Raw genomic sequence first — 106,794 nt, forward strand, 5'->3', positions numbered from 1 at the left:
ACAGAACCCGCCTCCGTTCAGGATAAAGATGGTGGTTCTGACCGCCGGGATCCGGACTCACGCAGATGAAAAGCCTCTTAAAAAGTCCAAATGGGTTTGTTGAACTTCAACATGTGATGGACTGAACCATAATTAACCTTTGGAGGGTTTAACAAGCGCCTTCGTCTGGTGATTTGTGTGAAAAGCACAGCGCTAATGAGACCCCCCCTCCCCACCCCCACCAGGCAGGCCACCACTCAACCATTAAGTCAATTAACAGAAGGCTGGGTAGCATGTGGGGGAGGGGGGCTCCCTTTCATTTGGTAGTAATTAAAGTGCAGGAAGTGAAGCTGCAGCCGCCGCCGACCTCCAGGCTAGAAGGTCTCTGCTGGTTCTGGAAGCCATTAGCACGGATTCAGCTGCTGACACGAGAACAGCAGAACCAGACCGTTCTACGGCCCGTCTGGATTCCAGCACCGGCATGGCGGCTGGCCCACTGCGCCATGGTCTCCTTAAAGGCCGGCTTCAGCTTTGTCACAGTAGAGCATTCCCAGAACCAGACCAGCAAGACCTAAAGAGGTCCAGTCCGGGTCAAGTCTTCTCTTCCTGTACGAACTTTACGGGTCGACTGAGTCAAAGAAGAGAAGAACCCAAAGTGACCCGACAGAACCAGACGGAGGTTTGATCCATGGCTGCATGTAGGCGGGGGGCAAAGCCCCCCTAAACGGGACGTCCCTCAGCAATACACAAAAAACAATAACAAACAAACACACAAAATTATAACAAACAACAAACACTAAAATAATAAATAAACAAAAAACAAAAAAATAAATAAAACAAAGACAAAACAAAGGTTTTTTGTCTGTTAATTTTCTTTGTTTTGTGTGTTTATTTGTTTTCATTTGTTTGTTATTGTTGTTGTTTGCTTGATTTTGTTTGTTACTTTTGTTGTTTATTTGTTTTCGATACAGTTTTTTTTAGTTTTCTGTTTGTTTGTTATGTTTTTTCAGAGCTGTCATTGTTTTTGTTTGTTTGTTATTGTTTGTCTTTTTTTAAGTTTGTTACTGTTTTTCTAGAACTGGAGGCCCCTGTTGGGCGGGAATCGAATCAGAATCAAACATTTTCTTTTTCCCGTCCTCTTCCTTGTTCAAGTTGCCCCTCAGTCCATCTGGTGGCAGATGGTTGAGAGTTCAGACTCCCTCTCAGCATCACACATGACTAACTTAGAAGAGACACGGTGAAAGCAGCAGCAGCAGCAGCTGCTGCAGAAACAGCAGAAACAGCAGCAGCAGAAACAGAAGCAGCAGCAGCAGAAACAGCAGAAACAGCAGCAGCAGAAACAGAAGCAGCAGCAGCAGAAACAGCAGCAGCAGCAGAAAACAGAAGCAGCAGCAGCAGCAGAAACAGCAGCAGCAGAAACAGAAGCAGCAGCAGCAGAAACAGCAGCAGCAGCAGAAACAGCAGCAGCAGCTACAGCAGCAGCAGCAGCTACAGCAGCAGCAGCAACAGAAGCAGCAGAAACAGAAGCAGCAGCAGCAGAAACAGCAGAAACCGAAGAAACAGATTCAGCAGCAGCTACAGCAGCAGCAGCAGCTACAGCAGCAGCAGCAACAGAAGCAGCAGAAACAGAAGCAGCAGCAGCAGAAACAGCAGAAACAGAAGAAACAGAAGCAGCAGCAGCAGAAACAGCAGCAGCAGCAGCAGCAGAAACAGAAGCAGCAGCAGCAGAAACAGCAGAAACAGCAGCAGCAGAAACAGAAGCAGCAGCAGCAGAAACAGCAGCAGCAGCAGAAAACAGAAGCAGCAGCAGAAACAGCAGCAGCAGAAACAGAAGCAGCAGCAGCAGAAACAGCAGCAGCAGCAGAAACAGCAGCAGCAGCAGAAACAGCAGCAGCAGCTACAGCAGCAGCAGCAGCTACAGCAGCAGCAGCAACAGAAGCAGCAGAAACAGAAGCAGCAGCAGCAGAAACAGCAGAAACAGCAGAAACCGAAGAAACAGATTCAGCAGCAGCTACAGCAGCAGCAGCAGCTACAGCAGCAGCAGCAACAGAAGCAGCAGAAACAGAAGCAGCAGCAGCAGAAACAGCAGAAACAGAAGAAACAGAAGCAGCAGCAGCATAAACAGCAGCAGCAGCAGCAGCAGAAACAGCAGCAGCAGAAACAGCAGCAGCAGCAGAAACAGAAGCAGCAGCAGCAGCAGAAACAGCAGCAGCAGCAGCAGCAGAAACAGAAGCAGCAGCAGAAACAGCAGCAGCAGCAGAAACAGCAGCAGCAGAAACAGAAGCAGCAGCAGAAACAGCAGCAGCAGAAACAGAAGCAGCAGCAGCAGAAACAGCAGCAGCAGAAACAGCAGCAGCAGCAGAAACAGCAGAAACAGCAGCAGCAGCAGCAGCGGAAGCAGCAGAAACAGAAGCAGCAGCAGCAGAAACAGAAGCAGCAGCAGCAGAAACAGCAGCAGCAGAAACAGCAGCAGCAGCAGAAACAGAAGCAGCAGCAGAAACAGCAGCAGCAGCAGAAACAGAAGCAGCAGCAGCAGAAACAGCAGCAGCAGAAACAGCAGCAGCAGCAGAAACAGAAGCAGCAGCAGAAACAGAAGCAGCAGCAGAAACAGAAGCAGCAGCAGAAACAGCAGCAGCAGCAGCAGCAGCAGCAGAAACAGAAGCAGCAGAAACAGAAGCAGCAGCAGCAGAAACAGAAGCAGCAGCAGAAACAGCAGCAGCAGCAGCAGAAACAGCAGCAGCAGCAGCAGAAACAGAAGCAGCAGCAGCAGCAGAAACAGCAGCAGCAGAAACAGAAACAGCAGAAACAGCAGCAGCAGAAACAGCAGCAGCAGCAGAAACAGCAGCAGCTGCAGAAACAGCAGAAACAGCAGCAGCAGAAACAGCAGCAGCAGCAGAAACAGCAGCAGCAGAAACAGCAGAAACAGCAGCAGCAGAAACAGCAGCAGCAGCAGCAGCAGAAACAGCAGCAGCAGAAACAGAAGCAGCAGCAGCAGAATCAGCAGCAGCAGAAACAGCAGCAGCAGCAGCAGCAGAAACAGAAGCAGCAGCAGCAGAATCAGCAGCAGCAGAAACAGCAGCAGCAGCAGCAGCAGAAACAGAAGCAGCAGCAGAAACAGCAGCAGCAGCAGAAACAGAAGCAGCAGAAACAGAAGCAGCAGCAGCAGAAACAGAAGCAGCAGCAGCAGAAACAGCAGCAGCAGCAGAAGCAGCAGCAGAAACAGCAGCAGCAGCAGCAGCAGAAACAGCAGCAGCAGAAACAGCAGCAGCAGCAGAAACAGCAGAAACAGAAGCAGCAGCAGCAGCAGAAACAGCAGCAGCAGAAACAGCAGCAGCAGCAGAAACAGCAGAAACAGCAGAAACAGCAGCAGCAGCAGAAGCAGCAGAAACAGAAGCAGCAGAAACAGAAGCAGCAGCAGCAGAAACAGCAGCAGCAGAAACAGCAGCAGCAGCAGCAGAAACAGCAGCAGCAGAAACAGAAGCAGCAGCAGCAGAAACAGCAGCAGCAGAAACAGCAGCAACAGCAGCAGAAACAGAAGCAGCAGCAGAAACAGAAGCAGCAGCAGAAACAGAGGCAGCAGCAGAAACAGCAGCAGCAGCAGCAGCAGCAGCAACAGAAGCAGCAGAAACAGAAGCAGCAGCAGCAGAAACAGCAGCAGCAGCAGCAGAAACAGCAGCAGCAGCAGCAGAAACAGCAGCAGCAGCAGCAGAAACAGCAGCAGCAGCAGCAGAAACAGAAGCAGCAGCAGCAGCAGAAACAGCAGCAGCAGCAGCAGAAACAGCAGCAGCAGCAGCAGCAGAAACAGCAGCAGCAGCTGCAGAAACAGCAGAAACAGCAGCAGCAGAAACAGCAGCAGCAGAAACAGAAGCAGCAGCAGAAACAGCAGCAGCAGAAACAGAAGCAGCAGCAGCAGAAACAGCAGAAGCAGCAGCTGCAGAAACAGCAGAAACAGCAGCAGCAGCATTGATCCTGTCATCTCTGTCAGGGATGAGACTTCTAATCGCTTTCATTTGTCAGGACTTTTCCCTCTTTCCTCTCTCTGGCTGCTTGGTGTGTGTCTGTGTGTGTGCATTCATGTGCGTGTGTAAGCCTCACAGGCAGACAGAGTGGGCTGGCGGGGGTCACGGTTCACCAGCCCGTCTACACATCCATGGCGAGGAAGAACGGCGGGGAAAAGGAAGCGTGCCAACACGGCCGACAGAATCAAAGACCAGGTCCAGGACTGGGATTGGCTCAGGAAGGCCGGAGTCATTCTGGAGCTGCAGAGGGTCTCTGGGAGTTGGGGGGAGTAAAAGGGGGAGGGTCAAAGACAAAGAGCCAATCCAGCAGCGTCTGGGGGCTGGAAGCAGCAGCAGCAGCATCGCTCCCCTTTGAAGTTTCCCCGCTTTGTCCCTCAAATGAGTTGATCTGGTTTTTGAAAAGCTGCATTTGTTTGCATTTTGTGAGCTGGGGGGGGGTAAAGGAAGGAAGGCTGAACAACCTGCCACCCAGAATCCCACAGGGGAGCCGACCACAAGGTCAACGCCACCGGCCACAGAGGGAGGCGGGAAACGGCGTGGAGCCAAAGGAGCGCCATCCGTGTCTCTGTGCAAACAGGTGACAATGGCTGAGACCCTCTGCAAACAGCAGCAGTGTGAGCTGGTGGTCCCAGAGGACGGAGCGTCCAACCCCCCCCCCCCAGATGAAGTTCAGCTGGCAGAGACGGGAACTGAAGGGTGTTTGCCTCAAACCCAGGACCGCATGACATCACTCTGTCAGGACGGCCCCCCCTCCATGTTTAGAGTCTGAGGTCTGACTCAACAGGGGATTTGAACCAACGACCCACCAGACTCAGAGCAGACACTGCCCCATCAGGCCACCGGGTCGCTGTGTTCTGGGTCTTCCACAGCTGTGTTTTCCGTGTTCTAAGCGTGTTGTTTTCCAACAGGAGACGTGTTCAGACTGGGAATCGAACCGTCGGTAAAGACGTTTCCTGAGAGTCCTGGAGCTGTGAAGCTCCTGTTGGTGGTTTAGTAGAACAGTCTGAACAGAAATACGTTTCTTTGTTACGTTGTTTTCATTTTACGAGCTTTAAAGTCGCAAATGTACGACTTTAAAGCTCGTAATACTTTACAGTTGTAAAGTTGTAATTTAAACATTTTTGATAAAACACTTAAACCTCCGTCGTATATTTTGGATTGAACTGGATTAGAAACAACATTGAATATTGGAAAAACAGTTTTTTGGGTTTGGTTTAGTTCAGTTCTGACTCAGGATCATTTAATTGGACCCCCACCCTCCACATGAGCCGGATCCGGATCGGTTCTTTCCAGTGGCTGCAGATGGAAGCAGCCTCTGATGGGAAAGTGTCTGACCTTCACACAGAACGGCGTCTCTGATCTCTGACGGCGTTTCTCTCTGATCACGTCTGAAGCCTCCGACTTTAGTTCCTCCAACCGAAAAGGAAAAAAGAGAAAGACTGCAGCAGCCTCAAATGTCTGCGTGCAACAACACAACAACACAACAACACAACAGGTCAGAAACACACATGAACAACAACAAAAGAGACCAGACTAACATCTTACGGGGGGGGGGCTCAGAATTCATCGCATCACTGATGCATCGTTTGCATCAGTGATGCCAACGATGAAACAATAAAGTCATCACTGCAGGGGGGGGGGTTGTAAAAACCTGGATGTTTGGTTCCGGCGCAGAGGGGGGGCTTCACTGGAACACTGGGGAGTGAGGCGGCTGGGGGGGGGGGGGCTTTCCTACAACCTTGGGCCCTAATGACGTCCTCGGGGTGCTTTTTTGACTGCCCTCCCGGGACCCGGGAGTGGGGGCCTCAGCCTTGGCCTCGTGCCAGGGTGACAATCAATGTCCCAGTGTCCCAGCTGGGGGGGGGGGGGGGGGTGGAAGGTCTCCCCCTATTTATGGGAGGAAGCTCAAACAGGATGTCCTGCTGGTTTGACTGGACTTCTTCCCACCCCCCACCCCTCTGGTCCCCCCCCCCCCCCCCCGCTTCATTCTTTTCAAGGATAATAGCTTAAATTAATCCACTAGTGCAAGCAGCCCCCCCCCTCTGTCTGCCTTTGGAAGACCCAAACTTGGGTGATGGCTGACCGTCTGAAGGTTGAGCCCCCCCCCCCCCCCCACAGGTGCAGAGAGTTGGACCGCTAGGGGGGGGGGGGGTGGGGGGGCATCTCTGCTCTACCAGTTTGTTCTCTGAATTTCAGCAGCTCCTCCTTTAAAAACTGTGATTTGGGTCAAAAGGCCCCCCAGCAGACGAACAGTTCACAGAGGGGGGGGGGGGGGGGGGCGTTGGCCCTGCGCTGGGCTCCATTCATCCGGACATTCAGCGTCTTATCAAAGGGAAATTTCCGATATGAAGGGGGGCGTGGATCATCCAAACGGAGACGAGAAAGAAGCTGAAGCAAGAAGTTCTGAGCCTCACAACCCCCCCTCCCTCTGGAGTTTCAGAGTAAATGGGGGGGGGGGGGGGGTGAGTTAAATGAGAAAAGGAAGCAGAATTCAAACAGAGTGCCCTCCATTAAAACCACAGCCTTAACATACCTGAAGTTTCCTGTTCTAGAGAGATGACACCCCCCCCCCCAAAAACACGCATGTACCCTCGATCACGCCCCCCTTCTTTCAAATGGATCCTTTAACAAATTGGAGACCCGGTGATTAACGATGATGATGATGATGATGATGAAGAAGATGAAGATGATGATGATGCCGTTTTTAGCCAAAATCCAAGAACCTGTGTCGTTTTCTAGGACCTAGTTTCTGCAGAGCGGTTTTGGGCGGGACCGTTGGTGGGGAGTGAGCCCACGTTCGTTTCCCATCATCCCTTTGCTTACTCTCTCCCACTAGCCTACAGCAACTCACACCCCCACCCTAACGTTAGCAACAGAAACAGCAGCAACATGGTAGCTGTCCATCCATCCGTCCAGTTCTGATCCAGCTCAGACCAGGAGAACAAAGACGATCATGGATCTGATCAGAAAGGGGCGGAGCAAGGAGCTAGTGATCCGCCCCCTGTAACTTTACGTCACAACTACGATCTTTTTCAAACGGCCTTTTTTTCATCTGCTCCTGATTCACAACGTTTGACTAGAGAAATTCTCAGAAATGCAGTTTGAATCTGAAGTTTCTATCTTTAGGCTAAGACAGCGTTTTGATCAGAGACGGTCTGCAGGTAGAAATGCTGCCTCTGCTGTTTCACATTGGCAGGAAGCAAACTGTGTCATGGAGGCCTTAATGTTGCCAGGCTACCAAAAAATGCAGCAGAAAAGCCCGTTAGACATTAGAGTGTGGATGATGATGGCAGTGATCTGACAACAAACCACCAACTGTCTTCACTCTACATGCTGACCTTAAGGCTCCTTAATCTCATGTGAAAACTTTCATTTGATGTAATGATGGTAATTCAGCCTAAAAGGATGCAAAGCATGCTGGGAGTTTTTGGAAGAACACGCCCCCTACACTGTTTGTCAGTCTGTAGCTGTAACCCTGTTCCTGTGGTCACTAAAACCACATCGTTGTTCAGGAACGCCTCTGGTTGCAGGTTGTGGGGGGGTATGGTGGCATGGAGTCTGGTTTGGCAACCAGACTCCATGCCACCATACCCCCCCACACTGAAGCATGGAAGAGCATGCAGCGCTCCTGCCCACCCCGCCCAGGTGCAGAACCAGACCCCCCAACCGACCGAGCCTCCACTGCCCCCACTGGACACCACAAGGCCCCAACCCCACCCCTAACCACGGCAGACAGACAAGGAGCAGCGATGACCAGGCCCCCCCACCCCCTAAGTCATGGAGTTACTATGGGAGACCAGAGAGACTGGATTCTTTCAAAGTTACTGGAACCTTGGGCTGACATTTTTTCCAAGCTGATATGATCAAACAGCAGATTTCTGTGTTGACTTATATTTATATTTTTCTTGTTTTTCAATTTATTAAAATAGTTTTTTTAGCAATACAAAGAGTTGTGAAAATGATAGATGCTAATCCTTCTTCTATATCGATGGCACTCATGTCACCAAGCACACAAAGTGACGGTGAAGCTGTGATTGAAACCTTAAGCCAGACTGATAAATCGGCACATACCTGCTGCCAGAGAGCCTGGACAGGCGTGCAGAACCACAGTGCATGCATGTAACTGTCGGGTAGATTACTGTCACAGTGCTGACAAATGTCTGAGTTACTGAGACCCATCTTGAACATCCTCTGTCCAGTGTAGTAAATTCTGTGAAGAGTTTTGAGATGGATTAGCTGCAGATTTGGACTTTTTGTCAGTTTAAAGGTGTTTAGACAAAGTTCTGACCAAAAACTTTCATCTGTGCTGATGCTCAAATCTGCATCCCATTTTGTTGTTGGGAGTGAAATATTATTATCTAAATTACATAAAAGTTTGTATATTTTGGAGAGAGTTCTATTCATTGAAAAATTAATCAGAGTGGTAACTACATCTGGTAGCTTTAAATCGTCGTCTTTATATTTATACTTTTTAGTAATACTTGATTTAAGTTGCTGATATTCCAAGAAGTTATTTATTCCATATTTGTCTTGAAGTTCCTGGGGAGTTATGAATCTTCTATCAATAATTACGTGCTCTAGTTGTTTTATGCCCCCTGCTTGCCAAGCTGGGAAGTGGATCATTTTTTTGTTAATAAGGATGTCCGGGTTGTTCCAGATGGGTGTCATTTTGCACGGTTGAATTGATGATTTTGATATTTTGAGAAATTCCCACCAGGCTGTTAAAGTGGCGTTTATATTAATACTTTTGAAACAATCCTGTTTTTTTAACTGTTTGGCTAATAAATGGTAGCTGTGACAGGTTGATCTTTCCACATAACGCCTGTTCCAAGTCTAACCATGAGTTGGTTTCTGGATTATTTTTTAACCATTTTAAGATGTATTGTAATCTATTTGCAAGAAAGTATTTGTGGAAGTTAGGTAATTCTAATCCTCCACAGCTTTTTGCAGATTTTAAAGTTTTTAGACTAATTCTTGCAGGTTTATTTTTCCATAAAAAGCTTGATATGGATGAGTCTAATGTTTTGAACCATTTTAATGGCGGTTGTGTGGGAATCATTGAGAAGAGATAATTAACTTTGGGTACGATTTTCATTTTTACTGTGGCTACCTTGCCCATAAGGGACAGAGGCAGGTTGGTCCAGCGTGTTAGATCGTCCTGTATGCTTTTCAGTAATGGGGTGTAGTTTAGCTGCACCAGTTCTATTGATACCTAAATATTTGATATTTCCTGTTTTAACTGGAATTGTGAGTCTTTTTTCCATATTCCTGTTGAGTGGTAATAAAACAGACTTATTCCAATTAATGGAATAGTCTGATATGGAGGAGAATTCATTAATGATTGTTGCTGTTTAATTTACAGAATGTAAATTCCTTAAAAACAGTAATATGTCATCTGCATAGAGACTAATTTTATGATGGCTGTGTTTGGTTTTTATTCCTATAATGCTCTCATTCTGTCTTATTGCTGCAGCTAAAGGCTCAATAAATACAGCAAAAAGAGAAGGAGAGAGTGGGCAGCCCTGTCTGGTTCCTCTTCCAAGAAATAACCTGTTGGAAGTCTGTTTATTAGTTCTAACTGATGCATTGGGGTTGTGATATAATATTTTGATCCAATTGATGAATGCTTCTCCAAAACCAAACTTATGGAGGGCAGCAATGAGGAACTTCCAATTTACTCTGTCAAAGGCTTTTTCAGCATCCAGCGATAGTATAGTCATTTACTGGTTTTCAATGGTGGCAAAGTCTATTATATTAACTAGTCTACGGACATTATCATCCGAGTGTCTGCCTTTGATGAATCCAGTCTGGTCGAAGTGAATTATGTGAGGAGTGATTTTTTCTATTCTCTGTGCTAGTGCTTTGCAGATAATTTTTACATCTGCATTGATTAGAGAAATAGGGCGATAGCTTGAAGGACTAGTGGGATCTTTGTCTGGTTTTAGAAGAAGAATTATGTTGGCTGAGTTCATGTTAGGTGGCATTGATTGGCTCTCATTAATAAATGTGACCGTTTTATAAAATGTTGGTGCCAGTTGTTCCCAGAATTCTTTATAAAACTCAGCAGGAAAGCCGTCAGGCCCTGGTGCTTTACCATTGGGCATAAGTAACAGAGCTTCATGAAGTTCAGACAGCGAGAGCGGAGAGTCTAAGTTTGTGATTTGATCCTCATTTAGCCTGGGTAGGTTTACATTATTAAGAAATGAGTAAACTAAATGTTAAAAAAATGTTTAGTTTCCCAATTAAACATTTAGTTGGGAAACTAAATATATAATTAGAAAGTATATATTTAACATTTAATTAATTATTTACCTTGCTAACTAAATATTTTGTGAGTAAATGTAAAATGTTAAACCTGGATCTCATTTTATAAATTGTTAGTCTGTGAGCTTTCTTTATATTAATTTTTATTTTTATTATTTCTCCGTTTTTTTAAACAAATTTAACACATTTTGAAGCACTTTCTATGTAGTTTTATGTATCATTTATAATTTTAGTGGTAAGTTGTTTATTTCTTTTAATGTATGAATGTTGCACTGACCAGAAAACTCTTAATTTCATTGTATGGATGACAATAAAGAACTATATATAAATATTTAAGTTAAAAAGGTGAAAATATGCATTTAAAAAATAAAACCAGTTTTTCTTCTCCTAAAACAGGCTAAATAACCAAAAATATTACCAATATTGGGCTGTCACTTTACAAACAGAGCCATATAGTCTCACAACTGACATTATTGGCCAAAAAGGAGATTTTAAACGTTTCTTCTCTACAAACTTCAATTCAGACCTGAATTGTTTTGCTTCTTCGTAATAATATGTTGACTTATTTTCTCATGAACACACATAACCAGTAATGACAGCAAATGTTAGATGATACTCTGCTTTCAGAAGTAAAAGAGTATTCAAAAGTAGCTCAACAGTACAACACATTTATTGAATTTACTCAAATTACAAAAGAGACTAAGAAAAAGCACAGATTAAGAAAAATCCTCTGTAAGAAACGGCTATCTTTTTATTTCAAACTGGAAATGCACTTTTTGCGGAAATTCTAACGATTTAAAAAAAAATCTTCCATAAATGAGAAAGTTTTGCTTAGATAATAGTACAAATCTGTCAAATGTCTGAGTCGCCTCTACAACCAACCCCTGTAAAACATATTGCTCAAGGTTTTCTCTAAAAACTCTTTGTACAAGCTCAAAAATGTAGCACACTTCTTTTTGTTGAACTGTCATTGTTGGGGAGTTTTCTCCTCCTTTCTCCCAGCGAGGTTTGAATTTCACTCCCATGATGAGAACAGACAAGAAGCTTTTGGCGAGTTTCACTGGTGCTGCAGTGGAAAAGAGACAACAGAGAGGAAAGTCTCTAAACTACGTCACGCGGTTTCTGGATTCTGATCGTCTGTGTTTTCTGGACTAGTGAGAAGTTTACGGAAAAGCTCAACTGAAGAAAAAGAAAGGCAGGAATCTATTTGGACTTTAACCAACCGGGTTCTTGAGGAGCCGTCTGTCTCTAGTCTGAAGACAGTCGCTGCGTTTCCATCAGACGCATGATTCCAGAAAAGGTCAAAACACGTCTCACAATCACAGTTTCCATTAAATCCATTAAATTGTGTGAATAAACACAAACCAAATCAACGCTGTAAGTCATCCAGAAACATGGATGAGACCATTAAATGATTGACAGCAGATGCATTCACACTTCTGCCACGACGCCAGCGTCATCGTGATCTGTCAAAGGAGACGTCGGCGTCTTCTTCAGACCACAAAGCGGCGAGCTCCGTACACGTGGGAGGGGCTACGGATGAAGCCGTTTTTGGTAAATGGTGGTTGGTGATTTTCCAGAGGAGCTGTGGATCCAACAATTGAGTTGTGCGATGCTGTGGGACGTCTGGTGGCGCCCGCTGTGCAGCGCCAAGGCCGCCGGTTCCTACTGAGAAGCTCATCGCCATCGGTTGGTGGTCATGTGACGCATTTATTCAGAAAAAAGTGCTTCCATTGCATTTTGGTGAAATATTGAGGATACGCCTCAGAAACCAGCTCCTCCAGGCACAAACACTCATTTTTGATCCATTTATGATCCCAAATGAGCGCAGCGTCGGCCAATGGAAACGCAGCTACTGAAGCTCTGCAGGACCGGCCTGCTGCTCCGTCACCACTTTGGAGTGGAAAACCTTTTTGGGATGAAATTCCAGTCAATTTAAAGAATGTAGGAGACAAAAATGTCAAATTGGTTCAGAACATTTTCTTTTTATCAACTCTGTGTGTTTGGATATGATATGAAGACAAAGCAAAAGTGAAGCTGGTGGTGAGACGGCACAGAAGGAGGTTTCAGATGAACTTTGGTAGAAGAGCGTCGTCGTTCATTAGAAACAGGATCTAGAACAGCAGAAACATGCTAAACAATTGTTCTCCATCCATCACTGCTGAAACCCCCCCTCATTGAAAGCTGGATGTCAGATAAATCAGTCGTCAAGTGCTTCCACTAAATCTCCTCATTTTGTACCCCCCCCCACTCACACAAAGCACACACTCCTACGAAGGAAACTCAATAAATAACATTCAACGCCATCCGGCGCCGCTGACCACGCCTTTGTCACATTGATGCACAAGTCAAGGGACGAGCATACTGCCGGCATGGCGACCACGGAGACCAACGCAGCGACCACAAGGATCCACAGCTTTCGGGGGCTCCTTCCAGCAATGCCAGTCCTGCTTCGTGCGGCAGGACGTCGTCTCCAAAAGCCCGATCCCACCATCGAGCCGGACGCGTCCAAGCACAGCGGCGGTCCGATGGGTTCTGTGGAGCAGAGGAGGAGACCCAGCAGCCAGCTGCTCGGAGCCTCAGGACAGTCCAGACGTTTCCAGGTAACTCTGAAGCTTTCGGACTGTGCTTCTGTCCAGGGAGCAAAGGTCAAAGTCAAAAGTAGTGTTTGTGATGTGGAAGTGTCCGGTCTCTTCGATGAGGTTAACGATCTGGGAAAGAGGACAGAAAAGGAAAGTCCGTCCCTTCAGAAGCTTCACTGCTGATGAAAACATTCAATTCTATTTCATTTCTTTAGCCTAATATTTACAACAACAGTCGTCTCAACGGCTTCATTCCAGTAACTGTGTGATAAACATGAATCCTAAAGAACATAGAATCAAGAGGGAACGGCTAAACTAAACTAACATCTCTGCCCTTAGACCCCCCCTTCTAAGAAATAACTCCTAAAAAAACTGATTTCAGAAAGATGGCAGAAACCTCAGGGGGGTCCACATGAAGGAGGGATCCCCCCCCAGGACAGACAGGCCATGAACCAGAACTCTGAGAGAGAATTAACTTATCTAACTCTGCAACTACATGTTCAACTAGTCCAACAGACGAGCTTCATCCAGATGGGGGGGGGGGGGGGGGGGGGGGGGGGGGGGTCATGTAGGTCACTGAGAATCATCCTAAGGACACCGTGACCACTGTGAAGCATGGGGGTGGAAGCATCATTTTTCTGCGTGGTTATATAACCAATACTTAAAATACTTTCATGTATTTTATTGTTTTTTTCTTAACATTCTGTCTCAAACGGTTAAAGTTTGTCTACAATCAAAGCTTCTCATCTTATTGTCTCTATGTCTGGACCTAACCAGCTCTCAGAGTGACGTTTAGGTCAGGGGTCGGGAGCCGCATGCGTCTCTCTGTGGTTTAGTAAAATAACCGTCATGTTCTCAGATTGTCGTGGCGCCTTTAACACCGTCAGGTGGGGCGAGCGGGCAGGAGAGAGAGAGCAGCGTGAACACAGGGAGGGGGCGTGTCTGCAGCTGTGAACGCCGACCAGAGTCTGTTATGGGATGGAAAGTTCTTCTGGAAAGACAGTCAGTGGTGATCTGGTAGGGGGCACGTGAGCGCCCCCCAAAACAAAACAGCCTCATCTCCCCCTAGACTAACACCCCCCATTTCTACATAAAATTAACTAAATGTGTGTCAGGCGCCCCCACTATCCTGTCACCTTCCTGCTACGATGACCGTATGTTGAGCTGTCTGTGTAGAACACGCTGGAGGGGGGAGGGGGGGGGGGTTGCACGCGGTGGTTAACAACTTGGAGCTGCAGAGGTGTGAACAGGTAGAGAGGTGGGGGCGGGGCTTAGACTGACTACTTATGATTCCAGACAAACTAACAGCTGCTTCCTAATAAAACATAGTTTTAATATAATGTATTGTGTTTACTGGATTAAATAAATAAATAGATGGAGTCTGCATCAAAGTGAATCTGTTTCCATCATCTGAACTCTGGTGTTTGACAGACAGAAATTCTATTCAAGGTTGTGGAAAATGGACAAAAGATCAAAAGAAACATAACGCTCATAAAGAATTAAAATAAAGAATTCAAAAAATATCCTGACAGCATTTTGAATCCATACAAGTATTATCAAATGAACTATGAAAAACATTTTTTCTAGCACATCTAGTGTTGCGGCTCCCTGTGCTTTCATCTCAGTGGTAAACTGATCCAAATGGATCTATAGAGGTTCAGGTTGCTGACCGCTGGTCTACTGCTTTTAAAGCAGTGAGGGTCACAACGACAGTTGATGTCTTACAGTCTGACTGTTATTACTGTTTCATTTAGATGTCAGTCAAAAGGGTTGGGCCTGTCCACAGACACACGGAAATATTACAAACAAATCTGTTTTTTTATGGAAATGAACAAACACACTAAGTGATTCAATGCTATAAAGTATTCAACCTTCGTTTTCCTGTTTCTCTTTCTTTATTCTAGCTTCTTCCTCCATTTTTGGCCGCTTAACTCCCACAGTTTTTCATCTATTTCAACCATCCAACTATTCAAATGTTCAGCTCTTTCATCTTTTTCCAGCTGTAACTTTTGGTTCTTCAAATCCTTGAACCTTTCCAGATATTCCAGGATTTCTGCCTCCATTGAAATAAATGGGGAATCCTTGGTGCAGAAGCTCGCTGGTTCGATACCCGACTCTGGCATTTTTCACAAACAGATATGTTTTGTTGTTGTGCGGTTTTCACTTTATTTATGCTCATCTTGGATCATTTCTTTATTTATTAACAATTCTTACCTTTAAGTTTCATTTTCATCCAGCGGTACAGCATCAACCTGCAGTTTTCTTCTAGTATTGTGATTTTTTGGACAGTGACCCAGCAGAAGCTCACCTGCTGTAATATGTGCCCCTCCCTTAGTGTCATCAGTCTTTTGTGCAGCTCCACCAGCTCATCCAGGTAAGCCTGAAAACAGCATTTCCAAGCGTTCAACAGAACGTTTTCTTTTATTTCAACAGTTTTTGCTGCTGACACCATGGTTGTGGGGGGGGGTCCATCTCTACCTTGTCACAGTCCAGGTTTTTGCTCTTGTCCTGCTTGCTCTGCCTGATGGGACTCTTCACCTCCAGAATCTGTCAGAACACCGAAACCAAACCGTGAGTCACTGAGCGGGACGACTCCTACGATGCGTCCACCGACAACCTCGCCGCTACCTGGCTGTTGGTGGACTTCAACAGGGCGGATGTGTCTTTACGGGAGGGGGGTGGAGAGGTGTCGCTCTCACTGCCGTCACTCAAACTCACCCTGGATAGAAAAACAGGAAGGAGCTTCAGAAATCACAAGAAGCTCACACATGAATCCAAGTTTTTCCCCAAAGTGTGACGATAAACTCCACAAACATTTCCTTCACACGGACGCCTGCTGTTCACCTGCATCGGTAAAGCCGTCTCCATCCTGACTCACCTGCGCTGATGGTGTGGGAGGTGTGCGTGTGCAGGTTGCTCTCCGTCTGAGTCCATGTCGTTGTCCTCTTCGTCCTCGGAGTCGTCATCGTCGCTGTGCGGCTCCTGCATCACAGACTGCAGCGGCCCCAGGACTGAGTCAAAGACAGAAACGCTCACGTTGTTGTTTGGCTGCAGACTGACACAAACCCTCCAGAACCCGTCATCATCATTTGAAAAGTTCCAACTTCAAGTCATGTCCAGGTCAGACGGGATCAGAGGTTTGGCGTTCCTTCTGCCGAGTTACCTTGGCGTTTGTGGTGTGTTGGAGCAAAACCTGAACTGGAGCTGGAACTGGCCGGACTGGGCTGTTCCGACTGAAAGTACAAACCGAAACACAACACTAAACATCTCTGCATCAGAGAAACCCACTTCATTTTAAATAACAATAACTGTTTTCTAACGTTCACTGGACAATGACAGGATGAATAAAAGAAGAAACGATAGAAAAGAGCAAATGTCTCATATTCTCTGACACATCTGTAAGATCCATAAATAGAACTGAGATAAAACTGAAAGTATTAAAGAAAAACAGAGTTTGATGCATAAAAGTTGAATATGAAAACCGAATGGAAGAAAGCATGACAGTCAGAATCGTGCAGGATCCCCTCATGTTGTGCACTCCGTCTCCCCAGCCCAGTAATGCAAATGTGAGCATTAGCTGTAATGATTTATGCATAAAAAGTACAAAAACAAAACCAGAAACAATGACAAATGGAACCCACGTTTATTTTTATTTATTTTTTATTTTTTTTTAACCCACGTTTACAGCATTTAAAAGGAGGAAGAAAACCGGAAGAGGATGTAAAACCTCCTCTTTGACTGTGAAACCTTAACCTTATTACATGGAATCTTCTGGAAAATTTATATTCATTTACTTTCATAATCATATGATTCATTCTATTAATCGATTAACTTTTTTGTACTCATAGTATTTTCTGTGTGTTTTGCTAGAAAAATAACTTTTTGTATATTTAACTGCAGCTACTGTTTTGCCCATTTCACTGATACAATCTGGTAAGTCTGTGGTTGATTTTGCTGTTTGCAGGTTTTTTTTTTTTACACAGACGATGCCCCTACGCTGATGACGCACATTTAACGATGCCCCCATTTCATTCGTTCACCAGTAGCCCTCGTAGCCCAGAGTGTCAAACCCAGTATCCACCCGTACGGACAGTTGTGACTAAGGCTTAAGGCAGCTGCAGACGTTTCAAACCGCTCACCGTCTCTCTTGTGAACGTGCAACTGTTTGTGCGTTGAGTGTGTCACAATTAGAAAATGCACAAGATCTTGACAACCTCAGACTCTCACTTTAGGTATTTCTGTGCACCTAAACAGGCCTGATCTGATTATGTGATGAACACTCTGTGCACCCCGATGGACACGGATGGGAAAACCAAAATAAGACTGTCAGTGACGTGTACGCCACATGGGAACGCTCGTCCGGCCCAGAACAGAGTTAAGAATATCCTACACCCCATTGACCGTCCTCGAAGGCCCAAAGCATTTTACAGTCACACACACAGTCACACATTGGTGGCGGCTCCGCTGCTGAGCACTGGCGCCAACCTTCCACCAGAGGTAAGGTAGAATTCAGGGTCTTGCCCAAGGACACTTTGACTAGACCTGCACAGTAAATCGCAAATTTATCGTTATGGCAATATCCAGCTCTGCAATATCCGTATCGCAAAAGTCGACAAAAAAATCGCAATAAATCACAAACCTTAAATGTGTTAAAACAATCATATGGCAACTTGAGGCATTTAACGACTCAAATAAATCCCTTTATCCATTTGACAAATCAGGTGGAGGCCTATTATGTTAGATGTTTGTCACCTATGTCGACGAGAGTCACATAATTTTTAAACTGTTGCAATGAAATGGGAATGATGTTTTTGGTTATTTTGCTATTTGTTTATATACCGCAAATTATATCGTTATCACAATATTAATCTGTAATATCGCATATCGCAAGTTTTCCTCACATCGTGCAGCCCTAACTTTGACACATGGGCGGTTAAGGTGGGAATCGAACCTGCAATCTTCAGATCGGAGGTCGACCGCCCTGCCAGGGTTAACTTATCACTAACGGCTCATGTGGGACACAGAAAGCATCAGTCTTCAGTTCCTCTCACTTTTTACAGGTCAAAACACAACTGAAGGCACAGGTCCACCTACAGCACAAACTGTTAACATGAAAAAAAACATCCAAGCAAAAGAACCCGGAGGCCGTTCTTGTAGAAAAATGTTTGATTTAGAATCGACAAATGTAAAGCCGTTCTCGTCTGTTGTCTGGTCCAGTTTGACTAATTTCCCCCAGCAACCTTTTGTTAGATTTGAACCAAAACTTCCTGTACAGTTGCTCAGCAGGACGTTCGTCCTCCTCTACAGACCACGTCTGTCTGCCGTCCGATGGATCTAATCTTTGTACAAGAAAGTTCAGAAAAGACCACAGCTGTAAAAGGTTGACAGAGTTCATCAAATTAAAAAAGGGGAAAGTAATTGTTGATTGACATTTAGTGAAATCAGAAAGATTAAGACGTCCTTAATGCAGTCGTGATCAAACCAGTCCAATCAGAAAATACGTTCTTTGATCATGAGAAACATTGGTGTTGATCTGAAAAGACAGACATGTCATTTTTGCCTCTTTAAAATCTGCAATGCCTTCATTAAAATGCATTTTTACTAGCATGTTTAAATGTAATTTAAAAAAATACATTTCTCGATCAAGTGGATTGAAGTTGCGGCCCTCCCTCAGCTAGACCCTTCCTTCAGTGGCCCCCAGGTAAATTGAGTTTGAGACCCCCGGTTTACGTGTTCTTAGCGTGTTTATTTCTGCTTCTTCTGTGGTTTTAACACGGTTCATTCCTGATACATCTGTGAAAGTTTCACCTAAAGACCACAACGTTTCTCCCCTTTTCCACTTATGTTCACGTATGACCAGTTTACATCCAAACGTACTTGGTGGCTGTGTGACGCGGCCTAGAGGGCTGCATTGGGATTGGGTCCTGCTGGGTCACGCAGGACCCAACGCAAATCTCACGGGATTGGGTGGTTTGAATTGTGCTGCGGGCGGCAAAAAAAACCCCCTGCGGGATCAGTGCTGCCATGAATATCTCATGAATATATAATAACGGACTACGTTAGGCTGTGCGGCTGTTGGAGTCTTATGTACTGAAGCTCGGTGAAGGCACCAGGTAGAGACGCCCACTGGCCTTTGTCATCTAACCTGTTGTTGGGGGTTTGCAACGCCCCGTTCTTAGGAATTGTGTTCTTTAAAGCCTGATACCGCTGTCGCGTGTGGGCGGAGCTACCAGCTAAAGTTCTGGTCTGATCGCTGCATGGAGCGATGTGTTTCTCAATGCATGGTAGACACTGAGAATGTGGACAGATCAGGTTTATTGTTTTGAAGAGTTCTACTTGGTAATCATGTTTCCATGTTTGAGTTCATAAAATCATCCCAGAGAAAGTCTCTGCTTCAACTCCCGCAGGGAAAGCTGCGTCTGAATCTGACGCCGTGTTTCCATCTCTCTGACAGAGTTTGAAGCCAAAGCCCCTCCCCCGCCTCTTTACCTGATTTTCCTCTCTACCTGTTCACCTGTTCACATCCTCTGCAGCTGAGAGTTGGTTTCCCCCGCAATCCTCAGTCTGTTTTACACATAGAGCCCTAAATACGGTCATCGTAGGTTGCCACGATAGTCGGGGCGCTCTAGTGCAGCAGAAGGATGAAAGAGCTGTGACTCTATCCGGCAACACTGCGCTGGATCAGGAAGGAGCAGGTTACCTGGCATGGACATGATGTCAATGGATGAAGCAGAAAAGAAGCTCAAACGAGGTTCATCGCTTGACACTCATTGTGTTCAGATCTGCGTGCTGATGCCCCACTGAGGCGCAAAACAGCAAAAACCGGAAAAGGCTGAAGCTAAAAAAAAGTATTTTTCAGTCAGGAAAAACTTAATTCATAGATTTTCAGCTCTGTTGAACCATTACAATGCTTTTTTTCCTCCATAAATTCAAATGACTTTGACCTAGAGGTAAGATCGGGCCTAAAAAATCCAGCCCGACCCGACACAGGCCCGCGGGCATTAAAGCCGAACCCGCCCCGAATCCGACCAATTAACTTGATTTGCAGGCCCGAGCCTGAAGCAAACCCCAAAGTTCAATTTATCCCATAGTATTTTTGCCAGAAAAAAGATTTAAGGTTAAAATGTCTACATATTTTTATGATCATGATAAATGCATTTGAACAAAGAAATAATGCTGGAACACAGAATAAGAGGCCAGACTTAGAGAGTGAAAGACAGATCTTGATGCGCACTCGCTTCAGTACGCAGAGAAATTCTGCAGCCGCGGCGGTGCGTGTTTGCCTTTTCAGTTCCCTTGTCTGAGGTTTCTCCTTGACTTCTTGCTGCTCCATATCAGGGATACCTAAACAAAATAGATGCAGACTTGCGGAGGGAAGATTACATTCACGACACGTGCACAGAGCGTGCCCCCTGGCTCTGTGTCTGCGCTTCCTGTTAGTCAATCAACGGTGGGCTGGTGACTGGTGGGATAGAGGGGGCGAGGTCTACCTGTGTGTAACCGTTCTGACGTACAAGATTAATAAAGAGCTGTTTGACAGCCGCCCGCCTAAGGAGCTTCTTCGCAGCCATTACAATATAGTTATTAAAAAAGTCAGCGAGAGAGAAACCCGACCCGAACGTAATGATTGTCATTTAGTGCCCGACCGTCGGGTTCTGACTCGGGCTCCTGCTTAAGATCCTCTACTGTGACCTGCATCTGTACCAGCTGGTTCAGGCCGTCTGTCTGCGCGGACACGCGCACACACGGGAGGATCAGTTTTAACCGAAGGCAGACCCTCCTCCAAAACCATCAGAACCAGAAAAGCTAAACGTCACTCTATCAGAACCTCCCTGAGCCGAGGAGCCCCCACTTTCCCTAAAAACATCTGGGAATGTGTGACCGTCAGTGAACAACAGGATTAGTGAAAATAGATTTAATAATGAAGTTGCACATTACACAAAGAGGAATGCATGAAAAGATGAGGCTGGAGGAGGAGATGAAATTCTGTAATAATATCAATACAAATACGTGTTTTTCCCTGCAGGACGGGAGACGGTACAAAATCAATGCATCTCTATTACTGTGCGGGAATAAATTCTCAGAGTTTTGCGGGTGCGGGCGGGATTGGTCAGAAATTCGGCCGGCACGGGCGGGATGAAGAAAATAGTCCCGCGCAGGACTCTATCCCGGCCTTCAGGCAGTAACACAAACTCATTTCCAGCTGCCTACAACCCCACCTGAGATGCAGGTGATGCCTCTGGGAAGACTCAGCTTCATCACTGCTGACGCTTCAATAAGACCTTCATCCAGTTCACCGTAGAACAGGTTTCAGGCTCCACCCCCTACATGTCACCCCCAGAACTGCGTTCCTGGAAAAACCCTGAGATCAAACGCAAAGCAACACGAGGAATGAGAGCGGCGCCCTGTGCTGACCCCCTCCCAGCCCACCGGGGTCGTTCGCCTGGGGAGAATCAAACACCTGGCATTTGTCACCGCACATCCCCTGCTGTACCCCCTCCTACACAGACACACACTGGATGATTAAACCTTAAAGACCCGCCCACAAAAACACGGGTTCTGTTCAAGTCACGACTCTTCCAGAAAGAGATCCACAAAAGAGAAGCAGCGCCGCCCAACAGGAAACCGCTCAAACGCAGGGCTGGGGGTCTTTCATGGCCGACACTAAACCCTTTTCCTCTTTGAAAGGCTGAAAAGATGAAAGTGCAGCTCCTGTCATTCACAGCCGTGCCCCCCCCTCTCCACTCAGGTGTTGTAAAACCATAAATCTCTGTCACTATTTAACTCTAAAAGAGCCACTTTTATGGGACGCTGCTCCTTCAAACGTGCAGACCAGCCAAATGTCAATGAGAGAACGACAGAAAGGGAATTTCTCCGCCCCCCCCTGAAGGTGCAGCCATGGGGGGGGGGCACAAGGATAAAAATGTTCTGTGAACCCCGCAAACAAATTCGATCAACATCTTTTTTTGGGACAAACACGCCAGCAGCTGATCTCCTGCTGGTTTTATTGCTGGCGACCCCTTTGTCCCTTCAGAACACCCAGCCCCCCCCAGAGCAGTGCAGACCCCCCATTAAAGAGGGCCCTCTTCCTGCTGCTTCTTTGATATCATAGCACCTCCACGGCCAGCGGACCACCAACAATCCTCCTTTCTGCTTCCTGAACAGCCAGTCTAACAGGTTTCCACTGAATCAATAATGTTTCATGTACTCACGTCTGACTTGATGGACTGGTCCTCCATGTCGGAGTCGTTGCGCTCCCCCGCCTCCTGGAATGGAGGGGCACAACTCCTCCTGTGCTCCGGCTCGTCGCCATCTGCTTTATATTTGCTGAAACCCGTCTGCAGTCTGTCCTTTAAACGCCTCTTATCCGAATGCGGAGCGTCTGAGCCCGACACCGGCTTCCCTGATGAGTCCAGAAATCCCTTCTTGCGTTTTTTGGTCATGGGGTCGTTGCCGTCCGGGGCAGGCGGACGCTTGTTAGCCCCCGGGCCGTGCAACACGCCCTCACTGCGGTGGTCCTTGCAGAACGTTTTGGGCTCTTTAAATCCCATCTTAGGATTGCTGTCTCTAAGTGGCTGGTTCTCTTTGGGTTTCCGTGAAGATTCTTTGGGGACTTTGCTGGTTTCCCAGCCGGAGTCTCTGAAGGCACTTTTGGGCTCTTTTAAGTCTTTAGGAGCCTTGACTTTCTGGTCCTTGGAGGGTTTGTGGAGTTTGGGGAAGCTGCTGCTGCTGGTGGTTGAAGAGGTGGTGAGGAGGGTCAAACCACTTCCTTTGGAGCCGTCCTGCTGATCAATAGCAAACAAAATAAATAAATATCAGGAGGAAAATAAAGCATCCAATAAAAGACGATTGCATTCGTTTGTTTCATGCTGGTGGCTCAAAATGTCCATGCAGACAAAATATCCTCTACATGTGCAAACATCATTCAGAAGAGCCAAGAATTTGAGAAAAATAACTGAGTTACTGAAGCTTTAAGCAGGATTGGGGCTGAAGGAAGAAAGAAATGCCTCCTTGGGTCAAAGGGCAAACATAATGGGGCAAAGGCACGAGCTTTCAGACAAACTTCTGTTCCTTAGTGAAAATCTTTGGAGCACAAAATGTAACTTTTTTTGAGCCACTGTGTTCAGGAAGACAAAAGCTGCTTTTCAACAGAAACACTTGCTGAACATTAAAAGTGCTGCAGTGAAAGGAGGAAAATCACCGGCTGGAACGACGGGGGCCATTTGTTACCGGCTCTTCCCTCCAGCACCACTGTCCCAGTTTCATATGAGCAGTAAAGCCATTAAGGCAGTCTAGACGACAATGTCCTGCTACAGATCCGCCCCGCCACCACAAAAGCCTCCGTCGGTCTGTTGACGGGCGACCCTGAGGGCCGGCAGGATGTAAAGCTGCTCATTCTTCACCTCCTCGTAGCCCAGAGTGGCAAAGAGGTTTTAGATGATCCGTCAGGGAGCGCGGGAAAAACCCCTCAATCCTCCAGTTCATCAGAGAGACCCCTTCAAACTAACAAACGAACCGTTCACTGACAGGTGCCAAAGCGGAGTTTCCATCGACACATCCAGGTTTATGTGCATCGCAGTCCTGAGTTGGCCGTTTCAGGAGACGGATGACGTTAGATTTACTGCAAAAGTATTCGTAAAAAGGGGTTCGTACTTGTAATAGCGGATTTGTGTTTGTCTGTACTTAGATCGGAAAAGTCTGTGGGTCCAGACCGAGTCCTTCAATTTGGTCTGGATCGAGTCCTGAACCTTTGGTCTGTACCTAGACTCCCGTCTATCAGATATTTCTGATTCGAACAGGAACTTGAAAGCAAAACCACATGACGAAAGATCTCTTCAGTCATTGGCCAGGAATGACGAGGGCGGGGCAAAGCAACCAGAGGCAGACATAGTAGAAGCCATGCTATCCTGGTCGGGATAAATCACGGATTCAAACTTTATACCGTACAGACCAAAGGTTTGGACACACCTTCTCATTCACATGAATGGGAAGGTGTGTCCAAACCTTTGGTCTGTATTTCTCTGACCGATTTTAAACGTCTGTATTAACGTCAGGTTCAACACTTTTACTTTGGTCCGGTGGAGTCGTGCTGCAGGGCGGTTACTGAGGAGACGACGGCTAAGAAGGAATCACTGATACGTGTTCTTGACATATAGATTGTTGGGGAAACAGTGAGAAGCGATGTGGATCACGTTAGAAGTTGTTCTGATGAGCCTGAATTCATCCAATCGCCTTTCAATGAGTTGCTGCAGTTCCTGGTCTCAGACAGAGTCCGCTTGGGTGAATTCAGACTGAACATTCATTCCAGTATAATGGTGGAAACAAAATCTGGTTCACTCCAAGTGTCCAGTCTGAAGACAGCCTGAGATTTGTGTGTCTGTGAAAGATTGTCTGTAGAAAAGAACCTGTTTGTACCTGTGATGAACTGTTTCGTAACCAGGAACAAATTGTCCGTCCGAAAAAATGTTTAGTCCGTGTGTGAAACGTCACGCGCACACACGAGCACACACATTGAACTATGACAATCACAAAAACCCAAGACACAAGTACGATTCTTTAGCTTCTCAATGAATCAACCAATCAGCAGCCTCTCACTGGGTACCAATCGCTGCGCATGCATCTGCATGAATCCATGCCAGCACAGACAAACGTTTCTTCCAACACAAAGGAGTCAAGATAAAATGGTGAAAGATATCAGAATTTTCTGAAACTAATACCAAACAGCACTTCTTTTTTCAGTTGCATCATGAAATACATCAATTATTAACACATTTTTTGGCATTTCCTTTAGTGAAATCTCTGGAATCCACCGTCAAAAGATGAACTTTGGCTTAAGAACGTGAAGCGCTATCCAGAAGAGAAAATGAGGCAGCAGTGCTTCACACATCTCTGTGAGGTGATGGGATTTCTAGTACATCTAGCTCTGAACGTCTTGTGTGTTATTTGGAGACATAAAGGGCTTGTAGGCCAGTCAATGCAGTCAGAGTCAAAGGCTGTCATTCAGGACTGTTTTTTCTTTCTATTTTACTCTAGAAGTTACCAAGTTGCCAAGTCAAAATGTGAAAAGAAGCATTTTCAACCAGGACTTCTATCCTCACCGCAGCAGGTTTGGACAGCTATTACAGAGCTGGCACAACAGGAAGGATGAAACTTGAATTAATTGGTAACGAGGGGAAAAGCTGTTGAACCCTCTGTGTTCATCAGTGGGGGGGGGCTCTCTGATTACTGTGCAGTGGGGCTGAACCGGTAATGATGAAAACAAAGGGATGAGAGGTAAGAGTGTGACCTCCTGCTCCACAAGCAATTCATCCCATACGCCGTTTAGACTGGAAACCGCTTCCATGTGAATCAGGCCTCCCCTAACCCACCTCCTAACCCACCTCCTAACTGACTCAGTTTAAAGACAATGACAACACTAAACAGAAAGGCAGGCTTATTCTAACGCATCTCAAAATGTGAGCTTCCCAGGATAACGACTTAGCTAAACGCTCAGTAAGGTCGCTCCTTTCATCATTTTTTATGTGTTTTTTATAATCTTCATTCCTCACAAAACCCCAAAGTTGTATTTTGATCCATTAACGCATTTCTGAGAATTCCTCTAAAAACTCTGCTCTCTGAGCACCAGCCCCTCCCAAGCCTGAAAATGAGTGGGTTCTCACATTGTGACGTCACAAAGTGAGGAACCGCTCCTTCCAGGAAGAGTCTGCTGCCAGCTCCGCCCCCAGGCTAACAGACACGCCCACTTTCTCAATGGAGCTAGCGGTGATCTGCTAAACGCTTTCCTTTTAGATGAACATCCATCTTTGTAAAAGTTTGGATGTTGTTTGTTTTCATGGGAGAAACACAGAAACGCTGCCGAGGCCGACTCTAGCATGATGTCATGAAATGGGTGGGACCTACAAGGAGAGAAAGGCGGAGCCTCAGAGATTGAGTCGTCTTACTTCTACTACGGGCATGGTGTGGGTGACAGGTCAGAGTGCACCTGATTTTTACACTTTTTGCCCCCCCCAAACCCAGCGCACTGGTCAAGTGGCCCGTTAGTGCTGTTTGTGTGATAAGTGAACACACCTGCGTGAAATGAGAAAATCTGTGAAGTCTGAGTGGGCGTCTTTCAGGCTCTCCTGTATCACATCTACGAGTCGATTGACGCACCTTAATGATGACTTGAGTGTGGCGTGAGGACGCCGTACGACAGCATTACTCACACGTCACAAGTAAGGGTCAATGGCCTTCAAAGTGTGCCTCAGGCGTTAATTTCTGATAATGCACACTTCGAAGGTCATTAACCCGCTTATACCACTGTAACTTAAAAAATAAATAAATATTCAACCAGTTTTTATTCTTGTTTTTTTTATTGATTTGGATCGTTTTTTTCACAAAAAGCGGAGTATTTGTTATGGGCGCATTGTCACGTAACGTGACACGCCGCACTGGCGCTGCAGTCAAGATTCGACTATCTAAATCGATATCTATGCTGATGATCTCCATGTGTTCAATAAAGCATCAGTTCACCTCCATCCGCTCGTTTTTGTCCAGATGATGAAGCTAAAGTTTGTTTTAAAGGAGCCGGCGCAGTGATACAGAAGCCATGTGACCGGAACTTCTTTTTTAGGCGTGCATCACTTTTTATTCCACACCCAGCAGCCAATCAGAATCGAGTATTCACCTGGACCATGCTATAAGCGCATGTAACTCACATTAGCCTAACTACACGGTCCACCAACCACACGCATGACAATCGTTCCATTTTCAAGACGTGCCTTGGGTTGGCCGTTCCAGCTTCTAGAGAACTACAAGCACACATGAAGCCCCTCCACAGGCGTGGGTCGACCCCCATTCAGGGGTCTGGGCATAAAAACAAAAACCCCTCCAGCTGTGGGCTGTACCTGGCACTGACACAGACCTTTGATCCATGGGCGGGCTTGCTCTTCTTTGGGTCGGACAGAGAGGACGTCAGCGAACTGTTGGGAAGCGTCGGCAGCTTGAGGTGCTGGCTGAACAGCGAGGTCGAGCCTTCCTGCATCACCATCACCTGCTGAGACCAAAGTAACCAGCCAACGTGAGCAGAGACACGACAAAAGCTCAAATCAACGGTGGGCTAAAAAGAGTTCAGATGACTCAAAGGTTCCTGAACGTCTGTAGTGTTGAAGAATGTGGAAAAACATGCACATGTGAGCTTACAAGGCTGCTAAAGATCTTACTTTGGATTCTTCTGAACCACGTTTCTGAGGATCCCGTTGCTGTAAATGAGGAAGAAAAGACAGAAGTCATCCTTTTTCCTAGCTTACTCATCAAACGGTCACATGCTGTTGTGCTGTTCACCAAAAAACTAAGATTCTCTCTACTGGTCGGTCGACTAAACAGATGTAGAGAAACAAGCCTCGACTCCCAAGGCGGTTCTGGTTCTTCCTCTAGTGTTTCACACAAACATCCAGGACTGGACCAAAGCTTAGATGGACGTCCACGGCCTCCTCAGCCGTCATACAGATCAGTGTTTGACTTTTATAGAGGTTGGTTTCGTTTGGCCAAAACTCCCACCAACATTCATCGGTTGTTCCAGTGGAACATGGATGTAATAAACAGACTTAAACGTTTTTGAAGATAAGATTCGGAGACAAAGGTTACGTCTCAGCACGCTTTATGTCGATTCTTGAGCCTTTCCTAAGGCAGAGTCAGGGGTGCGGGGCAAAATAAACAGAGGGCACTTAACTCTGGCCATAAAAATTCCAACACAAGACAACAGGACTCCTCCCTTTGGGGTCAACAGACGGAGGTCTCGGCCAAGCAAACATGGAACAATAGAAGCTTCATGCAATTCAAAGAGCTGGCACAATTTTCCTGACAAAACGGCTTATGATAGTTTGATTCCACAAGAGTGAAATGATGCAGCTGTACTTTTACAGACCAGGTAGGAAGCGACGAGGGTCTTATGACCTCAGCGTTTGTGGTCACCTCAGCTAGGAACAGGTTAAAAAGGTTTTGGATTTTAGGAAAATGTGTAGTACACATGGTCCCTAAAAGAATATCCTTTAGGATCTAAAGCTTAGTTTGGTACCAGAGACCCGCTCTGACACGGGTGTCCCTCGATGCTACGTACACATCGGACACGTGTGGCGTGTCCAGAGCGTGACAAACGGCCACCCTTGACTTTCAGCAGATGCTGTTCACACTGGACTGTTGCTGCCTGACACCGGCGCGTGTCTCACCGAGTCTTCATGTGAAATATCAAAGCGGTGTAAATCTGGCGAGTTGCGCTCCAGGCTTTTTCTTTCACATCTCTATTCCGATAAATGAAAGACTTGATGTCATAGAACTGCAGCCGGGCACAAATCGCAGTTAAACATTTCTCCTTCATGGTCGATTTCAATTCCAAACCTCAGTGTTTTTTTAAAGAACACCATCCATACATCACCACCAAACCTGTCTGGTCAAAGTTCAACTGGTTTAACTTTCAACGCACATTTAATGGCTGCATGTTTTGTACGTAGAGCTTAAAAACGGCCGTGCATGAAAGCGAGACTGTGGAACGCCGAAGCCGAAAACATGCATATGTGTAACATGCATATACGCGGCTTTACATAGACTTTTCTTTGGAAGCGGCTGCCTGAACGTGTTTCTGAGCCCGATGTGAACGTAGAATCAGAACCAGCTGGGACGGACCCGATGCCTGGAGCAGGACTAAAACTGTGAAGCCGAAGCAGCAAAGATCTGGAACAATCTTTCTCATATTAGACAAATTTTACTTTTACTTCAGTCCAGACTTTTTTTTTTTTTTTTTTAGCTCAGTGTAGGGCTAGGAAATATGGCCAAAACTAAAATTTAACTTTTTAGATTAGTTTCCTTTGTCTCCCTTTACTTTCTTTAACAAAGGTTATAAATGACAGAATATATTTAAATGAACTTTTCTATTTTACCATCTTCTTTGAAAGTTGGCCTGAATACAAAAAAACAATTAAATAAATAAATGAGTTTTGGTTTTGCATGACTTTTTAAAGTTTAAAAATGTTGTTCAGCATTTTTCAAGCACTAGCAGCTACGCGCTAACACAGATGAGCGGCGACCTTTGATGACGTCATCGAGCGGCAGTAACGTCTGAATTTGAAGGAAACATCTTTCCCATATCTCTTTGCTTGGAGGGATAAATGTAGGGGTAGGGAGAAGTCGTCCGGGCCTTAGTCTTATGTTTTCTCTTTTTGCTTACAGTGATTGTTAACTTTCATATTTAAAATGTGGTTTTATCACTTTAGGTACAATAGTTTTTGATGAGCTTTTATTTAGTCTTTTTCCTGTGTTGTGCTTTCAATTAACCTCTGCAGGTTGTTTTTCATTTTTAAAGCAGTCGTCTTGAAATCGAGTCGTGACAGCGAGTTGCCATGACTCAATTTGAAGACGACATGACCTGGATGACCGGGAACCTTCACCGACATTTCAAGCCGGTCCATGAAATCGCCTTTTTAAGGATCAGCGTTCGCACCCCTCCAGCCTTCAGCAGCTTCCTTCGAAACTCCTCTGTTGGGTTGTTGAAGGTGAGCTTCTCGCAGCGAAGGTGATTCACCGGTGGATGGCCGTCCAAGTGCAGAAAAAGGTCGTAGTCGAAGCGAACTTTCTTCGGTTCTTCCTAAGGACGGGCATAGAGTCACCAGAACAGAGAGAACGCGTCAGAAGTAAAGTAAAACGTGGCTCCGTGACACTAAACATGCAGCATTGCCTCCTGCATCACATGAGGAAACTGTTCAGCTACAGAATCATCTCTTTTGCTTTGCTTTCAGCGTCAATCATTTTCTTCAAATGTTTTTAAGACTCACAGAAATTGGTCAGATGTTTTGGATCTAATAAAAACGACAGGTGGTTGGCAGGAGTAGCAGCCCCAGAGCTTAAACAGTGCTCATAAAAAAACGCTCTGTCTCTTACTTTCTCCATCAGACATGATGTCACACTTACACACTCCTACAATTACAGCACAGCTGCTGTTTTGGACATGTGTTTGCAGTTTCTGTGAGAAACTCTTGTGTTTGGTGAAGAAGAAAAAGATCTGGTGTGACAGCTGGTTCACATGCATGTCTGTCCCGTTAGCTTTGGGGACATCCGTTTGGTAAACAGTGAAGACATCAACGTCTCCATCCTTGAAATAAAAAGAGTTTAAAAAAAGTAATAAGATGAACAAAATGTTTGCATGTATTGAACTAAACAGATCAATACAACCACAAGGTTCCACAGCTCATTTATAGGCTAGTTTTTTTGGACCCGGAGGAGCATCTGACATTAGAACCAAAGCCAGTTCACACATGTGAGCTTTTAAAATCACTATTAAAACTGGGTCAAACCAGGCTAACGACGACCGCCAAAGGTGCTGGTGACCTACAGGTTGGTGGAGATTAGACTTGTGTTTGTGGAGGAAGAGGAGGAAAGAGTGTTTGTAGACAGCCAGAGAAAAAGAAAGAAAGGCAGAAGAAGAAGCTTTGAATGAGGAGACGTCAACATGAAAACTAGTGGGTCGAGATGGTTGAAAGGTGGATCTGCTGTGTTCAAGAGACCAGATGGGAAAAGAGGAAAACTTATGGATTGCAAGCAGATGTTTGATCATCAGTGGATGAAAAAGAGGAACTGAGGAGGATAAAACTAAGACTGTTTTCCGACTGGACATGTTTGGTTCCCTCAAAGTGAACCAGAGTTCGTTTCCCCAGATAATCTGGGACAAAGTTTCAGTCTGAATACACCCTTTGAAGATCTGATGAATCAGGAATACGATGGAGAACAGAGGAGAAGAGATGACTGTGGAGCTGGAAGAAGCAAAGATCAGCGAGGATGAAGAGTAGAAAGACAGTTGGAGGTCTGGAAGAGTTTAGGAGAGGAGGAAGAAGAGTTTCTGACTGTTGAACAAGATCTTGGAGAAGATGAGGAGGAATGGAGGAGAAATGTTCTGGTTCCATTTTGAAGAAGAAGAAAGGAGATGAGCAGAGAAACTACAGATGAGCCGCAAGGAATTATGGGAAAGAGGAGTGGATGCCAGACTGAGGTCAGAGGAACAACAGTTTGGTTTCCTGCAGAGAAAGAGAAGCAAGGATGTTTGCTTTGAGGAGGTTTCTGGAGAAGGTCAGAGAAGGTCAGGAGGAGCTGAATGGTGTCTTTGTAGATCTAGAGGACAGGATCCAGAGAGAGGAGCTGTGGTTTGGAGGAGGAGGAGGAGGAGGAGGAGGTGGTCTGGAGTGACAGAGAAGGTTGGAATTGTTCAGAGCTGGAAGACAGCAGTGAGATGTTTGTAGGTGAGGAAGAGGAGTTGAAGGAGGAGGGACTGCTCTGTCTAGTTTACTATGATGATGGACAGACTGACAGAAGAGGTAAGACAGGAATCTCTGTGGATCATGATGTTTGCAGATGATGATGTGATCAGTAGTGAGAGCAGGAAGCAGGTGGAGGAACATCTAGAGAGGTGGAGGTTTGATCAGGAATGAAGCTGAAGCAGAACAGAGCATCTGTGTGTGAATGAGAGGATCTGAAGAGGAAGGTGGGGTTACAGGGAGCAGAAGGTGGAGAAGGTGGAGGACTTTGGGTCAACAGTCCTGAACAACAGAAAGTGTAAGAAAGAGGTGGAGAGGCGTCTGCAAGCAGGTTGGAACGGGTGGAGGAAGGTTTCAGGTCTGATGTGTGACCAAAGAGAGTCATCCAGAATGAAAGGAAAAGTGAAGAAGACTGTGGGGAGATGTTGTTGGTTCAGAGACTCTGATGCAGAGACAGGAGGCGGAGCTTAAGACGCTGAGGTTCTCTGTGGGACCAGGATGGATCAGGAATGAATCTACCAGAGGATCAGGAATGAATCCACCAGAGGAACAGGAATGAATCCACCAGAGGATCAGGAATGAATCCACCAGTGGATCAGGAATGAATCCACCAGGATGGATCAGGAATGAATCCACCAGAGGATCAGGAATGAATCTACCAGAGGATCAGGAATGAATCCACCAGAGGATCAGGAATGAATCCACCAGAGGATCAGGAATGAATCCACCAGAGGAACAGGAATGAATCCACCAGGATGGATCAGGAATGAATCCACCAGGATGGATCAGGAATGAATCCACCAGGATGGATCAGGAATGAATCCACCAGGATGGATCAGGAATGAATCCACCAGGATGGATCAGGAATGAATCCACCAGGATGGAACAGGAATGAATCCACCACGATGGATCAGGAATGAATCTACCAGAGGATCAGGAATGAATCTACCAGAGGATCAGGAATGAATCTACCAGAGGATCAGGAATGAATCTACCAGAGGATCAGGAATGAATCTACCAGAGGATCAGGAATGAATCCACCAGAGGATCAGGAATGAATCCACCAGAGGATCAGGAATGAATCCACCAGAGGATCAGGAATGAACCCACCAGAGGATCAGGAATGAATCCACCAGAGGATCAGGAATGAATCCACCAGAGGAACAGGAATGAATCCACCAGAGGATCAGGAATGAATCCACCAGAGGATCAGGAATGAATCCACCAGAGGATCAGGAATGAATCCACCAGAGGATCAGGAATGAATCCACCAGAGGAACAGGAATGAATCCACCAGGATGGATCAGGAATGAATCCACCAGGATGGATCAGGAATGAATCCACCAGGATGGATCAGGAATGAATCCACCAGGATGGATCAGGAATGAATCCACCAGAGGATCAGGAATGAATCCACCAGAGGATCAGGAATGAATCCACCAGAGGATCAGGAATGAATCCACCAGAGGATCAGGAATGAATCCACCAGAGGATCAGGAATGAATCTACCAGAGGATCAGGAATGAATCTACCAGAGGATCAGGAATGAATCCACCAGAGGATCAGGAATGAATCCACCAGAGGATCAGGAATGAATCCACCAGAGGATCAGGAATGAATCCACCAGAGGATCAGGAATGAATCCACCAGAGGAACAGGAATGAATCCACCAGGATGGATCAGGAATGAATCCACCAGGATGGATCAGGAATGAATCCACCAGGATGGATCAGGAATGAATCCACCAGAGGATCAGGAATGAATCCACCAGAGGATCAGGAATGAATCCACCAGAGGATCAGGAATGAATCCACCAGAGGATCAGGAATGAATCTACCAGAGGATCAGGAATGAATCTACCAGAGGATCAGGAATGAATCCACCAGAGGATCAGGAATGAATCCACCAGAGGATCAGGAATGAATCCACCAGAGGAACAGGAATGAATCCACCAGGATGGATCAGGAATGAATCCACCAGGATGGATCAGGAATGAATCCACCAGGATGGATCAGGAATGAATCCACCAGGATGGATCAGGAATGAATCCACCAGGATGGATCAGGAATGAATCCACCAGGATGGATCAGGAATGAATCCACCAGGATGGATCAGGAATGAATCCACCAGGATGGAACAGTAATGAATCCACCACGATGGATCAGGAATGAATCTACCAGAGGATCAGGAATGAATCTACTAGAGGATCAGGAATGAATCTACCAGAGGATCAGGAATGAATCCACCAGAGGATCAGGAATGAATCCACCAGAGGATCAGGAATGAATCCACCAGAGGATCAGGAATGAATCCACCAGAGGATCAGGAATGAATCCACCAGAGGATCAGGAATGAATCCACCAGAGGAACAGGAATGAATCCACCAGAGGATCAGGAATGAATCCACCAGAGGATCAGGAATGAATCCACCAGAGGATCAGGAATGAATCCACCAGAGGATCAGGAATGAATCCACCAGGATGGATCAGGAATGAATCCACCAGGATGGATCAGGAATGAATCCACCAGGATGGATCAGGAATGAATCCACCAGGATGGAACAGGAATGAATCCACCACGATGGATCAGGAATGAATCCACCACGATGGATCAGGAATGAATCTACCAGAGGATCAGGAATGAATCTACCAGAGGATCAGGAATGAATCTACCAGAGGGTCAGGAATGAATCCACCAGAGGATCAGGAATCCACCAGAGGATCAGGAATGAATCCACCAGAGGATCAGGAATGAATCCACCAGAGGATCAGGAATGAATCCACCAGAGGATTGAATCCACCAGAGGATCAGGAATGAATCCACCAGAGGATCAGGAATGAATCCACCAGAGGATCAGGAATGAATCCACCAGAGGATCAGGAATGAATCCACCAGGATGGATCAGGAATGAATCCACCAGGATGGATCAGGAATGAATCCACCAGGATGGATCAGGAATGAATCCACCAGGATGGATCAGGAATGAATCCACCAGGATGGATCAGGAATGAATCCACCAGAGGAACAGGAATGAATCCACCACGATGGATCAGGAATGAATCCACCAGGATGGATCAGGAATGAATCTACCAGGGGATCAGGAATGAATCCACCAGAGGATCAGGAATGAATCCACCAGAGGATCAGGAATGAATCCACCAGAGGATCAGGAATGAATCCACCAGAGGAACAGGAATGAATCCACCAGAGGATCAGGAATGAATCCACCAGAGGATCAGGAATGAATCCACCAGAGGAACAGATCATAGATGTTCTGGAGATCAGTGAAGGGAAGCAGGTGGAGACGTTTGGACAGGTTGGGAAGAGGAACAGTGAAGACAATAAACTAAGTGAGATTTTTATAAACTCACTGATGAGCAAACCCTCTGTTCATATTTTTCCTCTAGAACATTTCAACTCAGTTTGTCCAGTAGCCTGAAAACGTGTGTAACCTGAGTTCTTTTAAGCAAGTAAAAATATAACTGCTGCTCTAAACACTGAAGAACCCACAGGGTCAACTTTGCTCTTTTGTGTTTTGTTTATTTTTGTATTTTAAAGTTTTTATGGTGTTAATTGCTGCTTCACAAAGTGAACAAACAAAAATCAAATTTGGTTAGTTAACTTCAAAAGCCCAGAAGAAAATGGTTGTTTCTCCAGGGTATAAAAAAAAAAAAAACTTCTCCGAATCCAAGTTCCTATTGAACTAAAAGAAACAAACACATAAATCCCAACAGTAAAAACGGTGTTTGCCGTGGCTACGCTGCTGTTAATGGATGAGAATGAAGGTACCTTGCTTTTGAAGTAAACTTCAATGGGCAGAATAAAGCCAGCATATCCAGACTCCTCCACTTTGTACGGCGGATCCTTGCAGACTGAAACAAAAAAAGGTTTTTCCATTTAAACAAAACATAAAACCATAAAGAATCCTTTAAACGTTCTTTCTTTGTTGAGGAACAGAGACTTGTACTGAAAGCAAACCAGTAGAACAGCAAGCAGATTGTACTGATATTTACTGTTATTCATGTTAAAAGAGGAATAACTAGCTGTTTTTCTTCTTTTACAAATATTTAACATTCCTTTTGCTTATATATATATATATATATATATATATATATATATATATATATATATATATATATATATATATATATATATATATAGTAAAGAAGCTTTTGATTTATTTTATTTGTGGGTGAATTTGCAGCTTCTGTCCTCTGGAGACCTTGTTAGCTCTCTCTCCCATCGATGCTCTGCGGTCCAAATGTAAAAAGCTTTGGTTTAAAACCTAAAAGTGAGGAGCAGGTGAGGACTTCCTGTGCCTCGGTCTGCTGGGACTCTGAAGACAAACAATCTGTGCCGCAGCTGCAGGCTTTTCTCTGGAGGAAAGGTGTTTGTCAGACTTTATCCCCGTTGACGACAGTAAAAATAAAAAAAACTGAGCCCACCGACTCCAAAAAGAGACAATAGAAGCCAGCATCAGCTTTAACAAAACCTTGTTTTGATTTGAAGCTCTGAAGTTCTCATTTGTGGACCATTTGCTTGAATTTCTGATGCTGAACCAAACTATATTTCACTTCTACAAGACACACATTTAGAAACAAAACAGCAACAGGTGTCTGTAAACTGGGCCCCTAAGTTTTCTGATGAAATAAACAACCCAGAACAACCACTTTATACCCCAAAAAGATGCTGCATGTTTCTGTCTATTAAGTTTGGACGGTGGACGGAGTTCAGCATTTTGGATGCCCTCCCTCATCAGCGTAAATCCTAGCCGACGCCCCTCTTAAACCCTGACCCTAGCCATGACCCCAGAAGTGAGGAGTCGTTAGGGCCAGCTTTAGGGTCTCCACTATGACTATTGGTCCTGACAAGGTCAAGGATTTGCTCAAAATTGGTACTAAGAAGGATAAAGGGTGGTGACCCCGTCCCAACACCGCCCCCAAAGCTAACGTTTGGGTTTCACTCCGTGGGTCGGAAATTTAAAGAAAAAATGGTTGTTTCTGCTGAATGAATCAAAGCAAAAGGAATTTGGTAAGACGACAAATCGATTAATACTTATTGAACCGGGCGTGTTGTTCTGGTATTTCCAGACTGAAATAAAAGACTAAATTTAGTTTGTAAAATGTTATCAATATAGGTGCACTCATTCACTGGCAGTGTAGATAATACTCAGATGGAAATGTTGATTCACACTAACCTTTATACCAATAACAACCTTTTCATTAAAATATTCAACAACATTATCATTTCCAATAAAAATGTCAGATTATTGTGTGAAATGACAGATCTATGCATTTAGCTGAGTTCAGGTTTTTAATTAGAAACGTGATCAAGTCCAAGTAAAACGATGCAACAGCTAAAACAGCTTAAGCTACACCGCTAACTAGAAACTAGAGCTAGGCACGCTAACACACTAATCACACAACAACACATTATTGTCTGTATTTTAACACACTTTTGTGTGTTTCTTGCTTGAATCTTTAAATTGACTGTAAAAATCTTTCATGCAGAATACATGCAGACTGTTGAGCCTCTATAGGTGGAGCAGATCTTTATTCTGTAGCAGCAGAGACGTTTTCATTCGTGCTTTACAGGATTATTTGCAGCTTATGACACAATAAAAACTCAACAGAAAACTACAGTTCAGTGTGAAGAATATCCAAGCTGTGACGGGATTTTGGCGGATACTGTTTTACAGGAACACTTGTCACTGAAGACGGACGGTTTCTGCCGATGCAGATACTGAATGTGCAAAAAGGATAAGGCTGCACCACACGAGGAAAACTTGAGATTTGCGATATTAGTGATCAATAAGCGATGACGATATAATTTGCAGTTTATGAACAAAAACACAATTTCCATTTCAATGCAACAGTTTAATTCTAAATAAGAGTCAACATAACTTAAGTTATACCCCAAATGATCCTCGTCTACATGGGAGGCAAACATCTAACATAAAAAAGCTACAAAATGAAGAAATAAATACAGCGCTACGTCCGATTGGTCAACACCGTGGAGGCGTCCGTCCCATTGGTCATAGACATAAAGGAATGTATTTATTTATTTAAGCTTTATTTAATAGGGACAGTGCACATTAATGAACATCTACCAAACAATGATAGGCGTAAACATGCTGGATTATAGCAATGATGCTAATTTGCATCCATAGTCCCTAGGCAGGAAACATAAAACAGGACAAAACAAAAGACAGAATCACAGATAAAATAAGAACACAAGAAGGTGGTACATTATGAGAGTTAAGTCAGTGGCTACAGGACTGGTTTGCTTTCAGCCACTGCTTGAGCTGTGTTTTGAAGGTCTGTAATGTTTGACACTCCCTGATGTACAGTGGAAGACTGTTCCAGAGTTTACTGGCCTTTACAGAGAGAGCGTTTTGTCCAAAGGCTGTTTTTCTGTATGGAACCTCACAGTCCCCCCGAGACGAGGCCCTAGTCCTGAGAGCGCTGTGAGCCCTTTTTTTTAAAAAAGTCAGACATGGGAGGCGGAGCAAGTCCATGTAACACCTTGTACATCAAACAAGCAAATTTAAAATTTTTAAAATTCTCAAAGCTTAACAACTTGTACTTTTTCAAGATATTACAGACATGGAATGACATTGGTTTTCTATATAAGACCTTAAGGGATTTTTTATAAAGTGATTCTATGGTTTTGTTCGTATTTACACCCGTCAAGGACCAACATGTAATACAGTATTCAATATGTGATAGTATCATTGAATGCAAAAACATTCTAGCAGCTCCAAGTGTTATGAATGGTCGTATTTGTTTAAAATTATTCAAATTGAATTTTACTGTATTCAATATTTTTTTAATATGGCTCTTGAAGCTTAGAGTTGAATCAAGAGTCACACCAAGATACTTAAATTTAGAGACAATTTCCAGTTCCTGTCCTTCCAAAAATATACCTGAATGCTTGATGTCCAATGGTTGCTTGGTGAACATCATACAAACAGTTTTAGTTGTATTTAACAATAAGCAAGATTTAGAAAGCCATTCATTTACAGGAACCAGAGCTGAGGTAAGAATAGAGGCTGCTTCTTGGATATTTTTTGCGCTAGTGAAGATGACAGCATCATCTGCATACATTTGAAATTCAACATTACCACATGTGTTTGGCAGATCATTAATATACATAGAAAACAATAAAGGCCCAAGTATTGATCCCTGTGGTAGACCAACAGGGACATCTAAGAAAGTTGATTTAACACTGTTAATACAAACATTGCCAAGTTTACCATGCGACTTGTTCGCTGTGGCGACCCCTGATGGGAGAAGCCGAAAGAGGAAGAAGAAGAATACAAACACTGTTTTCTGAATTCTAGATATGATTTTATCCACTGAATTGCATCCATAGAAAAGTTGAAGTATGTTAATTTAGACAAAAGAATCTCATGATTCACTGTGTCAAATGCCTTTTTTAGATCGAGAAATACAGCGCCGACGCAAGGATTAGAATCCAACATGTTTGATCTTTTCTATAAATAGACAGTTTGCAAACTCTGTTGAATGATGTTCACGAAAACCAAATTGCATTGGATGTAAAAGAGAATGGCCTTTATTTAAATGCTCATTTATCAGTTTTGTTACCCACTTCTCAGCAACTTTAGAGACCACAGGAAGGATACTGATCGGCCGATAATTGCCTATGTTTGAACTATCACCAGATTTAAAAATTGGGGTGACAGTAGCCATTTTCCAAGACAATGGCACACATTTTTGCTTAAATAATAAATTGACCATATGTGTTATTGGTAGAAGTAAGGATTCTTTGCATGGTTTGATGATATTTGTGTCCAGCCCATGGACATCCTTGGCTTTAGAATTTTTTAATGAGCCAATAATTTTAGCAACATCCAGCTCTGTGATTTCTTTTAGAGAAAAAACAGGTTCTGCAGGATCAATAGGTCTGGCAGTCAGAGTAGGTTCTTGAAACATTTCTGTTATCTCCCTAACTGAGTTAATGAAAAAATGGTTAAATTCGATAGTTAGAACAGTTGGATTGATTTCCATTACATTGTTAATTGTGAGCTCAATATTTTTGTTTGAGTCATTCACTTCTTTGCCAATTAATTTATTAAGATTCGTTAAATACTTCAAGCTGCCATGAGATTGTTTTGGAACATTTAAGGTAACCATTTATTGCAATTTTTGGAGTCTATTACGAAATCCATATTTCAAAACTATATTTAGGTGGATTCTCTGGACAGTTCTAAACAAAAACAAAGACGTGAGACTCAGCTCTACACTTATGCGCCCCCTCAGAAAGCATTGCTGATTCTGCTATAGCTCAGGTGGTCAAGGGTTCAAATACCAGCAGGCTTGACAGTCATTGATGGGAAGACGCTTCACCATCACTGGCTCTCAACTGTCTGAAACCTGTGAAAAGCTTTGAATAGGAGCATCTGCTAAATGTAAGATAACACAATGTAAATGTTATTCTGCAGCTTCTGTGAACCAAAGCAGAACTGCTTTGGTTTGTTTTTTACAGTGAATGACACGTTAGTAAAGCAGTCAGGCTTTGGCGTGAAATGATGCAGGCTTGGACACAAGCTGCACCTCTAAACATGAGTCAGCAGGCTTGCATGAGCAATCCACACCCTGCAGCATCATGCATGAAAAAGATGAAGGTTGGAAGACAAATGGGAGTCTCGGCTGGCTTTAGAAGTTCAAGATGAAAAGGTTACCATGATGTGAAGGATTGTCTGAGGGCCGCAGACGCACAAAGCAGCCACTGACCTGTAACGGAAACGTGGTCGCAGGAGCGTCCAGAGGCAGATGAGGTCAGTGTGTTTGTTAACGCGCCCTTTAGATTGAGCTGGCACGCCAATCACAGAACAATGCCAGTCACTCCGTGTTTGTCTGCTCCACACATGCGTCTTTGTAATGATGCCGAGCTCAACTATGGAGTGAACACACAACACTCATTGGAAGAGCTTCTTCCTCAGCTTCTCTCTTTATTGATCTTTTCTCACACAAAGTGTGAAACGTAAGTTTATTACACAGAAAGTTTTCGGTTTATATACAACCATCATCTTGTAGTCTTGATTTTTGATTCCATTGGGGCTTTATCTAAGATAGAACTAACCTCACAGTCGCATCGATCTTGTGTCATTCAAAAGGTTAAAAAGGAAAATCAGAGGCAGAAACAACAACCCGTCTATAAAAAGGGACAGATGTGAAAGCACAGCTGCAGTCTTCTGCTGTCCCATCACGGTCAATTCAAGATTCATTTTCAGCTGCTGCAGTTGAAGAAAACCGTTGGCATTCTTAAGCTTTTATTTCTTGTTCTTATACTTTGCTATAAACCCAACACTCTGAAACAGAGGAGATCAGGCTCGCCCAGTAACCAACCAGTATTTAGATCCCTTTTAAAAACGCACCTTTACAGGCGTGCTGTTGATGAGTTCACTGGTTCTTAAATTTAAACATATCATACTATTGATTTAGTGATTTGATTGACTCTAACCGCGATCACTGTGTTGTGTGTGTTGTGTTTTATCTTGTCGTACTGTCAAACACCTCAATACGTTTTTTTAAGCCTTTTTTGTCTTTTGTTAATTGTACAGCACTTTGTAATCTTGATTTTGAAAAGTTCTATGTAAATAAAGTTTATTATTATCATTTTTATTAATATATTTAAAGCATGCACAAGAAACTTTATTGGGAACAGAACCAGCAACCTCATTGTGTGTTTTATGTACCGGTAGCTGTGACATCTGGACTCACACTCTTCTTTCTAGGAAGGCCTCACCTGCCTCACCTGTCTGACCTGCCTCACCTGCCTCACCTGTCTCACCTGTCTAACCTGTCTCACCTGCCTCACATGCCTCACATGCCTCACCTGCCTCACCTGCCTCACCTGCCTCACCTGTCTCACCTGTCTCACCTGTCTCACCTGTCTCACCTGTGTGGCCTGAGGATCAGACTGATGAAGGAAGAGTGATGACAGTTGATTGGATGTCCAGATGTCAGAAAAAGTATTCAAGCTCTCCTTCTCTTTCCACAGCAGCTAATGAAACAAGTTTACCTGCAGTAATTGTGAAAATAAAAAGAGGACGTAGATTTGTTTACCTCACAGCTTGGTAGTCAGAAACAGTGGCACCAAACTAGCCACAGACTAAAAACTCTCAGATAAAATAAAAGCCATTGACTGTTAAGGTAAAGACTTATAAACTAATAGGTTGTTGTTAAAATCAGAACGCCTACGAACAAACACCCCTGAAATCTTCCTGTCACTAAGAAGGACATGTTTTCTACGTAAGATGAGTTGGTGACGTTCAAAATAAGGTCGGCCGGCTCTTTAAAGCGTGCTTGACCTCAAAAGCTACACAATTGTTTAGTGGAGGCGAGCCGAGGAGTTTCCTGCAGACAGCTTGTTTCAAACACGACCTTGTTCCATTGGCTGAAGCAAAGCATTTACAGCCCAGTTCCTACCTTCAGGTGGGAGCATCTCCTCCCATTCCCCGGCCTGTCACAGAAGCCTGCAGCTCTTCTGGCTCTTGTTCTTACAGGCATCAGGACACAAATTTAGCAAAATAGTTGACAGAAAGAAATTCTCTTCATTCTTTCTGCCACAGACAGTCATTACTGAGGACCACCGTCTGAAAATTCATGTTTGCTGGGTCGTCTTTACCTGCTCTGCCTCTTTATCCGGCTTTAATCCTGAATCTACGGTAAATTGAAGTTTGTAATTTGTGTTTTTACTTGGTTTTTCTGTCTATTGTTCTTAGGATTTTACATGCCAATCAGAGGAAGCCTCTGACTAACCAACAACACTATGTGGATGTTGAGTTACTGTGAAGAGGAAGACGGGTTTAACCCCAGAGAACTGAGTAGACGTTAAGCTAAAGTCCTTAATAAACTGAAGAAAATACAGGAAAGAAGAGTCAATGTTATGAGAATGAACCGTTTGAACAGAACGTGGGAATCTATAAACTGTTGGATAAGACGGGAATTTGGCGTAGAAGTTCTTTTCAATTTTGAACGTTCAATATTAATATTTTGCTCCGTTTTCTTTGAGTACCATATAGTAGCAATAAGCATGAGCCTTTCCGAGCATAACTTGACTGCATGAACATCCATTTCCATCTCCAACCCTTGCATGCGAGTCATCTTTTCTACTGCACTGAAAGCAGTTCACACCATCGACTGTATCACAGAACTGGACTGAGTGAGTGTGACGCCTCGCTACTGACTCTACCAAATGAACTTGATTCAGTCACAATTTCTCTGCAATCCGGACGCCACCATTTGGCGCCAGACGACGACAGTGAGCCAGTATTGGTTCGAGTCGGTCTGAGTCACCGTTTCTATGGCAACCACTCTCACCAATCAGGAGCGAGTGTGTTAGAGGTCCATCCCCCCCCTTCCACTGAAAGCGTGGCTGGGAACATTTAAGGTGGAGGGCCAGTGGCAGGGCTCGACATAGCCATTTGTCCGCTGGCCTGGTCCTGTTTTTCGAGCAGTACGGACCACAAGACTTTATTTTTTACTTGTCCGCTCGGGCCACTAAAATATCTAACAATTAATACATTTTTCACCTTTTACAATAAAGTATATTTTGCGAAAACGTGTAGATTTACCTCGTCTTTATAATTCACTTTTTCTGCTAGTCCTGTGTTCAGACTTCAAGGGTTTCTATGGGAAACCTTTTATCACTCTTGTCCTCCTCTCCCGCCTGCGCGCGGCTGTCACTGCCGAGCACCACGCGGCACGCGCTCACTCAATTTTTTTTTCAAACTTTATTGAATGTAACAATTCAATACTAAACAATGTTAAACAGCAACAACGAAGGAACAAGCCAGTGGGTTATTATTACATTTTAGGCAGATATATTTAAACTGACACACATATCAGCGCGCCCCCTGGTGTTTTTTCACCGCGATGATCAAAAATCCAACACCGTCACTGAAGAGAGACTGAAGCATGTCAGAGATGTGGAAGACATGGCAGGAATAGTTAGGAATATGTTAGTAGTTATTAATTAGTAGTATGGACAGCAAGATATTTAATGAATGCATTGAAGATGAAACTGTATCCACTAAGCTTTAAGCTGAATGTCAAAGAATCAAAGGCAACTAAAAATACCTGAATCTCAGACTCAAATGGAGTATAAGGTCAAAATACTTAATTTTGTTTTTCTTTACAACACTGTAAGCAGTAAGTATTTCTAGTTAGCTGAATGATCTCAGTAATTTAATTGTATTTAATTTTTCAATTATTTAATTTAATTAGGTAACTAAAGTAACTAAAAAGTAAATGTAACTTTGCAACAGTAACAAAAAGCAGAACCTTAAGGCAGTCAGGGCAAAAAAGTCAATAAAACTTCTTAACTATTGATTAGGAACAAATGTGAAATAGCAGTGATTAGAAGCAGCATGAAAACTTCTGAACTAGTGTTACCTACTTCACTGCAGTGCTCTCTTCAAAACATCTGAAACAGACTAGAGCAGATTTAAGTTTGATATGCTCTATTTTTAGTCATTGAAAAGTGTATAAATAAGTGCTAGATGTCACCAGAATGCACCAAATTGCATCATATTAAAATTTTCCGGGGGGGCATGCCCCCACGGACCCTCCTAAAGTTGCAAGCACCTGCGGAGCGGCGGGTCTCGCTGTGCGCGGTGTCGGGCCAGTAACTTTCAAAAACTACTGGCCCTGTGGGCCAGTGCAAATTTCTGGGCTATGTCAACCCCTGAGTGGGCACCACGTGCTTTTACTGAGGCATCTGATTGGTCGGTTTATAAGTTCAATAGCGTGGGATAGCGAAATAATATCGTGAAAAAAACATTGCTTGGTATTGATGCCATTTTCAGGTGCAGACCCAGTGAAGGTCATGTTTCAACCAATCATCGTCTGCTACTTTCACTCTACAGCCAGATTAAAAAGTGTTAATGTACGACTCCATGAAAAACCAGTTCTAATGCCGCCATCAACTGATGCTCTTCTTGATACGAGCATTGATTAAAAAGTGGATTTTCTTTTTGTGGGACGTTCTTCAACACCCGTGTGTGTCATCTACCTTCTGCTTCACCTCATTTGACCTTAACGTCTTAAAACTAAACACGTTCTCAAAGAGAGAAGCAAAGCTCCTTAATGGTTTCCAGCTTATGTAGATAAGAGCAGGTTAGTGTCCCGTTTCCCTACAGAAAGACTCTTGAAACATTATTGGAGATAAAGTTATATGAAACAAAGAAAATGCATCTGGATCCCATAACTAATTATAGATGTCTATGAAGACTCATTCATCCAGGTTGATTCCATTCTGACAGAATTGACAAAGCCTCCTGGATCAGAGGTGAAACGTCTTCTAACTTTAAAAACTAAGTCCAGATGACAACCCCTAAACCTACTACTATTAATTAATCATAGACCAACTATTTGGTTCAAACTACTGCAAAAATACAAAATCTTAAATAGTGCAAAAAAACTAAAATGGGTAACATATGATAGGCAATTTCCACCAACAGAATATGATCAAACGTTTAAATATTGGACTACAAAAGGAATGACAGCATAGTGTTTATTAGAAAAAGACGGACAGCTAGAGAGTTTGGAGAACGTGGCTAAGCAACTTCACCTTGAAAACGTGATTTTTTTTTTAGATACTGAGAAACTATCATAAGACTGTGATACAGAGTGGCTGTTCTGGGGATGAGGGTGGGATCACACAACTTTAAAAGTAAAAGACAACTGGGAAAAAGAATTAAACAAAGATAACGGAGCAGTATTGGTTAGACATGTGGAGACACCATCATACCACCACTGGATCTCCAACATGGAGAGAGTTCGCCTGGAAGAACCTTCATAACACCTCGGAAGAAACCTCGAAGAAAAAATGTAGACCTTTCTCGTGTATTTTGGAAGTATCTGAATGTAACAGGGTTTATGAAGATGGTGGGCGATATAACATGAAACGCGCTGGGATATACAATTCCTTTGGTACCAGAACTGTTTTATTTGTACATGTTCTCAGGAAACTCTGTCCACCACAGTAACAAACACATATTTAAAGTTATGTCAAAACATTAACCAACTGAACTGAAGCACTACGTCGATCCCATCTAAGGAGCAATGACATCAACGATTAACGACATCTATTCAAACAATTACAATCTAATTACACCGAAAGTGGATGAAATGGACATTTTCCAGCAAATAGACCCAAGAAGCTCCTAGAATTGGCCTCTGTTTTGAATTCAGTTTGTATTTTGTTGTCATGTAACAAAAACTACTAAAAATAAAGTTAAAAAAAAAATAAAGGAGACAGACTCTTGAGTTCTGCTGCTCTTTGCTGAAGCTGAGACGTTCACCTGACTGCAGGTGAGCTCTGTTAAACACACTACGAACGTCACATCCCTGCTCTGGCCTATAGATAACATGATCCATCTCTCCTGTGCACTTTGTCCTCTCTGCTGTGGCTTTTTATGATGTCATCGGCTGGAGCTCAGACAAAGCGGACTTTTATTTTGTAGTAGTCGGCATTGACGTGATGAAAACCATTGGTGGTTTTGCAGTAGAGGTGAACGATCCAATAGCGTTTGTGTCTTACTTTGGCGTCAGAAATGGTTTAAAAGGAGTCCTGTCAATCCCCACAGAAGAACTAACCAAACGCTTCCCGCTGCACATGAGCAAGGCAGTAAAACCAAACAGCTCAATGCAAATCCTGCATTAAGTGGGATGCGCTTCTTTTTTTTTTTATTTGCAAAAACTGTGCACAGTCATTTAATGCTAACATATGTTCAGAAAAGGCACAGTCCTTTGTCCCATGTTCAATGAGTTTATGAAATAAAGACTTTTTGTTCTGTTTCAACAAAACCTACAAAATGAATAAATCAACAAATACATCACGTTTACATTTCTACTGTCAATAATCTCATTGGTTTTAAATCTCACTGACAGCCAACAATGCTAAGATGTCCTCATTTTTGAAGTCAAAAACATGTTTCTCTTCTATGTGGCACATTTCTGACATGCGCCTGAAGCAGCACAGAGGAAGCTGGCAGCTGGAAATAAACATACAGAACTTAGTCAGACAAATTGTAAAGCGTCTGACTTTAAAAACTGTAAAAAAGAAATTTAAAAATCTAGGGATTTCCAAGTCTTTCCAGGTGGAGCCCTTCCCTCTGCCTCACAGCTTCGTTTAAAAGTGACGACCGTCTGAAACGCAGCAAACACCTCTGCAGATCTGCCACCTCCAGCATGGATTCAATGGCGGCGGCGGCTCCAAATGAGGTGCTTAAGCAGCGTGAGCCGCCGCTGCCTGTTGCTAAAATAGCTCCCCCTTCACCGCTTCCAAGGAGCGCCTCTACTTCCATTTGTTCAAAATGCTTTGCCATTTGGCCGTCGCCATGGCAACGTCTCAACAAAAATGTACTTGATGGGCTGATCGATTCATGGATTTGACGGATCCATGCTGCCTTCAGCCAAAGCAAAAGATTCAGCTTTAGATGAAGAGAAACTGCGTTTCTGTGAATAAACCAGAGAAAAAAATTGTTGTTGGATTATCTTAAATTCAACACTATGAGATTCTTCAGAGCCTTACGGGTTACAGTAAGGGTTTACTGTAGACTGAAGCTTCTGCTGAGTCCAGACAGAAGACTTTCAGTGGATTAAAGACTCTCATTGTTATGATTGGATTTAGGCCTGCACAATTAATCGCAAATTTATCGCAATATCAACCTGTGTAATGCGCTTATCGCAAAAGACGGCAATCACTGAGATTAATTGTTACCTTAAATGTGCTAAAACTATCTTATGGCAGCTTGATTTTTTTAAAGGAATCAAATAATAAATCCATTTGACCAATCAGACGGAGCCCTTTCATGTTAGACTTTGGCTCCCATGTAGACGAGAGTCATTTGGACTATAATTTATGTCGGCTCTCATTTAAGTTAAACTGATGTTTTTAGTTGTTTTGCTATTTGTTCATGTATCGCAAGTTATATCGCCATCACAATAGTGATCAGTAATATCGCTCATCGCGACTTTTCCTCAGATCGTGCAGCCCTAATTGGATTTAGTTTAGTAGATTTTTTTGTATCAATTACATAAACAGGAGATCGAAAGGTGTTAAGAAAGCTGCAGTCTGTGAATATGGCTTCATTCTAATTTAAAGATGAAACAGTGAACGCTTCAACAAACAAACCACACCTGTCTCTAAAAAAACACTGCAAAAATTTCCTCTAGTACAAATGAACTTTACACTACATTACAGGTTAGGAACAGTCTGTCCCAATAAAAGTAATCAACCTTAGCCCGTCTGTGATGAGAATGTAACAAATGCAACACTAAACCAAAACTCTGCCTGTTTGAAGGTCTCTGCACTGGCTGCCTGTCGGCTACAGGCTTGGTTTTAAGTTCCTCCTTCTGCTTTTTGAGGTCCTTCCTTTTTACCAAACCTTCTTAAACCTTATGAACCGCGCATAGTTCCCAGATCCTCAGGCTCTTTTATCGCTGTTAAAACGAGGACTCATGGTGACCTCACCTCTGGGATAACATATCTGAGGATCTGAGCGTCAGAGCTCTGTCTCCGCCTCTGGTCATCTCCCAATGCACTACATCTCCCAGCAACCCCTGCGCACTGTTCCAGGATGCCGCTCACCTGACTCTTGTTCGCATCACTCACAGCGTACTTCAGCACTGTACTGAGCCTCACTCAGTGCAAAGTATTGTTTGTGCCACTCTGCCTGCATTTCTGAGCGTTATATCTAGACCTGACCTTCTGTTTCCTGACCGTTTACCTGCCCAGACTCTCACCTGGATCCTGACCATCCCTTCTCCTCTCCAATGATCCCATGCCTGCCTGACCCCGATTTAGCTTTGTAGACTTTAGCTGAGCTAATAAAACCTTCTGCATTTGGAACCAGCCGTCTGCTCGTTTTGTAAAACTGAGTTTCTGCATTGTTTGACATTTTTTAAATGTAAATTAAAAACATCTTTTTAACTTAATTTCATATATTATTCATTTGAGGGCTTCTTATTCATTTTATTGTGTTTATCATAAAACGATTTAATCCAGGACTCCACCAAGCATTACCTTGAACAGAAACAACACTCAGGTTTTTTTTTTAAATTATATATATATATATATATATATATATATATATATATATATATATATATATATATATATATATATATATATATATATATGGGTTAAACAATTTCACCATGACAGGAACACAGACTTATTTCCACCAAGTTTCCAAAAGCAAGATTTTTATAAAATACCTTAAAATAGTACACGTCTATATCTACTATTTTCTTTTTCGTTATAGTTGAGAGTAATTGGGAAAAGTAGAATTAATAAATATCTGAATTTTCTACAGATGACCATGACTTTATTTTGGGTACACTGTTGCCTAGCAACAGGTAAGCACTGATAGGTTAGAGGTAAAGCCACAGAATTAAACCCCTGGCAGAAAGTTCAGGCCAAAAAGTCATTGTAAGCTCCTTAATAGAAACACGCTGATGGAAATGGTTTTTTTGGTGTTTTTAACATGTTCCTGTAGCTTTTTTATGATAGATGACATTTATTAGGAACATTAAGATTAAAATTGCATTTCTGAGTAGTTCTTTATTCAAATTGTCATGAATCCGGAGCCGACAAAAACATATGGTTTGAAAAAGTTTGTATTTGTGACGTAGAAGCTTCTACGGCAAGACCCCCGGCTCTTTGCTCCGCCCCTTTCTGATGCACCCACTGTTAGACAAACAGATCCATGAACGTCTTTGTTTTCCTGGTCTGAGCTGGAATCTGGATCAGAACCGGATAGATCTGACGTTGCCGCCATTTTTGTTGTCGCGCTAATTCTAGGTTGGAGTTGTGAGGGGCTGTAAGCTAGCGAGAGAAAATGTAAACAGAGAGCTCTCAACAACGGGAAGGGGAGCAGGTTTAGGCAGAATCCGAATTCTTCCCCCACCCCTCCGATCGTTGGGGCATTTAGTGGTGTGGGGTTGTCCAAAATACTTTTCTTAAGGGCTAGGGAGCGGGTGCGGCCGACGGTGATCGGCGTCGCGCTGTGCAGGAGAAGCGCAGTTCCTCACGTAGGTGTGCTCAGACGCAGAGAAGTTTACATGCAAACTTAAGTCATGACGTTTTTGCACGACCTTTTCAAAGTTGTAAAACCGATATTATGCAATTACAGCCGCTAACAGCTTCATGCTAACGTAGCTGACCGGTGACTATTTATGATGTCATCGGGCGGGAGTAACATCCGAACTAGAAGACACCATTTTCCACAATTCTCCGTTTTGAGTGCTAAATGTAGGGGTACGAAGAAAATGTAGGCGAAGAATTCGGATTCAGGCTTGCTCACACCTACAGACCCGCCCACAACTCTGAAGCAAATATCCAAAGAACTACTGCCGCTCTGCAGAAACTAAGTCCTAGAAAAAGACACAGGTCGTTTTATTTAGCCTAAAAACTGCATCATCAGCATTAAAAGAGCACTGGGAACATTTTTAAAATAGAGAAGAGGATCGGACTGTAACTTTAAGAGGGCAGAACATGACAGAGCAGAACATCCAACCAAACTCCTTCAACAGTAATCCAACACAAAGTCATCCGAGAGACACACAAAGACATCTCTACATTTTCTATCACACATGATCATTTATGTGACTTCCAGTTAGCCCTGAAAAAAAGATGATATCCAGATGGACATCTAGATTATCGGGGCTTTTCTAAAAACAAGACGGAAAAGGTTTTACCTTCATCTGGTCTGATATTTAAAGAAAACAACTGCTAAAAAATATGAACTTTGTTTGTTTTGGTTCCGTTCAGCAGATCGTCTATAGACAGAACAAAAAAAAGCAGCTTCTGTTGCCCTCTGGGGGCAGATACAGCAAACCACCTACCTCTTTTGGGTTTGGGGAAACTTTCGTGCAGGTGGAACACGACTTTCTCCACGAAGTGCTGGATGTTGCAGTGATCCGGGCCGCGGACGAACACCATCCAGTCGTGGGTGAAGCCTTCCGCCGTGGGCTTCTTTCGGACCTGCGCTCGGTGTCCCAGCTCCAGTCTCACCTGAACGGCGCCCTGAGAGACGAGCAGCGGTTACTCCTCCTCATCGTACTCACACGTTAACCAAAGAGCCCCGCGAGCCGACGCCTTGCGGATCAGTGACGTGCGGTCACATGAGGCCAGTGAGGCTTGGTCTCACCGGTCATCGTGATAACAGAGAAAAAAGGACATCAAGTAAATATTATTCTCAACTGATCCGTGTTCAAGATACATCTTCAGTTGACTCGACACGTTCTCCACAGTTTCTGAGGTTAGAATCGCTGAATTCGAGTGTTGCGTGTTGACATACAGAGCGGAAACTCCGGAGCACTTCGTCGCAGGTCTGACTGCAGGACTTTTTACACTGCCGTGCCGTCAGAGCGCTGACTGTTTCTTAGGCCTCAGTCGGTCAGTGATGACCATGGATGGTCCTACCTCTCGTTCTGTGGTGGTCAGAGGTTGGATACTAGCCAGGGCGACGTGATATGGAGGACAGGCTATTGCCACTCTCCAGGTCATTGATGGATCCAAAGGAACAGCAAGGTTGCTACAGTTTGGCATCAGCGCCATCGCAGAAGTTGCCAGACTGAGGCAGCAAACAGTGTCGAACTGCCTTAGGGACTCCAAATTTTTCCTTGAGGTTTACTCCTGAAACCTTTTCCATGGAAGAATATAGTCGCAAGGCAGTGGGGATTTAAGATCGAGGTTTTCTTTCCCCTAGATGAACTGCCTTCCTGGGCTGATGAATGTCATATCCCTGAAACAACTGGTTATAAGGCGCCGGTGACCCGCCTGCACCCCTTTTACCGTCAGTGAAAACAGTTCCGCCGGGTTAAGAAGCTCAACTGAACGCAAAGGCCAGGAGCTGGACTTGGTTGTCTGAGGCTATTGGAGACGCACGCCGTATAGGGGTACTTGATAGACAGTGGGAGCTTATCCACACTACCTTGGACTATGACGACCTTGGACTGTAGGTGCAAAGAAAAGGCTGCTGGTGAGGCAAGCCTCACTAGGGGCAGACGTGAGCTGACGGTGCGTTACCAGAAGTAGTTCACCCTGCTGGAGGCTAACTGAGACGGTTCCAGATGCAACAAAGTTACTCCAGCTGGCTCCCACTCTACCGGCTCCAACAGCATCAGTGGAGAGGTCATTCTCTGCACTAAAAAGACTAAAAACGTGAAACAGAACAGACCGAGGACGTCTGTCTCCATTGAGAGGAAGAGACTCATTCAACTAAAGGAACATTAGGAAGACCTTTCCAACAGATCATAGAGCTTTTAGTGGAGAAGGATCGACACATGGACTCAAAAAAGTACGGCCAAACGTGGTTTTCAATTTTTGTTTTTTAAAACTAACATGGGAGTGAGTGGGAAAAAAATAAGTATTTGAAAACTAAATTTTAGACCTAAAAGAATTCTTTTTATAATCATTTTCACAGACAACATTTAATAACTAATTAAAACACCAGAATTAGAAGTTGGCAAAAATACTAGAAACAGTTACTGAGGGTCAAATGTGTCCTGAACACATCTATACTTTAATTTTTTGACAGTACATATGAATCATTTTTACACTAATAAAGTGTTCTGTCCATGTCTATAATATAAATATTCTCTGTGGTTTGTTCTTGTGTGTATCTTCTATGCTGTTTCCTGCCGTTGGATGCTGAAATATTCAGTTCTTTCATTGTAACTGTGACTCCAGAGGAGTCGGTGCCTCACCAGCCACCAGCCTCACCGCGCGTCACCGCTACGGATCCATTCTGCCTCCCTTTGGTGAACGTGTCCAGCAGTCTTCTGCTGCGTGGATGACGCTTAAGGACCGCGGTAAAAAAAAACATCAAAGGCAGCCGTACCTCACACCAGCAGTTAGAACAGCGGGGACGACCTGCATTTGGTGGGAGCGCGCGCGCCAAACGCGGCGTTTCAAAGGGAACATCTGAGGGAGGCTTGGGACTGGCTCACGTTCAGATATTATCACCGAGCTAACCGTGCCGCCGGGAAAATCCTCCAACCGTCGGCGAGACCAAACAGCAACACCAACCGAGCACATCCTCACCTAAAAAACCGGCCTGGCTGTGCACGAACCCCGCGGCGCGCTACTCACCGAGCCCGCCATCCCGAAGGCCCCGCGTGACCGCTACGGAGAGCTGGGCTGAGAGGAGAGTCTATCCGCGGACAGCTTCCCGATGACGGCGGACATGGTCTCTCCTGTGCCCAAGTCAAACTGAAGACTTTGAAAGGCTCGCCGGCTGTCAACACCCAGACAACCATGAGGACGACTTCCTGCAATCCTTTTCAAAATAAAAGTAGCATCTGCAGCAAAATGCTCAGTCTTAGTCTCTGCAAAGTTCCAGGCCAACCTTTATGTTTTAGGGAGGATTTTTAAGTCAAAGTTGCATCTTGTTTAAAGCAAAAGTGTGTTGCTTCTTGTAAATCCCAATTCTATCATTCAGATTGATTTACCCCTAAAGCAAAGACAAAACCAATGTGAGGTCACCTGCTAGTGGTTTTTAGCTTTGGTCAGAAACGAGAAGACGCACATGAATGACCTGCTGAATTTATCCACATAAGGAAACACTTTAGCCGCCTGACATGGAATGGTAAAAAAAAGATTGAATAAGATAAATAAAGTTGCCATGGAGCAGGAGTGGCAGGATCTCATGCATCCAACCTTAATTTAATAAAATCAAACAATAAGGTGCAGAATGAGTAGCAGGAGAAACTCCATGGATTTCTGAATCTTTGACGTTTCTCTTACTTCTGAAGTTGGAAATTCGCAGTTTCAGGAGTTCCTGCACATATCTCTGCTCTGAAACTGAGAAAAGTGACTCACAAATCCAGTTAGTGATGAAGCATTTTTAAAATGTGTTATTTGTGTTTGATTTTACAGTGAGGGGAACTACTGAGGTGTTCAGAGCTTCAAATCCCAAACTTGACAGACTTCATGCGCCCACAATAACAGACTCCCAACGAATCCTCCCTTTAAGCTGTAAGAAAACCTTAAGCAATGTCAGATTAATTCACACAAACAAATGTAAATGTACTTAAATATCGATGCTAAAAAGTCAACATAAAACAAACACTACAAACTCTGCAGCTTTAGATCTCTGAAAAATGTCTCTGCATTATGACCAAAGGCAAAAAACTAAAACCTGCTGCCCGTACATCAAGACCCACCATGAGCCAAGAGCTTACCGAGTACATTACTCATAATACAGGAGATACAGTTATGCTGATCATCCAGGGAAAATCCTATCAATAGTGGTGAGTTTTCACAGAACAAATTAAACAAATAAAGCATTGGAACAATTTAAAACTCAGGCACCACAAAGACCATTTTGAGCTAAACTCAGAGATGTGATAAACTCAGGAATGACTCAAACATGGTTTTTTCTGCGTTTTCAGAAAGTGAAAAGAGTTCACAAAGTCTGGAAGTATTTTCTGTTAAATAAATGCGCAGAAGTCTTGAAGATTATGTATTTTGCAAGTTAAAGTAAAAAACAATTTATTGATGTATACCATTGAGAACAATGTATTTAAACCTTTTAAGTTTAATCTATGTTATGTTAATTTTATGTCATTTTCTTTCATGCAATTTCATGTTAATAATGTACGTTTTTATTTTATTTTATTTTATTTTATCTACAGTCTCTTGGTGCCTGACCATGGTCAGCACGGGACAGAGGATGAAAATTAGCCAGGACTGGAATCCTGTGTATGTACAGTATTTCTCTATTTTAGATTACGCAACACTGTTTTTGTATGCATTGTTCCTTTAACAAATAAACACAAATACAAATGTAGGTTCTATTTTTCTCCGTTTTTTATTTGTAATACACTAAATATACTTAGATCTAGGCTCATTTTAAAAAGTTGATTTCATGGTCTTTTATTTTGTAGGGGAAATCATACCGTTTCCTTCGCACCTTAAATCTAATCCCCAGACCTTGACAGTTCCGGAACATAATGCGCACGCGCAGAGTCGTAGAAAGCTGCGGACACGGCACGAGACGCAAGCAGCCAATTGGAAAGTCGCAGGCAGGCTGGCCTCCAATCAGGAGACGGCGATGATGTTCGCTTCACGTTAAACGGGAGAACTCCTAGAAGAAGATGGGGGGGCTGAACTGCGGTTGTGAGAATAGTACTACAACTGATGAATACTATTATTATTATTTTTTTTACTACAACTGATGAATAGCAAGCGTGCGAAAAACGTAAATGTTTTCATTACACTCTTCTGTATTTTTTAAACTTTATTAACAAGTATTGCACATACAAATACCACACATGACACTCCAGACTATGTGCAAAACACAACATTTTCTTATTTGCCGGGAAAAAATGTTTAAAAAAACACCCATAATAAAAAAAAAACTATAAAAACAAGTAAAAAATAAATAAATAAAACAAAAACAATAAAAGTATAGGAATCTGTTAACGTTTTAAAGTGACCATGATGCTTCAACTGTTCGAACAGATTTTTTGTTAGTGCAGCACTTTTGAATGTTTACATACAGAATGATTTATATCTGGAAAACCATGAAACACAGTTTTTTGTTGGCATATTGATACTTGTGCGCGTTTTCTTCTGCATTGTGTTGTCCAACTCCACAGGTTGTTGTCACTGAATTCTGATCCACACCGCTCGCCGTAGTTTCACTTGTTTTTGCGGGACGCTTGATGTCGAAGGTAAAGTTTTTCCATTTGCTGCTGTTATAAATGTTTTCAAATAATTCCTCATTATTTCATCATTTTTTTCGCCGTTATCCCTTCATGTCATTTTCTGTCGCTGGGCTGAAGTCCAACTATTTATCTGTATTTTGCAGCTACTCTTAGCATCCACTGCTATCGTGCAGTACAGCCTCCCGGTCGATTTACGCCTCTTTGAACTTGAACGTATAGATTGATTTATTTCTAATGTCTGCATTTGATCTGTGAGCCGCGTTGCTGTGTCACTCCATCAAACCTGTCACGGACGCGCTGTAGGAGCCTGAATTATGCTAGCTAGTGCTCGGGTTAGCATGACAGCGTGGAGGGGAAAGCCCTGTATAAATAATATTTATTACAGTATATCAAAGTTCAAATAGAAGTTTGCTTAGAAATGCAGCTTTAAGCTTAAATGTAAAGACAAATGTTTGAATTACACTCATAGAGGCTGTGTCCGAATTCCCACCACCACTAAAGAAATGTGTAGTGCCCTTCAGACACCACGCTCACTACTTTTTTTAAGGGTGGATATGACGTCATCTGTTTTCGATGTTAGAATCTAATTGATATGAGCATTTTGTGACGATTATTTATGAGTCCACTGTCTTTTGAATATAAAAACATTGATGGTTTATCAAAAAATAGATTTCCGACGCAATGCATTGTGGTCTATATTCTCCAATGTAGTGAGCATCGATGCACACGGGTTTTTCGCAGAGACTTCTGGGAAATTTCTTGGGCACTCGATGTTGGAATTGTAGATACGGACAGGACTAGAAAATGGTGAACGTATTATATAGTGAGAAGGGAAGGATTTTGGAATTCCGGAATTTTTTGGACAAAAAATGTTCCGACGCCATGCATTGTGGTCTATACAGTGATCCCTTGCTATAACACGGTTTACTTTTCACGGTTTCGCTACTTCACGGATTTTCATCGTGCATTGTGTTCTGCATTCTGATTGGCTAAAAAGTCACTCCGCTTCTTCTCTACCTGTGCGTCAATAACGTTGCAGTTTAATATGTACACATACGTAAATCAGCTTGCCAAATTTACAACACGTACGTGCAAATCATCTTGCAATTTCAAGTTTCTCTAAAACCCATAGAAAAAGAGCGACAACAACTGCCAATCATTATGTTCTTCTCCTGAACAAACACATCTGCACTGCGGGCTTCAAAAGAAGAAAACACTGCAGAGCGGAGTCAGGATGCAGCGGCTCAGTCTGAAGAGCAGTAAATACACCTGAGTCACTATTTGTCCGACTGTTCTTTGTATTTTTTTCATAATCATTTTAAAATTTCTCCAGTTTAATCCAATTACTCGGGTCGCGGTGGGCGGGGCTAATCTCTGCAATTTGAAGCCTTCTGTTCACATCGATGATTAAAATTATTATTTGACAGTACAGTACAGAAGTTATTTGTTAAAAAATCGTTTCTAAAGTACTTTTATTTGTGAAACAAATGCTTGAGCCTGTGAAATGGTTTGTTCTTTCTTTTCAATGTATAAAAGAGTATTTAATTGTATAATAATAGTTAAAAAAAAAGTTTTCTACTTCACGGATTTTGCCTATCACGGGTTCTTTTTGGAACGTAACCCCCGCGAAAAACAAGGGTTTACTGTATTCGCCAATCTAGGTCGTGTCCGAATGAGTTCACTGCTTTCTATATAGTGTAGCGGTCGAGCTCGTAGGAGCCTGGACACAGTGGAAACTGTAGCTAGAGCTCGGGCTAGCATGACAGCGTGGAGGGAAAAGCCCTTTTGGAAAAAGGTCTTTATTACAGTAATATTCAAGTTCAAAGAAAGGTTTGTGTAAACATGCAAACAGCTGAAATGATAAAGAAAAATGTTTGAATTACACACATCTACTGTAGAAAGCAGTGGAATCCCTGATTGGTCTGTATGTTCTCGGTGACCAAAGCATAATGTTGGCTATGAAACACGTGACCTGACACCATTTACTTCTGGGTTGGAAATGAGCTGCAAAAATAACTAATATTTCATAAAAAATGTTCTATGTAGTATGCCAAAGGTCATATATGATCATATGGATATATTTTACTCTGAAAGGATTAAGAAAAGCAGGATATTAGGCCGGCACACTAAATCGTTATCGCGCTGTGCAGTACACATGTCGCACAAGTCGATGAAAATTGCAATAAATGGTTCCCTTAAATATGTTAAAACAATCTTATGGCAGCTTGAAGTATTTACCGAATCAAATAAATCCAAATATGCATTGGACCAATGGGATGGAGCCCTTTGATGTTGGATTATTGCCTCCTATGGAGACGGGGGGTCATTTGGAGAATAATTTCAGTTATATTGACTCTTATTTAAATTAAACGGTTGCAATGAAATGGAAATGAAGTTTTTGGTTGTTTTGCTGTTTGTTCATGTATCTCAAGTTATATCGTTGAGCACTAATATGGTTTCCCTTATATCGCTCAGCCCTGCAGAATATAGACCATTTAATGATATGCTACATAATTTCAGAAATCTTCACAATTATAACAGGTTAGGTTTCCAAATGGAGTACTGTTTAACTGTCCTCAGGAAATATGATTCCATGGTTTTAAACTGGAATACCCAGCGCTCGTTCCTGCCTGGCTGGACTTTCTTTTCCAAACAAATGGTTACCGTGGAAGTGGGAAGCGCTACTTCCTGTTCTTCTTGGGACATTTTCTGCGGCGTTTAGTGAAAAGTGCCATGTTGGTTTTGGCGAGGGCGCCGTGCGAACCGCCCGTGTCACACAGCAAAGCCTAGCGGCGTTATTTCTAAAGCACTTGTTGGCTCAACACATGCATTGTGCTCCCTTGTATCGCGAATGCAGACCTTGCAGTACGGCAGCCTATATTGTTCGGCTTTAAAGTAACTGTGCTGTAGAATCCACTGGAAAAGTTCTCCACCTAAACTTTCTTTGATTGTTTGAATGGAAGCAGATTGAGGAAACCTTTTACAGTCAGGAAGCTTAGATTCTGGCAAAGCTTTGGAGTTCCGGAGACCAGCATGTCTGCTTTCATGGAGGTCCAGTTTGGGATGCCGTCTGCTGAGCGGTCAGCAGACGGCTGAGCTTCGTGTTTGTGAGAGGAGGCCGACTCACCCGTCCACGTCTGTGGAGATGACGAGCTCGGAGCGACGAAGAGGCAGCAGGAGCAGAGAGGCGGACGGAGCAGCAGCGCTGGCTGCTGATAACAGAAGGGGGGTTAGCTGTTTGGGGAGGGGGGGTCAGGGCCGAGGCCTCAACGGGCTGACCCTCCATTGGCTTGGATTGGTTGGTAGCTTTGTTTGTGTGTTTCTTTCAAACAGACACAGAAAACGACGTGGCAAAGAAATCAAATCAAATCAAACCCAGTTGTGCTCAGAAGTTGACATACCCTAGAAGAAATGAGGATTTTTTTATAGCTAAACATTTAAAATATGGACATTTCTTTATACACTTTCATTTCTATTGTAACAATATTAACTAGAAGGAGCTGCATTTCCAGAAGAAAATACAGCGTTGAATGCTGTGTTACTGACGCAAAATGAAACTTAAAGGGGAATAATTGGCACAAAAAGAAATGAAAGAAATGATCCAAGTTGAACATAATTTAAGTGAAACACCACAATAATAAAAAATGTATTCATATGAAAAATACAAGAACTGGGATTTAAACTGGCAAAGTTAAGCACCTCAGATCCTGTGTCATGGCATCACACTACCAACCAGGTACAGTGGACAGGATCCAGACAATCCTGGAATATCTGGAAAAGTTCAAGGATCTGAAGGACCAGAAGTCAGAGATGAAAGAGCTGAACATTTGAATAGTTGAATGGTTGAAATAGATGAAACATTGTAGAAGGGATTTATTTGATTTATTAATTACTCCAAGCTGCCATAAGATTGTTTTAGTACATTTAATGTAACCATTTATCACAATTTTCATTGACCTTTGCGGTATGCATATTGCACAGCTTGATATCTCGACGATAAGTTTGCGATTTATTGTGCCGGGCTAGTGTTGTTCCTTGTGCTGCATCACGCTGCCTAACCGGTTCTGGGTTAACACAGAACCAAGAAACTCTACAGCAGTCATGTTAAACCTTCTGATCAGCAGTGAGGGACAAACCAAGGACATCCTCTGATCCAACAGCCTGCAGATGCTGAACAGAACCACTTCCTGTTGGATGTCTTCGTTTCCTTCATGTGTGCAGATCTCTGTTCATGCAAACCTTCAATCCTGCAGTTTACTGGATGGTTGCAGAACTTTGAGTCATCAGTTTTGGGATTCTGCGGTTTCATTCATGTGTTTTTTTTATTGAAAGTGAAACTGTTTCTTCTTCGTGACATCAGGAGGATTTTCTGACAGACGCGTTGGGCTCCCAGACATGACGGACAGTTTGAAGACTCGGCTGGAATTCTCCAGTCCCGTCATCCAAGCACAGGTACGTCTGACGTCTGCACGGCACGCCGTCCCTGAACCCCGTTCAGGACCGCCCTGAAACCAGGACTGAGGCCGGATCATGTGGACACACAGCTGCTGCTCCATGACTTTCAGAAACCTTTGTAGGAACCAAAGTGAGGCAGCAGCTTCTTCTCCGTAATGATAGTGAAAAACGAGCTTTAATGGGGTTTTTGTGTTCATTCACAGTTGTTATTCCAGAACTCTGCTTTAACCGACACCTTCAGAAAAGAAACTTCCTTTTGGCTTAATGCTGCTTCATAAAAGGGTATCAGTGTTACCCCAAGTTCCCCAAAAGGAGGCCGTTTGGAGGAAAGGAGCTGTAGTAGATGAAGAACTTAAAGCTGGTCTTGTTCTTTTAAGGCGGTCCGGAGCCTCGTTGCTGCAGTGCTGAAGGAAAAAGGGTCACGCGGTCCGATCACTCAGTCGTCCGCCCAGGTGAGGTCCACAGATGAGTATTCAGCGTCAGGCCGCCTCCATCTAACGTGTCCGGACTGTGCTGTGTGTCAGAGCCCGGCGTTGGAGAGCCTGTGGCAGCAGTGCTGCAGTGACTGCGCCCTGGTGCGCTCCGTCTGCTGCGACGCTGTGGTTCTGCTGGTGGACCAGGGCCATGCGGACCTGCAGCACATCCTCAACGGGGCCCTCAATCTCCTGCCTTCCGCCAGGTGAGCAGCCGCTTCGCTCCACACCCCTTTGCGCTCACTGACAGGTCGTTGGCCTTGTGGGAGAGTGTCCGCCCTGCGACTGGAAGGTCGTGAGTTCAAATCCAGGCCGAGTCTAAAAGTGGGAGCCAATGCCTCCCTGCTGGACACTCAGCATTAAGGGGTTCTCGAGGGCAGCTGTGTCTGCAGCTCACGGCTCCCCCAGGGGAGGGGTCAAATGCAGAGAATAAATTTCAGATAATGCGACTTTAACTTCAGGTCGTCACAATGTTTTTGTTTGGCGTTTGAGTGTTTCTTTTAGAACCTCTACACGCAGAATAGTGTTTAATCTTAGTTTACAGGTCAGCCGGCCACAGATATTTAAGGTCATGTGACCCTCTGGTTTCTGGAGTCCATTTAAAGCCAGTTTTTTTCTGAGTCATGGCATCATCACCATCTCGCCTTTATATTCTGCTTTCCCATTCTATCTTTTCCAAAAATGGTCTGTTAATCCAACAAGGTAAAAATAAAAACTGTTCTGACTCTGAACAAGATGTGATGTTGTAAAAATAAAGGAATGAAGGATGTTTCATGACCTTTGTGGATGTGGAAAGAGGCGGTTCTTTCTAACACACTTCTAGTCTGTCAGAAGAATATATACTGTCCTTTCACCCTAAAATAGCTTGAAGGTGAAACACAGTGGTTTGAATATTTGCTAAATATGGAGCTAAAGACAATGGCCAGTCACACCAAAACAGGCAGCGGGGTTTCCATGGAAACTCAAAGAAATGTAATAAAACATGAAGCTAGGAAAGCTGAGAACTGCATTATGTTTGTGTTTAACAGAAACCTTCAGGGGCTCCTAAAGGTCATCGGTCGACTGCTGCAGATGCAGGCTGACCAGAGAGAAGAGGAGGCCGACTTTACCTGTCCATACTCCATCAGGTCAGTCTACCCTCTGAGTCCTGCAGGCTGCGCTTGACCTGTGACCTCTGGGCCACAGGTGGCTTCTGTCTTTTTGGAAGATGACCCAAGTTAATGTGAATATGAGGTTTCTTCTTTTTTTCCAGAATCAGTTTTTTTAGGAGTTTTTCCTTACAGAGAAGGAGGGTCTAAGGACAGAGATGCCCAGTTTAGTTTAGTCAGTTTAGTTTAGTTTGGCCGTTACCGATTGAATTCTATGACTTTGTGTTCCTTATGGTTCATGTTTATTACACAATTACCGGTATGAAGCCCATTGGGACGACTATTGTTGTAATCATAGGGCTAGAGAAATAAAACTGAATGAATTTGAACACTGACAGCTAATGTTCCTCTGGCTGAAACCTCACTTTGGTTTCATCAAAAGAAGATTGTATTTGTTAGTTAGCTTGTCTTAGTGTGTTGTTAGGGGGCCGGTTTAGCTCGTGCTAAGTTGCGGCGCCTTCCGTCCGTGAAACCAGGGTTCGAATCCGGGCTGCTCTCTATTCCCTTCTCTGCTGCTGTGCTGGTCCCAAGCCCGGTTGGTTTGAGTGGGTTGCGTCAGGAAGGGCATCCGGCGTAAAACATTGCCAAGTTAACCATGCGACTCATCCTCGTGGGGGGGTTGTTTCGCTGTGCCGGCCCCTGATGGGAGAAGCCGAAAGTGAAAGAAGAAGTTTGTCTTAATTAGTTTGTCTTAGTTAGCTTGTCTTAGTAAGTTTCTCTTTGGTTAGTTTGTCTTATTTAGCGTGTCTTCGTTAGCTTGTCTTAGTTTCTCTTTGTTTCTCTTCGTTAGTTTGTCTTAGTTAGCGTGTCTATTTAGCTTGTCTTAGTTAGTTTGTCTTTGTTAGTTTGTCTTAATTAGTTTGTCTTAGTTAGCTTGTCCTAGTTAGTTTCTCATAGTTAGTTTGTCTTATTTAGCTTTCCTTCGTTAGCTTGTCTTCGTTAGTTTCTCTTAGTTTGTCTTAGTTAGTTTGTCTTAGTTAGCTTGTCTTAGTTAACTTGTCTTTGTTAGCTTGTCTTCAAAAGTTTGTCTTAGTTAGCTTGTCTTAGTTTCTCTTCGTTAGTTTGTCTTAGCGTGTCTATTTAGGTTGTCTTAGTTAGTCTTCGTTAGCTTGTCTTAGTTAGTTTGTCTTAGTTAGCTTGTCTTAGTTTGTCATCGTTAGCTTGTCTTAGTTAGATTGTCTTCGTAAGCTTGTCTTTGTTAGCTTGTCTTAGTTAGCTTGTCTTAGTTTGTCATCGTTAGCTTGTATTAGTTATTTTGTCTTAGTTAGTTTGTCTTAGTTAGTTTGTCTTCGTAAGCTTGTCTTTGTTAGCTTGTCTTAGTTAGCTTGTCTTAGTTTGTCATCGTTAGCTTGTATTAGTTAGTTTGTCTTCGTAAGCTTGTCTTTGTTAGCTTGTCTTAGTTAGCTTGTCTTAGCTTGTCATCGTTAGCTTGTCTTAGTTAGTTTGTCTTAGTTAGCTTGTCTTAGTTTGTCATCGTTAGCTTGTCTTAGTTAGTTTGTCTTCGTAAGCTTGTCTTTGTTAGCTTGTCTTAGTTAGCTTGTCTTAGTTTGTCATCGTTAGCTTGTCTTAGTTATTTTGTCTTAGTTAGTTTGTCTTAGTTAGTTTGTCTTCGTAAGCTTGTCTTTGTTAGCTTGTCTTAGTTAGCTTGTCTTAGTTTGTCATCGTTAGCTTGTATTAGTTAGTTTGTCTTCGTAAGCTTGTCTTTGTTAGCTTGTCTTAGTTAGCTTGTCTTAGCTTGTCATCGTTAGCTTGTCTTAGTTAGTTTGTCTTAGTTATTTGTCTTAGTTAGTTTCTCTTCATTAGTTTGTCTTATTTAGCTTTTCTTCGTTAGCTTGTCTTCGCTAGTTTGTCTTAGTTTGTCTTAGTTAGTTTGTCTTAGTTAGCTTGTCTTAGTTAGCTTGTCTTTGTTAGCTTGTCTTCAAAAGTTTGTCTTAGTTAGCTTGTCTTAGTTTCTCTTCGTTAGTTTGCCTTAGTTAGCGTGTCTTTTTAGGTTGTCTTAGTTAGTTTGTCTTAGTTAGTCTTCGTTAGCTTGTCTTAGTTATTTTGTCTTAGTTTGTTTGTTTTCGTTAGCTTGTCTTTGTTAGCTTGTCTTAGTTAGCTTGTCTAAGTTTGTCTTCGTTAGCTTGTCTTAGTTAGCTTGTCTTAGTTAGCAGGGCTCCAGACTAACTTTTTTCACTAGGAGCACTGTGGCCCCCAACTGAAAATTTTAGGGGCACAACCAGAAAATTTAGGGGCGCATACCGTAAATCAACATGCTAACCAAATCTACTAATTTCCACTGTATTACTAATAAATACTTTAATAATAGATGCAGAAATTACAATGTGCTGTTTCAAATTCAGTGTCACATTTTATTCTTCACTTTTGAAGATGCAACAACAGGTAAACTGACAAAAGAATCACTGTCATGACAGTTCAAATAGTAAAGAAAACGCATGGAAATTTATCTTGGTGACACCAAATAGGTGCAGCCAAGATGCACAATAAGCGTGTTTGAGATCACCCAGGTGGACTCAACGCTGTGCAGATCACCTGGTGTGAGACATATATTTTTGTTTTTGCTCCAACATCAACTGTCAATCAAAACAAAAATATCACCAGAAAGGGGCGGAAGCAAGGCCCCAACCTGAGCAAACGCAGCTGGAAATTTAGTACTGAACTGACTGAAAGCTGCCCTACAGACTACAAAACAATGCATTATGGGACATGTGTCCTGATGGGTTTTTGTAATTCAGTGATCAATTAAAATAATTTAATATGCCAACTGATTAAAAAAAGGCTACATACATTGCAAAACATTAAAATAATTATAAAAGATGTAAAAACACAGATCATACTTAGGGGGAGAGGCATATTAAAACTAAATTGAATGTTAAGGACAACTCCTAATTCCTGTTCTCCTTCAGTCTCGCTGCAGCTTCGCCTTCATGCCCCCCCCCCAGGGTGCTGGTTCATCTTAAACACGTCTATCGTTGCATTTTCCCCACGTGTTTTAAATGTGACTAAGGCTAAATCGTGTTGTCGCTCACACGTGTTTAATGTTAGAGCCCGGTTAGCTGTCACGCATGTAGGTGTGGGACATTTATTCTCCTCAGCTGACCATCACCCGCGGGAGCGGTGTGCTGCCGTTACAGCCGTGCATGAGAGCTGAGGTTTGCTTTGCGAGTTTGAGACCCCTGCTGTACACTGTGGCACTGGTACACCAGCTGCAGGTCGGAAGAACGAATCAATAGTTCGCTTATTCGTAGCTCAGACGAACATATCAGTTTGTGATGATATTTGTCTCCGTTTCCTTCCGACAGATGTTTACGCGCACTCGATGATCTCTAGGCCCCGCCCCTCCACATATTTTAGCCACTTACAGTGGCTTTCCCTATTCTTCTCACACGCATTGGCTGCCATAGGCATCACTCAATGACACGCGAGTGTGCGCTCGCCTGTGCTCCAGTCTCATGAGTATTCGCGCGAGTGTGTGTGTCTGTCTGCGTGCGTGTGCGCTTGCGTCTCATTGATCATTTCATTGCTCATTTCATAGATCATTGACGTGCCCCTTCAATGTATAAAAAATACGGAGGGTGGGGGAGGCAAAAAAACAGGTGAAACAGCTTAAAACCTAAATTATCCAACACACAGTTTTAAGGAAAAGGCTTATCGATTATCAGAGGAGCCTGCAGGCTGGTGGAAACGTGAACACAGGCCTTATTAGGACCACAGGCCGGACTTTGGGCGTACCTGGTTTAGATGTAAAAGTTCAGTTGTGACTGTTGGATGTCTAGGGAAGTGTTGTACTTTTGCTGTAAGTGACCCTCACCTCCTCCTCTCTTCATGTTCCTCCTCCAACCTTCATTCTGTGCTTGTGGGCTGTCCTTAACCATAAAGAGCCATTTCAACCACTGTTTTTATTTTCTATACTAACCTTTCATTTCCCGCCCTTCTGTTTGCTCTGCCTGTCTTTAGCACTGTGTGTTGTGTCCATCTGTCAGACAGCTTGAATCTCCCTGCTGGTCAGATGAATGTGTTGAAGGCAGCAGGGTGGCGCCATTGGCCTGGCAGCCTGGCCTGCCATTGGCTGTTGGTCCTGGCACTGCTGGATAACTGTAAGTGCTATGGGATTCATGGAAGATGCACACTGGTGCCCATTGTTGAGTGTCTGCTTGTAATGGCCACTGCAATCTGCCAAGAGACTTGGGGAGCACTTGGACCTCCTGTGGGATGTGTGCCCACCACCCCACCTCTTTTCTCAAAGGGTTTTGGTCTGGGTCCTGGTGGGTAGTCAGTGTTTCCCAGGTGTCAGTGTTTACAGACATGGGTCAGCAACTACAACGAATAACAAAAATTAACATAATACACAATATTTGGGGTGTTTTTTGTTTTTTTTCCCAAAATCCTCTTAGAATTTTGGTGGTTTTCCACATATTGGCACAATTTTTCCCTTTTTTTGCAAAATGTCTAACTTTAGTTTTAGTTGAAATGTCAATTTCTCCATTGAGTAAACGGTCCACATCATCTTCACCCAGTCATCCACCTTGTGCCATTTTTTTGTCACTGTTTTCTTGCTTGCCAAGAGTAACATCCTCACCAGCTAAAGATCTTCATTCAGTACACAGTCTTCAATATTCCCGAGGTACAGAGTTGTAAACTCGTCTGACAGATGACATCCCAAAACATTCTGTGTAACAGTTGTTACAACATTCCAAAAGTGTCGTAGTCTAGGGCGTGACCAAAGTATACGTGTGTGATTCCCTTCCTGACTCCCACATTGTCTCCGACAAGACTGTGGAGTTTTTTAGTAGTTTGCTTTTGATTTGGGGCATTATAAGATACAGTGTAAGATTCTTCCATGCTAATTCCTTCACACACTGAGACTTTTCATTGACTAAAAAAAAATCCATCACTAAAAACATTAGTAAACCTAAACTCCATCATAGAGGGAAATTCAGTCTCCAATCTTCAACTTGGGTCAATCAGAAGCCCAGCTACTCCGTGCTAACTTAACCCTTTAAAATAAAACATTTGGCACCTTCAAGCGGGACACACCTGAACACAACATCAAATATCTCATTTATTTTTTCCCCTGAGCTTATTTCTGTTAGTTTTGCAGTCAGGCTACAGGATGGGAAAGTAGAAAGATGTCGCATCCAAATGTGTAGACAGCAATGGGGCGGGCTGTGCTACACTTGGATCTGAAGTCAAAGGGGGTGGTGTCTGTCTTTAGTAATAGTAAAAGAGCAGAGGCCGCCCCTCAAGTCCAATGGTTTGGAGTGGCGCTAAAGATGAGGGTCTGAAGGCGGTGGAGGGTATCCAGCGATGGCCAGACAGATAAGAGGAGGAAGCCGACCTGCGGGTCTGACCCAGACTATGGGCTGTCAGGAGGTGTCTGAGAGCTTCCTTCCTGCACTCGCATATGCAGTGACTGATGGAACACAGCGGGCCGGTGGGCCTGGTGCTGCCGTTGACCTCCCACATGCATTAAGAGTGTTGTGTTAACCTTTGACCTGCTGTGGACTGAAGGGTTACCATGAACAAAGACTTTAACTTGGATTTGAGCCCAGTGTCTTGTCTGGACTTGATGCCTTTTACTGCCTCCAGAGTAATGGACGCTCCAAACTCCTCACAGGATGGAGACGAAGAGGAATACCTGATGCTGAAATCTATGTGCTGAAATGAAACTGCTCTCCACATTTAGCCATGAAAAAAAATGATGGCAATACGCCTGGTTACAAAACAACACAGCATTTTGAAAAGTCCTTCAGGATGTAGTAGTAACTGGAGAATCTGGCTGTTTTGTTATTTAGCGTTTTAATTGGTACATTTTAATGGTTTATTTAAAGCAGGCATGTCCAAAGTCTGGCTCATAGGCCAAATGTGGCCTATGTTAACATTTTTCCTGGCCGCATGCTGTTGTCATAAGTCAATAATACACCCCCCCACCCCCCAGCACAGTTTCAGAACTGCGTGTACGATTCCTTGATGATGATTGGCTGAATTAGATAACAAGCTGCTGCGGCAAACATCCTGATATTCACATCAGAAATTCAGTCATTTTGACGTGTCTTTGTTTTTTACTTTGGTTTGTTTGCTCTAAGAATCGACGTTAACCCCTCTAAGCTATTTCCTCTCTTTGGATATTTCAGGGTTTTAGTCCAGACTGTTTTTGTGACTGGCCAGTGTCCCGTGGGTCTGTGATCATCAGATACTGTTTTACTGATGGTTTGGAGTGCAGCAGTTTGGTTTCATTGGTGCTCCTTATTCTAAAAAAATGTTTGTCATTTTTTAGAATATTCTAAACAAACCTGGGATTTATAAAAATGTATAGAATCAGAATCAGCTTTATTGGCCAGGTCCAGTGCATATATAAGGAATTTGGCTTCAGAGTCTAGTGCTCTCATGCAAACCAAGCAAGGTGTGACACGGTGTAAAGGGGTAAAAACAAAAAAGGATAAACAATAAAAAAAAGTAAAATGAAGATAGATAAATAAAGATAACTAAATAAAAATGCAACAGTAGCTCTGGTGTGACAGTTCTCGTTTCTGTTCCGTGCTCTGTGATTGGTCAGGAGGTCATCAGAGTGACGGCTCGGGGGAAGAAGCTGTCCTTGTGGCGAGTGGTTTTGGTGGGCATTGTCCTAAAGCGCCGCCCTGACAGGAAGAGACTGTAAAGGTGGTGTCCGGGATGAGAGGGGTCTTTTGTGATTCTACCAGCCTGCTTCCTGACCCTGGACCGGTCCAGGTCCTGAATGGAGGGAAGAGTAGAACCAACAGTCCTCTCAGCGGATCTGATGGTTCTCTGCAGTCTGTTCCTGTCGTGTCTGGTTGCTGATCCAAACCAGACCGTGATGGAGGTGGTCAGGACAGACCGGATCATTGCCGTGTAGAAGATGGTCAGCTGCTCCTGAGGAAGGTTGAACTTCTTGGGTTGTAGCAGGAAGTCCAACCTCTGCTGAGCCTTTTTCTGGACCAATTCAATGTATGGGTCCACTTAAGGTCCTGTGAGATGGTGGACCCCAGGAACCTGTGTGAGTCTGTTTAGGGTACAGTCCTGTTGAGAATAGTGAGTGGGGGGGATGTAAAATGTAAACTGCAGATCCTCAATTCAAGGCTTTTTTGGCTTTTCAGCAGTTACTAATGGAGTATATTTACTGTATAGTAATCAGTGTTCCCCCACTCCTTCATGTTTCAATATCCGTAGATTGTTTTCAGTCACATGACTCCTCCAGTTCATCACATAAAACACGGCTTCTATGAGACGCTTTCTGCCTCACTTTGAGCCAAGTCCACAGACCATGAAGGTCCAACGGCTTTAAGGTTCAAAAATGTCTTATGGCTTTTATTCTGTATCAAAAGTTTTGATTTAGTTGCAGATATACCGTCTCAAGTCTTCTTTAGGTTGTGGGTGAAGGTGGTTGCTTCAAGCGCCTCATAGTACCTCACTTACCCATAACCATAAGGATGTGTTGTGTTTGGGAAGAGTTCGTGACCTTTGCCCTGTGTTGTTTTTCAGGAACAGCCCCCATCCATACATCACTGCCCTGGAAAACCGCATGGACTGCTGGCCAGCTCTGCTGTTGGAGATTGATGACTTTATTCAGCAGGCTGTTGAAAGGCAAGCATTTCACCGTACTGCGCGGTGCGCCGGCTCACCAGATCTACTTTTGACAGCAGCTTGGATGGATGAATAAATAATCTGCTGCTCTTTAGAGGTGGTAGCTGTTCATGGGGGCCACCTCTATGGGGCAGTGTCGTCTTTAACAGGAACTCAACTATGTGGTTGGTTTTTTTGTTAACATTTAGTTAAAGCTTTTGTCCAAAGGAGACCAGCGTTTGGCCATAAGTTAGCCAGGCTCGGTAGAACTCCTTTTTCAGCTTGATGGTGTCCCCTGCTTGTGGTGTCCACCATGGATTTGTGGATTGGGCCCACGTCAAGCACCACAGACCCTGCGACCATATCTCTGAACAGCTGCAGAGACAATAGAGGTGGAGAACGAGACTCAAATGTCCCCGGCTTCTTTCTGTACCTGCTTGAAATCTAGCGGGGCCTGTGAGTTAAGGACTACTCTGACGGAGGGCTCAGCCAGACGTACCTAGGTGACCCTCACAAGACCCTCACGGGTCCTCCCACTCTTCCCGGCCTCCTTCCTCGCCCACAAATCCAACTCACCACCAGGTAGTGATCAGTGAACCGCTCCGCTCCTCTCCTCTGGGTGTCCAAGACACATGGCTGAAGGTCGGATGAAACTACTACAAAGTCGATCATCGACCTCCTGCCTAAGGCGTCCTGGTGCGATCTAGGGCTGGGTTGATAGAATTGATCTGAATCGATCCAAGCTTGATAAATCAATAATCGATCCAGAAAAATAGAGGTCGATCTTTATGCTTTTCCTTTTCCTGAGTCACATTCCAGTGGTTCCAGATTCAGGACAAAGAATCCTGAATCTGGAACCACATTCCAGTGGCCCCTTACAAGCTCCTCAGCATTCAGTGAGTCTACAGGTTGGTCCCTACGGGGCCCCTGTGGGGAGAGCCCTGGCCACCAGGCGCTCACCTGTCAATCACCAGGTTGGGGCCCCGTTGGCGGCGGTCCAGGCTACATGGCCGCACTTTGCTGCTGCTGACTCGTAGCCTCTCTTTACATGACTTGCTACCCAGGAGCCTATCAGGGGCGTTAGCCTCAACGCCGTAGCTCCTGGGATCACTTGAGCTCTCTAACCTCTCCGCCACAGTAAGGTCTTTAGATTGGATCAATGAACACAGTTATGATGTTAAACATTTTGCTGGTAGAAACGGTGCAGTCGTTAAAATAGTTGTATTGTTAGCAGAAGGTTAAATCTTAATAGTTGATGGAAAACACCATGAGAACATGAGACGATGTTTTTAACCAGTGCAGAGCCACATCTCTGTCTTGTTGTGTGTTTGTCTGCTCAGAACTAAAGCTTCGTACATCACCATGCTGGCTCCCTTCCTCCGTTACCTGTACTGCGAACCCCAGCAGCAACCCCAGCATGCCTTGCTCCGACAGAGTCTCCTCAGGGTCCTGCTACCGGCACACCTCGCCGCCCGGGACCGAGACCAGGAGAAGGCCTCAGTGGTGCATGACAGCCTGCTGTTGTGTCTGTGTCAGCTGGTTCCACACATGCAGGTGATGCGCTGATGCTCTACACGTCCGTTTGTGTGGGCGTGTCATCATTTTGGACCAAAAACATTTGAAATAAACTGTTTTCTTTAGTGTGAAAGACATTAAGAATAAGAAAAGTATAACCGGGACAAATATGGGACAGCCCTCCCCAAAGCTTTTGGGTTGTAGGTGGGTGGCATTTCCCAGCATGCCTTTGATTACACTCTCTCCCGCTAGCGACGAGAGCCTCAAAAGCCCAAGCTAACGTTAGCTTAGAAAAAAAACGGCGAATCAATATCAGAGATGTCCACCTGCACAGTTTAGAGCCAATGGCAGCTCAGATGAGGAAAATGATCCATTTGTCTGCAGGTGGAGGATTTAGAATTGGAGCAGAGAAAGGGGGATTTTGGCCCCGCCCACGGCAGAAGCAGGGTCATAATTCTGTCAAACATGTAGTTTGCATCTGCTCCTGATCCAAGGAGATTTGGATAAAGAAATACTCAGAAACGCAGTTTTAATCTTACATTCTTTTATCCATGTACTCCATTACAAGACCCCCCCCCCCAAAACTCCATTTCCCTTGGAGGTGGTCTTTAAGTCTTCATATTAAGGTTACAAACGTCTTTGAACGTCAGGATCCAGTGATGTTTGGAAGCAGTTTGGGTTGGTGCCGCTGATGACGAGCCACGCCTGTCCCGCGTGGTTCTACAGAACTCTGCTTAGGTGGTGGCATTAGTAAGAAAGTGTCCTGATCCCCGTCTCTGTGCTTTCCTTCTCGCCGTACGGCCTCGAGGGAGACGTACCGTTTGATGGTGGCGGTTTGTGCTGTGCGCCGCGGGGGTCAGACTGCCGTTCCGCATGTGTGCTGTGGCTCAGCGGAAACCCATGGTTGTTGTCTCTGCTGCAGCTGAATCGGGTGGAGGCGGCGCTGGAACTGAGCGCGTTTGCGGACGCCCTTCTCCAGAACCTCATCAGGGCTTCTGGGGAGTTCTGGAGCGGCGAGAGGACCGGCCTGCTGCTGCAGCTGCTGTGTGCGTGCCAGCGGTGCCGGGAGCTGAACGCAGACTGCAGACCTCTGCTGGATCTGGTTCTGCAGCTCCTACCGGCCTGCCAACAGGTGAGCGGTCCGATCCCACGGGAACCGGTCTCACGTCCAGACGTTTCTCTGAGCTCGGCCGTCTTTTGCAGGACCTCCCGCTGGACGCAGTGCTGATGAGCGTGGCGCTGCTCCTGTTAGACGCCCCTGCACCTCAGCAGAGCCGACTGCTCAGTCTGGGTAAAAGAACGGCACTAAACCTCACCGTGTCATATTTACAGAATCATCTGAGGCACAGAACCTTTAGATACCAGCCCCCCCTATTTGGAGGTTTTGGTACGGTCGCCTTTTTAGTCAGTAGTAGTTTTAATCTCTTTTTAAGTTTATGATACTTGGTTATTTTATTGTTTTTATACTTTTATTAATGTTTTTTTTATTGTTTTTATGCTTTTGTCAATGTTTTATATTTTTTTTATCCTTAAGTCTTTTATTTGTTTAGTGTTTATTGTGGTAAATGGACATTGAGTCTGTAATCAAGCTTCCTGTATTTACCTAACGGAGATGAATTCATCATTTATCCACATGAATTCATGTCTTTCTTTTTTTAAAGATAATTATGTTTGTGGTGAATAAGTTCTTCAAATGACAGCAGCAATCTGGGAGATCCATAGAATAGATCCATCCATCCATCCATTTTCTGTACCGCTTTGTCCCTTTCGGGGTCACGGGGCTGCCGGAGCCTATCCCGGCCACTTGGGCGTAGGCAGGGGATGCTCTTGACAGGTCGCCAGTCTGTCGCAGGGTAGAACGTCCACAATCACACACCCATTCACTCTCACACCTATGGACAATTTAGAGTTGCCAATTCACCTATGAAGCATGCTTTTGGACGGTGGGAGGAAGCCGGAGATCCCGGAGAAAACCCACGCATACACGGGGAGAACATGCAAACTCCACACAGAAAGGTCCCCCATTGATGTATTTTTCATGTCCCCCAGCCGGGACTTGAACCAGGGGCCTTCTTCTAGAATAGATCCATATAGAAAAATATCCTTTATCTTTGTGAAAAACTGTTTTTTAAACCTTATTTAATGTTTTCTTTTTGTCTGAGGTCTACATTTTTCTTACCTGCTGCACTTTGACCTAGAAGTGTCACAGAAAATCATCTCCATACAAATGTAGAAACGCCGTCTGTTCTCTGTGCAGCTCTGAGTTTAGCCCCTGAGGAAGCCCAGCAGCCGCCCTGGCTGAGTCCGGTTCTGGTTTTCCCGGTGCTGCAGCTCCTGTCCTGTTCGGGTCTCACTGAGCCTCTGGCGGATCTGAGGACCCACCGGTTGACCCAGGGCCTGGCTGAGCGGCTGCTCCTCAGCATCAGCAGGCCCACAGGCGGACCGCCACAGGTACATGAGACGGTTTACATGCAGAGAGGAATCATTGTCTGTAGTGTTGGATGTTTGGCGCCTCTGCTGTTCTGTTCTGTCTGCCTGGACCATGAGAACGTTGAGTGAAGGTACTGTTACTGTTCTGAGTGCAACCACAGCAGGATTTCAGCACTGACTGAAGCTTCAGGCAGCAACTTCCTGTCTCACTTAGCATCGTCCAAATGTCCTTTTTTAGGACCTTTTAGTTTGTCCTGATTCTTTTAAATAATTGAGCACAACATTGGAACTGTCTGTTCGTTCTACACACTGGTCCCTCACTGTGCCACAGTCTCGCTGTTTCACACGTCTGCAATTTTCAATGCTTTATTTATTTATAGCGCATTTTGCATGCGTTTTTCGCATCCTGATTGGCTGTAGACCTTGTCAGTCAGTGTCCTCCTCCCGTATCAAATGCGTTTGATTTGCCAAATCAACATAAATCTTCAATCGTTATCAGATCTTTGTTTTCATTCTAAAGTAATGGACTTAGTTTTCTAAGAAAGTTTAAACTTTAGAGTTTAAACAGGATAGAAAACGTTCATGTCGGTCTTAAAACATGACAGATTTAAAACATCTGTAATGCTACTTTGTGATTTTCCCGTATGGCGTGTTCTTTTAAAAATATAATAAAGGACGGAACGCCCTTCCATCGCTGTACCTAAGAGCCCTGAAGACGTTTATTTGAGTGGCAGAGCTATTGATTGTAGTTTCTTTTGTCTGTAGAATTTTATTTAATTTTGAGTGATGGCTGTGGCCTTGCAGTGTCCGTTCTGTGTCTCCGCCTCTCTTCATTAGTTCATCGCTTGTATGTGGAAAATAGCAGCAGCGGGAAGCAGAACCCGTCTTCTTGACTTTCCCTTTCCTCCTCAGCCGGGCCCAGGGCCGAGCCTCCCTCTCTGCTCTTGGTTCAGTGAGGTCCGTGTGGCCGTGTCCGTCCTGCACAGAGTAGCCGGCGATCCAGCGGCGGCAGCTGACTGGCTTTGGGCGGTCAGCTCGGCCTTGTCCTGCAGTCAACAGCTGCCCTCCTCGTTCGTTCTCATCGTGACCCACCTGGTCATCGCGGGCGATGAGGACATCTGCCGGCTGGCGTTGAAGGCGTACCAAGCCATAGCCTCTGTTGACCCCTGCCAGGTAGGTCATTCCCACGCTTCCTGCCGATGCGGAGATCCGTGCTCTCTGATGAGACATCCGTGGAAAAGCAACAGCCCTGTTTCTATGGAGAACATGCAGGTGACGTCAGTTAGAGCCTAAACCGGGGCTGGTCAACCCTGGACCTCCAGAACCACAGCCCTGCCTGATTCCAGCTCTCTAGACTGCTTGCTGCTGACAACCTAAATCAGGTGTGTTCAGCCAATCAGGATGTGGAATTACTCCAGTGAGCCAATCAGGAGCAGGCTGGTCAGGGAGGACGGGAAGACCTGCAGGGTTGAGGCTCTGGAGGACCAACGTTGGCTGCAGACTGAAGCCTGTGTTGAGTTTTAGTGTAAAGTTGAACTTTTGAACATCGTTGTCACTGAGAACGGCTGATACCAGCCTGGAGTGGTCTTTGACAGAGACGCAGCATTTGGTCTTATGTAGAGTAGAGTAGAGTAGAGTAGAGTAGAGTAGAGTAGAGTAGAGTAGAGTAGAGTAGAGTAGAGTAGAGTAGAGTAGAGTAGAGTATAATAATGTAGAGTAGAGTAGAGTAGAGTATAATAATGTAGAGTAGAGTAGAGTAGAGTAGAGTAGAGTAGAGTAGAGTAGAGTAGAGTAGAGTAGAGTAGAGTAGAGTAGAATAATGTAGAGTAGAGTAGAATAGCATAGCATAGCATAGCAAAGCATAGAATAGAATTAGATAGGGCCATACCCTATAAAAAGCACATGGAGATTGTCTGAACACAGTCGTAACTAACAGGTTCAGATCTGCTGAGAGGTTTCTGTAGTTCTGCTATTTCATGAACTGCTTCATACATGAAGACTTTTTTGGATCTTGCCCCCCGGTGCGATTGAGTTTGACCCCCCTGCACTGAAAGGTTCCCGTCCTGCAGCGTCAGCAGAAGTGGTTTTGGGTCTGAAGAGGTGTTTCTGTCCTAGAGCAGAGCTTCCCCCCTCGTGGGTGTCGGTAGCTAGGGGGCGTGTCATTCACTGAAACAGTGGTCTGAAGCTGCAGACCGCTTGCAGGTGCCGTCCCTGATTCCAGTCCTGATGTTCAAACTGACGAGGGAGAAGAACCCCGCCATGGCCCTCGCTGTGCTCCAATGCCTGCCCAACCTCGGGACTCACAAGGTGCTGAAGACTCAGACAAAACTCCATCCTGCCATCAATCATCACGCAGTCACCTGCAACACCTTTCTGTTTCAGCTGTGTGTGCCCATGGTGCTGCAGACTCTCCAAATGCTGGCCAGCGCCCCCAAGCTGAGGGCTGTTGTAATGCGTCTCATGACTGCCCTCTGGAAAAAACAGGTTTACAACCCCAGAGACTCTGAGCTCATCTGTTTTCTTTGTAGCTGTGTTAGAATTCAGGTCTGGTGTTGGTTTCTGTGAAGGATCGAGTGTATCCAGAGCTGCAGCGGCTGCTGAGTCAGCAGGACAGCAGAGTGGCGGTGGGGAAAGACGCCGAGTGGGAGCGGGTCCTGGCCAGAGCCGCCTGCCTCAGAGACGTCTGCAGAGAAAGGTTGATGCGCAGACGCAGCTGGAAACTGCCACCGCCTGCATCCACAAACGGCACACTGACCGTGGGATGGGGGGGTTTCCACGTCATCCTGGCAACAATCGGAACAAAGACCAGAGTTATTTGTGCAGCAACAAGAAACTTCTGATGCTGCACATAGACATGATTTTAGCAGACAAAAAAAAAACGGAACAGAAGGCAATGTCGTTCTCTCCTGTGAAAAAAAGTGACAGCAGTTTTTGTCCACTGGGATGTCCGTGAAGTCTCAAAGTCACCGTCAAACTAACACACAAACAAAAGAGTTTAGACACGCGACATCACATGCTGGACGTCGCTGGCCTCAGCAATCCAAAAAGAAAACTGGTTCCAATTTCTTCCTAGTCCTTAAAACTGATGACTGTTTTTTAACACCTTCTTGATAATCCTCATTATTTCTCTGTAGTTCAAGCTATTCACGGTATAAACTGACCAATCAGACGCCTCGATAACAGTGGGTGTTCTCATGTCGAACGTTTGAGGCGTTTGAATGACAGATTCTCCCCAGGGTTGCTTTCAATTGGTGGGGGGGTGTCCTTCCAACAGGCCCACTCCTGATTGGTGGTAGTGGTTGCCATGGAAACGTGGACTCAGACCGACTCGGAGCAATCCCGTCTCACTGACATCATCTGGTTCCAACATGGCGGTGGGAAAAATGGCGGCTCAATTGACTTTGTAAGCCGTTTTCTGCGGAGGATGAAACGCTCAATGGCTGCAGGTCTCATGTAAAGTCAGCGGCGTGCAGCGCGATTTGTTCACTCAGAGCACGCTCTGTGTGAAACGGGCAGCGGAGGTCCAGAATCCAGAACGTAGAGTTTCTGTGGTCACGGGATCAGAGAGTGTGTTATTGCTTCAGAGTTTGCACAACCATGACTTGTTGTGCGTTTTTGTGTGTTTCAGGCCTTACCAGCATGGGGCAGACATGTTGGCGGGCATTTCACTCACCCTGAAGCAGTGCAACAAAGCGGACATGGCGACCCCCGCTGCCCTCGCCCTTCAAGGCCTGCGTGCGCTTTGCCAAGCAGAGGTGCTGCACTTGAACGCATCGTCTCCAGTCTGTCATGCGTTTTTCCTCCAGTCGTTTGGAATAATTAGTAATCTTTTCTGGCTTGAACCAATGCAGTTGTTGTTATAAAAGCATTCATCGGCTGTAGAGTAAAGCTGAAATGAGCTTCCTGTGCAGGTGGTGGATTTTATCTCAACGTGGAAACATCTTGGAGCCGAGCTTCGCTGCGATTCCCGGCCTTTGATGGTTGAAGCCGTGGCCGAGCTTCTGTCTCTGGTTCCACAGCTGGCGGTCAAATCAGACGACTATGAGGTACTTTCATGACGGATGTTCTGATCATACATGTTGCTTTTTGGTCCCTCACCCATCATCTTTGGATGTGTTGTCACAGCATCCCCGGTAGGCTTTTAATGATGACGATGATGATGATGATGCCGTTTTTCGCCAAAATCCAAACACCTGCGTTATTTTCTAGGATTTTATGCAGAGCAGGAAGCGTTCATTAGAAATTCACCTTCAAGTTGTGGGCGGGACTTTTGGCAAGGAGTAAACCCCGCCCCCCGTTTCCTTCCTCGTAGCTGAGAGCTCTCTGTTTACATTCTTGTCTGCAGGGGGATGATCAGAAAGGGGCGGAGCAGTGAGACTGTAGCCCCGCCCAGCGTAGTTTCTACAATGTTTTTAAACCATCTGCTCCTGATTCATAGCCACTTTATAAAGAAATACTGAGAAATTCCAGTTTTAAGCTTCATTTTCTTCATATTTATCATCAGAAAAACGCTACAAGAACACCTTAGAAAGACCAACAATGCATGTCTGAGCAGCTACGACAGTTTATACGTTACTTCTCAGTTCCTTCTTTTAGATTTTCTTTAAGGCTTTAAAGTAGATTTTAGCTGAAAGCACAGTCCTGATGGAAGATGAAAGAGGTTTTGCATTTTTATTTGAACTTGCTCAGACAGAAAGTCCTTCCTCCTCTTGTAAAATGAATTTTATTCTGTTTTCCTCCTAGAAGCTGAACGGTGAAGTGGTCAGCTTCCTCTGGAGTTATGCTTCAAGCCAGGTCTGTGCACCAAAGATCTGTGGCCACTTTAAGTCTTTTGGGGACGTTTTCCGCTCTAAGTATGAAGAAAACCGCATTTCTTCATATGAAACGACACGCAAACAACACAGATCTCCCACAGTCTGGCCTGTGAGCTTGTAGAGCAGGTCTGCTGATGGAAAACAGGAAAATGACAGACTTCTGCAGGTCATCTATCATCAGTTTTTAGTGAATTCTCAGATGAAATGTAAACTATAAGGCAGAATGAAGCATCTGATAAAAGCCTTTGCTGGTTTAATCATGTCAGTGAAGCACTGCCTGTCTGTTTGCACATCCACAACTTTGAAAGATGATTCAAAGACGCCGTCCAGTCCGCCCGTTTTACACCCTACGGGGTCACGGGGTCATGGGGCTGCTGGGGCCTAACCCGGACCCCTTTGGGCGAAGGCGGGGGTCACTCTGGACAGGTCGCCCGTCTGTTGCAGGACCAAAGATGTCTCATGTAGCTGATATTAAGTCATTCAGATTCTGCAGGGAAAAGTTAAACAACAGCAGGGTCTACGGTCTTGAGTTGAACGTTATTTATTCTCTCTACTTTTGTGTGCAAGTCACTAAACCTCGACTCTACTCTGACCGGGGCAGAATCCAGAGGTGGCCAGCTGTGGCTACAAGGCATTGGCCGCTTTTCCTGAAGGAGTCCACACAATTCTTCACCTTCCTGAGAAGGTAAGGCTCTTCTCTCAGTAATCCCATCCAAATAGTCAATAGTAGTAGTTTTACATCATGTTTCTGTCTTCTTAGAAGGCCCAAGGCGCCGTCCGGTTACAGTATCATCACACATTCAGATGACACATGTTTTGTGACATGGTGCAACACAAACCAGTCAACCGGACTTGATTTATCCTTTATTATAGATAAAAGACGCGTATCTCTTCTGCCCCAAACAGGCTTCCTCAGTTCTGAGAGGCAGCCTCACAACATCTGTTTGTTCTTCCAGGAGGAAGGGGTTTAAGGGGAACAGCATGTGATTGGTTTCTCTGTCAGTCCTCAGCTGGGGTAAAGGGGAACAGTGGTTGGCATTGGCACTCCCCAGGGGGAAACCAGTTTGCTGGATGTCAACAGACTCCTCCATGTGTATTGAAGGAAAGTTTGTCTTTTCTTATTATATTGGTTCCTCATCGTCCAAACCCCCATTTGTCTCTGGCTGAGACACAGATTCAATGTCCTCAGATGAGTGGTTTGTGTCCTTCAGGGGGGGGGGGGGGGGGGGTTGACCACGGCGTGCTGATAAAGAGTCCTATGGAACGGTTGTTTGGTTTCCCCCAGTGTGCAGTTGGTTGCAGGGTTTTTTAGCTCGATGCTGTTCTGATCGCTGGATCTCAGCTCCTTGGGTAAAAATGTGGTGTTGGGGGGGGGGGGGGGGGCTCCATTAGAGCTGCAACTAGACAGGTGAAAGAGAGAGAAGGTCACACTGAGGAAGACTCACTGGTAGATATAAACGTGTGTGACGTCATAAAGCCTTTTAACAGGTCAATGCTAGGATTTTCTATCCCATTGAATGAACACACACTGTTCATCTGCTGTTTACATTAGTTAAACTGCAGCTGCTGACTTCAGACACCTAGAAGGTAAAATCTGTTCTCTGCATTTGACCCCTCCCCTGGGGGGGGGGGGGGGGGGGTCAGCTACAGACACAGCCGCTCCAAGGAACCAATTGGAGGTTCAACCCCTTAATGCTGAGTGTCCAGCAGGGAGACATTAGGTCCCGTTTTTAAGGGTCTTTGGTCTGACTCAGCCTGGATTTGAACTCAAGATTCAAGATTTTGTTTTTTTTTTGTCTTTCCACTCGTAGTATTTGCAGAGAAATACACAGATGAGACGACATGTTGTTTCTCACTAGCATGACAGAGCAAAAAAGCAGCAAAATTAAAAAAAAAAAAAATAACAATCCAAGAATAAAAAGTAAATAAAATTAAACAAGTGAAATAGAATAAAATAAAACAGAGACCAGCATTGAAGCAGCATGAAGTGACTGTGCGTTTAACAGCAGTCTTGTTTGGGGGGTTAGAGTCTGTATTGTGTCTGTTTAGGGGTTGGGGGTAATCCAGTGGGTCTTACTGCAGAGTGGGGTTTGTGAGAGCATGACTGGATGAGGAGGACAGTCCGTCCTGCAGCCTTTTAGCGTCCTGACTAAACCTCCGTCTTTGTTGCTGTCTTTGACTCTCAGGTCAGGCCGGCCGTCAAGATCCTTGAAAATGAGGAAGACAATGACGGAAATACCGAGGAGGAGGAAGAGGAGAAGGATCTCTCCATCCCAGGGTCATCCTACATGAAACTGATGGCTCTGACCTCCCTCTCCGTTTTACCAGGTCCTCCAGCCTGGTGCTCGCGGCGGTCACCTGTTCTTCTCAGCACAGCTGGTTGTTCATCTTCATGGTCTCTTTCTTCTCAGCTTTGGAGCTTTTCTTGACATCACTGGTGAGACAGGAGGCGACTCAGATGCCGCGGGGAGTGTACTTCTCTGCCCTGAGGGGGGGCGGTCTGCGGTCGGACCAGGGGAAAACGGTGGCGGGGATCCCGTCCTTCATGCTGAAGACCTACGAGAAGAACAAGCAGCCCGGACTCAAGCCTGGCCTGGCAGGTGACGGTCCTAAGGCGGTCCTCCGTTCTTCAGGCAGTGTTTCTGTGTGACGGATGTTCCGGCGGTCCTGTTTTCATTTTCCTGACGTCATTTGGAAACGACAGACCCGAGAACACGCCGTCTCCTGAACTGTTGCGTACACAGATTCAGTCTTTGTGGACGTTTTTAAAAGCTGCGTTTACGCGGACCAGAATAAAACTGCGTCATGTAAACACGCCGTTCAGATCACTCCGCCTCCATCAGACAGTTTATTCTGATGGAGGGTCACTACTGCTCTGACGCCATGCATAGACGGCGTGGCGCTCCAGAAGAGCGCGAACAGGACCGGCCGCCCACTCCACCCCTGTGAATCGTGTTACTGAGCATGTTACTCAGCTTCCTGTTTGCAGGCAGGGGGGATGTGGGCTCCGGAGGAGGCTTCGGGCCGCGGTCCATCAGGAGAACCGGGCCTCCAAGCAGAGGACCGTCTTTTTTTTGTGTGTGAGCTGTTGAAAGCAGAAATGCTGCTCTGCAGTCCTGAGGAAGTGTGTAAACAATCCCATGAATTCATGTTTCCAAGCGTGTCCAGGCAGAATAGAGGCTGCTGTTGTTCCAGCGTATTTACGTTCAGCCTAGATGCAGATTCCAGCTTTGACCGCATGGATTTTAAGTCCATCCACGGATAAATGTTGTTGTTAGCACGTATTAGCCTAATCCTAACACTTCCGGCTCCACTCTGCCAAAAAAAAAAAGCAATTATCAAAATTATGAGTGAACAAACACTTAATAATAATAAAATCAGGTTTAGAAGATCATCTCTCTGTGCTGCAGCTTGTTTGTTTACAACAGAACTCAATATTTCTTCTTCTATGGTATCTTCTGGTATTTTAGAGAGTTCTGCACCAAATGATTTATTCCCACTGAAAGTGAGCCGTATGGAAACGTTTGTTCTAATCGTAAAATCTTCATGGACACAGTTCAATCCTGATCTGATCTTTGATCCCATCAGAGATATTTTGCACATAGAACCGTTGCTACTGATTTGAGGTGAAAGTTTCAGTTTTGTTCAGATCTACTCACCGTGTTCTGTGATCTGGAGTTCTGGGCATAAGATGATGGGATTTGGACCCTCATGTTCTGACGTTCAAACACTTTTTGAAGGTTTACATTGATTTAATTAGCAGCTGGTTTCAGAGAATATGCATGTGAAGAAAAGGACGGTTCCTTAAATATTCTTTTCCTGCTCAGCATTATGTTGTGTATTTTGGCTGCTTCTCCCGGATGTCCGGTCATCGTCGGCCTCTCCTTTGTGTTTTTGCTGTTGGCTCCGCCACATTCGGTTCAGTCTATGTGTTGCAGAAGCTGAAGTTCTGACCGGTCTGTCTGTGTTCTGCAGCCGGACTGCTGCTGTGCTACGAGCTTCCCGTGCAGACGGACCGTGAAGGAAAGCCCATGGATCGCTTCCTCGTCAGCCGCGGCCGCAGCTACCAGCAGACCCTCACCGCCCTCATCCATGAGGTTTGCCCTCCCCCCTCCTCCTCCCCCCATCCGTCGTACCTCCAGGATCTGAAGGTGATCTGTTCTGCAGGTGAACATCCAGCCCTCAGAGTGGCACAGGGCTCTTCTCCTGCCGCAGGCCTGGAGGGGCTTCATGAGCCGGACCTTCCACGCCGTCCTTCAGGTCTGTGATCCAGACATCCCCCCATCATTCAAAGCTAGAGCTGTGGATGGTCTCCATCAGTCCTTCACTGTTGGTATTTTTCTTTTAAGCACCAGACCTCGTGGTTTTCATGTTGAACAGCAGGTCTTCACGCTCACTGGATCCTGTGGATCTTTATCGGTGGACTACTGCTTAGTAGTCTTTTGTAGTTTCTTTTTAAATCAAAAACAGTGCTTAGTTTTTTCCAGTCTGGGGCTGGCCCCACTGGCGCGGCGGGAGGGCTGTTCTCTGGCTGGGCTGGGGCTTGAATTCCCAGCGTCCCCTTGCACTCTGGTGCTGGGGGCCCTCAGGTGTCTGAAGGATGTGCGTATGTGGACAGGCCCCGCCCCTTTTGGCTAGCATTCTCCACTCTCTCCTTTCCGGTCCAACTGGAGATTCATAAAAATTAGCTTCAAATACAAAAGGGGTTTATACAAATATGCAGCTTGTGTGTCAGAGGATCCCTGAAGCAGTTTGTGACAGTCAGATCTGTCCAACACCAGAGGCCTTCAGCTGCTGGACACCACAAGTTCAAATGAAGTAAGAAGGAACCTCATGTTAAGGGTCGGGTACACTGGAACCACTCATCTTTGGGCATGTGTACATTCTGGCTGGGATGGACGGTAAACTTCGTCTGGTGTCTGGCTCCAGGGCAGACGGGCTGATCTGGAAATGCAGCAGAAACGGGGAAAGGAGGATCCGGAGGAGCTGCAGTACAGTCAGCACTGCGCCTGGCTCTGGTGAGCTTCACTCAAACTCCCAGAAACCCTTTGCTGCTCGGTCAATGTCAAACGGACCGTCCTGTCAAAGGACAGTTCTAGTCCAGTTGACCTCTCAAAGTCACAATGCAGCCAGTTTTGAACCCACTTCTTTCTGGATCACCGTGATGCACTTTCCCTCTCTGGATGCATTCAGGTCAAACACTGAAGACGCGTTTAGATGTAGAATCTCAAAAGATCTTAACTGCTGATGCTGATGCTAAGAAATGCAGAAGAAATCTGTTCTTTAACTTCTCAAAGCTGCATCAAGTACAGTGGCTTTGCCAAAGTATTCGACCCCCCTGAACCTTTTGACACATTTCAGGCTTTTAACATAAAGACACAAAACTTTTTGTGAAGAATAAACAACAAGTGGGACACAATCATCAGTGGAAACACATTTATTGGATATTTGTTGAACAAATAAAAAACAGAAAATTGGGTGTGCACATTGATTCAGCCCCTTAAGTGAATACTTTGTAGCTCCACCTGCTGCTGTGGTTCCAGCTGTCAGTCTCCTGGTGTTTCTATCAGTTTGGAACATTCCTCCTTAAAACAGCTGGAGCTCAGTGAGGTTGGATGGAGAGCACTGAGACGAGAGCGCTTCTCCCAACTTTATATTCCCCTGCTCCCGCTCCAGCCCTCCCATTTCCTTATTTGGCCCATAGCTGAACCCTATTGGTCCAAACTAAAAATACAAGTGAGTGTCTGCATTTGATGCTGTTTAAACCCTTTTAAAGTACAATAAGTCTGTGGATTCTTTTCAACAACATTGTTATGCTGTTGCTAATAAATGATGAGTATTTCTGAGCATTAATGTGATTCTGGTGCTGCGTGGTGGTTTTGCTGATGGTCTAGTCTGGTTGATACGTGGTGAGTTCCAGCTTCATGCAGGCGCTGAGACTTTAAACCTGATCGTAGGTCTGAATGTTCTGTAGATGTGAGAAAGTCTGCTCACATGCAGACATGGAGCCAAACACAAACACACTCACGCTGCAGCATGTGACAGGCAGCGTGATTTAAGTAATGACAATATGTGCGCGATTCACTAACACCCCCCCCCCCCCTCCTTCCTCACACATCCTGTCCCTGCAACTGCGCGCTCTTCCTCAGAGACGGGAGCGCGCAGTTGCAGGCTCGGCATTTCACAGGTTTCAGGCTGGTACAAACTCTGTGAAATAATAGATGACAGTAAATTGATAGTGGCGCAGGTTTTTTCTCTCTCCAAGCACCGCTACTACTGCACCCCCCTCTGGCATCGCATCGCGCCCGAGAAGGATTGGTCTAATGAAAAAGAGATTTTATAATTAAAGATTTGTCCGCGAGCCACATGTGGGCATCAAAAGAGCCATATATGGCTCGCCCGCCATGGGTTCCGGACCCCTGCTCAATGGATTCAGGTCTGGACTCTGGCCTTTCTAACACCTGGATATGTTCATTTGTGAACTATTCATTGTAGATTTTCTTTATGTTTGGATCTTTGTCTTGTTGAAGGACAAATCTCCGTCCCAGTCTCAGGTCTTCTGCGGTCTCATCCTCCTTCCATTTCAGTATTATAACTTCCACAGTTCTCCTCGGGATGTTTAAAGCTTGGAAATCTTTTTGTATCCAAATGCGGCTTTGGACGTCTCCACAGCAGTATTTGGGACCTGCCTGGTGTTCCTTGTTCTTCATGATGCTCTCTGTGCTTTAAATTTATACGGAGACTTGATGACATCCCGGTGGTTCTATCATCATCATCAGTCATTTACTGCACATCTGGAGGAGTTTCTGCACTGAAAGGAAAGGAGCTGAATCATTTTGTACGCCCAATATTCAGTTTTTATTTGTTTAGTTTGAAATATCCAGTAAATGTTTCACTTCATGATTGTCCAAGTTGTTGTTGATTCTTCACAAAAAATTAGTTTTATATCTTTATGTTTGCAGCCTGAAATGTGGCAAAAGGTTGAAAAGTTTAAGGAGGCTGAATACTTTCACAAGACGCTGTAGTTAGTTTCAACATTTCATGCTAGCAAAAACTGTGTTCTGTCCTTTAACATCTCTGCTTTCATCTCAGGACCAGAGATCAGCTGTCAGAAGTCATCAAAACAGCCACTAAGTAAGTATGAACAAGACCTCTGAGGAGCTGCTGCTGCCGCTGCTGATGCTCCTGATGCTGCTGCTGTTACTGCTGCTGATTTATGATGCTGCTGCTGCTCCTGATGCTCTGTGTGCTTTTTCAGGGACAGTCCTGTCGTTCAGGGAAACTCCATCCTGGCTCTGAGCAGCTTGGCCGCTGTCATCGCCAAGTATGAGAGCAACCTGCCCACCGACGGCAGCGGCAGCGTCGGGGTGAGACCCTCTAACCTGTCCGGCTGTCCTGTGATGGAAGCGGGTGGAAACAGAGGTTTTGTCCCCGCAGGCTGGACCGGAGTTCGTGCCCACCGCCAGCTGGTTGATGATGGTGCTGGACACTCTGCTCAGCATCATCAGCAGCAGCTACAAGGCCAGAGGTCAAGTCTTCCCCTGGTTCTTGCACGTAAGTGCTGTTTGACACGTGTCCCTTAGCCCCTCTCTTCCTCCATGCACTGTGATGTCAGAAAGTGACGCAGGGCAGAGGTGAGTTCAAAGCTGGAGAGGATGTAGAACCTGAGCCCACCCTCCATGTTCTGTGTGTTAGATTCCTCTCCCTCTTTGTCTCTGTCTCCCTTTACAGTTATTACTGTACATAACTTAGAAGTGTGTGTGTGAATTTTCATTTTCTCTGCCAAAATTACTCCACAATTGAAAACTGTGTGTTTCAACTTCAAAATAAACGGAGTTGAACTCAAGTTTGCTTAAACAAAGGTCACACATCCCAAAATGCCACCCCACAGCGACCTATCTGCCCGCCGCAGCATTAGTTATTCCAGGTGGTAGTGGCATTTGTACACGCCGCGCGGCGGCTGTGGGGGCTTTAAGGAAAAGGTTAACTTACATGGTGACCCCGCCCCCCGTGGGTCCAAATAAGGAGACGGCATTGATCCGGCCCTAAACTAAAAAGACCTGCATCTTGACGAATTGCGGTTGATGCTGTGAAGAACACAACGAAGACAGAACATTGTGCTCGCTGCGCGACTCATAGAAGAAGAAGAATCTGAGTTGGGAATGACCCGGAGATCCCCCTGCAGCGCCCCCCCTCATCACAGATCATCACTGATGTGGAGAAAACACCAGAGTTACAATTAAAATGGAAAAGGAAGAAATTACAGATAAAAACAACTAGATAGGTAAATAAATAAACCTTAATATACGGATATAAATCAGTAAATGTGAATAGAAAATATTATACGTGTAAAAAGAGAACATAAAATAATTAATATCCACTAAATTCCAGCTAAAATCCTGATCCTAAAGGTCTTTAGCTTTCCTTTAAAAACATGAACAGCCTCTGCAGCCCTGAGGCATGCTGGGAGATTAGGATGTTATCCAACCAGCAGCAGTTTTATGTTTGGTGCAAATGTTTAACATCGTCATTATGCAGTGAAAGACGGCGTCTAGCAGCTCTGTGTTTTTCTCCTGGAGGTCAATAACCAAACATCAGATGACGTTTTTAGTGAAACAGATTTCAGTGGATACTTCAGTTTACTTGTTTTTGTACCAGCTGGTGTAAGAGTTAGCATAAACATCTGCTGGTCCAAGCCCGTTTGATTCCTTTGTTCTTGAGAAGGGTTCTGAGAAAGACAAGGACTTTTCTGTCCACTGGACTGCTGTTAACGGGCTCCTCTTCTCCAGCGCTCCTATTCAGGTGAAAACACCGCGAGTGCCATCGCCCGCTCCTGTGCCAGCCTGGCCCTCTCTCTGTTGGTCCCGGTTCTGGTGGTGTGGCAGAAAGACGGGCTGGTCCAGGTCCTGTCTGCCCTTCAGGCTGGCCTGCCTGGTTCTCCGGCTGCAGACGACTCTCAGGCTGTTCAGTTCCACTCCGGGCTGGCGCTCGGCATGGTTCTGTCCAGCCTGCACCACCAGCGCCTCAGGTACTGTCCAGGACAGGTGCTGACCCGCAGAGCAGGTGCTGACCCGCAGAGCTGCCCCTTCTTCATTGTCTGTCTCTGTTTTTCAGTGACGTCTCCACTCAGAAGGACAAAGAGCTCCTCCTGAAGTCTCTAGAAGCTCTTGAAAGCTGCTCCTTCAACCCTGACCTGGAATACAAGTCAGTGCTTTAGCAGAGGGGATTGAACCCCCCAATGATCAGAACTCAGGTCCAAAATACATTTAAAGATTGTGTGAGCTGCCTCTTTGAGGTGCGTCTGCTTGGTGGGCTGTCAGATCTCAGCTGTTTGAAAAGCTAAAGGACGGTTTCCTTTTTTCCTGCAGCACTGGCTGCTTGTTGGGCCTGGCTCTGGTACTGTCAGCTATGTGCAGCGAAGGACAGACTGAGCAACGGGCCTACGTCTGCCGGACTCTGGACAGACTGCTGGAGAACCTGCAGAACAGCGGAGGCCAAGGACGCATGCTGCAGGAGGTGAAAGATCCTTTACACTTGCTCTTTTTCTAAAGTCAAGCACGGGGTCGGTTACAAGCCAGGCTAAGAGGAGACTCAGAGGGGGGCACAGATTATGGCTTAGAGTTGGAATCAGAGTCGGGTACAGAATCGGGTAAAAACCAGGCAAAGGCTCAGGTACCTCAGAGTCAGGTTCTGGGTTGGGTACGGACTTTTCCTGCTGTGGTGCTGTGAAGGTAACACGGGTGACAGCTGTCTACACTGTAAGTGAGATAGTCATGTTGTCGTGTTTTCTTTTTATCACATTCTGGATTTGGATCATGAAAGTGGAACTCAGGTGTTCTGGTGGGTTGGTGAAATGTAGGACAGACAACCAATGGACACATCTCTGCCTTCCATGTCCCAAGCAGTCTTCTAACCAGTCGGAGTTTGTTCAGGTCCTGGCATACTCTGTGGCCTGTGTGAGCGTCTCCTCCTTCTGCGGAGGTCTGACCGATGCTTCCAAGGCCGAGGAGGCCATGAAAACGCTGCAAGCCCTCACGGAGGAGAGCCAGCAGGTTTGTGCTTTGCAGTTTGAACCATTGGAACAGAAGTATGGAGGGTTTCTCGTGTGAACAATTGTTAAATCTGGATTCCTCGTGCTGCCTCCAGACCCCGGGCTTCTCCCTCGCCCTCGGGCTGGTCGTCCACGGCCTGGCGTTGTCTGGCCACGGCAAAGCGGAGGACATCTTCCCTCGTCTGCTGGCTGCTTGGATCAAGATTTTGCTGGCAGAGGTACACAAACACTCATTTTAGCGCAGCGTATGTTGTCTTTTGGCCTAATCCCAATCCGTTTGGTTAGATGAAGGTTAAAGAACTGTCTTCCAGTCTGATCAGTTGTTTGTGCTGCAGGGGTGTCCCACCATGCAGCGACTGGCTGCAGCCAACGGCCTGGTGGCTTTGGTGGGGTCAGAGAGTTACCTCATTCAGGTATGGGGTCCACACGACGGTCAGCCTGGCAGAAGCCCTGCATCTGATCATCTACACTGGCAGTTAAAGCACATGAGCACTTTGAATCTGAGCATTATAACATGTTAGCTGACAGATTGATGCTAATGTTCAGTTTCTGAAAACATCTTTTCTGCAGCAGGTTAATCCGATTAGATCAGATGTTTGAGCGAAGTGCATCAACACACAACACTGTACAATTTGTCCAGAGTAGGAGGGACTGAAAACAGCTTTAACTTTAAAACACTGTAAATATTGCAATATTCAGTTTGGAATAATCAATAAATAGGAATAAATAACCAAAAACCTGACTAGAAAGGTGTTTATGGTCAGTTTAAAGTTCCACTGGAATCCCACCATTTGGTGAGTCAAGTGTTTCTTTGAGCTGCAGTCAGAGCCACGCTAAGAAACCATCTAGTCTTTGGGTGAAGTACTGGATTCTAGTGCTTTAACCTCCAGTCCCAGCATCAAGCAGAGGCAGCTTTAGGGGGCAAAGGTCACGGATGATCATGCATATGATATAGTTTAATCTGAAAGGCTTAAGAAAGGCAGGATATAGACTCTTTAAGTTAGGAAGTCCATCGGTCTTCCACCTGGAAGCCCTGTAACATCTGTTGGCCTTTCAGAACCTGCTGCTGGTACCTGGATCAGGTGGGCTTTGGCAGGGAGGAGCTTAAATAAGTTGGAACCATTTGGAGTTCCTTAGATGTCAGTGACCTTCCTGAAAACCTGCTGCCTCCGTCTTCTGACCCTCTGTCTGGACATGAGCCGCGTGACGATGGCGTCCGCTAACCTGTGATGAATGCGTGTTTGCAGCTGAAGAGCGAGCTGGAGCTGTCCTCCCAGCAGCAGAGCCGACTCAACGAGGTCATCCGTGCCTTCACCCAGGCAAGAGCCCGCCGCCCTCCTCCTGACCCGCCGCTGCCATCTGTGGACCAACGTCAGGGTCGTGTCTCCTCTCTCTGCAGATCGTCAGCTGCTCTGGAGCCATCGGCCTGCAGTCCAACAGCGCCTGCCTGCTGGGACACCTGCATTTAGCCCACCTGTCCAGCAGCCACAGCCACACTGCAGGTAGCATGCCCGTCTGCACGCATGAGCTCTGGATGAACCAGAGGAGGCATTGACAGCACTGTCCTCCCAGTCCCTCAGGATTTCAGTTACCTCTCAGAGAAGAGCCTCATCAGATCCATCACAGACTTCCTGGTTGAAGCTGGAAAGAAAGGTCTGAACGCTCAAACGCCCGCTTCTGCATCTCTCAGCCCGTCCCTGAAACGTTTCTTTTGCTGTGATCCAGGTCCAGAGGAGGCCCCCCCTGTTCTGGTTAGGACGGCTCTGACCCCCCTGGCTCTGGCTGGAGGCAGTTTCCAGTTTCCTCCCGTTAACTGGAGTGCGGTCTTGTCCCCTCTGATGCGGCTGAGCTTCGGTAAAGCGTCCTTCTGGTTGGGTCTGGGGGGGGGGCGGCAGCACTTTCAGGTTTGTGTCCTTCACAGGAGAGGAGGTGCAGCACCAGTGTGTGGTTCTGGCAGCAACTCAGGCCCAGTCCTCCCAAAGCGCCTCTCTGTTCCTGGGCTCCTGGTTATCGCCGCCCCTCGTGCACAGTCTCAGCGTGAGTTTTAGCAAGACAACTAAGCAAAACCTTGAAAATCTCTGTGAAATAATCCACATTTCAACTCTTTTAGATCTCTAAATGCATGATGGGTAGCACAGAGCCAGGCTTTTCTGTAGGAAGGAATGAATGCAGGAGGCCGCAATTGAAAATAAGAATTCTTTTTCTGAATCTGTCTTGTATGACGGAGTTTTAGGGCCAGTATTACGACTTTGACTTTGTAAATTTACGAGAATAAAACTCATAAATTTACGATTTAAAATCTTGTAAATTTACTAGAAAAAAAGTCATAGATTAACGAGGAAAAAACACCAAAGTTTTCTGTTTATCGGAGCCTCGCTAGAAGATGAAATATGTGGAGCCTTTTGTGAAGCTTTATTTCTGGATAGGTTTAAAAAACAAGGAGATTCTGAACCTTTTGGCGACTCAAATCAGATTATTTTCAGTGTAGCCGTCTTTCCGGGGTTCAGTGTCGGTAAAGCGGAGTGTCATCTGTAAAATAAGGAGCTCAGAGACACGTTTGGGTGTAGAGGACCACTGCATTCTTAATTCTGCTTTTCATTCACATAACCTGAAGGTCATCTGTCTCATTACATCATGAACCTGTCATCCCAACACCAATGCTGAAGTAAACAGTGTTACATACGCCCCCTCCTGCAGATGAAACGTCCCGTTTCAACATAAAACAATAAAGAGGAATGAAAATAGTCTGTTATATTAGCATTACAACGTTAGAAATCCCAGAAAGTGCTCCTCCTCCTCAGACGGAAGCGTCACACAGACGTAGAGATCTGGTCTTTGGTGGAAGGAAGGATTGAAGTGAACATCTGCAGGGACACCAACGTCTTCATCAACGGCTGCAGAGATCCTGCAAACCACCCATCAACCCATCAATAAATAAAACGTTAATAAATCATAAAACAAATCAGCTTCTAAACATTTCTAACGTAATCATTAAACATTCAGCTCACCTGTTCATTGAGTTCAGTCGGTCTGCTCTGATGCTCACTTCCACTTTAATCTCGTAATTTTACTTTTTTTTTTGGTGGCCCTAAAACTCCGTCGTAGTCTTGTTAAGGTTAAGTAAAAATGAACTTGGTAAAGAGTTTTGAAGTAGCAGTAGTTCCCATTTTCCTCTGTCCAGTACCGGACTCGAGCCCACCTCTATGAGACTCTGGGCGCGTGGATGAAGCACGTCGCTGAGGACAAGCTCCAGGTCTTCGTGGAGACTCTGGGCCTCCAGCAGTTCCAGGACGACCTTCGACCCCGCCGGCTGTCCCTGTGCTCGTCTCTGCTGCGGGGCCTGGCTTCGGCCATGGCGCTCCCCAACCCCAGGAGCGCCGGCTGGACCCTGCTTTGCTCCGCCGCCGAGAAGATCTTTAACCTGCTGCCTGAACAGATCCAGGTGACTCAAAAACGGCTTTGAGAATGTTTCCTATGGAAGCACTGAAGGGACAATTGAAGCAGCTGGAGCACAGGATGGGCTCCTCCTCCTCCTCCTCCTCCTTTAGAAACCTGAAGAGTCCTGTTAAGCAGCCGACCAACTTCCTGTTGTCTAAATCTGTCTGTTTTAGGACAAAGAAGTGGATTTGTATGTGGGCGTGGCCAAGTGCTTGTCCGAGATGAACGACTCGGAGATCGACAGGATTGCAGGAGTCTCAGAGGTACCGCCCAGAACGCACGAGCCAGTCCGGGGCTGCCGGTTTGGATGTAACATCTGCTGGGTTCTGTCCAGACTCAGATGGAGAAGACCGCCTTCATCCTGGCGTACCTCGCCTCCCGGGGCCGCGTTCCTCTGTTGGGACTCAACGATGTCATCGCCGGCGTGATTCGCGGTTGGCCGCGCCACAGAGTGGGCTGGCTCCTCCTACAGGCTTTTTACCAGTGCCGCCTCTCCCCCAGTACCAACACAGGTCCGGCCCCCCCACCAGCGGGATTCAGACACTTTTATCAAACCAAATTCAGCGCTGATTGCAAATAAGGACAAACATTTCCTAGAAGTTGTTCAGATGCTGTCCACGACGTCCATTTCAGCAAAGCATGGACACGTTTGAGCGTTCCGGTCTTACTGACTGTCTGCGGGTCGTCTTTCTGCCTAAAACAGCCCCCGCTGCTCTGCTTTGCTCCTCAGGTGTGTCGAAGCGCATGGAGTGGCTCCAGGAGCTGATGGGACACATCCGGAACGTGGCCTATGGAGCAGCGTCTGTCACCGGCGGAGACCCGAAGCTGGTATGTGAGCTGCTGTGAGGAACGTCTTAAAAACTCCATCGTTGGAGAACTGCCCTCCTATGGGGGGGGTTGAGAGCACACAAAGACGGAGAGGACACGTTTGGAAGAAGGCCTCACTCACCTGAAGGACGGTCATGGATCAGGAACAGAATTTAAACAGGAAGCAGAACAACACGACCGCTGACGTGTTAGGATCCTCTTTCTGGTTCAGTTCCTGAACGATCTTCCAGATGTTGTCAAAGGAACAAACCGGCTGACCTGAAGGTCAGACTGTCAAACATCCTGGACTCTATAAGTGAGCAATAAAACTAATAAAGTTCTTCAGGAAAGTCCCCCTCTGATCATCTTCTGAGCGTTCCCGGTGGTCTTCTCATCATGATTATGATGATTTTAGCCAAAATCGTTGCTGAGAGCTCTTTGTTTCCATTCTCCCTCTAGCTTACAGCCCCTCACACCCCCAGCCTAACATTCCATCCAACAGTTCTGATCCAGATTCGAGCTCAGATCAGAAAAACAAAGACGTTCTTGGATCTGTTTGTCTGCAGGTGGATGACCAGAAAGGGGTGGGGCATAGAGCTTGTGGCCCCGCCCCTTTCTGGTAGTTACTATGTCACATAAAGCTCTTTTTTTCATCTGCTCCTGATTCTGTTCCTCCGTCGTCAGAAAAATGCCACAGAAACCCGTTTATAACCCTAAGGTATCGTTTACATGGAGGTTCCATGTTCTAGGACCCTGAAAGTGGAGGAACCGGGACTCGGACCTTTAGGAGTGGTGGGGCGCTGAGGTTGGACTGACATGTGTGGAAACCTCTTTCTGTCTCACCTGCAGGCCACAGACTTCCTCTTCCAGCTCTTCGCCGCTGCTGTCGTCTGCTGGGCGGACCACCGCATGCCACTGCTGCTGGGCATCAGGACCCAGTGGTTTCCATGGCAACCAGAGCCCACGCCCCCACTGTTGACACACAGTCTGTACGGCGTGGACGTGCAGGCTGACCACGCCTTGCAGCAGTGCCTGCTGGGAGTCTGCTACAGCCTGCCTGTGCTGCTGGACAAAGAGCCGTGGAGCAGCCAGACGCCAAAGGTGGGTCTCACCGCTCCGCCGCCGGTCAGAGGGGATGGAGGAGCAGACCTGTGGTTTGCATCGTAGTTCTGTCTCGTTGCCTCAAACGTCTGTCTCCATGGAAACCGTGCATTTCAGGCTATGTTAGAAAAGCTTTTGGGATGTTGACTGTCCGTCTGTTGTGTGTCAGTTCATAGACTGGCTTCTCAGTATAGCAGACGGTCCTGATCCCCGTCTGTCCGCCGCGACCATCCGCACAGCCAAAGGTGAGGACCGCATGCACGTCTGTCAAGGTCGTGTCTCACAGCAGCTACATACATGTTCCACAGATGAAATGTCGGTCTTCCGTGATCCATGTGTGATCTACGTCATCCATACGTGTTTCTTGTGTTTGTCGATGTGCTCAGATGTCCGATGAGGGTTTCAGCCGACGGGTCTTTATGTGAATTCAGTTCAGAGTATTTAGCTGGTTGAGAATTATGCAGTTTATGTGTATTTTATGTAGTTTTTACACAATTATTACGTAAATCTTACATTTTTGTGAGATTCATCCACTAATGTGTGTCTTTCCAGGACGTTTGTCTAACAGACTTTTCATGCATGAACCACTGATGTGTAACTTTTAGATCACGTATACGGCGCACAGATCACGTTCAGATGACATCATTGATGCATGAATCACTGATGAGATACAGATAAACATCACAATAATCACACGGTTCATGTTCTACGTTGGTTTACGTGTTCTTAGCGTGTTTATTCCTACTTCTTCTGTGGTTTTAACGTGGTTCCTGATACATCTGTGAACATTTCACCCAAAAACCACAACTTTCTCACTTTTACCACATAGATTCACGTATGACCCGCTTACATCCGTGACATATGCACTAAACATACGTAGCGGCTGTGGGACACGGACTTTAGATGAAAAACGCTCCTCTAACCCTTTTTTTCTGACATGTACTGTTTTTATCCAAACACAGATGAAATAAGTTGTTTTGAACTCTTTTTCTTGACACAGTTATGTTGATTTGCTTCAAGGTTTATCAGTTTTTTCTTGGTAAAGATTATTCAGCTTCATCTATTGAGCAGAACTCATAAATGTTTCACGTCAAAACAGAGATTTTCTGTGTTCTGGTCCGTGTGATGAGGTTTGCTCCGTCACCCAACAGTTTCCTTGTTTTAGCACAAACAGCTGCACTAAAAAACTTTTTATTTGACATTTCACTCGTTTTTCCTCCTGAAAAGCTCTAAACGTTTCTTTGCATCGTCGTTTCAGCTGCTCTCTTGGCTCTGAAGTCCTCCACCGAGTTCAGGAAGAAAGCCGTGTGGACTCAGGCCTACGGCTGGTAGCCCACTGCACCACGGTCCTGTGGTTACCGCGGCGACGCTTGACCTTCCTGCTGGATGGAGACGGCTGCTGAGAAAACTGGAGTGGTTCCGGAGGATGGCCTTCATCCCAGCCCAACGAAGACCGTCAGTCCCGTCCTCTTCATCGCCTCACAAGTGTCCGTTCAACGTCCCGCAGAGCGCGGCGAGCCAACAAAGATCAAAGACTCCATCAGTTCTCCTTCCTCCTCCTGCTCCACCTCTCCAGATGCTGCCGTCTCTCCTTCAGGAGCTGCCACACCGCGATGCCGGCTCCTGAAAAAGAAGAAACAGGCAGCTGCTACAAAACAGAAACACAGGGTCAGAGTTCAGGAACGTGGCGTCATTAATAACTATGCTGAGCCCCCCTCCCCAAAAAATAAATAAATGCACATGTGGCAGCATTTAGGCCTCCTCCATGCTGCACTACAGCTAAAGGCCACTGCCTACATTTAATGCATGTTGCACGGATGTTCTCCTCTGCCTCCTTTACAGTTTTTATTACCTTAAAACGTCTAATTTAAACATTGATTTATAGAAACAACAGTGGGTTCTGGCTGATCTTCACGATTATTCAGACAAATGGAAGTCCTGATCCAGTGTGAAGAAGCAGTAGATTCTGTTCTGCTGCTGTGTCCAGAAGGAAACAGGAAGACTGCAGGGATCCTAATGGAAACGGAATCAGCTGCTACTACTTTGCCTTTTAGAGTTCTGGTTGGATGTCAAATCGACCAACCGGGCCTGTTTTTGTGTTTTCACGTCTGGTTGGACAACAGAACATGTTTGGTTTTCTCACCGATGGCGAGAACGGGCAGGTAGGCCATGGAGGACAAGGGGCCGTGGAGGTCCGGGCAGTTGGAGGCCGCTGGCTCAGGGAGGGTCAGGACCTGGTAGATCAGGGTGCCTAAAGCCGACGGGAAGAACTGAAGGTTACCGCAGAAACGCATGGAGGAATTCAGAACAAAGACTGGCCGGTAAACGCTGGAGAACAACAAGAACCAGAGTGAAGGAAATGAGACGTGAAAAGAAGGGAAAACCCCAAAATAACCTAGAATGGTTGATTCTTTACTGTTTCTACTTTACTCTATTTTTTAACATTTCTTTCTTTCCCCGTTCATTGTCTTCAATTAGAAATAATGTTTCCTGTTTTTATTTGTCGTTCTGATCTATTTCCAAATCGTTCCCAGAGTTCTCTTATTTACGATGATGTGTCGTTTTCTTGGACATAGTTTCTGCAGAGCGGCAGGAGTTCATTAAAAAGTCACCTCTGAGGTGTGGGGTGGAGCATCTCCGCCCCCCCCTTCCCCTCCCATCGATGAGAGCAGGGAGCTTACGGCTCTGCCCGGCATATTTCTGCACCGCCAACAGGATCATTCCTGAATCAGCCTGATGCATGCTGGGAGTCACCTTCATTGATCACGGACAGGGTGTATACAGGGATCCAGAGGGAGTAGCGCGTCCACAGCATGGCGATGGGGGGCGTGGCCACGACACACAGCAGCTCGTGCGGGTACCTGTCGTCACACACAACACGCTTTCATTTAAGGTTATGGGGTATTATACGTGCTACACATGACGGCCACGCCCACACGGCGGCTCTGAAAGGCTCAGGGCGCCGCCGCTCAAACAGCTGATGAGCGTTTTCATTTGTTTCTTCCATAAATGTTGAACATCCGGTGAAGCCGAGGGCTGAAGAAACCCACAATTCCTTTATTATGTACTAACAAACATCATTTAACCTTTCAAAATAAAAGTAGTTCTTCAGCTCAAAAGCTGCTGCCGCTCCAGAATCCAGTGATGCTTTCATGTATGGAAGCATTTCTGTAGCATCATTAAAAATGAAAGTCAATAGCAGACATGCTTCCATACTCAGCAGGTTGGTAGACGACCTCTGCGTTTCAGGTTTCCATCAGGTCAATAGGGCCTTCAGTTGGAGCAGGAGCGGCCTCACATGGGCCTAACCTCTGCAAGAACAGTATGTACCCAAACAAACGCACTATACTTCCATCCAGATGATCTAAATATTTGAAAGCTTCTGCTTCTTTGGGCTAAACTTCCCGTTTCACTGTTGAGAATCGCCTCAGAAAAGGAAAACCACAGAATTGACTTGGGTTACGGTGGGAGCTAGTTCTGGTGAGGGTACGGGACGTCTTTGGGGATGTTTCCCACGTTGTCCTGATTCATCATCCAGATCCGCAGAAGCCTGACGATGGCCGTCAGCAAAGGCAGAGGGGTTGGAGCAGAGCAGGAAGTTCTGCTTTAAGGCAGAACTTCAGTCCAAATGATCCAGTCAAGTCTTTGAGTCTCATCTCAGTGCACTTTGAGTCAGCCAAGGCTTTTTTGGCTGGCCCGTTACTCTGAAAACATCATTTCAACTTTATCTGGACAAACAAGCAAACCGATGAACCCTTGTGCTATCCTATGGGGTCAAGATGACCCCCCCTTCCATTGTTGTGTTCTCCCTACCATGACAAAGGTGGATAAAGGTGGAAAGATTTCATGTAATCCATGGACACCAGTGAAGATCACAAATCATTGAAGAAAAAAGGTTCAGAGCACTGTCTAGTGGGTCTAGATGACCCAACTCCCAATGTTAAAGTGCCTAGGATAGCACAAGGGTTAACATGCATGTAAATGACCAATGCTGAGCCTCGGTCATCATTACAAACACGATGAAAATGCTAAATGAAGCTCCTCCCACCAATGAGAACGTCGTATCTCCCAACGGGGACGTACCGCAGGAGGTCCAGAATGTTCCACAGGAAGAACTGCAAACACACCACGGGCTTCCTCTGAATTTCCTCACACATGTTGACCACGAGCAGCAATATGTTCTTCTCCATAACCTGGAAGGAGACCAGCATCAGTCCAGGGGAGGGACAGCAGTGCACGTGGTCAGACTCACCTGAAGGAAGCGAGGAAGGAGTCTGGCTTTCTCGATCCCGTCTGCGATGTGGAACAGCTCCAGGGCGGACAGGAGCTGGCAGAGGCTCATCACAAAGCCCACCGAGTAGAAGGTGTCCGCCAGAGCGTCTGCAGAGACACCATGAGCTTCTGTTTCCGGCTGACCAAGGACTGAAAGGAGGAGGTTTTCATTCGTACCTGTCCCAAAGGTGAAAAACCTTGTGATGGTATTGGCCAGAATCCAGGTGTGACCGCAGAACTGGAACAGGTTGTAGGTGAAAATGTAGACGAACCTAAAGCTGAGCCTGCAGAAGATACACAGGAAAACAGGACCTTTTACTTTTAGCAAAAAGTTCATCCGCTAAAATAATGATTACAATTATTTTTATAAGTTACTCCATCTGCCACCTTAGGGGGGAAAGCAGCTTCCTGTTAGAGTTCCACTCCGATCATCTGCTGATCTAGTGTAAAGTGTTCCCATTGGTTTTTAAATCCTGATGATCTGTTTTTAGCCCCTGGATTATACATTTCTTTATTAGAAATACATTAATTAATACATTAATTGTGGGCTAGACTGTTGGCGAGGAGTTGGGCCCGTGCTAATTTCCCATCATCCCTTTGTTTACTTTCTCCCGCTAGCTTACAGCCCCTCACACCCCCAAGCTAACATTAGCAGTGCAACAAAAAAAGCAGCAACATCAGATCCGTCCATCCGTCCAGTTCTGATCCAGATTCCAGCTCAGACCAGGAAAACACAGACAATCATGGATCTGTTGGTCTGACAGTGAATGATCAGAAAGGGGCGGAGCATGGAGTCTTTGGCCCCGCCCAGTGTAACGACTACAGGCTTTTTTAAACCATCTGCTCCTGATTTTAATCTTAACTTTTCCATTCCTCCTCCAGCGTGACAAAATGCTTCAAAATCTGGTTAAAAACCCCAAAAAGCAGCCTTTTCTTCAGGACTGTCCACAGTTTGACCTCGACTGTGGTTCATGCAGAACTCTGCAGATTGAACCTGAAGTCAGCGTGCAGCACAGAGCTACAGCATTTCTACAGCTGCTGTTGGTTTACTTCTTAGCATTTAACCCTTTGTGTTCCCCAAAGAACACAAACTGGGCGGTGAGACTCTCAGATCCTCTCAATGATCAAATTAAAGCCAGAGTTCACAAAAACACACATGAACAGGCTGTTGTCACGCAGCCCAGAACCAAACAAAAGAGTCCGTCAGGCTCAGACTTGATCTTTCTGAGCATCTGGGCTCCACATTTCCTGGTGTTAACCCTCCAAATGAAAGAACTCTGCTGGGTTTTGTGTGGAGCAGCACATGCAGCTGTGGGTGAAGAACTTTTAGGAAGATCTGGCCCTTTAGTGCAGGACTCCAGCAGCTTCTGGGGAATAAGAAACGAACCGTGGAACATGAAACCGGTATTTCCCCGTCAGTAAGAAGGCTTCAACAGACAGACTACCTGGACTCTCTCAGAGCATTCCTTCATGACCATCACCCCCTGAAAGTCTGGAATTACTCACATTCCTCTGAATTCTTCCATTGCAGCTCTGAGTGAGTTTCTCCGTTCAGCTGCCGTTCAGCTGCCGTCCTCCATCGAGTGGAAGCAGAGAGAAGTGCTGCAATATCCCAACAGTAAACGCTTTCCTCACACTGATTACAGCTGCTGTGGCTTCACCGCCAAAAGGAAGTGAAAACTTCCACATGTGAGGCAGAAGTTGAAGCGCCCCGCCCCTCTAAAGACAGAGCAGAGAGGTGGAGCAGCACAGTGGGGGCTGAAACTGGCATTCAGAGAGAAAAGACACACTTTTGGTCAAAGATACCACACATGACTGTGACACGCAACAAAACGGACGGGGCATCTAGAATAGGGAGGGTGTCAAACTGGAAAACACAAATGTGTGATTCATCATGAGCTCAGTTCATCATTCAGCCGCCTGTAGATCCAACTGATAGAAACCTGCATTTACCCAGGCGAAACATGAAGAACGATTTCTTATTTACAATGTTGGCCTGAACTGCAGCAACAAGGACACTATTTGAACCTATTTATGCATTTATTTACATTTACTCTCACTTTTATATATGTAAATCCATTTTCTGTATCAATTCTTCCATCAATCTTTTCTTTAATAATGATTTTAGCTCCAGTGTTTCCATGTTTTTGTACCGGGACTGGCCGGTTTGGTCAGTGGGGGTATGTTACAGTGGAGGTAAGTTTCAATGGGGGTATGTTTCTTTTTTGCATGTTGTTGCTGTAAACCTGTTGCAATGTTTTGAAAGAATTTTGCTGCATTTTTCTTCCATTCAGAAGTTTACAGAAAAGCGCTAAAGTCTTTTTTCTCACAAAGTACTTTTTTTGAAGTGATCCTGTTTTTTTTGGTCTTGAACATCTTTTTCTAATTTCATTAAACTCTCTAAGAACTCACAGCAACAGGGTCATGATTTAGGAGAAGAAGCTGTAGAAAACAGTTAGGCATGAAATCCTAAACAAAGCTGCCTTAACGCCGAATGCCATTTGCGCGGCAGAGGCGTCCACTTCCGTTGTAAAGTCAATGTACAGACAATCGACTGTATGAGAGAACTGGACTGAGCGAATGTGACATCACCAATGGAAAATGTTCCGTTTTCTCGGTCGCCATTTTTCTGCCAGATGTCCGTTGTCACGTTGGATCTAGACGTCCTCGATAAGCCGTTGGTCTGTGTTGCTGAGAGTCTACATTTCTATGGCAACCACTCCGTCCAATCAGGATCCAGAATGTTAGAAGGCCACACCCTGTCCACTGAAAGCGAGCTCGGAGGAATCTGTCAATCAAACACCCAAACGTTTGATGCAACGCCACCTAGTTTTATTGAGACATCTGGTTGGTCAGTTTATAATTTACGCTACAGAAAAAATGAGGATTATCAAGAAGACTTTGAACAGGTATTAGAACCAGATTGGTTCTTCTGACCAATGGAATGACTAACAGCTGTTGTTTCTCTATGGGATTTTGGCTTCTTGGAACCACTTCCTGTTTGGAACACCAGGGGGGCGGAGTCACTCAGTCCAGTTTTGAGACACAGTCGTGGTACAGACACGAGAGGTTATCAGCTTTATTTGGGTGTTGCAGCATGGCGTATGCAGAGTTAAAAATCAGAACTTTAACAGACGTGTTGCGTCTAGTACCTGGTACCCTTCAGGCAACCAGCTTTGGCCCATGACTTGTTCAGTGATGCGATCAGCGGGGGGAGTGCAAAACCAACACAGGAGAAAATCTGATCGTTCTCTTCCTGAACCTCATGATAGTTTTCTTTTTTTGTATTGAGACAATAATAATCATATCCTGTAATTTTATTCCTACTTTTAAATTTTTCCCTCCTCAGACTAGTGCCGGACAGCTAGTCGTCAAACTGGGTCACAGAGAGACGGACGTACCAATGAAAGCGCCGTTATAGACACAGCTCCTGCAGCAGATGGTGAAGCTCACCGTACTGGGACGGTCTCTGAATGATGTCATAAACCCAGACATGGAGACGGGATTACTGATCTTTTTGTAGCACTCTTTAAAACAAATCAACCTGATCTCTAAATGTCATCCTGGTTTTCCATGCAAAACACCCAACAACCAATCAACCAAGCAAACATTCAACCCAAAAACCCAACAATCAAACACACCTCAAACACCCAACGACCAATCAACCAACCAACAAACCAAAATCCCATCAACCAAGCAAACACACAACCCAAAACCCCAACAACCAATCAACAAACCAAAAACCCATCAACCAATCAAACACACAACCCAAAACCCCAACAACCAATCAACAAACCAAAAACCCATCAACCAATCAAACACACAACCCAAAACCCCAACAACCAATCAACAAACCGAAAACCCATCAACCAATCAAACACACAACCCAAAACCCCAACAACCAATCAACAAACCGAAAACCCATCAACCAATCAAACACACAACCCAAAACCCCAACAACCAATCAACAAACCGAAAACCCATCAACCAATCAAACACACAACCCAAAACCCCAACAACCAACCAACAAACCAAAAACCCATCAACCAATCAAACACACAACCCAAAACCCCAACAACCAATCAACAAACCAAAAACCCATCAACCAATCAAACACACAACCCAAAACCCCAACAACTAATCAACAAACCAAAAACCCATCAACCAATCAAACACACAACCCAAAACCCCAACAACTAATCAACAAACCAAAAACCCATCAACCAATCAAACACACAACCCAAAACCCCAACAACCAATCAACAAACCAAAAACCCATCAATCAATCAAACACACAACCCAAAACCCCAACAACCAATCAACAAACCGAAAACCCATCAACCAATCAAACACACAACCAAAAACCCCAACAACTAATCAACAAACCAAAAACCCATCAACCAATCAAACACACAACCCAAAACCCCAACAACCAATTAACAAACCAAAAACCCATCAACCAATCAAACACACAACCCAAAACCCCAACAACTAATCAACAAACCAAAAACCCATCAACCAATCAAACACACAACCCAAAACCCCAACAACTAATCAACAAACCAAAAACCCATCAACCAATCAAACACACAACCCAAAACCCCAACAACTAATCAACAAACCAAAAACCCATCAACCAATCAAACACACAACCCAAAACCCCAACAACTAATCAACAAACCAAAAACCCAACACCCAATCAAACACACAACAGCACCACAACTGCAGAAACCGCTGAAATCCTAAAAATCCCTGATGAGAGAAGAGAGCCTTCAGAGATACTGCAGCAGAAATTGAAAGCAAAGCGTTTTCTTGTTCTCTGAAGAGGCAATAGAACACGGTGCACGAACAGGAAGAACCACATGATGTCAGGCTGCATTGAGTTGGAGGGAAAAGGTTACACGCAGTGCTGTTGATTTTAGTTACAGCAAGCTAAAGGTAATAAAAAGTATACATTATCTGGGTCTCTTCTAGTATATCTGTGGCTCATGAGGACTATATCATCTACCCTGACAGATGGGTGTGGGTTTAATGACTCTGCCAGCTGTTTGCAACATCATCCGCTCTCAGTCATTACAGCTCCAAGAACCCTGCAGCTCAGTTCCACCAAACTCCAGCTTTTTCCTGCTGATTTACCTGAAACTGAATGGATGTTTGTCCAACCTGATGTCAGGCTTGGTTCTGTTTGAGTATTTCTGCTCAGCAATGCTCTGCTTTTCTGTGACCTTCTGCAGGTTTCAGTCGTCTCCCAGCTCAGCTGCTCATGTCATCAGTGTCAGTAGTCGTGTTGTCGTGTTTGTTTGGTCACATGTTGGTTTTCCTCTGCATCATGTTTGTTTAGTCTGACCTCTTGTGTTTTAGCGGCTCCATTGTTCCCAAACGTGGTTTACCAGTGTTTCATTAAAGTCAGTCTAAAGTGGTGAAAGTTAAAATAGGAATTCTTTTTTACTTGATGAAGGCAGCTGTGACTGCTCCACCAAAGGGGGCGGAGTCACAGCCAGCCTGCACGGAAACAAATGACAAAATCAGATTCATGTAACAAGCAGAGGTTGACATGTTAGTGACGTAGAAACTGTTACGGAGCGGCTCTGCTCCATTCTGATGCATCCACTTTCAGCCAGACATGTTAACTTTAGTAAGAAGAGGACGATGCGTATTAACGAACAATCAAACCAATGTAAATAAGACAGATTAAAGCCGCAGGCTCATTTCCATCTGGAGAGGCTTGACAGGTTGATATTTAAAGGAATAAAACAGTTTGCGAGACAGACAATACACATACATTTAGCAAACAAAGAATACAAAATAATATGAAGATAAACACTGAAGATAATATAAACATACTTTCAAATCAGTGCTTGCTTTGTCCTCTCTCATCGCACATGTGAGTCTCCAAAAGCCACAGTTTCAGTTGTTTTTGAAAAATAACATTATTTGCATTTTCTCTTATTATTGTGGGTATGTAGATCTTTAATGTCCTGGTCTGAAAAAGAATCTGGATCAGAACCGTATGGCTGGACAAGCTCTGATGTTGCTGCTATTTTTGTAGCACCGCTAATGTTAGCTTGGGGCTGTAAGCTAGCAGTAGAGCGTAAACAAAGCAATGGCGGGAAGTGGGGGCGGGCTTACAACACCACCCCCCACCTCAGGGGTGATTTTCTGATGAACTGCAGAAACAATGTCCTAGAAAACGACATTTTGGGCTAAAAAAGCCGTCATCATCAGAACTAAAAGACCACTGACGGCTTTGATAATAGATCAAAAGATTAAGAGTGGGGCGTAAAGGAAGTCATGTTGTGTGTAAAAAGACAAAAGTTAGACATTGTGTACTCGTGGTAGTAGGAGTTCTTCTGAACTGCAGACTGGTTGCTGGTTTTTCTGAGGGGACAGTGGAAGCTTGTCCAGGACGAACCGAAGCGGCCTTTGGCCAAACACAGCAGGTTCCTTTGGACAGAACGGAGGTCAGGAGACGGAGGGATGAGTGTGTCTTCACATCTACACAAACATCGCCTGCTGCTGGGTCGACTTCCACTCACTGTTGGAGTCTGTGGCCTTTTCTGTTTCTCTCTGTGGAAGACCCACAGCAGTTCTGCGAAACACGAATAACTTTAACTCGTAGCGACTTCTCAGAGCGTCAAAGCGGGTCGATTACCCCTGTGACCTCAGTGTTGATGACATGCATGTATTTGTGTTTGCTGCTGCTATGCAGAGTGTGACCATCACAGTGGAAGACGTCTCTGGGGAAAGGCGTGTCTTTCTTAGTGCCCTCTTCTCGTTAACCACTTATGACGCCTTCCTAATCCTTTTTGACTAATGAGCCGACATCGCGGACTGCCTGCTGTTTTAATGTGGACTCCAGAAGTAATGGGATATTCCGAAGACCTGCTGTCACCAGGCTAGCTGACAGAAATGTCCGTCTAAATATATCCCGTCTGAGGCTGAGTTTACAGTAACCCAAGTCTTGCTTCAGTCAACGTTTAGAGCAAAAGCCTGCACTTTAGGCAAAATGACAGCAACTATTCTGGACCTACACTCGGCTGCAGAGACCTACGTTTCAGCAGAACCCTGCGTGGCTCCACTGACGGTTCCTGCAGGAATCTGCTGTGCAGAGCCTCAGCAGGACGGTTTCTCTACAGCCTCCGCCTGGCCCGCTGAGGTTACAGGCGAAGACCATGTCAAGAGACGGAGGAATGACGGACAGACGCAGCTCCGTCCTGAAGCAAACCAAGTTCAAACATCGCCTGCGCCTCAGATCCAGCAGCTCACTTCGCTGGAGACAAAATTCCAGAAGAGTTCTGACCCGGTTTGACCCGACATCCAAAGCGGTCACTGTATAGCCTCATGTCGTGGTTTGCCCCAAACCCCTGGGTTTTATCAGGTGCAACCATTTTTGTATACTTGATCATATTACCAATAATGAATTGAACTAAGACCAGAGATTATTGGTGACGCATCAAACGACCTGATACCAGATTTGAAGACATATTTAGCTGGTCTTCTCCTGAGGATCGTGATGCAGGAGTGATCTCCTACGAATTCACAGATACCTTCTGACTGACATTTACCCTGCGTCTGGGTGTCCTTTCATGGGGCAGACAGAGACGGTTCTGGGAGTTTAGGGAGGAACCAAAGTTGTTTTTTGTGGTCAGGTGGGTGGATGAATGAACGTTCAGGTAAGGTTATAAAGCTGTTTAGTAGAACACATCAATCATTACCACCATTCAAAAACCAATCTGAACACTTTGTGACGACAATCACATCACCTACCAACGGATTTGTTCAAGTTTGGAAGCATCTCTGCCGACTTTGTATGGAATTTCACAAAAATCACACAAAAATGACGAAGTGACGGTTTGATCTACTCCGTAAGGTTTTCTGAAGATCGCTTAGTGAATGGATGCAGTCCCAAACCATCACACTACCCCCACCATGTCAAACGACCGTTTTCATTCTCTTTGGGGTGACAGAACACACTTAGATGGAATTCTATCTTTTTCTAATCGGATCAGTTCCACATTTGTCCCCAGAGACATTTTTGTAGTTTGCTGTCCTGGGTTCTTCAACCCCAATCCTGTGCTTCCAGGATTAAATGAGCTCTAAAGTTCATTTTACTTCAATAAAATCCACATCTTCTCCAACGGGCAGCTAAGAACAGCTATGGACACTCATTGTTATGAAAAGATGACATAAAGTCCTCAAGTTACCAACAGAGACAAAGTCTGATATGTCTGACACCAATAGTTGTAGCAAAAAGTAAAGCTACTGTATTGGATTACTTTGTAAATGAGTTACTTCTAGCTCCTCTCCCATTCGTTGGAGATTTTGGTTGCAGGGATTTTACCCTGCAGTGGAAAAAACGCATGTCAGTTTGAGGTTTGCAGACGTACTCTTTGACCACGCCCTCCCGCCAAGACCACGTCGGAATGGGACGCCAGGCTTTGGACACATGGCGAGCTGAGAAACAAGCAGAGCTTCATCTCCAGTTTCCCTTACACACCCCACTACATGACACTCTTGGCAGAGGCTTGAGAGGATTCTGTTGCCCCCTGCCCCCAGTAGAACCCAGTGGAGAGGTCAAGATCTTTGCCAGCCAAGCCTCCACATGCCCAGTTATTCATACCAATTAGTCCCCCCCCCCTCTGTGGCTGACACCTTCCTGACTGAAGCTCTGAGAGACAGAAACACTCCATCAGATGTTCAAACCTGTTCTAACAAAGAAAAGATCAAACAGAATCTAGTAATACTTTTTAAAAACACACTTAAGTCTCTGAAAAAAAGTTGTTTCCTGTTGTCAGGCTCCTCCCCCTCCTTCTTCTTCTTCTTCTGTGGTTCCTTGGCGGTTGGCAGACATCTTTCTCCGCCTGCTGATTAGTCTACTGGCAGTCCTCACCTGTCTCACCTGCATCCATCACCTGTCTCACCTGCATCCATCACCTGTCTCACCTGCATGTATCCTGCAGGTTCCCTCTGCTGTCAGCTCATTTGCTGGGTCTCGGTGGATTCCTGGAGTCCCCATCTTGGATTTCTGTGAGTTTCTTTTTGGTTTCTAACTTGCTGTGTTCTGCTGGAGATTGTAGTTTTTCTCGTTGTTGGAATTGTCTTTGTTTTTTTTTGGATCTTTGGATTAATTGGAGGGGATTCCACTGTGTGGAACGATTTCTCTGGAGGATTTCATTCCACGTTGAATTCTGCCTCGCATATTTTTTTCCCGCTGTAGACTGTTGACTCTGGCGTTTTCTGGTTTGGCAGAGTATATACTTTTTATTTTTTAGATTCTGTTGACACTTCCTCCTGTGTTCTGGACTGTTTTGGTTTGTCCTCGCTAAATTCTGGCAGGTTGGACTGTGAAAGAGTAGCCTCTATATCTCATAGGTAAAGACATTGGAGCCAGTTTTTCTCATTAACTCCCTGGTTGATTATTCCCGTCTCCTTGGAAAACTAGTAATTTGTTAAAAAACTCATAAGTTATGCCAAAAGTAAGCATATTATAGTTTTGGTACACAAAGAACTGAAAAAGGAAAAATAGTCAATGCTCCCTGAGATGTCGCCTGACTGACAGACGGCGCACAGCAGCCAAATGCTGAACTCGCATGTATCGACCAGGAATTAGTCATAGCCCTGGGGTCTGAGTATTTTTGGGAGCATTGTTATGGACAGAAAAGATGGAATAAAGTTCTTGAAGTGAGCTTGTATTTGGCTTTAGTCAGTTACAGCTGAAGTGGAAAAAGTCTGTCTTTACGTCTGGATGATGAGCTGTGTTGTTGGGGGGGGGGCTTAGACCCTCAATCTGGCCTTAAATGCAGAGTGAGGTCTCATCTTTAGTCTAATCTGACCCTGGATTTAAACCCACCACCTCACATGATGTCCAGAATGATT

At 45.0% G+C, this 106,794-nt stretch overlaps 3 protein-coding genes across 11 annotated transcripts; 1 reads left to right on the top strand and 2 right to left on the bottom strand.

Annotated features, from left to right (window-relative positions):
- Positions 1–10,910: 10,910 nt before the first annotated feature.
- On the bottom strand, positions 10,911–52,437 carry mllt3 (MLLT3 super elongation complex subunit). Of its 8 annotated transcripts, XM_078936583.1 has the most exons (14): positions 52,255–52,418; positions 50,004–50,184; positions 34,912–34,994; positions 29,319–29,462; positions 27,046–27,084; positions 26,748–26,879; positions 22,190–22,629; positions 22,057–22,132; positions 16,008–16,077; positions 15,723–15,855; positions 15,473–15,563; positions 15,323–15,391; positions 15,153–15,224; positions 10,911–12,973 (listed from the first exon to the last, which is right to left on the bottom strand). In XM_078936583.1, the coding sequence occupies exons 1-14, from the start codon at positions 52,264–52,266 to the stop codon at positions 12,842–12,844; spliced, it is 1,674 nt and encodes a 557-aa protein (XP_078792709.1). In that variant the 5' UTR covers positions 52,267–52,418; the 3' UTR covers positions 10,911–12,841. The 8 variants fall into 8 exon arrangements, with proteins under 8 accessions (XP_078792709.1, XP_023821973.1, XP_023821975.1 ...); XM_023966205.2 differs by having other exon boundaries at positions 22,057–22,626; positions 52,255–52,437; XM_023966207.2 differs by having other exon boundaries at positions 22,057–22,626; positions 26,748–26,876.
- Positions 52,438–54,701: 2,264 nt separating this feature from the next.
- Positions 54,702–95,765, top strand: focad (focadhesin). Its single transcript, XM_011487798.4, has 44 exons — positions 54,702–54,839; positions 59,194–59,285; positions 59,666–59,740; positions 59,813–59,967; positions 60,790–60,888; positions 68,410–68,511; positions 69,831–70,044; positions 70,928–71,137; positions 71,209–71,296; positions 72,263–72,456; positions 73,348–73,608; positions 74,638–74,742; positions 74,818–74,919; positions 75,003–75,130; positions 76,064–76,190; positions 76,347–76,481; positions 77,179–77,229; positions 77,851–77,934; positions 79,436–79,577; positions 79,661–79,849; positions 81,225–81,346; positions 81,417–81,509; positions 82,179–82,267; positions 84,342–84,383; positions 84,508–84,616; positions 84,687–84,803; positions 86,039–86,277; positions 86,364–86,453; positions 86,618–86,765; positions 87,182–87,301; positions 87,396–87,518; positions 87,636–87,713; positions 88,548–88,619; positions 88,700–88,802; positions 88,873–88,953; positions 89,026–89,154; positions 89,222–89,337; positions 90,482–90,742; positions 90,912–91,001; positions 91,073–91,250; positions 91,469–91,566; positions 92,395–92,646; positions 92,816–92,891; positions 93,905–95,765. Exons 2-44 carry the CDS (start codon positions 59,229–59,231, stop codon positions 93,976–93,978), a joined length of 5,418 nt encoding a protein of 1,805 aa, XP_011486100.1. The 5' UTR covers positions 54,702–54,839; positions 59,194–59,228; the 3' UTR covers positions 93,979–95,765.
- On the bottom strand, positions 93,358–98,684 carry hacd4 (3-hydroxyacyl-CoA dehydratase 4). Of its 2 annotated transcripts, XM_004080072.5 has the most exons (7): positions 98,425–98,684; positions 97,096–97,202; positions 96,899–97,026; positions 96,730–96,839; positions 95,401–95,507; positions 94,790–94,897; positions 93,358–94,269 (listed from the first exon to the last, which is right to left on the bottom strand). In XM_004080072.5, exons 1-7 carry the CDS (start codon positions 98,442–98,444, stop codon positions 94,187–94,189), a joined length of 663 nt encoding a protein of 220 aa, XP_004080120.1. In that variant the 5' UTR covers positions 98,445–98,684; the 3' UTR covers positions 93,358–94,186. The 2 variants fall into 2 exon arrangements, with proteins under 2 accessions (XP_004080120.1, XP_078792712.1); XM_078936586.1 differs by lacking the exon at positions 98,425–98,684 and having other exon boundaries at positions 97,096–97,396.
- Positions 98,685–106,794: the final 8,110 nt, after the last annotated feature.

The sequence above is a fragment of the Oryzias latipes genome, chromosome 18 (assembly GCF_053564925.1).
Source record: "Oryzias latipes strain Hd-rR chromosome 18, Olatipes_Hd-rR_3.1".
Lineage (NCBI taxonomy): Eukaryota > Metazoa > Chordata > Actinopteri > Beloniformes > Adrianichthyidae > Oryzias > Oryzias latipes.

Excerpts from the sequence above, each read along its gene's own strand:
- hacd4 (XM_078936586.1), bottom strand. The coding sequence starts at position 97,255 with ATGAACTTTTTGCTAAAAGTAAAAGGTCCTGTTTTCCTGTGTATCTTC. Across the intron at positions 97,027-97,095 it reads GTTTTTCACCTTTGGGACAG|ACGCTCTGGCGGACACCTTC; the intron begins GTACGAATGAAA and ends GTGTCTCTGCAG. Across the intron at positions 95,508-96,729 it reads AACATTCTGGACCTCCTGCG|GTACCCGCACGAGCTGCTGT; the intron begins GTACGTCCCCGT and ends GTGTGACGACAG.
- mllt3 (XM_023966204.2), bottom strand. Across the intron at positions 29,463-34,911 it reads AAGTTTACTTCAAAAGCAAG|GAAGAACCGAAGAAAGTTCG; the intron begins GTACCTTCATTC and ends GCCCGTCCTTAG. Across the intron at positions 15,225-15,322 it reads AAAACCTGGACTGTGACAAG|GCTTACCTGGATGAGCTGGT; the intron begins GTAGAGATGGAC and ends TGCTGTTTTCAG.
- focad (XM_011487798.4), top strand. The coding sequence starts at position 59,229 with ATGACGGACAGTTTGAAGACTCGGCTGGAATTCTCCAGTCCCGTCATC. Across the intron at positions 88,803-88,872 it reads CAGCCACAGCCACACTGCAG|TCCCTCAGGATTTCAGTTAC; the intron begins GTAGCATGCCCG and ends CTGTCCTCCCAG. Across the intron at positions 90,743-90,911 it reads TGCTGCCTGAACAGATCCAG|GACAAAGAAGTGGATTTGTA; the intron begins GTGACTCAAAAA and ends TGTCTGTTTTAG.